This window comes from Sciurus vulgaris (genome assembly GCF_902686455.1).
Source record: "Sciurus vulgaris genome assembly, chromosome: 3".
Classification (NCBI taxonomy): Eukaryota; Metazoa; Chordata; class Mammalia; order Rodentia; family Sciuridae; genus Sciurus; species Sciurus vulgaris.
This window is the reverse complement of record NC_136463.1, coordinates 74,106,530-74,236,427: the sequence shown is the minus strand read 5'-3', so window position 1 is coordinate 74,236,427 and position 129,898 is coordinate 74,106,530. Positions and strand designations below refer to the sequence as shown.

The window sequence follows — 129,898 nt, the reverse complement described above, 5'->3', positions numbered from 1 at the left end:
GAATGACCCGGTTGTTATTTTACCACGTGCCCATGATGATAATAAGGATCATTTATGGCTTTTTTGGAACTCGTCAATTTTTTTTTTTCTCTTTGCAGTGCTAAGGGATGGAAACCAGGCCCTTGCTTGTCCTCATTTTGATTCTGGCCACCTTTTGAAGCAAGAAGGAAGGATGTGAGGGCAGTGACTGCTTCGAAATGTGACATTCCCTGGGAGAAGTGAAAATATTTCTATGGGTAAGCAGGGGAGAGGAATTTGCCAACATAAGGTCTGAGCTCAGTGCCTCCTGCAAAAAGGAAGTGCTTCCCCAAAGGAGGGACTTGGCATAGCAAAGACTAGGAGAGAGCCCAGATTCTGTTAGCAACTTAACCACTTATCCTGGAAACACAGCATATTATTTAAAAGATTCCATAGTTTGTACTCATGTATATAAAGGTAATAATTTTTTCATTTTTAAAGTTTCTTTAAAGTCTACAAAATATTGTTATTAAACAAAAATAGTAGTTGTACATTACAACTCTGTTAAATTTATTGCATTTTAATAATTTTAAGTATCACATAAGTGATAAAAAGAAAACCATGACCCGTAATCTGGGCTACTGGGAAGGCTGAGGCAGGAAGAGTGCAAGTTGGAGGCTAGCCTTAGCAACTTAGCAAGACCCTGCCTCAAAATAAAAAATAAAAAGGACCAGGGATGAAGTTCATTAGGAAAATAACAACAACAATAAATACAAGACAGGTTACTCTGTCACAAACCTGGGGCTGAATGTGACTGGAATTTGTGGGAAGGATGATGCAGAAGAAAGGCTTCCTGAAGGAAGAGGTGTTCAGCAGGAATGAAGAGGGTCCCTTTCAATAGAAGTGGTGGCAATCTGGCTAGGAGATAAGGTATGAAAAATGGTACAGTAAACCTTGGGGCTAGAGGGTATTTTTAAAGTTTTGCAGAGGGTTATTGATCCTCAGGGTAACAAGATCATTAAAGGACCATGAATGTAAAAATCAATTCAGTCCATCCTGGACGGGAAATGGCTAAATCTCTCTATATAAGATAATTCAAAACAGTTAAATCACTAAATATCTCTAGTCTTCTGTTGAGTCCAATTAAGAAAAAGAGCTATAGTAAAGAGAGGAAAGTAGAAGAAAGTCAAAGAATATAGTAGTTCCCCCTTATCGACCCCCAGCAAATGTCTGAAATCTTGGACCATATAGAGACCTATATACACTTTTTTCCCCACACACACATGTCTATCATAAAGTTTAATTTGTAAATTAAGCACAACAACTGATAAGAAAATTATAACAATATACTACTTTTATATTATAATAAAAGTTGTTTAAAACTTATGAATTGATTATTTCTGGAATTTTCCATTTAATAGTTTTAGATCACAGTTGGCCCCAGTGCTATGGTTCAGATGTTGTTTGTTTCTCAGGGGTTCATGTGTCAGAAGCTTGGTTCTCAGTGTGGCTGCCTTCAGAGGTGGTAGAATCATTACAAGGTCGAGCTTACTGGGAAATCTAGGTCACTAGGCACTGCCCTCAATTAATGTAGATCTCCTGGTACCTTGGTTAGTTATTAGCAAGGTCGTAAAAAAAAATGCAAGATTGGTCCCTCCCCAGTCTCTCTGGCTTCCTGTCTCAAAATGTGGTCTCTGTTTCTCACATGCTCTCCCTCCATTATGCCATCTGCTTGAAGTGACAAAGCTACAGGGATCTTTGCCAGTGAGTGACATACTGTTTAGACTTCCCACCCCCAAAACTGTGAACTCAATAAACCTCTTTTCTTAAGGGTGAGATGGCACATACCTGTAATCCCAGCAGTTCAGGAGGCTGAGGGAGGAGGATCAAAGGTTTAAAACCAACCTCAGCAACTTAGTGAGAACCTATCTCTAAATAAAAGATTTTAAAAAGGGCTGGTGATGTGGCTCAGTGGTAAAGCAAGCACCTCTGGGTTCAATCTCTGGTATTTTAAAAAAAGAAAAAAGAAAAAAACTTTTTTTTTCTTTATAAAGTATTTCATCCTTCCAGATATTTTGTTATAGCAATGGAAAACAAACTAATATGCTCAGGTATCTGAAATCATGGAAAGCAAAACTATGGATGAGAGGGTATTGTACTATTTCATGGCTAATTATTACTCATGGAAAAAATCCAGAAATAGAATAAATTCTGTCTAGGAGAATTTGTTAACTTGTTATTCCAATCAAAAAATTAACTTACTTTGGTCTGTGTCCAGGTTTTCTGTAATGATATTGTCTTTATAATAAAAAATTATTTTAAAAAATTAAAGTAAGTGGGAATCATAATTGTGGGGGGATTCAATGAAATGTTGTAAGAAACCTTTTTTGGTTTTGTTTTTGTTTTGTGTTTTTTGTTTAAACAGGGTCTCACTATATTGCCTAGACTGGTCTCCAACTCTTCGACTCAAGGGATCCTCCTATTCAGCCTCCTGAATAACTGAGACTACACACAGGTACAGCCTACGAGTTTAGAAATCTTAAACAGAAACAGATAATTGCAGCTTCTTGGGAGATTGGTAGGAGAATAATAAGTTTCAGGACAGCCTGGGCAACTTAGCAAGATTCTGTCTTAAAAACTAAAAAGGGCTGGGGCTGTAACTCAGTGGTAGAGGATCCTAGGTTCAATCCTCAATGCTGTCAAAAGAAAATAAGAAAAGAAAAAAGATATCTTAAACATAAATGAAAAAAAATAATAACTGTGAGCAAGAGAAACAGATGCAGGTCTCCAATTTCAAGTAGACATGGGAGCACCATTTGTTCCTGTCTGAATGAAGCCAGGAGGTTTATGCAGATGTTTTCCCTCAAGAAAACCAACTCGTTGACAGTATCTAGACAAACAACGATGGCCCTTCCCCAGCAGAAAGAGGGGGATAATGTTGCCCTACAAAAGTTAAACAAATAAACTCTAAGTTCAACAACTAATCATGTAGGGATGTAAATCCAAAAGATAGTCATGAACACCTCTCAGAACTCAGATTCAGATGACCACCACAAATCTCCAGAATGCAGAATGGGACTGTGAAGCTGTTAGGTAAGCAAAGCCTGAGGAAGCACATTCTTGGGATAGAACAGGGATGACCAAACTGGATCTCTGAAAAAGGAACAACTAGACTAGTCATTCTAGAAAGCAAGGCTCTGAATTCTGAAACCCGGCCTTGCTGTTCATGGTGGGCAGGAATGACCTACCAGGATTCCCTTTGGTCTGCATCAGATTCTGTCACACATGGCAACTGCCTGGGCTCTGATTCCATGCACTGACTGGTTTCAATTTAAGAATTAATGGTGTAAAAGAGAAAAAGAATGGCATGATCTTGTTTCTTCCCCAAATCCATCAATAAAAAGGCAGAAGAGAAAAAAAAAAAAAAAATGAGGCAGTTATACCAGAAGACAGAAGTCAGAGAATCGCCTCTCCTGTGAATAAGGTGGTGCTGTTTAAGCCAGGACTGACACCCGCCCAACAATCCTGGTTAGTTGAGGCGGATAAATATCACCCCACAAGGAATGTGGGCACTCTCCAGTGGATTCACCAGCCAGCACACCTTAAAATCAGTTATTTAGCTGCCACAAAAAGCTTTAGATTTCTGTGACAAAGAACTATCATTTTCACTGAACAGCTTCATATAATATTGTCTTACATTTTAATATGGTCCTTTCAAGGGGAAGTGGTTCCAGAATTCCCTGCAGATACCCAAATCTACAAATGCTCAAGTCCCTTATATAAAAAGGCATAGTATTTGCATATAGCATATGCAATCTTTGTGTATACTTTAAATCATCTCTATATTGTTTGTAACATCTAATGCAATGTAAATGCTAGGTAAATAATGTTACACTACATTGTTTGGTAAGTAAGGAAAAAAGTCTGTCCATGTTTAGTAGAGATGCAAATTGTTTTTCAATTTTCAACCTGAGGTTGGTTGAATGGACATAGAACCCACAGATGTGGAGGGTCAACTTTAATCATTTATTGAAGCATCAGGCACTATCCTAGGCACTTCAGCACCCTTTAATCCATTCAGTTCTCACAACTTCCCTATGACATAGACACAGTATCCTTGTTTTATGGATAAAGAAACAAGCAAAAGATACTGACCAAGAAGAGTTGAGTTTGTAGGAACAAAGCTAACATTTGAATCCAAATCTGCTTCCAAGGTTTATGAAGGCTTATGCTTTGTATATAGATGAAGAGCATTTCCAGTCGCCAGCACTGTTTGCATTAGCAGGTGATGTGTTTCATAGCATCCACCATCTCTTAGGCACAAATGATATGGTAAGACCAAAAAAAAAATGAGATGGTTGTAGTGAATTCTGAAAGAAAGGTGCATGTCACAGAAGGCTGCAGTAGAAGACAGTCATGCACCAGTGACAATGTTTCTATCAACATCAGACCATGTATATAACAGTGGTCCCCTAAGATTATACTGCCAGTTTCTGGTCTGGTGTGTAAGGAGCTAGGAAGTCATGAGACCCATCCTAACAAGAAAATTTTAACAAACTAAAAACTGACTACTCTTCTCACATCCAGCAGAGAACTTAGGGTCATAAGACAAACTGCTGTCCCATAAGTTGGAGACAGGTAGATACAGAGAATCACTTCTTGATTTATTACTTGAATAGAAGCCCAAGAGCAGAAACCCCTGTGGGAACCAGTACTAGAACAGGAAACCTTCAACTGTAATTGCTGAATTGCTGGAGGCTCTATGTGGGCAGTTTAAGAGTTAAAAATTCCAGTAGTCCCAATCTTGCGGGGAGGTCCCTATATTTTTCTAAGTTTTAGTTCTGGGAATCCTTTCAGGTTCTCTAATAGGAAAATCCCTTCATACTCCTGGCAAGGTGAGGGGGAAATTAGAGATTTTGAAATATGCCAGAGCATTCGCTTTCCTAAAAAGGCCTGCCTCAAGAGAAACAAGTTTATCAGAGCCCAAGAGTTTAACTGGACTCGAATTTAACTTTAATTTAGAGCTTAACTTAACTCTAGCTTTAGGAGAGCTTAAATATCCCGGGGGAAGGGAAATACCCCACTCCAGCACCCTCTTGCTCTCCGGTCCCACTCACTGAAGGGGAAAATTGAAATGTACGCAGTGATGGTCATAGGCCTGATGCACACTCACTAAAACTGAGACTTAAAGAGCTACAAAAGGTGTCCCCTGCCCCCGTATCTTGCTAGCACTTCTACAGGGCACCTGTGCAAACGGGAAGATAAAACTAAGAATACCAGAAGAAATTTGGTGTCTAATATCTGCAGCCTAACTCCTAGACAGACAAACATAAAATGTCACAAAAAGGCATTTTTACCTTGGTTCCTTTTATCCAGTATGTAGTTTCTGGCTTTCAACAATAAAGAATAAAGTACCCTAAAAGATAGAAAATATTTTGAAAAGACAAAGCAAGCATTAGAACAAGACTCAGATATGGCAGATAATATGCTTGACTTATCAAACTGTGAACTTAAGAAATATATGATTAATCTGCTAGTGACTAATGGAAAAAGTGAACAATATACACTAAGGGGTAGAGAACATAAGCATACAATGGAAACTTTAAGATCAAAAGGAAATGCCAAAAATAAAAAAAGCATTGTAACAAATGAAGAATACCTTTCATGGGCTCCTCAGTAGACTGGACACCACCACAGAAAGACTCAGGGAGCTACCAACGCAGTGTCCAAAAACATGAGGCAATAATAATGATAATAATAATAATAATAATATTGCAAGGAGCTAGTTGCACACTGTAATCCCAGCAATGGCAGGAGACTGAGGAAGGAGGACTGCAAGTTTGAGGCCAGTCTAGACAACTTGGTGAGAACTTGTCTCAAAATAAAGAGAGAGGATGATGTAGCTCATTGGTTGAGTGCCCCTGGGTTCAATTTGAGGTATAGCAAAAATAATAATGACAATAATGATAATATTGGAAGGAGACTTAGATGAATCCGTTCTTTTAGTAATTGACAAATTCACCTGGCAGACAATCAGCAAGGACACAGTTGAACGGAGCAGCACCATCTATCAACTGAATCTAATTGATATCTACAGACTGTCATTCAGTTCACTAAGATAGATGACATTCCTCACCATAAAACACACTTTAACAATTTTAAAAGAATGAAACTCATCCAAAGCTTGCTATCAGATGACATTAGAATTAAGCTAGAAATCAATAACCAAAAAAGATCCAAGAAGCCCTCAAACAACACACTTCTAAATAACTCACAAATCAAAGAAGTCTCAAGGGAATTTATTTATTTATTTAGTATTTTTCTTCTCTTTTAGTTTCTTCCTTTCCTTCCTTTTTATTTTTAGTTATTTTTGTTTTTCAATTTTCACAAGAGAAATTCAAAAATATTTCAAACTAGGGTTGGGCTGTGACTCAGTAGTAGAACACTTCCCTAGCGTACTCCAAGTCCTGGATTCAATCCCCAGCACCACAAAAAAAAGTACTAAATGAAAATGAAAATCCAAGTTATCGACATTTGAGGGACACAGCAAGACCAACGTTTAGAGGGAAAATTACAGCACTGAATGCATATATTTGAAAAGAAGGAAAATCTAAATAATCTCTTAAGAAACTAGAAAAAGAAGAGCAAATTACCTCCAACAGAAGGAGGGAAATTCTAAAACTAGAGAAATGGAATAAAATGAATAAAAATTAAAGCAAAAATTTAAAGTAAAGAACTAAAAAATAATGGATTCAATTAAGTCGAAATCTTGAATTTGGGGGAAAAAATAACAAATAGACAAATTACTACCTGTATTTGCTTGATAAAAAATGGAGAAAGTACAAATATACAAAATAAGAAATATTAATATTGAACTAATCATTGAAGCAGAAGATATTTTGAGACCCTAAGGGACTACTTTTTACATTTTCTTTTTTGAACCAGGGATTGAACCCAGGGGTGCTCAAACACTGAGCACCCCTTTTTTATATTTTATTTAGAGACAGGGTCTCGCTAAGTTGCTAAGGGCCTTGCTGAGGCTGGCTATGAACTTGCGATCCTCCTGCTTCAGCCTTCTGAACTGCTGGGATTATAGGCGTGCACCACCACACTGGCAAGGACTACTTTTTAGACCTCTATGAAAATATTGGAAACTTTTATGAACTAACTTACTAGGGGAATACATTTGGAGATAGTTTAATAAGACCAATTTCCCTAGAAGAAACAGGAAAATATTAAGGAACTTCCACAAAAATAACAAAACCATGGTTTCACAGGTTCATTCTACTTCAAGGACTAGAGTCACAACGCTTCACAAATTTTTCCAGCACAGTGAAAATGAAGGAAAACTTCTTAATTATTTTATAAGAGAAACATAACACTGACTCCTAAAGCTAGCAAAGATAGTTTTAAAAAAAAAAAGGAAATTGCAAATACCACTTATTAATTTTGGGGTGGAGGGGTACCCAGGACTGAACCCAGGGGTACGCCACCACTAAGCTACATCCACAGCCTTATTTTGTATTTTATTTAGAGACAGGGTCTCATCAAGTTGCTTAGGGCCCAGGCTTTGGTGAGGCTGGCTTTGAATTAGCAACCCTTTTTCCTCAGCCTCCAGAGGCACTGGGATTACAGGCTCTGCGCCTGGCTCACTTATTAAAATTGATGCAGAAGTTGTAAGTAAGATACTACTGAACAGAATCCAACACCACACTATGAAAGTAATACAACATAGCCCAGTGGGATTTATTCCAACTTGAATATAAGTTGATTAAATACTAATAAATGAATTAGCACACCACATTTATAAATCTAAGGAGAAAAATCATGTTTATTTCCAAAGACTCTGAAAAAGCCTTTGACAAAATTCCTTACTTATTTCTATTAAAAACATTCAAGAGCTGGATGCAGTGGCTGCACTCCTGTCAACCCAGCAACTCTGAAGGCTGAGACAGAAGGATCGAAGTACAAGACCAACCTCAACAATTTATTGAAGCCATAGCAACTTAGCAAGACCCTGTCTCAAAATTAAAAAAATAAAAAGGGCTGGGAATGTGGCTCAGTGGTAGACTACTTTCTTAGCACAAGGCCCTTGATTCAATCCCCAACAACACAAAGAACAAAAACAAAAACAAAACAACCAAGAAAAAAGCAACATTCAAGAAAAGAGGAATTGATATTATTCTTCAATAGATAAACACATGTGCACTTGTGCACACACACCCCTTGCTGCAAAAGCCAACATCTCATTTAATGGAAAAATACTAGGAACTTTCCACAAAGATCATGATCAAGGCAAATTCATCTGCCATCTCCACTATTAATCAACTTTATACTAGAGATATTAGCCAGCGCAGTTAGATAAGACGAATTAACTAGATGCATGAAAATGGAAAGGAAAAGTAATCTCTATTTTGTAAATGATATAAATGTACAGGGAAAATCCTAGAAAATCAGTGATAAAAGTAACAATCCAATAAAGTAGCTGACTACAAAATTATCATATAGGAAGAAATACCCTTTATATATACAAATAATAACCAGCTAGAATATATGATGATAGAGAAAATTCCACTTACATGGCAGCAAAAAAGATAAAGTGCTTAGGAATAAATTTAATAGAAAGTGTACAAAATCTTCATGAGAAAAACTTCAAACACATAAAAAGTAGACTTAAACAAATGGAAAGACATTTCTTATTCTTGAATAGAATGACAATGTAATAAAAGTGTCAGATCTCCCTAAGTTAATTTATAAATTTAGTGCAATCGCAATAAAAATGCCAAGGTTGTTTTTTTTAAATGAAACCAGACAAGTTAATGCTAAGCTTCATATGGAAAAATAAATATACAATTCAAGAATATTCAGGAAAAGGCTGGAGGTGTAGCTCAATGGTAGAGTACTTGCTTAGTATATATGAGGCCTTGGGCTCAATTCCTAGCACCACAGGAAAGAAAAAAACTATACCCAGGAAAACACAGAAAGAAAAATATAAAGGTGGCTAGCCCTATTAGACACTAAAACACATTATAAAACCTCTGTAAAACTGAGGTTTTGCACAAAGAGCAAATCTATCATAGTTTGTCAAGTCTGCCATAGAAAAAAACAAATAATTTTAGATACATGTGGAATTACAATATATGATAAAGGTAGCAAATCAAATCACTAGGGCAAAAATGCTGTCTTAAATAAATGATCCTGGGACAATTGGTTAGCCATTTGGGAAAAGATAAAATTGAGCTATGTCTCACACCTATTCAAGAATAAACTCCAAATGATCTGGGATCTAAATATAATAGAACTAAATATAAACTGAACTCCTATAAGTATTAGAACACTAGGTGAAGTTATCATTAGCCTCTGTGTGTGTGTGTGTGTGTGTGTGTGTGTGTGTAAAGTTTTCTAAGTATAACTCAAAATCCAGATTCACTAAAAACACTTTTTTAAAAAGATTGATAAATTTGATTAAGTTCAAATTAAAAACTAGGATTATTTGTATATTTATTTGGTATAAATATCACCATAAACAAAGTAAAAATGCAACCAACACATTTAATGAAAATTTTTGCAGCATATTTTACAAATAAAGTCCAATATACCAGTAGATAAATGACATAAAAGTTGAGGGGAAGCCAGGCATGGTGGTGCATGCCTGTAATCCCAGCGACTGGGAGGCTGAGGCAGGAGGATTGCAAGTTCAAAGTCAGCCTCAGCAGCTTAGTGAGGCCCTAAGCAACTCAGTGAGACCCTGTCTCTAAATAAAATACAAAAAAGGCAAAAAAGGGGTGTGGATGTGTCTCAGTGGTTGAGTGCCCTGGGGTTCCTTTCCCAGTAACAAAAAACAAACAACAATAACCAACAAAAAAAAAAAAAGTTGAGGGGGCATTTTAAAAATCCAATAGAAAAACTGACAAAAGAATGGGCAATTCAAGTAAATGTCAGATAAATGAAAAATAATATATATGAAAATGAAAAAAAATTCAATCTCATTCATAAGAGAAATGTCAATTTACACTAAATATCACTTCTAATCCATAATATTGGCAAATCTTAAAAATTTAAAATAGTCTACTCAGATGGTGACCTAGTGGATAAACAAGCATCTTATACATTGCTGGGAACATGAGAATTAGGAGAACCCTTACAGAGGGTTCTCTAACTTGGCAGTATTTAAGAAAGCTACACAGACATTTACCTTTTTAACTAGCAATCTTATTTCTACAAATTTATGCTAAAGATATACTTCCAACAATGAAAAAATATATTGCACAAGTTTCATTATTGAAGCATTGTTTACAATTGCAGAATATTTTAAACAATCTAAATGCTATACATGTAAGAGAATTTAAATGAAATATGGTTCAGATGCTGCTATGGTTTGATATGAGCTGTACCACTAAAGCTCATGTGTGAGACAATGCAAGAATTTTCAGAGGTGAAATGATTAGATTATGAGAGGTGCAACCTAATCGGTGTATTAATCCTCTAATGGATTAACTGGGTGGTAATTGTAAGCAGGTAGGGTGTGTCTGGAGGAAGTAAGTCACTGGGGCTGTGACATTGGGATTTATATTTTGCCCCTGTGAGCATGGCTTTCTGCTTCCTGGTTGTCTTGTCCTGAGCTGCTTCCTTGTGCCACGCCCTTCCTGCTGACATTCAGTCTCTCACCTTAGGCCCAGAGCTATGGAGTCATCCAGCCATAGACTGAATAGCTGAAACTGTGAGCCAAAACAAACTCTTCCTCCTTTAATTGTTCTTGCCAGGTGTTTTGATCACAATGAGGATGAAAAACAGACTAAAACATTTATACAATGAACCACTATGAAGTTGTAAAGAAAGAGGAAGTGGGCTGGGGGTATAACCCAGTGATATAGCACCTGTGCGAGGTCCTGGGTTCCATCCCCTTTGTGTGTGTGTGTGTGTGTGTGTGTGTGTGTGTGTGTGTGTGTGTGTGAGAGAGAGAGAGAGAGAGAGAGAGAGAGAGAATGAGAAAACCCTGTAGGAATTAGTACGGTGATCCAGAATTTATTTTGACGTTTTAGAAAAATGAAAAATGTTACATACTACATCATCATGTAAGAAAGAAGAAAAATAAGAAAAAAGGAAAAGGAAATACACATTTATCTGCTTATTTGAGCAAAAAAGAAACATAAGCAAAATAAACTATATACTACTATATAGTGAGATGTGATAACTATAGAGAATGTCAGGAAATGGATGGAAAAGACAAAGGAAGAGAAGTGAGAAAAAAACTTTTCTCAATATAATTTTTGTATAGTTCAGAATTTGGAATCATGTTAGTGTTTTACATATTCAAAAAAGAGAAATAAAATCAACAAGAATAGGGAAGATTTTGATAAACAAAAAGTCCAAATGAACCAAACTACTCATCAAATGAATAACATAACCACATTAAAGGGGCATTAGGGAAAGAACCCAAGGAATTTGAACATAAGTTTAGAACTTTATGCCCTCAGTTTACAAACCCAAAACAACCCTAAACAAATTGCAAACAATAATCTGAAATCTTTCTTTCACAGCAGCATAAATTAGTACTTCTGAAATACTTTATGCACATTTTAGGACTGAGAAAATAAGAAAACATATTGTGAAAAAATGGTTGCCAGATTTCTCATTTTGAGAAAGAAGCTGTAAATATGAAAGGAAGGGCAAAATAAATCCTACACAAAGAAGTAATAGTATGAACTCATGGGGATGAAAAGCTGGATAGATAATATTAAAGCGGATGTAGATGTAGAAAGGTGTGTATATGTTAGTCAGCTTTTCATCACTGTGACTAAAATATTTAACAAGAACATTATAGAGGAAGGAAAATTTATTTGGGACTCACAATTTCGAGGTTTAGTCCATGATCCGCCAACTCCATTACTCTGGGCCCACAGTGAGGTACAGCATCATGAGGGAAGGGCATGGCAGAGGAAATCTGTTCTACTCATGGTGACCAGGAAGCAGAGAGAGCAAAAAGAGGGGCCACAGGGAAGATGAACCCTTCCAGGGCATGCCCCCAGTGACCCACCTCCTCCAGCCATGCCCCATCTGCCTACAACCCAGTTAATCCATTTAAACTAGGATAGACTGCTTACGTTACAGCTCTCACAATCCAACCATTTCACCTCTGAATGTTCCTTCATTAACACAGGAGCTTTTGTGGGGAAACCTCATATCCAAACCATAACAGTGTACATGTGTGTAGACTGGTCACATAATGCTACCTCTATCAGAGGTCAAGTTCACAATATATATTCTAAGCTTTCTATTTCATTCCATCAGTGTATTTGGGAGAGGGGGGTGACCAGGGATTGAACTCAGGAGCACTCGATCACTGAGTCACAATCCCAACCCTATTTTGTATTTTATTTAGAGACAGGGTCTCACTAAGTTGCTTAGCACCTCACTTTTGAGTCTGGCTTTGAAGTCTCAATCTTTCTGCTTCAGCCTCCCCAACCCCTGGGATGACAGGGGTGAGCCACCATGCCCAGCTTCATCAGTGTATTTTTGTTTCCATGCCTAACTGCACTCTTTTTATAAATTATCTTTGATATTTTTGTTTCATTATTCTATGATATTTTACCATTTAATTTTCATAAAATCTAGATAAGAATATGATTTAAAATAGATTAATATAGTATAATATTAAACTGGAGATCTTTCTTCTCTTCTGGTATAGTTTAATGGTGTACACTTTTCTGTAAATGCTACATTGGTTGCATCCTCCAAATTTTGCAGTTGATTTTTGTTCTGGTTCTGTGGGGTCAGTTAGAAGCAGCCACAAGACAGAGGAGACATAATATAATAATATAATACAGGCAAATTGACATCTTTTTTCAGATTATCTCCACATATTTCTTGGTTCTTTTTGTCATTTCATCTTTTTAATGCTATTGTAAATAGTATTTTTGTTTCAATTTTCAAATACTTGTTACTAATATATAAAAACATATTTGTACATAAACAGAAAGCTTTTCACTTATATTCCATCCTGACCCAATGAGTGAAGTTTGATAGTAATCCTTCCTATAAGTAAGGGGGGGAAGAAGAAGAAGGAGGAGGAGAAGGAGAAGGAGAAGGGGAAGAAGAAGAGGAAGAAGAAGAAAGAAGAGGAGGAGGAGGAGGAGAGAAAAGGAAGAAGAAGAAGAAGAAGAAGAGGAGGAGGAGGAGGAGGAGGAGGAGGAGGAAAGAAAAGGAAGAAGAAGAAGAGGAGGAGGAGGAAGAGGAGGAAGATAAGGAGGAAGAAGAAGAAGAAGAGGAAGAAGGAAAAGGAGGGGAAGGAGAAGGAGGAGGAGAAAAGGGGAAGAAGAAAAAATATTGTATGATGCATCCATGCTAAATTCACTCATTAGTTCTAGGAGCTTTTTCTGTAGGTTCCATGAGATTTTAAACACAAATAATCACATCATCTGTGAATAAAGATAGTTTTATTCCTTTCATTCCAATCTATTTGTCTTTTTTCTTACCTTATTGCATTGGCTAGAACTTCTAATACATTGCCAAGTTCAGGTAGTGGGAATGGACACACTAAGTTTCTAATCTTAGAGGTAAAAAGCATTCAGTCTTTCAACATTAAATAAGATGATTTTTTTTTTTCTTGTAGATACACTCTAGTGGTCTGAGAAATTTTCATGCACTCCTGATTTCCTGAGAATTTTTATCATGAAAGGATGTGAAATGCTTCTATTGAGATAATCACATGGTTTTTCAGTATGTTGAATTATATCAATTGACTTTTTCAAATGGTAAACCAATCTTGAAATCCTGGGACAAAATCCACTTAGTCATGATATCATTTTAGTGGATTTTTTAGTTTGATATGCTATAATTTTGTTAAGAAATTTTGTAAGTTTATAAAGGATGTTAGTTTGCACTTTTGTTATCAAAGGTCTTTGTTATCAAAGTAACAAATTATTCTTCATAGAAAAATTGTGGGGAGGAGATTTTGTGTAGTTTTTCATAGCATTCACTTACTGTCTTTTTAATATCTGTAGAATTTGTAGTAATATCACCTCTCTCATTCCCAGTATTGGTAATTCATGTCTTGACTTTTCAGTCTAAATGTTTATCAATTTTATTGCTCTTTTCAAAGAACCAGATTTTAGTTTCATTGATTTTTCTGTATTGTTTTGTGTCATTGATTTTCTGCTTTGAGTTTTACTACTTCCTCTCTTTAACTTGCTTTGTTTCATTTGATCTTTTTCTACTGTCTTAAAATGAAAGAAGAGGCTACTGATTGGAGATCTTTCTTCTCTTCTGGTATAGTTTAATGGTACACACTTTTCTGTAAATGCTACAAATTTTGCAGTTGATTTTTGTTCTGGTTTTGTGAGGTCGGTTAGAAGCAGCCACAAGACAGAGGAGACACAGTTCAGGTAAACAAAAGTTTATTATACTCAGAAGTCCTAGAAACCAGTGGCATGTCACATCATGCAGGGCCACGTGGGGAAGATACATGGTAGTTTTACAGAAACAGGAGTTAAGGGAAAGTCCAGGCAAGAGTTTTTATCAGGGTTTTCTTGAGAAAGGCAAACATTTTAGAATTGCCTAGTGTGAATGATTTTGTTGGGTTCTAAGCTATAGTGGTGGTTTTTAGATGTCTGGCACCTGGCACTGGAATGACTAAGGCAGAGGAATATTGCTTCCTGAAGTATGTGGATCAGAGGTGTGGCTCTGGATTGGTCAGTGTGTGTGTCTGACCATGCCAATGTGTGGCATGCTACTGGCTAGGCCTTCACTATCTCAAAGTAAGATGTCAACACAGAAAACAGAAAAAAAATATATAAACAATAGTTTTCTTTTTCACTCAATTCAAAATACTAACGGAGTACATTTAGAAAGACATTCATATTGAGGGACCTGCTCATGTGATTATGGAGGCTGAGAAGTCCCCCACAATCTGCCATCTGCAAGCAGAACAGCCAGTGGTGTAGTTGCAGTCCAAGTTCGAAGGCTCAAGAACAAGGAAAACAAATTATGTAAAGCCCTAGTATGAGTATGAAGACCTGAGAACCGGAAGCCCCAATGCCAGGAAGCTGATAGTTGATGCTCCAGTCAAACGAAGAGAGCAACTTCATCCTTCCTCCGCCTTTTTGTTCCTTCTGGTTTAGTGGATTATGCCCATCAACATTGGTGGAGCGATCGTCTCTATTTACTCTACCAACTCAAATGCTTATCTCTTCTGAAAACACCCTCAAAGACACAGCAAGAAATGATGTTCTACCAGCCATCTGGTCACCCCTTAGCCTCATCAACACATAAAATTAACCGTCACATTTTCCAAATATTCAGGAGGTTCCCAGAGATTCTTCTTGATTTTTTATTTGATTCCACTCTAGTCACAGAACATAAATTGTATGGGTTGAATCCTTTTAAATTTATTGGGACTCGTATATGGTCTGAAATTAATTCCATCTTGACAAATGGTCTGTGTCCTTGAAAAACTGCTTAGTCTGCTATTATTGGGTGGAGTATTCTACAAATGTTCAAGTCCTCAAAATATTTACTGATTTTAGTCTATTCATTCTAGTAATCTACTGAAAAAGCTCCTAGAACTGACGAGTGAATTCAGCATGGTTGCAGAATATGGTATTGAGAAATAAAAAATCAACTGTTTCTATTCTAGCAACAAACATCTGGAAATTTAGAGAATAAAAAGGACCATGTGCCAGGCACAGTGGCACATGCCTGTACTTCCAGCAGCTCAGAAAGCTGAGGCAGGAGGATCTCAAGTTCAAAGTCAGTCTCAGCAAACTTCAAGGAGCTAAGCAACTCAGTGAGACCCTGTCTCTACGTAAAATACAAAATAGGTCTGGGGATGTGACTCAGTGGTCAAGTGTCCCTGAGTTCAATCCCTGATACTCCCCTTGCCAAAAAAAAGAAGCTTGTTACACAGTAGATGAATAACAAACAAATACGGACTTGGTAAACTATTTTGAAAAGATTACTGCAAGAGGGCACCATTTCAGTAGGGACTTGTGTTTAAAGGATTAGGCAAAATCAGGTGTGGTGGTGCAAGCCTGTAGGCAGAAAGATCTCAAGTTTGAAGCCAACCTCAATGACTTTGTAAGACCCTATCTCAAAATTTTAAAAAAGAGTTAGGGATGTAGCTCGGTGGTAGAATGCCCCTAGGTTTGAGTTCCAGAACCACAAAAATAAAAAAAGAAAAAGAGTGACAGGTAGATGGACAAACTGGGCAGCATGGTCAGACAGATCACATGATGATTCATTCTGAAGTCAGTCTAGTCTCAGGAGGCAGAGGGTGGGCTAAAATTCAAGGGCTTGGGTGAAGAAGAAAAATCTCCACCAAAATTTAGTTCACAATCATTTTGATCTAATTAATCACTGGAGGAGACAAGAACTTTTATCATTTATGAGGCCAAGAACAGGAATTTGGAAGGCCTTTGTCTGGCCCTGTTTCAGGTAAACAAGGGGGAGGCCTGTGAGTCTTATCATACAAAGGGTGGTTCTTTGCTGTAAGTTTTTTTCCAGAACAAAGGGCAGAAATTCCTTTAAACATTCCCATTTTGTGTGTATGTGGTACAGGGGATCAAACCCAGGGACTCCCACATGCTAGACAAGTGCCCTATACCGAGCTACACTCCCATCCCTACTTTCAAGGATCACAGAGCTCAGGTAAAAATCAACATCATTAGCAGTCAAGAAGTCAGCAGTCAAGAGAACCATGAGCACAAGGGCAAGAAATGGGAAAATACAGAATGTGTGTGGTAATGTTTTGAGTATTTCAATTACTAGGTGTGACAGATGAGACTGAAGATAATGTTTTTACTCAAGTTTGAACATCTGGGTGTCAGTCCATCAGGGCTGCCAGGCAAGTCCATAGGGCTCGGCATGCACACCTACACACAACACAGCCCCAGTACCAGCTGCCCTGGGCCTTCTCCTTGCATGGAGGAGGTGGGGGCTACTGTCATCTCCTGGGATTTGCACTGACACAGTCCTACCTGCCTGGCAGCACCAGCAGCTGACCCAGCTCTGAGAATGTTTGTTCCCAAAGGTAAGCTCCTGAAGTGGAATGTGGAGAAGGCAGACCTTGCTTCAGAGTCTCCTTAGGTCAGACCCTGTCTCCTCCCAGGAAGGGCCTGTGGCTGCTTTACAGAGCAGCAGTCGAGTTGTGCTGGTGCTGGTGACATAACAATGGAATGCTGCGGCCGAGCTGCAGGGACTCCACAGTCATTCTGGAGGCTTTACTTAGTGCAGGCGTCACACTCCCCAGGTGTGAACACTGTTTGCTATTAAAATAGCCTCCTCCTCAGAATATCAAGTTCTCACCTTGTGCATGCCTACCTTTCACAGAACAATCCTGCCTTGCCTATCTTGTCCTCAACATTTTCTTTCATACCAGGAAGGAAAGAGAAAAGCTCAAAGACAGTTTTAAGAATAAAAACTCACCATTAAGGATTCAGGGTTCTAAAGTGACCTTAGAAGAGGAACTCAACCTCCTAGCAATATCTAAAATGTGTTTTGGGGGAGAAATAAGAGATGGTTCTCAGACATGAAGCACCACGAGCCATGTACATGGAGGCTTCCAGAGGAGGTGATGGCTTTAACCTGGAGGCTTTTAGCCTGGAAGGCCTACATGTTGTGGGTGTCTACCACAGAACAGCCTGTGGGAGGCAGTCAGGGCCACAGAAGAAGAGAGCTGTAGAGGCAAAAGCCCAAGTTGAGAGACCCAAACCCATGAACTGGTCCAGTGCCAACTGTTCAAGTCCCATCTCGTCAGGACTAACCATCTCCAAGATTCCCAAGCTGTTCCCCTTCAACACTTCTTCCATCTTGGGGTGTGTATCCCCAAGAGATCCCTGGGGATGTGCTTCATATTATTCCTCCATGCCTGCTACTAAGTAGATCCTTGATGGAGGCTGGTCATGGTAGACAAAGCCCATGCCTGTGACAAGGCATAAAAACACTTCTTCAACAAAAGGGTGAAAAGTTCCATTTTGTTTATTTAACTGAGCATCAAGATAAATATATCTTAAACAGTACAGATTTTTATATACAGGAATGCCCCACTCCCAAATAAGTTTGAAAAAAAGAAATAATAATCTTGCCTTCTTTTTTAAAACCCTGGGTGACCCATGAAGGCAGAACCCCTGATGTGGATTTTCTTCAATATGGTCAGCAGATACTGAGTTTAGATCAGTTTGGCTGATGCTGCAGGAAAGTACATAGATGTAGAGAAAAGATGTTATACTGAAAAATCCCTTTCCAATGCTGGGACCAAGCACCCAGTCTTCAACCAAATAACCTAGGTGGGTGTCATTTCCGAAAGCGCTTAAAAAGTGGGTGCACATGCTTAGTGGAAGCTTTGCTCCTTGATGAGTGGTACTCCATGTACACAGTGTCATCAGCCCCGGACATAGAGCTCATGGTGCCAAAGCGCCGGGACGCCTGCAAGGGAGGAAGAGAACCCAAGCCAGTTAGTCTCCAAGGGAAAAAAGACTTCTTTTATAAGTTTAAAATCAAATTCAATATATTTTATTATTTTTAAACAAAGTTTATTGGCCACTGTGTCTCAGGCATGGTTCTGAGCACTTTACATGTATTACCTCATGAAGTCCTTGTAATCATTATAAACCTCATTTTACAGAAAAGGAAATGGAGGCACAGAGATTGAGGAACTTGTCCAAGATCACATAGCTCCTAAGGAAATAGGACTTGAATACAGGCAGTCTGGCTTGTATACTCTCGTCTACAAAGCAGTGTAGAATGCTACACTACTTTCCTTAATGACAATTTCAAGAGTTTCATTATTTTAAACATGGCAGAAATACCTTAAAATCTCCTGAGATATCACTTAAGACTCTGAATCAAGGGGAAAGCTAAAAGCCCTGGTCTTGACTCATGGCTCCACCTCTCCCTGGGCATGTTGGGCAAGTGCTGAATATCCATGCCTCAATGAACACAACTGTGAAATGGAGATAACCACACCTGCCCTGACGGATGAGGTATGAACAGAAGTCACAGAGGTCAGGGGCTTGGCTCAGAGCCCAGCACACCACTGAATCCATGTTACAGGGGAAATACACAGCCAAGCACTGACCTCAGGGTTAGGGCCTCACCTTAACCCCTTAGGGCCAGTGAGAAAAGGAGACTTTCCTGAATCTCAGCACAGGCTGCAACCCTCTGCAGGAGGAAGTCTTGAGCTGAAGGAAGGGCAGCACCAGCCCAGGTGAGAGCTGCTTCTTTCTTACCTTGTTCCAGTCATTGCTTACCTTTTGGCTTTAATACTAATTGAATCTTTAAAAAGCACTGATTCAATTGTACTTCTCTCTTTGGAAAGGCCTAGTAACAATTCTCCATAACAATACTCTCATTAATTATACCACATTACATTTGCCTGGGAACACAGTAGGCACTCAATAAATTTAAATGAAAGGTTTAGTACTTCCAAAGAACTCTAAATTTTTCAAAATACATGTTGAAGCTACCATACAAACTGATCCTCAGATCCATCTCCCAGACTAGAAGGCTCAACTCTATCACTGAGGAGGAACCCGAAAGCAAGCTGACTTGTCCAAGGCCAACAACAGGCACTATGCTGTCACACACACCTCCACCCCCACTTACTCCACCCCCTCTACCCCAACAGCCTGAGAAGAAGTGCCTGGAGTCACCCGTTCACCATCCTGGGCTCCAAAACCAAAATACTAACAAATGCTCCTGATAGAGTGTTAGACGAACAAGCAGGAGATGAGTCACAGCCACTGAGAGTCCAACCATGTTGGACAACACACATTCAGGAAGGGATGTGCACCAAAAGATGAACAGGAGTTGTTTCTACTATTTTCTTCTCCACGTTTTTCTGTTTTTCAAATTTTTCTCCAAACACCCCAGGTACACATATGCGTGCACACACACACACACACACACACACACACACACACACACACACACACAAAGACTGTGTGCATATGTAAGTGGCTGTACTTCAGGAGCGCTAACACCTGGAGCCTCACCCACTGCTCACCTGGCTGGACTTGGAGCCAAATTCTCCTGCCACAACCTCCTCCTCTGCGTCTAGGTCAGTGGCTGCCAGGACTTTCTGTAGGAGCTGCTGTTGCTCCTCTTTTGTAGAAAATGCCAACTCTTCTTCCTCCATGCCAGCAAGCTTTGTGATCACCTGCAAATTCAATAGCGGACATATCCCTTTCTGTTATCTTCCCCTTGGCCCCACTCGGCCTTCTCCAAAGTCCACTTCTTGTCGCTTCCCTCCCATAGACCCAGTCAGCCTTGTGGCCAACAATGGAGAAGCTTCTCTCTGGTGTTCCAGAGACCAGCTTCAGAACTGCAGTAACAGGAAGCTATACTAATGATTCCAAGACAGGGATGAAGGAATTACAGAGGAATCTCTGCTCCCAGTGCACACAGGGTTCCTGCTGATCTGTGTGGGACACAGGACAAGGTTGTCTGGCTTCTTCTCTTTTAGCTAGGGGCAATGACACTTTTCAGACCTCTTCAGCTTGGTTGGAGGACAAGATGTTTGGGTTTTGAGCCCAACTTTTTAGCAGATTTGCATCATGACCCAACCCCTCATCCATGCTGTTAGCAACACTCATAACTCTGGGTTCTTATAGCACCTCAGGGTAACAGGAATGCCAACTCAGAAAGAATTCTCTGAGTTCTTTGAAAGGCTAGCCTGACAGGACCATGTACACATGATGTCTATGTGGGCTAAGGTGCCTTTGTCCAGAGCAGCCAGTAAGAATTCCTGGATTGTCTGACCTTGATATGTCCCACTGTTTGCAGTCTGGATGTCTGGCCACCTGAAGGACTCAGATCCTCACTTCTAGAAATTTTCCTTTAACATTATGCAGAGAATTGGAGTGGGGGGGGGGCACTGGGGGTTACCTTTACATAATCAACCCAGGCTTTCTGCAGTTTTAGGTAGACTTCATAGTAAGTTATCCCTATAGATATGAAAACCCAGTTTCCATCTTGCTGTCATCTTGCTCTTTTAGAGAAAATCTGGCCAATAAATTCTCACTATTCTGAAATTATTAAGTGCTTTCTCTTACTGGAAGCCCTGGGTGCCAAGCACAGCAGAGTGGAGGATCCTTGTCAAAGGGCATAGCTTTTATCAGTTTCCCTTCATTACCTGTTTCAATATGGGAAGACTACTGAGGGGAGTACAGTCACTAGGGTTCCTGTTGACCTTCTGTGTGGGATACCTTGTCCTCTGTCTAAGGCTAACCATGGGAACTCTCACCAACATTTTAAGAGACACAGCTGAAGGCTGGGGGTGCAGTTCAGTGGTAGAGGACATGCTTGGGATGCACAAGGACCTGGGTTCCATCCTTGGCACCAAGGGGAGGAAAAAAAGACAATTGAAAATGTATCTAAAAAAGGCACTATGGTTTTTTGCAAAACAAGAACCAGAGGAACATGTATGTTTTAGGAATGTTCTTCCAGTAGACCCAGGGAATTTTCTTCCCCTGCTTCAGAATCTTCAAGCCCCCCACCCAAAATAAGACCCTTTGGGACACTAAATCCTAACATAAATTTACAAGTTATGTCAACTGGAAAGAAAGCAAATTACCCCAGCAATGAAAGTTAGCCAGAGCTTTAGTAATTCCCAAGTTATCTGATGACCCAGTTTATAGTACAGATTGCTCCAATATCTGGGAAGCACACTGAGGCTTGGGGTTTATCAGCCAAGAAAAGACAACCCAAGCCACCTGGAGTGGCACCAACCAGAGAAAGGAACCCTAAGAGGTTCATTCTCAGACAGGGCTGGCCACAGGGTCTTGGCACCTCCCTTTTGCCAAGATACCACATTTCCCGCCAACATCAAATGCTGTCCCCAGTAGTTTATGCAGAGACAAAGGAGTCTGAGGCAAGGCCTCTAATACCCTAAGGCTCTCTGCCTGCTTGCGGTCTGTCTCGGGCTGGTGCCCACACATCTCCGGAGGCCAGAATACCAGAAAGGCTTTGGTCATGGCCTAGTCAGAGGCCTAGTGGATACATACCTTAAAGCTATAACCTTGATCTACTAAGAATCTCTGTCGCTTGGTAGAATAAGCCATTTCCTGTGTGTCCTGGGACACCAGTGAGTAGAAAAAGGCATTGTACTCCTCTGCAACCATCCCTGTAGGGAGAAGGCAAAAGAAGGCAGGGAAAAAGGTAACACTAGCCATTAGAATGCCAGGAACTTTAGGTCCTAAGCTCAGAAGCAAGCACCACAGTGGGACACTTCTGCAGGCACAGTGTGATCACTCTGATTTTGCATGGGACTTCATCAAAATAGCTTTCTGTGCTTCTATGAGCACTATCAAGAAACTAAAAAAGACAATCTACAAAACTAGAAAATACCTGCAAAGCACATATCTGATAAGAGACTTGCATCTAAAATATATCAAGAACTATCACAACTCAATAAGACAGATAAGCCAATTACAAAATGGGCAAAGGATCTGAACAGACATTTCTCTAAAGACAAACAAATGGCCAAGGAACACATCAATACCATTAATCATCAGAGAAATGCAAATCAAAACCACAATGAGATATCACCTCACCTCCACTAGGATGGTAGAATCAAAAAGATAAGATAATCACAACTGTCGTCAAGGACATGAAACAACTGGAGCCCTCACATACTACTGGTGAGCATGTAAAGTGGTGCTTTGAAAAAGTCTGGCAGTTCCTCAAAATGTTAAACACAGAATTATTAAAACATGATCCAGCAATTTTACTACTGGGTATATATCCAAGAGAACTGAAAATATCCATACAAAAACTTGTATGTGAATTTCACAGTAGCACTATTCTAAGAGCCAAAAAATCAGAAATGACCCATTTGTCTGTCTATCAACAAATAAAATGTGGTATGTTCATAAAGTGGAATATTAACTGGCAACAAAGATAGAATAAAGTACTGATACATATCGGTAATCCTTTTGAAAACATTATGCTAAGTGAAAGAAGTGAGTCATAGAGTGCCCCACAGTGTGTGATCTCCTAATGAAACATCCAGAATAAGCACATAAAGACAAAAGTAGATTAGTGGCTGCCTAGGCCTGGGGGTTGGGAGCAAGGAAAATGCAGAATGGCTGGTAACAGATAAGGGCTTCTTTTTGGGAGTGAAGAGAATATTCTAAATGTACACTGTGGTGATAGTTGCACAACTTTGTGAATATACTAGAAAATAAAAAAAAAAAAACCCACAGATATGTATACTTAAATAATTACAGATGCTTAAGCCACTAATTTAAAAACAAGCAAACAAATGCAGTTCAGAGAGAAAACCTCTAAACAGGGAGAATGATCACAGAAACTAGGACAGAAAATACTCAGGCCTGAAAGACCTGATTTTTCAGGAAAATGCAAACATTTCTGCTTCACAGTTCAAATATCAGGAGGTTAAGCATCTATATACTGCCTTTGAATTCAATGGTTTCTCTTTTAAGAGCTCAGAGATGCAAAGGGTTAGACATATTATGCCAAATATTTCGACTGAGAACATACAATTCTAATCAAATTCAAGTGTTTTCAATTTAGCTTTGCTTCTTTTTTGTGTGGTGAAGAATAAGGAATAAGTAATGAGTGATTTTCACATTTGCTAGTAGACTATATTCCTGTCAGTTTATAAAAGTTTATCAAGCAGACTACTGTATTCTATGTCTTATAGGCTCATTCTTACAACAGTCCAGAAAGACAACACAATCATCCCCACTTTGGAAGGGAAAACCAGGGCTCAGAGGGGCTAATAGTTTGCCTAAGGTCACACAGCTAATCTGGAGTTCAGTCCATGCTATTTTGACATCTGTCTTGCTTTCATTTAAAATTTAATCAACTAGCTGCCTCATTCTTAAGTAACATATGATTCCAACTTATGCCCACTAATCTTGGCATTTTCAAACATCCCAGTAGTTCAGATGCTTCCTGGTTTGATAAGTAAATTCCCTGAGGACAGGGCCTACATCCTTGTCTCAGGATGTGCCTGATCCCAGGAAAGAGGCAGCCACATCTCACCAACATCAGTCGCTGCCATGCCCATGGCTGAGGTCTGGGCCCTTCTGCTGCAGTCAACACACACAGGAGGCCCCCTCATGAAGACTAATCAGATCAGAGCACACCCATGTGAACTGCAGGCCACTGCCACGGAAAATACCATATTCACTTCAGTGATATGGGAAGTAAGGACCATCTACTCTTGGTCCTTGCTTCAGGATCTCTTCTCTTCAGGGTCTTTCCAGTCCCAGGACAAATCTTGAGACACTGAACACACTGGTGGTTCATCCCTCCCCTCCCCTCAACCAAAGTGGTTTAGAGGAGAGTCTCCTCCATTCACAGCAAAGGAGGAAAAGCTGCCTGTACCTTTTTTGGCTCGAAGCACCCGCCCTAGCCTCTGGGCCTCCTGCCGCCTGGAGCCACCATGGGATGAGATCTGAATGAGGACATTTGCTTCTGGCAGATCAAAGGATGTGTCACCTACCTATAGAAGTGAAGCAGCTGTGAGTTTGGGAAGGTTTTTACATCACACACACACACACACACACACACACACACACACACACACACACACAAAGTCAACTAGTCCAGAATTTTAAATTTTACTTATTTATTTTTGTGGTGCTGGGAATGGAACCCAGGGCTTGTTAAACTGTGTTCTACCACTAAGCTACATCCCAAGCCCTGGCCTATAATTTAAATCTGCTCTGTGGGTCATTTTTAAAAAACACTCTCCTCTCCATACTAAGGTCCTTCTGATACAGATAACAGTGAAGTGGACCCCAGAAAGGCCTCTCTAGGACCTCGTGTGAGTTCTAAGAGTGCCAAAATAATCACTGCCATTAATAACCCACAGTCACCACTGTGACGCAGCAAGGCTCACAATGCTGCATGCAAGGAGGATAACAAAGACTCACTTCAAGTGACTTTTTTGTTTCTGTGGCTATAGAAATAGGTCAAAATCATCCACACTCCTATCTGATGACCACTGAGGCCATCAATAGCACCTGTGGGAAAATGTGGTCTAGGTCACTGCCCTGCACAGGATCCTGATTGTGCACTGGGTATTCAGCTTGGGGGATCTGACCACCAAAGTGCCACAGGCAAGGTCTAGTGCTCACTTTCCTAGCTATGATCACTCTATAGGTAAAATGTACTTCTGGGTTTTAGGTCTGTCTTCATCTGAATGACTTCCAAACCACCAGGCCATAGCTTCTGATGAACTATAGATCCTTTCCTAGGAAATACAGTTTAAAGTTCCTACATCCTAAGAAGAGGTGGGAAAAATCTCAGCCTAGTGAAGAGCCTTTATAGATGATACATGAAAATCCTAAATCTGCTTCTTTCAATTCCCCACATTGTCACACAAACCTTGGATATAAAGATGGTATTGATTTTGGGGTTGTGCTTGAAATTCTGAAGAATTTGCATTCGTTCTCCCTGGGATGTAGGCCCATAGATATATGGTCTAAAGAAGAACACAGATGTATTAGAAAAATCACAGACTCATACCTCAGCTATCCTGAAAACATATCAGAGAAAAAAATAAGCTTAAGTAAGGTTTTCTCTGAGAGGAAGCCCTTGGTCATGCCTGCTGGGGTATCAGAAGATCCAGGACAATAACTAGGTACAGATCCATCCCTGCCAACAGCCCCAGCCCTTCCCCCTCTGCTTCTAGGCTCAGGCCCACCACCCTCTTCAGGATTCCTCCTTGACTTGCTCCCACGTGGTTTTTTTTTTTCCCTTCAACATCTGTCACTCCAGGCAAGGATAATCCCCAATTTCACAAAGCCTAAAGGCAGAGAAAACATTTCTACATATTCTCCAATGACACAAGCAACCTCCAACAAAAGAGCAGAAAGTAGAAAAGGGCCCTTTAACCTTGTCCCCACTGCACTCCCAGAACAAGAACTTCAAAAGCTTCTCTTCAGTTTCTAGCTCCCTGCTACAGATTATCAGGAAATCTCACTGGTCATTGACTATGACACCTAGGGAGGTCATATCCCTGCCTTCTGTACCAGAATGTGCTGGTGATCAGTTTCCATAGCTTCCCAAAGAAGCTAACAGCAACAACAATGATAATAAACACAAAGAGGATAGGTACAAAGATCAGGGCCCCCCTACACCAAGCACTGAACTAGTACTACTTAAGAGAAATGAAATAAAATAATTCACCCATCACCACCAATATCCCTCAGAACTGCAAAGATTGTTTCACATTCCTCAATCTACGCAAAAGAAAAAGGGTCAAGCCAGATGAGGTAGTGCACGCCTATAATCTCAGCAGTTTGGGAGGCTAAGGCAGGAGGACTGCGAGTTCAAAGCAAGCCTCAGCAACTTAGTGAGGCCCTACACAACTCAGTGAGACCCTGTCTCAAAATAAAAATACAACAAAGGACTGGGGATGTGGCTCAGTGGTCGAGTGTCCCTGGGTTCAATCCCCAGTACCAAAAAAGAAAGAAAGAATAGGGTCAGGAATCTGAGGGAGTGGAGCCCAGATGTGGCTATCCCATGACCAGGACCAACAGTGTCCAGGACAGTGACTGGTAAGGATTTAAGATCCACTGCTTTTGCAATTCTGTGCAGTGCTACCCAATACCCAACAATATACTACAAGATGGTCTCAGATGTTTTCTACCTGAGAGAGCAAACCCCTCACCCACAGGAAGGCTGGGCAGAGCCTGGGACAGCTGCACACCCAGGCTGACTGCCTCTGGACAACCCAGATATAAAGTATCCAGGGAACCACACAATCTGTCATTTTCTGTATGTCTTGCTGTGAAAAAAACTTGGGAAGCCACACAGCCTGTCTTGCTGAATTGGTGGTACAAGTCTGTAGTTCTAGTGAAAAGAAACTAATATTTGGAGCATCCTTGTGAGATGCCAGGCATGAGAATCCACTGTGGTTGCTCTAAGTGATCAAGAAATAAAAGGAGGTTCACAGAGAAAAAGTACTTTTCTAAGGTCAGACAACTTCTATGAGGAGGAGCTGGTACCCAAATCAAAGTCTGTCTCCATAGATGATGTTCTATGTTATTCCACACTATGTTATACCCCAACAGTGTCTCCTGCAACTGTGCAGTGACACCCATTTCTTTCTTTAAAAATGGGAGAACACACTCTACCACCACTGGACACATCAGGTTGTCTACCATAAGTTAAGAATGGATTCACAGAATCGTTTCAAAATCAAGAATATAAGGCAAACAAAAACATTTTTACTTTTTTTTTTTTTTTTTTTTGGTACCAGGGATTGAAACCAGGGTCACTTAACCACTGAGCCACATTCCCAACCCTTTTTTAGAATATTTTATTTTGAGATACAGTCTTGCTAAGTTGCTTAGGGCCTCACTAAGTTGCTGAGGCTGGCTTTGAACTTGTAATCCTCCTGCTTCAGTCTCCTGAGCCACTGGGATTACAGTTGTGCACCACCATGCCTGGTCCCTTTCCAAAGGCCAGTTATTTTTAAAAAAGTTATTAGCAAAATTTGTAATTATCATTCCATTATACATGAGAGGCACAGCTGGCTACCTTTATCTCTGTCGGGCTGGTTCAGCACTGATAGCACCAGCACCAGGCAAATTAACATCTCTGTCCATAGGCTCAAGAGGCTGCAATCACAAGAAAGCCTCGGATGTTTCAAACATAGGTGTGGGGAGGCTCCAGAAAATCTGGATGAGCACTGTGGGGGGTGGGGATGGGAAGGAATATAGTTATTAAAAATGACATAGTAAACATAAGCACTGTCTTGCTGCTGCTCTTGAATCAACACTAATGTGACACTAAAGGACTAAAAGGACACAAATCCACAAAGAGAACAGGAGAACAAATAACAGCAGATGAGAGTAGTGGGTAATATCTGGAAGCTGTAAAGCAGATGCATGCTGGTACAGTGACTGAGCTAATAGATTAGAGAAAGCAGAAGCCTGAGCTGGCAGGAGAGAAAGTCAACAGAGAACAAGCCAATTTTCTGTGCAAAACACAGAAGGGTTCAAGAACTGGTGCCCAATTATGCTGGAAGGTGGGGTGATAAGCAGGATGGCAGACAGCAGGCCTGGGATGTGTAAGGAGCAGACTCCAGCCCCACAGCAGGCATGACTCCTGCCACCTGACAGGAAGCTGGAGCCTGGAGCCTTCCTTTCCAGGATCTGAACAAGGAATGTCTGCACTCAGGACATCAGCAGAGTTGAGAGCAAAGGCAAGACAGAAAGTGAGGCTTGAAGGTTAAGGCATCTCCTCAAGGCTGAGACTTCAAACAAGCCCATTTTTCCTCTGCTTCCACGAACTGGTTCCCAGAGGCTGGAAAATTTCTCTCTGTAGAAAAGACCACATACCAAGAAAAGACCTAGAGATACTGACTGGTATTTTATCAATCTGTCAATAAAACAGCCAGGTGCCTGCCTGATCATTCTGCAGGGAGTTCCATGTTCACTAAGAGATACAGAATGGCCTGTCACCTTTTTAGTGACTGACCCTCAAATAAGAAAATTCAGTCACAGATTACAAAACTCTGAAAGACGCTAAAGAAAGAAGTTAAAAGAATCAAAGTAAAGTAAAATAAAAAAAATAAAATAAAAAAGGAGAGACAGGATAGGAAACAGAAGGAAGCTTCAAAAGCTTTCATAGCCCCAAATAAAAAGACATTATACTCACGCAACAAGAACAGTTATTTAAAAAGAACTCTTGTAAACAAGTGTAATAATGCGCACCTATGATCCCAGTGACTCGGGAGACTGAGGCCAGTCCCTGAAACTTAGCAAGATTCTACCTCAAAATGAAAAATAAAAAGGACTTAGGGATATAGGCCCCTGGGTTCAATCCCCAGTATAAACCTCAACATCAAAAAAACCTCTCAGAAATTAACAGAAATTTCAACAGAAGTATTAAAAGACAAAGGGATAAAAATAAGAGAAAAAAGATAAGAGAACCAGGGAAGTGGTTCAGAAGATCTAACATCTGACCAATAGGGAATCTAAAAAAAGAAAACAAAGAGATGATGATTCACAAAGGAGAAAAAAAATTCTCAGAACAAGTTTCCATACTGAAAGCACCTAATGAATGCCCATTACAATGAAAGAAAAAGACTTTAACTAGGCATATAATTCTGAAATTTAAAAAGAGAAAGAAGATCCTATCTAACAGCTTCCAGAGAAGGAAGACACAAATAGCACAACAGACCACAAACAGAGGAATTGGATAGCACCAGATGCCTAAGCAGCCATACTGGAAACTCTGATGTAAATGGCAAAGCCCGGCCAAACTACTGAAGGAGTTGAGTGAAGACAAGTCTGGAAAAGAGTAATCAAGTATATAGAAAATCAGGCAAAATCAACAACAAGGCAAACAAAAGAAAACAGAATCAGAGCACATTTATATATCTCCATCTGAACAATACTGTACAGTCAAAATAATGTAGAACTGAATTTTAATTTAACCCCAAACTTGTGCCATTACTATATTGGGAGGATGATGAAAGAAGAAACAAAGAGGTGGGGTGGAAAGTGGTATATATAAGAAAGCAAATCTTCAACTCCCATAGTAGGAAGTTAATAACCAATTTCTGTAATTGATAATCCAGAAATTGCTGCATAAGTTACTATTTAAAAATATGAAGGTAAACAAAGAAAAAAAGGTTCAAAGTGGCTGCATTCAGAGAACAGAGTAGGCAGACAGGTACAGAGAATAGTTTTTTCTTAATAATCTAAATGTTAGCTTTTATAAAAAGAAAAACCTTTCTAAATCTAAAAAAGGTACAATTTTAGAAGCTTACCTAATTTTTCTATGCCTGTTTTCCAATCCATACAATGAGAATAATACCTCATATGGCTGAGGTGAGAACTGAATCATATATATATATATAGTGCTCCTAGCACACAGCTTTCTAGGAAGAAGCTGTTCTATATTTGTTCTTCCCCATCCACCCCCCACAAAAAGAATTCAAAGAACTGTGTCCAAAGAGGACCTTGTCTTCTGTGACACTTACAGCACCTGAAGGACTGCATCACTGTAGGAAGAAGCACAGGCCTCTTATTTCAGACTTGGCAGCCATTTTGCCACTTGGGGTTTAAGCACAGGGCGGGGTTGTGGGTTGATGAGAATGCTCAGGGAACAACTCCCAAGAAGATCTGTTCAGATGCTAATCTACATGTATGATGCTGGCCCAATCCATCCTACCTTCCTTCCTTACTCCTGAACCATATAGTATGGCCTCAATTTCCACCTATAGTGTTCACTTGGCCTGAAACTCCATACACCAACTCCTATCCACATTTGGAGTCCAGATCTGAGACAGTGCCCTCCCAGTAAAGCACAACTCTACAGCCCCTATTCTCTGAGGTCAGGGTGAACAGGTTCCACCTTCTTATATGTTCTAACCTCTGACTCTGACCACCTGCTTCTCTGTCTTGCCTGGATCCTGGAACCAAGGGCAGAGAATCAGACCTGTAGATCCCCAAGCAACAGGCACCATCTCTTCTCTCAGTGAGAAAGATTAACTGGTCTGGAGGCAACTCCAAGGTTTCAAGTCTTACTTGTTCAGTCGAATAGCATATTCCTTCAAGGCAAACACGTTGTCAGCAAAGACAATAATCTTGTCATTCCTCCTTTCATGAAACTTGATCAGAAACTGGCAAGCTCTGAACTTGTTGGGGTTCATGGTGTATAGCAAGATTCGTTTCTTAGTTTTGATTGCCACATATTCCCGGTAAAACTCAGGAGACATCGGGCACCAAACCTGGATGCAATAAAAAAAAGGGATCATTCTGCAAGTTCAAAGACATCACATAATTGGAAACTTTTGCAGCCCCTTTCATTTAACAGAATTAGCTTTAAAATTTTTCGAAACAAAGCCAATGGTTCATGAATTATATCTCAAAACAGTAGTCCTCCCTTGTCTGTGGTTTGGTTACCCATGGTCAATGGGGGCCTGAAAATATTAAATGGAAAATTTCAGAAATAAATAATTCACAAATTTTAACTTACACATTGGTTCTGAGTAACAGTGAAATCTCACATGGACCTGCTCTATTCTGCCTAGGATGTGAATCATCCGTTTTCCAGTATATCCACACTATATAACTACCTGTTTGTTAATCATCTAGCAGACCTTTCAGTTATCAGATTGACTGTCCCAATATCTCAGTGTTTGTGTTCAAGTAACCCTTACTTTACTTAATAAAGGCCCAAAGCACAAGAGTAATGATGCTAACAATTTAGATGTGCCAAAGAGAAGCATGAAGTGCTTCCTTTAAGTAAAAAAGGTAAGAGTTCTCAATTTATTAGGAAAGAAAAAACAATCACATACTGAGGCTGCTAAGTTCTATGTAAGTTCAAACCTTTTATCTGTGAAATTCTAAAGGAAAAGAAATTATTGCTGGTTTTTGCTGTCCTACCTTACACACTGTAAAATTTTCAGCTATGGTGCATAGGGTGCTTACCAAAGATGGAAAACACATGAGGTTACAGGACCTGCTACTATCTGAGGTTTCTGGCATCCACTGGGGTTCTTGGAAAAAAATCCCCTATAGGTAAGGGGGAACTTCTGTATAGCTGTAAATACATGCACAAAACTAAACCAAATCTAATACCTAATGTTAAACTGGAACACTCCCTTGTTCATCATTTTTTAAATGCAATCATACCCAAGGAATTATTTTCATGCACCGTGCAAGTGAGGGAATCTCAACCACTGATGCTAGGAACCCCTCCACTTAGACCACACCTCTGCACAAGTCAGCAATGCTCCTGAGAACTCCTCCCCCTACTCCCCAGCAGGGCCAGGAGCACTTTAGTTAGACTCTCAGGAATATGAGTACAAAACCCTCTGCTGCCAAGCTACCCTGTTGCACGCTGGTATCAGGGGCTTTCATTCATCTCTGTGCCCTGCACCCCAAATTTCACTGAAAACTCCACAGTTGGCAAGCTCAGAGGCTGGTAAAAAATAATAATTTCAAGTTCAGGTGTATGATAAAGTTCCCATGGCCAGTTTAGTGACCAATACCATATGCCAAACACCAACCAGAGCTCAAATTCCATAGGTGCTGCTGATTTCCCTCTGGACCACATCCTACTTGTGACTCTATGCATTTCTATTTTTTATAACCAACACAATTCTTTTTCATAGTGTAATCTTTAAAATCCTACACTTCACAAAGTATGAAAAACAGATGGTTCATACTATGTCATTAGTAAATAGGAAAATATAAATTCAAACCATAAAGGGATACCACTTCACACTTAACAGGTTAGCAGAAATCAAAAGAAAAAAATCACTATTGGGTATTAAAGGAGATGTGAAGCATCAATCATTGCTGATTATTGGAACACCCACTTTAGGAAACAGCTGAGAGCTCTCCCCATCCCCCATCCCTCATCTTCTTTCAGATACCAAGAGTTGATAGCTTCATTCTGCATGTCCTTCCTCACCTCAGATCTACAACAATGGAACCAGCCGATCATGGACTGAAACTTCTGAAACTATGAGCCAAAATAAATCTTTCTCCTTCAAGTGGTTTGTGTCTGGTATTTTGGTCTCAGCAATGAAAAGGTAACACAACTAGTATACTGAGATTTTCAGCCCAGAACATTCCTTCAAGGTATGTCTGCCAGGCAGGGGCCCATGCACTACAGGGTCACAGTCCACATTGTGAATAACACTGTTTTAGAAAAACTCTGTGGTTACAGAAGGCACCAGGAAATAGTAAAAAAAATAAATAAGGAAATAAATAAAAAATAAATGCAGCAACATTGTCAAATGTCAAAAAATCTAACCTCCACATTTATAGAGACTGAAAATAATCTAGTGGTTGCCTAGGACTGGGTGTAGGAGTAAAGCTGCACTGCAAAAAGGCACAGGGGACTTTGTGGGGTGGTGGAATTTTTCTTAAAGTGGACTGTGAGGATAGGTGCATGGTTCTTAAATTTACTAAAATCACAGAATTGTACATTTAAGTTTTAGTCAGCTATTTCACTGCTGACTGATCTGAACAGCACAATTGTAGAGGAAGAGTTTATTTGAGGGTTCCCAGATTCAGAAGTCACAATCCATAGACGGCTGGCTCCATTCCTCAAGAGCTTGAGGTAAGGCTGAACATCATGGCAGAAGAGTATGGCAGAAGGATGCAGCTCACATCATCAGGAAGCAGAGACTCTACCCTCCAGAAACAAACTATATACCCCAAAGCCACACTCCAATTCCAATCTCCTCCAGCCACACCCTACCACTTCAGTTAAACCCTATAGGGAATTACCTCACTGGTTAGATTAAGACTCTTAGAACCCAATCAATTCTCTGAACCTTCTTGTATTGTCTCACACTTGAGCTTTTGGGGGACACCTCATATCCAAACCATAAAATTTTACTGATGTGTAAATTAAAACCCAAAAAGCTGGTAAAAGAACAAGTGAGCAACTCAAATGTCTATCAACATTAAAAAAAGATTTTTTATTGCTGTGTAGTATTGTTATATATCAAATTGTGGTATATCTGTATAATGGAATACTACACAGTGAGTGACTCAAGGGAATGAACTACAACTATATGCACCATCAAAGGAATAAAGCCTCATGTGAGGAATAAAAATGCTGAGAAGAGACAAAATTCACAGAGATATATAATAACCTTATTCTACTTACATAAATTTTTTACTCTATCAGGCAAACATACTGAGGGAAATATACGTAGAAGGTAAAATAATAAAAGTCAGACAATGACAAATACAAGTTTGATGATGGTGGTCAGCACTGACAGGTAGAAAGGAAATGCAAGTGGGGAGGAACTGAAGGCTTTGAAGGTCCCAGAAACTGATCTTAGATGACGGTAAGTCTACAGACATACTAAAGGGTGAGGATTTTTTCAACACAGCAAGAATCTTCACAGGTTACTCACACTTTTTTATCCAAAAGACCACTCCTCACCTTGTCAGGACAGAAGCCACCCTACTCTAATCACTGAGTTACAGTGATTTTAAAGTGCCAGAAGGGTTTTTGTTGTTGTTGTTCCTTCTAAAAATACTCAGCTTTGAACAAGGATTTTTAACACATACCTGTGCAAGTATTCACTAGAGAAAAATATTGGGAAAATGTGTTTTTAGAAACAAAAACGATTAAGGCCACAATCTGTCTTCTTGGGATTTTGACACTGGGAGTGGTTTTGATGGACCCTCCAGGAACTCCTCAGTATAAGGGTAGGCAGAACACCTCAGGGACTCATTCACAAAAGGAGGAGGCTCATGGAATATAGACCCAGTGGCCTCCATTAGCATTCTGACTTTACCAGTTACTAACCATGTGACTCAGGACAAGGGATCCTGCTGCACTCATCTGTGAAGTGGGTTAACAATGCCCACCCCACAGGGTAAATGAGGGTACTGTAGGAGGTAGCAATAGTTTAGTTCAAATCCTGACCTGTGTATCTGCCCATAGGGAATCAACCTGATCACTTCCCCTTGTCCTTGGAAGGGATCCTTCCCTCAGATATCCACCCAATCAGGCCCAGCTACCTCAGCACATTGGACTTTGGCGATGTAACCATTGTTCTGCAGCTCCATCCAGTTGGCTTCATAAAGCTTGGGCCCAATCAAAAAATTTAAGTCAACAATTTTGTCATCTTCCCGGACAAGGGTTGCAGTCAAACCCAGCTTGCAGTGGGCCTGCACAATGGTGAGCACCCGTCGGAACATCTTGGCTGGAGGAACAATAAAAACATTCACAGGATCATTTTCCGAACTGCTCGATTATCACGAGCCTTATTATGACTTAGCACTGGCCTACGATACCACAGGGGCTAACTCCTGGGACTCAGGACCATAGTAGCCTGACTCTATATAAAAATGACAAGGCAAGAATACTTCATCAACACTTTAAGACCTGTTCAAAAGATGAAATCAAGAACAAGGGAGAAAAAAAAAGAACAAGGGAGAAATGATTTCAAGGAAACTCCCAGTTAGCAATCTCCTGATAATAGCTAAATGTGAAATGTAATCTTAGAACACCATTAAGTTCTAACTTGCACATAAAATTTACTCATCCTGAAACTTGTACTCAGGTGGGAGCTGAGGATCTGAAGGGAGAAAAGAACAAAAGGAGTCAACTATGCTCAGCTTCCCACCATCTTCCCAGAAACCAGGGAGAAAAGAGAGCCCAAGACAGAAATGAAACCCCAGGCATCATTCTGCCCCAAGCATTAAAGACCTAGGGGTGCTTGGGGCAGAAACCCCCCTTTCCAGACACTACCAATCAAATTCACTTTGGTCAGCTAACAAAATACTTTTTCTTCCTTTGTTCTAAATGTTATAATTCTTTCTCATCTATCAAACTCAAAAAGTGTATATGATATTCATTTTAGAAAACTCAATTTATACATCTTCATAGGCTAAACTTTTAAAAAATTCTAAACAGAGGTTAAATAGAGTTGTGCTTATCTTACAACATAATTAAAGGTAGGGCTAATGATACTTCAGAAATAAGTAAAAAACAACAAACAAAGGAATAAGAGATCAGAATGCAGCAAAACGCAAATGAAAAACACAAGAACAGAAGAATAACACAGATATCTAACTACAAGTAAATACTGTTTTTTGTTTCACACACTCAAGCTTAACATGGTGATCTTTTTTACATGTAAGTCAGTTCGGTCACCCTCTCTCCATCCCTCAGATGCCTTTTCACCTATTCAGAGTACAAGCCAAAGTCCCTGCTATAGCCTGACATCTCCATCCTGCCCTATCCTTGACTACCATGCTCTCCTTCCTCTAGTTGCATGGCTATCTTTTGTTGTCTGAACATATCAAGTAACTTCTTACAACAGAGCCTGTGCCCTGTTGCTTCCATCCAAAAGACAACTGGATCCCTAACCGGCCTTCTGTGAACATGTCTAAGTAATCTTCAGACATCCATAGATGCTGGAGGAGCTTTCGCTACACAAAAAGAACCAGACGCTGGGATCATTTTGACAATGTTCTGAATGTTCTACGTATGCTTCACATTTCATTTTATTTAGAGTATTCTCAACTTTGGATTTACTAATTTCTTAGGGTTCCCCATAATCTGTCTTATGAAGAAAGGTTTGACTAGTCAGCCATGGTGGCACAGGCCAGCTGCCCCACTAATGGGAGGCTGAGGTCAGAGGATCACTAGGACCCAGGAGTTCAAGACAAGTCTGAGCAATGTAGTGAAATCCCATCTCAAATAAAGAGAAAGATTTGCCTAGAAGACTATGCAGCAATAAAAGGAACAAATCATCCAAAATTTTATTATATGGACGAACCATTATGCAAAGTGAAAAAAGACACAAGAAAATATATCACGTATGATTCTGTTCATATGAAAATTTCCAAAAAAGGCAAATATATAGAGACGGAAAGCAGTTCAGTAGTTGCCTGAGGCTAGAGAAGAAAACAAGAATTGACTACAAATAAGTAGAGTTTCTATTAGATATTAACTAGGGACCAACACTAAGTCTTCAAATAAAACACAGAATTATTACAAGGGTTAGGCAGGACTCCTGGTCCAGTTTCACAGGACCATAAAAATAGGGAAAGGGTAAGGTGAGTTGCAACAGTAAGAAAGATGAAGAAAGGAAAAAAATATTACTTTCTCAATGCTGAGTCAGTGATTAAGGAAGCTATGAATGTGTACACCCCACTGCACCCAGTCCCATCTACACATGCTTAAGAATTAGTTTAAAACAAGCCAGCAAGTCTCTCTCATCATCTGGGTGGACTATACAGCAGTCTCTCCCCAACTCAACAACCAGAAATTTAATTTTTGTCTGTACAATGAGCAGATAGCTCAGCTTCAACCTGCTTACCTGGAATAGTATGCACTTCATCCAGGATCATGAGGCCCCACTCCTGTGTTTTAAGCCACTCCATGACTCGCTCAGCCTCCCAGGACCTCTTGGTAGTGTGGCCCAGCATGGAATAAGTGCTAATGGCAATGGAACAGCCTATGGGCTTGTCTTTGGCATCAGAGGTGAAGCGGCAGATCTGGCTGTCATCAATGGTGGACCACATCTTGAACTGGGCTTTCCACTGCTCTACAGACACAGCCGAGTTGCCCAGCACCAGACAGCGCTTTCTGACAGTGCACGCAGCAGTCACACCAACCAGGGACTTCCCAGCACCTGTGGGAAATCAAGGGATAATCCTACCAAAGGCCAGCTTGAAATGAAGGACAGGGACTCATTAGCACAGGAATCTAGGCAAATTTCTTATAGTGGTCCTCACAGAGGACATTTTTGAGGTATGTACTGCTCTAGCCTGCTTTCCTCCTTATAAAGAAGCATGTCCACTTTACACACATTAGAGAGAATCAGTGGGTGCTGAGTCCTTCTCTAGATCCTTACATAGATCCCCTTTAAATGGTAAAATCTCAAAACCAAACATTGAGAAGAAATACTCCTGTTACCACCATTTTAAAGATAGGAAAACCAGAAAAGCACTTTGCCTGTGGCCTTAGGACACTAGTGCTAGGAACAGTGCACCTAGCGCACACATCCTGCAAAGGAAGGACTCAGCGAATGACGGCGAATGATTTCACAGAATGAGAACCTAATCCCCCTGTACCACAGAATCCCCACCAGCACTGTCTTAACCTATACCCTGCTCTGGTTTTCTTCATTTCCTCTATCATTGCCAGAGATTTAATAGGTTGCTTAGCTGATCTGTTTATGATCAGTACCCCAGCTGAAGGAGCTCCATTGTGGCCCCAGGGCTTAGGCAAAGGGTCACACACAGTAAGCACTCAATAAATATTTGTCAAGTCATGAATCGGGGAGATAACTGACCTCAGTTGTCCCTTGGCAAGATGTGATTTAGGGAAATCTGCAAAGGGAGAGTGGGAGGCAGCTGGCAGATACAGCGAGAGGAGCCTGACCACCTTCCTCATTCAGGTTCCACTCACCACAAGGAAGAACAATGACCCCTGAACGCGCACGTCCGTTCCCAAACATCTTCCGCAGGCTCTTCTCCTGATAGGGTCTGAGGACAGCTGTGGGTTTCAGGTCAATGTTTATATCAGGGTTGACAGAATCATTCCGGAAGTCATATTCTGCTAACAGAGGGTACTCCAAGTGGATACAACGTTTCTGAAGCTCCTCAATCATTTCCTGGGAAGTCAGCATGAAGGAGCTTTTATTATCTTGTTAACTACAAAGTGTATTCAAAAACAATACATATTCAATGGGATCCAATGTTTAGAAAACGGCATTTTATTCAAAAAGAATAAATTTCACATCTTGCTTGCTAGTAATTAGGTTAAAGCACAAAAAGCAATCCAAACTACTAACAGTGTCAAAATGAACTCTCCCCCAATCAAATGGAGCCTCAGCAACTGCTTCTCATATCTCCTCGGGAATCTGCAGGGACCAGCCTCCCAGCATAAGGAAGAAGACACTCCAATTCCATCAGGAAGAATAATATGATGACACTCAGACACAAAAATGAAGCATGCCATCAGGGAACTGAAAGGAATCCCTTTCTTTCACACAAATTACAAAAGAAAGCGCAGGGCCATTCAGTGGAGAAGCAAGGAGTATGCATTCACTAACTTGCTTGACTTCGAAGGATACTGTCTGTGTCTCTTCTTCTTCTTCTTCATCTTTGTCCATTTGCTCATAAAAGTCAAACAGGTCCGTGGGGATGTCAGATTTACCCTGTGGATCTGTCACCCGGGAAGTGGAAGGCCCACTGCCGCCATCTGCCATCTTAGAAATCTGTTAAGAGAAAGGCGGGTTTCTGAACTTGCACAGAACTTGCTATAATCAAATAAGAAATGAAGTCACAAAGGGGGAGTAAAAGCCTGGGCTGCTAGATTGCCAGTGTGAGATTAAAGGACAGAGTTGAAATCCTAAACATCCAGAACCCAGGTGACCCAGGAGCCCATGCACGCACGGCAGATTTGCTTGTGAAAGTCTCTGTGATGAGTTCAGTGGCCTCCCCCTCAGCATTCCTCAGGCGGCATTCACGGATCACTGGGTCTTGGAGAAGATGCTGGATGACATCAGGGTGGGAACTTTCAACAAAGTACCTACAAACAGGAAAGGAAGGAGGTGCCTAGTGACCACTTCTTCATTTCCAGAAGATTCCACTAATCACTTAATTCAACGGTCTGGAAATAGTGGCCTCATAATGACTTTCCTCATTCTTTTGCTCCCCAAACAAATCACAGCTTGGCTCTGATAGAATATATCAGGGTTGTATACAAATCCCCACTTTGAAGTCAAGTCAGCCCAGGGTCTGAGGCCTAGCTTCCCTACTAGTGGGAACACAGTGGTCAGCAAATAAATTTCCTGCTTGGGCCACATCTCTTGTTCCTCTTATCTGCGCTTCAGGGGAGAGAGATATCTGTCCAGAGCAGACAGTCCCTGAACATTACCTTCTGCCCAGAGCCCTTCCTCCTGTCTATGTGCAAAGGATGGAAGTGCCTTGGGATTACCTGTTGTGTTTTAGGACCAGCTTGACTTTCCCATAGCTGACAGTACACAACTGCAAGTAAACACAACACCAAATAAGAAAAATTAGCAATGAGCACCTCGCTTAGAAACATTCACTACTGGTCACATCTTACCACCTACCAACCAAGTGAACAGTTGGGTTCACTTTAGCAAAACCCAATATGCAATCCTACAACAGTCAGATAAACCTAAACAGAGCTTCTTTCACTGGCCTCTTGCTTTGTGAGACAAAACCTTCCACCTATCTAGCAATTCTCAGCCACATCTCTTAATTTATAAAACACTGCTTAAATTCTCCTCTTTGTGTTTCCCATTTTGCTTTCCTCTCCATACTGACAGCCCCCATCCTAATCCAGAGGTTTATCCTATCACACCAATATTACTATGGCTCCCAGCATTGAGTTGGCATGTAGTGTATGCTCACTAATTACTTGCTGCATAAATAAAATATAAAACCGTGGGTTGGGGAAATAGCTCAGCTGGTGGAGTGCCTGCCTCCTAAGCACAAGGCCCTGAGTTCCATCCCCAGTACCGCACCAAAAAAAAAAAAAAAAAAAAAAAAAAATATATATATATATATATATAAATAAAACCACCTAGCTGTCCCATCAATGTAAGGAATACATTTCCTCAACTAGAATGTAAGGAATACAGCTTAAATTCTCCAACAATCTTCAGGAAGAAATCTAGCAGAGATGATGTGGTGAAAACCTGCCACTCAGACCTTGGGCTGTTGCTTACCTCTGCTGCCTCTCTAATCCACAACTGCACTGCCCCAGGGACCACTACAGGACATTTCTGGAGCAGTAACCTCTCCCTGGACACTGTGTAAGAAAAAAGAACTCTCTCCAGGTTCCTGCCAGCATCCCTGGGATTGGATGTCCACTGGCCCCTTTTGCTATTCCAGATTTGGGATCTGAATCAAATTCCCATTAGACCAGGCAGACAACAAAAGTCACTGGTCATCTCCTCTGAACAGCATTCATCCATGTTCAACTGTTGCTTACACAGAACCCTCTCCACTTCAACATTTGAAGTTCTTTTTTACTATCCCTAATAATACTCACTGACTATGGGTCTTACACAAGAATTTAGCCTTAAATGGAGTTTGCCACCTATATTAGTCAGCTCAGGCTGTCATACAGAATGGGTGACTTAAAGAACATTTTATTTTCTCAGAATTCTGGAGGCTAGAAATTCATAATTAAGGTACCTGCTGACTCAATTTTTGGTGACAGTTCTATTCCTGTCTTATTGACTGCTGCCTTCTCATTGTATAATACAACAGAGAGACAAACAGAGCTCTCTGGTGTCTCCTAATAAGGACACTAATCCTATTGGATCAGGGCCCCACTCTTAGGTCTTCATTTGGTTATAACAAATATAATCATATGGGATTTACGGTTTGAACATATGAATTTTGGGGGACAAAATCTATTCTACCACACAACCTATTTTGGGCTGCTTTCCCAAATAACCCTGCCCAGAACTCCCTGAATTAGTACCCCCACTGTGTTAGTACCACGGCCAGAAGCAACTCTAGGCCCCAGTCAGAAAACAATATTGGGTCCAGATGAATAGCAACAGGGTGTTCAGTTATTATGCTTCCCACAAAAGATATGAATGGCACATTTTCATGGCTATAATAGGATAATTAATGGGTAGCATCTATCCCCATTATGACCACATTGTCAGGCAGGCAGAATTGATAGCCTCAGTCCCCACTTGCCTTAATAAACTGAATAATTCCATCAGGGACTCCAGTCTTGCTGAGCTTCCTGAGGTACTCAGTGATGTCACTGGTTTGCAGCCCAACACTGACAGCTGCATACAAGGAGTAGGCAGTTAGCTTATACTCATGTATATGGGTTGGTCGGCACACTGGCTCTGCAATAGCCACCAGGAAGTCTTGGGCATATTTGTAAACTGGAGAGAAAGCTTCCAAGAAGATGTGACCATCAGGAGCCTGAGAAACAACAAATGGACGCAATAGGCAAGAAAACTAATGAGATGCAAAAACTTAAAGACTCTTCCCCATATGGTTATCGAGAAAGGATAAGCTATCCAACATCAGGGATACTTGTGCAACCAGTCCTTCAGATCATTGTAGGTACTGTTATTTTAACGAGATACAAAAGAGCAGGAGAAAACAGAAGAAAAGGTTTTGCAACTTATTGTCTGTTTCCTACTATTCTGCAGAGGAAAAATTTCCCCACCTTACTGACTATCCTCAAGCTACTTTTGGCTAGATTTCAACTGAGTGTAAAACATTATTTTAAGTTGGGCAAAAACTGGCTACAAATAAGTGATGAAATACACTGTTAACAAAATAAATGCTATTTATTAAATAGGTAAAGTACATTCCAACATGTAGTAGGTAGGTCTAGGGAAAAAGAGGGGAAATAAAAGGGTTAGGGATGAAGAAAGTCCAAGCAGGTCTGGCTGGGTTATGTGTGACCAGTTGTTCAAACAACAATGAAAGTTGTCTCTCCCAGCTGGTTCTGAGGGGCTGAATCTCACATTTTGGGTTCTATGAATGTCCAAGATTTAGCTGCCATTCTAGACCTTTGGGCCCTGCCTGACCCAAGGCATGCTTACCACCCACAGGGGCCTGGAGGTGTGGTCCTCCTTCAGTGGCATCTGCAACCTGTAGTCCTTGGCTCCGTATTCATCCACTTTGGTCCCGGCCTCATCCACCTGTTTCCCGGCCGCCGAGGGAACTGCCTCCTGAGAGTCGTTTCCAGGGGTTTCCTCTTCATCTTCCTCTTCATCCTCATGGTGCCGCTTCTTGGACTTCTTCTTGTCTGCGGACACCGACACAGAGGTAAGCACAGCAGGAACCTAAGGTCACAATGAACTGCCAACAGGTATTTCGCGGGAACCTGCCAGCAGCTTCATTCCACCTGCGCCTCGACCACCTAAGCAAGAGCCATATGCACCCCGTGGGCGTTGAGACCCTCAACCTCCTCCCACCCAGAGCCGTTGGCAGGGCTGCGCCCAGATCCGGCATCTCCCCAACCCAGTTGGACAAGGTATACCCGCCGACTCGGCCGCAGCCGATAAACCCCGGGCAGCTCGGACACAGAAAGGTGAGGGCGGGGCCGACCAGAACAAAAGACACACCGCGCCCGTGCCTCCTCTCACCGCGGTCCGCCCGGTCTCTTTTGCCCATGGCAGCTACAGTCGCAAACCTCGGATACCACCAGCGCCGCCCGCTCAACGCGGCGTCTTCTTTCAGAAGAACTTCCGGCCCACGCCGGAAGCTTAGCACCACAACAGGAAGTCCCGCCTTTGATCTCAGGGTCGCAGAAGCGGCGGGAGGTCTGGGGTCAGTGTAGCAGGTTATCGCCCATGTGATGCGAACGTAACACGCGTGCTTTTCTCCTCAGGCACACCTCTAGTCCTAAAGTGAGGTGTTTATTGAACGCCTGTGTCATCGGGCAACCTGCTTTAGTCGCTGAGGTAGAACACTGAAGAAATAGAGGCCTTGTCCTAGAGTTTAAATTCCAAAGGAGCCATGAACGAATAAATATGGAGCGAAGTACTCTTGAGTTAAAATAATATGGGCCCAGAGTGATAGGCAAGTGCCATTCTTGAATGGTCCAGGAATACCTCTCCGAAGTGGAGTTATTTGAGCCAAGAAATGATGTACCTAGGAAAGGTATAGATTGGGAGGATGCTTTTGAACATATCATATGTGAGTTGGCTGCATTAGTCTGTTCGTTTTCTCATAGCAAATACTACAGGCTACATGACTTGAACAGCAGAAATTTATTTTCTCACAGTTCTGGAGAATAAGGTGCAACAAGATTGGGCTCCTGGTGAGGGCCTGATTATTGGCTGGAAGAAAGCCACTTTCTTGCTGTGTCCTTTTGACGTCTCTTCTACTTATAAGGACACTAGTCCTGTTGGAGTAGGGCCCCACCTTCACTACCTCTTTGAAACCATATTATTCCTTACAGGGACTATTTTCAAATAGTCACATTGCGGGGTAGGCCTTCAATATGTGAATTTAGGGGAAGATGCTCTTCTCATAGCAATGGCCTGTTAAATGTCAAGAACAATACTAGATATGAGTCTGAAGTTCGGAGACCTAGCATTATAAATTTGGGAATTGTCAACAGATCTCTGGTATCAAAGCTATAGAACTGGTTGGGGTTACCTAAGGAGTGAATGCAGGTAGAGAAAAGACCCAAGTACTGGCGACCTTTCATAGTGAAGAGGTTGGAAGATGAAAGGGTCTTGGGCACCACCACCAGAAGGGCAATCAGAAAATGGTAAAATCAGGAGTCCTGGAAGTGCTGATTTCGTTTCAAAGTGAAAGAGGGAATCAACTATGTCAAATGCTACTGATCAACAGATTAGATTGAAGATTGAGACTCATCCTCAAGATCTGCAATGTAGAGATCAGTTCTCTGCCTAATGACTTAATACATTGAAGGTTTGCTATTGACTGATGATCTAAGTGAATTTCACTTAAGATGTGAAAAACCACACTTTTAAAACTGGCTTCTATACTAATAGTGGTGGCACACACGCCTGAAATCTGACCTACTTGGGAGGCTGAGACAGAAGGACTTGCAAATTTGAGGCCAGCCTTAGCAATCTTGCAAGATTCCTCCTGAAAAGATTGGAAAAAAAAAAAAAAAAAAAAGTCTGGGAATGTTGTTCAACAGTAGAATATCCCTGGTTTTAATCCCCAGTTCATTAAAAAAAAAACAAAAAACTAATAAGTGAAACTGACTTTAATATTTTCATGTTTTCCCTTTGTTTAAAGTAAAACTCAGGGCTGGGGTTGTGGCTCAGTGGTAGAGCGCTTGCCTAGCATGTGTGAGGCACTAGGTTTGATTCTCAGCATCACATAAATGAATAAAATAAAGATCTATCAATATCGAAAAATATGTATATAAATAACTAAATAATGTTAAAAAATAAATAACTAAAGTAAAACTCTTGGAAATTGGTGCAAAGTATAGCAAAGGTTACTTAAACCACACAACACTACCTTCTAGCTGTCTACTTTTGCTATGGGAGGAGGGGTAGAGTTGGGGGACCCAAGGCCTTGCAGTTGCTAGGCAAGCACTCTATCACTGAGCTACATCCCCAGGCTTTTGGGATTTTTTTGTTTATTTGTTTTGTGAGTAGTTTTTTTTCTTTTTGTGTGTGTGTGTTTTTATATCATGAAAATATTACTTCAACATATGATAATTTTATATCCTCCTGAGTTTTGTTCACTCCTCAAAGTATTTAATAACTATTTAATATTTAGTTGCATGGAAATATCATAATTTACTTAGCCAGACCCTAATTGGAGGCATTGGGATAGTTCCTGTTTATTCAGTTATAAATATCTCTATGGTGAATATCTTCAGATACTTTTTTTTTTTTTTTTTTTGGTACCAGAGATTAAACCCAGGAACACTAAACCACTGAGCCATATCCCTAGCCCATTTTATTTTATCTTTTGAGGCAGGATCTTGCTAAATTGTGTAGGGCCTCAATAAATTGCTGAGGCTGACTTTGAACTTGGGATTCTCCCGCCTCAGTCTCCTGAGCTGCTGGGATTATGGCATGTGCCACCCTGCCTGACCACAAATCTTAAACTGAGTCTTGGATTGTTTGCTTCTGGCAAATACTGAAAAATGGAAATACTGGGTTAAACATGGATTTTTTTTTTAAAGTTCCTGCTCCGAAACCTGATTAATTTGACTGGAGGGGGCAATGAGAAACAATTGCTAATCTAATATTTTCATAATTAAGAAACTATTTTGCACTAAGCAAACATATCCACGTTTATCAAAAAAGTTTTTAAAATTACAGATAATATTCACCCATAACTCTCCCACTGCTTGAGTGACATACATCCTCCCAAATAGTTTTTTTCTAAGTATTTTTAAACAAAAAAGTGGAATCATGTTATACATCTTATATAAGTTACTTTTCTTTCAGCCAATAATATGTGAGAGGACTGAGGTGGTAGTTCAGTGGTAGAGCACTTGCCTAGCATGTTGAGGCACTGGGTCCAATTCTCAGCACAGCATATAAATATAATAAAAGTCCATTGACAACTAAAAAAATATTTTAAAAAATAATATGTGAGAAACTCTTTGTATGGATACTATAATCCATTTGATAAATTCCTGTGATGGTTGATTGGGTCAAACACCATTCTAAATGTTGGTATAAAGGAACTTTTTAGATATGATTAACATTTACAATTACTAGAGTTTAAGTAAAGCAGATTATCCTCAATGTGAGTTGTCCCATCTTATCAGTTGAAGGCCTTAAGGGCAAAGACAGGCCATGTCTAGTTGCATATGCCTGTAATCCTAGTGACCTGGGAGACTGAGGCAGGAAGATTACAAATTCCAGGCCTTTCTAGGCAATTTATCAAGACCCTCTCTCAAAATCAAAACAAAAAGTGCTGAAGATGTGGCTCTGTGCTAGAATGCCCTGGGTTCAGTTCCTAGTACCTCCACCAAAAAAAAAAAAAAAAAAAAAAAAATGCTGACCCAGGTTTCTGAGAAAAAGGGAATTCCACCTTCAGACTACAACAGATATTCTGAGATTCTGGCCTTTGTATTCAAGGACACAACTCTTTTTTTTTTCCCCCACATTTTTATTTGTGCATTATACTTGTACATGTTGATGGGAAAAGTACAACTCATGTGAATTTCTGACTTGCTAGCTCCTACAGCTATGTGAACCAATTCCTTAAAATAAGTTGCTCTCTTGCTTTCTCATTCCCTGTCAATGGAAGATACATACCTCCAATTGAGATAGGTGAATTCTCAGAAGAGAGAAAGAAATTCTTAGTAATGGAGACCCAGGTTTAGAAGCATAACCAGTCATGCTTCTCCCCTTAGTTAGGTGAACAAAACCTTCAGCATACACTTGTAGAAGATCAGATCAACTGGAAGAAAAACATAACCAATTTAAACTCACCAGATTCAAAGACTTACACAATGTGCCCAAAACTAATTTATGGCTAGACTGTGTAGCCGAAAAGAAACAGTTCATCCCAGATATCAAATGATTGTCATGGGATTTGATTTTCGAAAAAGCTTCCTTGAGGGGCTGAGGTTGTTGCTCAGTGGCAGAACATTCGCCCAGCATGTATGAGGCACTAGGTTTGATTCTAAGCACCACATATAAATAAATAAAAGTAAAGGTTCAACAACTAAAAAAAAATGTTTAAAAAAGCTTCCTTGAGAATCTGCATATTTCTTCCCAGAAAAGTCCTATGTAATCAGAGAGCTCAACCCTGGGTGTGTTACTTGTTTTCTCTGAGAGGTAAGGGGCACCTGTACACATTTGGGGTGTACAGTCCTTTGCTGGCCTTCAGTAAATTTTTGCTTGTGCCTTTCTTTGGATGCATCTTGGAGTTCTTTACAGCATCATAAGTCAAGAACCCACCTGGCTAAGTTAAGATCCTGTTGCCCCCTTGGAGACACCTCCTTGGAGACACTGTTAGAACAAGGTGCCACAAAAAATCAAATACGTGCTCAAAAGTGGGTGGGGAGTAAGGCATTTACTTCTGACAGAAGGGCATGCTACAGAACAAGGCTAGTAAGCACACCTGGCTGACAGTCCATTGGTTTATGTACCTAATGAAGTGCTGCTCTTCACTCTGATTAGAAGACTTGGCACAATTAGGAGTACAATCTACATGATAAGCAAAAGGAAAGGGCTATAATTTAAAATGGCTACAATTGGATCCAATTAAAGTCGAATACTATATTCTGAAAATGGACCACCAGACTTTTTTTTTTTTTTTTTTTTTTTTTTTTTTTTTTTTTTTTTAACAGACATAGGAGTCTATTTCTCTAACTACTACAGATTTTGGTTCAGGTAATTAGGGTGCTGCCATTACCAATATCTAAAAATGTGGACATGGCTTGGAATTGGGTAATGAGTAGAAGCTGTAATTCTTTTTTCCCTAGTACTGGGGATTGAACTTGGGCCTTTCGCATGATAGGCAAGTCTCTACCACTGAGCTATATCCCAAGGCTGAATTTTGAGGTGAGTGATAGAAAAAACTTTGGTTTTCTTGAAGAGATTGTTAGTAGGAACATGGACATTAAAGTTGATCCTACACGGAACACAAAGGGAAATGAAAAACATGTTACTGGAAGCTGGAGAAAGGTGATTATTGCTATAGAGTGGCAGAAAACTCTTGAATTCTGTTCTATTGGGTGGAAAGTAGAGCTTGTGATTAATTAGGATATTTTGCTGAGGAAATTCCTATGAAAGGTTTAAAATGAAGCCTGATTTCTCCTTGTTGCTTAGAGAGTAAAACATGAAAGGAAAGAAATGCACTGAAGAAAGAATTACAAAACAAAAAGGAACCGGAATTTGAAGATTTGGATAAACCCGAGTCTATCCAAATTGTAAAAAACGAGAAACTAGGCATTGGAGAAAACACAAAGGACATGTGTGAGTGGATGACCATTTGCAAGAGAATAAGTGTGTGGTTTATAGACCAATCAACAATCTCAGTAGAAGCTATGTTTGGATTGAAGGGGACAGAGGATAAAATGAAGGAACACTGTTGGGCTTTGGAAATTCTGTAGACAGTAAAGGGAAGGTAGAGCTCTATGGCTATGAACATATTTTATCCTTTAAGGAAAGGGAAGAAAGACCCCAAAGGCAGTTCAGAGGTCAGTGGGATTGCTTCTTCCATCATAGGCTCACAGGGGAACTGGTTCAAGGTGTGCATCCACGGCGTCTCCTTGGGTCACCTCCTCAGTGCTTCAGGGCAAAACCATACAGCCCTGGTGGACCCGAGGACATTCATCAGCCTAATTTATTTAGATGATGAGATTTGAGCTGGTATTTAGACAAAACATTGGGCTTATTAGAGTTGATGCTGGAATGATTAAAAACTTTTGGTGATGTTGAGATGGGGTGAATGTATTTATATCTGGGAAGGAGATGAAGTGTTAGGAGTCAGAGGACAGACTGTGATGGGTTGAACTGTGTTGTCTCCCCACATCCCCTAAAAAGATATTTGTAAGTTCTGACTCTTGATACCTACAATGTGACCTTATTTGGAAAAACGGTCTTTACAGAAGTAATCAAAATGAGGTCACAAGATTATGTCCTAATTGAATGGTGTCATTGTAAAGAGAACACCTACCAAGGGATACATAGAGAGAGAATACCGTGTGATTATGGAAACAGAAATTGGAGTGACGGTGGCCACAAGCCAAGGAATGCCTGGGGCTACTGGAGGCAAGGATTTCCTTACAGGTTTCAGAGAAGGGTGGACCTACTAAGACCTTGATTTTGGAGTTTTAGACTCCAAAACTATGATAATAAATTTGTTATAAACCACCTAGTTTGTGGTACTTCGTTATGCTAGCCCTTATTGTTGAACATTTTAGGGTTTTTTTTTTTTTTTTTTTTGCAATGCTGGGAATTGAACCCAGGGCCTTGTGCTTGACAGGCAAGCACTCTACGAACCGAGCTATATCCCCAGCCCAATTTTAGGTTTTTATAGGCATATCTTACCACATTCATAATCATTTATACAGGATTCATTCCTAGATATTAAAACTGCTAGCTCAGACAGGATTCTGGGTTTTGGTTTGCATGCTATGTGAATGTATTAATTTAAATTACCTTTATGAGAGAACATTCCTCATCCTTAGTAGGTAAAATAGTAGGCTTTGGGCTTTTTTGTTTGTTTTACTGGGAATTTAATCAGGGATACTTTACCATTGAGTTACATCCTCAGCCCTTTTTTAAACTTTGAGACAGGGTCTCACTAAGTTGCTCTCTTCTAGAGAGTCATCAACTCAAGCAAGAAGGGACATGTGCAACACACTGTGTCCAAGAAGACATCAAAACAAAACAATCACAGTGGAAATAAATATCAGCTTTATTAACACTCAAAGTGCCATTCATTTATATTCATTCCATAGTCCAGGTTACTTAGAGTAAGCCTTTGCACCACAATCTTTAAAAAAAAAAAAAAAAAAAAGAATATGTAAGAAAAAGCCATTTTCATTGTGCTAATTATTGCAAGCCTTCATGCATGATAAATCTAAACAAAAATGTGTGCCAACAATATACAAATTTCCATATAAACAAAGTCATTGATCACTAACAAAATATAAACATGGTTTCTTTTATATTAGATTTTTTTAAAAAAAGCTATTTACCAGCAAGAAAAAAAATAAGAACATAGAAATTACAAAACTCAATAATTTTATACATTTTTACAAGCACAATTTTGAATGAACATGAACTCAAAATGTGCATGAAATGTGGCACATACCACACTATATCTGGCTTCTGGTAGGTTCTAATCCCACTGGTTCCTTTTAACAGTAATCTTAGTGACATTCAACCTCAACATTGGACTTTTATTCCTAACACTAGTAATTTTATGTGGTACTGCATATTAAAACAAGATTTTCTTCAAATACGATAACATTGTCAGATCAGAAACCTAATTTCCAATTCTTTTTCTGCCAGTTACTTAAAACACACAGTACAGTATAAAGACACAATAACATATGTTTGGACATTTCTAAACCAATTTTTAATCAATTACAGAGAATCACAATATACCACTGTATTGTTTTATAAAACCAGTCTGACCTTGACCAATAGGGGAAAAACTAAAAGTTGTAATCTTTTGGGGGTACAATAAAGGAAATATTTTAAAACAACAGTAGGACAGGCCCACAGCAACTAGAGATATAAAAATCTTGACATCTTTTCAAAACAATTTCATTTCTCACATTTTTTTCATAGCTCTGAGAATTCAAAGGCCATGTTAGTGGATAGTATGTTTTTGCTACTGCTTAAAGCCTGTCTTTCTTTTAATTTGTGTTTCACAGAATTGTCAAAAGAAAGGTTTTCCTTGCAAGAATATTTTAATTGAGCTCTAAGTACAACTTGTCTCCAATTCTGGAAATACAAATACATCTAAATGGTTAAAAACAAAATTAAAAAAATATTTTGATCAGCCAGCTGAAAATATATTCATATAGTAAATAAATCTCTCAGAAAGCTTTTATATATATTTAATTATCCTAACTAAATAGTACCCTTATAAAACAAGTTCATAAAAATGTAGAAATGAAATGAAAATAAGAATTTACTGGAATATATACATGTGCCTACAAACAGAAAAAGACATCTCCACACAAACACACACCCCGAAACAGAGTTACAAAGCATACTTACAACTTAGTAATGGATTTTAGAATACATTTATAAAATTAGAAAGTAAACTGGAACTCCTGAGTTCTTAAGACAAAGATAGAACCATAGATAAGTTGTAGAAGTAAGTCAGACATAGCAGTGCATTAACTGATGGCTACATCTTGAGAGAAGTGGAAACAGAGACACAGACAGTAGTTTAATGCACCCATTCATGATGCTCATACACTCAACAATTATTGGTCAGAGTAGTAAATCAGTGTACAAATGAAACATTTTCAAAATTGTGCAAAAAAATTCAACCTTAATAGGAAACAAAAAACCTTTGTACATAATTACAAACTGCCCAGCATTCAAATGAGATTAAAAACATCTACTGAGAGAAACCAATATGTTAAATATAGAGAATTTAATGGCTACTTTAAAAAATGTACATTAAGTCAAAGGGTCAATTTACAAATTGATACTCATAGTTTGCAACAATTAAAAGTTTATTTTTAAGTTTATCCAAGTTTACTTTTATTTACAATGAATAAAAAGAACCATGTGAAATGTAAGAGATGTCAGACATTAAAAGTATTTTTGGTATTAACTTTTTTATAATATTTCAGGATGCAGGGTAGCAAATTTAAAAACCAACAGTGATAGAAAAAATGTAAACCTTTTGCTAATTAAGATTGTATTAAAACAACAGTTTGTGTTTAAAGAAGTATTCTTATCCCTAGATCCCTAGACACTGTACTTTTAATTGAAAAGAATACTTTAAGGGTTTGGACCCCTTTTCTTTTGACCATAAACCTTTCCACTCAAATATTTCCACTAGTCCTCTCTTTACTTCTGGTGGAAAAAATATTCTTTGGAAAAATGAGAATATGTCAAATTCATTCTGGAGTCTAAGTATCTAACGGAGTTTAAGATATAATTGTGTTACTTATCTCTCCCCTCTAAAATTATAATTACATATGATTTTTAAAAAGAAGCTTTAAAAATATATAAATAAGTGAACACAAAAGTGCTTTTCAGGATAGTCATCAACTTTTCTCGACTGACATTAAGAGATTTAGAAATCCTTATTTGGGGACAAATTCTGCACATATACTGAAAAGCAGACATCTCCTTATGTTCCAAAATGTCTATGGCACAAAGCAGACATCAGTCATAACCTATTTTTCTTCACAGCTTTGCTGAAATGCCCCGCAAGTCAAATACAAGCTCATAAATGTTAAGACACTAGAAAAAAGATATGCCATCAGCCCGAGGCACTGGACGTCAATGTGTATCTACATGCATCTATACTCAAGTGACGTTAGTAAGATTGGCACGTGTACAAGCTTTATTTTGTAATGTCTACATAACTCCTTAATAGTCTGTACCTCTAAATGCAAACACTGAGCACCTGTCCTTTTCCTTGAATGATAGACCAGTATACAAATTATACTAGTACCTGCTTTATTATTTGTATTCTATTAGCTTACAGTGGGCAGATGTAACAGTGCGAATCATTTTGGCTATGTGTGCAGGGAATATAAAAGCTTTGGTTTAAAGTAATTCTAAAAATACAGATTGTGATGCAAACGAGAAGTCATCAGGCAGAGGGAATAATGGTATTCATGATTTAATGCCTTGGTTGTTAATAACAACAATATGACTGTCAATTAAAATGTACAAGGATGAAAGAAATGAAGAATTATATGAGACTGTATACAGACAACGGATACAATTTACTCTTTCTTTACTATGACTCCTTCCTCACCTTCCTGAAGCTCAACATTAACCACTGTCACTTCCACTGAGAAAAGAATCTCTAAGCTCCTGAGAGCTCTCTACAGCTGTGAAAGGTGAGGATGGAGGAAGATGGGTGGCTCTGATCCTTCCCATACCTATTGGGGCATGTTGCTCAGACCATGGCAGAAGTAAAACCAAAGTTAAAAGATGACTATGAAGTAGAACAGTGGATTCACAGCATGCCTTCCCTAGCTAACCAAAAAGAGGTATAAGAGAATTTCCTTTTGAATACTTGGTAAGCTAAGGAAGCTGGTTTAGATAATGTCTGGCAGAAATTTTATCCAAAAGAATTCATGAAGAACTATGTTAGATCAATTAGTTTCTATTTAAGAATTATATATAAGCTCATTTTTACATACACACACACAAATTGAATTTTAGTCTATTTTTAGCAACCAAGAGTTTGGCAATTTACAATAAATACCTTTACTGAAAATTATACTTATACTAGCTACTTACGAAAAGTGTACTGGCATTCCTACTTGAGATGGTAATTACTCTCATCCATCATCAGTAGGTCTTACATTTTTTGAGTTGTTCTTCCAAGAATAGACTGATCTAATTCAACACTCATACGTTTGCTTCCTTCCCACCCTTGCTCCAACTCCAACCACACACACACACACTCTCTCTCACTCTCTCTCTCTCTCTCTCTCTCTCTCTTCACAGAAAAGTAAGCTAGAATATTAGTCAAAATGTTAGTTAAAAACTAAGGATTAGAATTCACTACTCCTGTATTTCCTGCTCAATGCCCTAAGTCTCATTGCCTCAACATTTTAAAACTATTTAAATGATCTCTTTAGGGCAAAAACAACCACTCTAGCTCTAGCTCAGCTATGAAAAATCACAACCAAACCATAATATTAAGAACTTGGACAATGTCAATGTGATTAAAAATCAAGTCAACTCAGAAAACAATTTGCTATGTTTCTTTAGAATGAGAATACATCTTACTAAGTTTACCTTAGGAATTCATGTCTACAGGAGACTGTAATGTGTCTATCACAAATGCTAATGTTTCTTCTCTCCTGACATTAAAAAAAAAAAAAAAAAAGAGGTAGAAAAAGATAGGAGGAAGCAGGCATTAAGAAACATTTAAGGGCCAATACACAGTTTAAGGTCAAATGAACTCATGAAGTCTATTGATTTTGGAAAAAAAAATCTTCATTTTGGTGGGTAATTTGAATTAGTAATATAAAATAAAATTAAGGCATAGAGAAAAAGGCACTACTAAAAATTAACAATTAAATTGCTTTATATTAACAGTTAACCAATTTTAAAATTCAAATAAATATGAACAATACATTAAAAACAAATGCTAAGCTTAAAGATAAAACAATATGGTCTTGAGAATTGTCCTAGTCCTAACATAAATAACACTGTTGACAGAGTTCATTTTCTATGAAAGTGTGGGTATTTTCACAATTTAGACAAAAAGAAAATATATTTTTCTTTAAAAGAAATTTCTGGGGGGAAAAACACTGTGTCATGGAATAAATGTTCCCTATCCCTGGGATGGTTTGAGTAGAGGCTGTGTTTTATAGAAAGGGGGGGTGGTCCTGAGAAAGAGGTTGTCTGGGCTAGAGGGCAGGATTCCAATTTGAAGACACTTTTCTCTAATTCCTTTTGTTAATGACATTTTAGTTTATGAAAGTCAACTAAGATTAGCTTTCCCCTTACTTCAAATTGCTTTCCCCTTACTTCATCAAAAAATAACAATATTCTAAAACATCACTGCTGAACTTTCAGAGTTAGGATATGCCATAAAGTAACTATCTGTTGTCTATGCTCTTCTTAGACTGTGACTTAGGATATTAATTTAGTACAAAGTAAGTCACAATTATTGAATAAATAAATTTTAAAAATCACCCTATTTTAAAGAAAATGGATAGATTTGCATACTTGATTGACATCATGTGGTTTTATATCAAGCTATTAGCTCCTAGACCCCCAAACGATATTGTTGGCACAGAACTCTGCCAGGGGTCAAGGGGTCTGTAGCTGGCTTGGTCATCTTGCTAAACTACACAGATTTAATTTTATTTTCTTAGTGATTTCATATACCTTATAAACAACTCCATCTCAGAGAAACCACAGATCAGACCTGACCTATGTCAGAGCTGTCATAGCAAAAAGCTGTAAAGAAATATTTCATTCTTTTTACGTAATTCCTATTGGGAATAGGGTAGACTCTTAAATGAAAGCCAATTTGATTTATTCTGAAATCAAAATTCTAATTTCCTTTTGTAGTTCAGCATGTGCACACTCAATTTCTTACATATATTAAGGGTGACTGAGCCTTTTAAAACTTTCTAAGGCAATACAGTCTTAGTCATTTTTAAAGTTAAAAACATGCTTTGTAAACAAGGAAAAGTGCTAAAATTTTTCAAGACACTCATTCTGAAATTTTCAGTCTTTAAATACACTTTAAAGAATTATCAATCCATTGAAATTTCCATTAGTCATTAGTCATTATGATATTTTTCAGCTTTTTTAATTCAATATACTGCACAATGTAAAAGATCTTATATTTGGTCCAAGCCTAAGTCATGCCACTTTGAATCTCTCAAGGCCTAAGTATAAAGGTATTTCCTGAAAAGCATATATAAGACTGCTAGTAAATCTTCTCCAGCACCAAAAAGTCTGCCACTGTCAAAGCAGAATGCATTTTAAAGGCACAAAGTCAGCAGTCTGGCCATTTTCCAGCCTAAGCAAAGAAACACTATAGTAGAAGAATCAGTTGTGCATTTAAAAAACAAAGTACATTTATAGTCATGTTAAAAAGTTCAAATTTCATTTGTTGACCCATACCATCATTAGAAAGAAGAAAAACAGAGTGTAATTAATTTCCCCTGATAAAAGTGTTTCCTTCCAATTTTTTTTTTGTAATTTACTTTTGGTCTTCCATGCCCAACCCCCACTTCAAGCTTTTTTGTTCTAGTAGTTTTTATATATATTAACTTTTATTTGGTTTTTGGTACCTTCACAACTTGTTTGGAATAAATTCACATCATATTCTATATAATAACTCTGTAAACTATTAGTCTATTTTTAAGTCTTCACATAAAAGAACATTATTGTTCTATAGCTAATATTTTTTTTTTTTTTAAATATACAGCAATGGTCTTCTGCAGCAGTGTTAAGGTAGTAGTTTATTTTTGGTGCCTTCATTTTCTATAGCATTTAGAAAACAGAGACTGAAAAAAGCAAGTAATTTTGCTTTGCATTTCATATTCTCCCTAGATTTCTTTCTTGAAGGCATTTGCCTCATATTCTGCACTGCTGGTTACCCTGACAGACCAAAAATGAGCCAAAAGGAAATCACAGGAGACAAAGAAACAAAGAAAAGTCCACTGGTCCAGATAGCATAATCTTGCTCAAGTAGAAAAGATACCATCACTCATAAAAGATAAAGAGATTATAATAGATCCACAAACTTGGGGATTATATTTCTAGCTCAAAGATTAGGTAGTGGATTTATCAAAGCAGGAGGCACCTGATTATTGTTCTTTGCAAGCTGCTTCCTTTGATTTTTCAGAGTATTGGAGAAGCATCAACAACTAATTTTGTGCTTTGACTTCTCAGACTAGCTAGTGAAATTTCAAATATTCCTACAGGAAATGCCAGGTGAGACCTTAATATGGTAAACCAAGACCTATTCAATTTTGAAACAAAGTACTTTGCATCCCTAAATGAGCATACCTTGTGGCAGAAAATAATACCTTAGTCCCTTATGAATTCTATGGAAGGCATCATTTTTAGGGCCTCCTGGAAGACAATTATTTTCTAGATCTTTAAAAACAAAAGTACTTAGTACTTGCTTTGATATGCTGAAAAAAATTACAAGTAACCAAATTATTGACATCCTCGTCTTTATAATTAGCACAATTCCATTAGAGATAGTGGGATCTTTCCCAGCTATCTCTTCATTTTGTGTCCTTGCTCTTAATGGATACCCTATACTAGAAATGCCTAACAGTGTTTAACTTTCCTGTTTGCAGTAAACATTTTGTTTTGATGTTTTTCCTCTGCCCATGATTATGAACTGACTTTTAATACACACTGATGCTGAGTTCACTGATGCTAGTGACAATGCACATACCTCTTAGAGATTTATATCTTCTATCAAGATTCATATCTTCTAATCAAAACACACTTTCTGAAATGGAAAACTTACTGATTTGGATGCAACAGGCTGCTGGTAAAGAAGTGATTGCTACTTGCTATCTGCTGAGATCATTCATCTTGGGTTAAGGCAGTGGCATCTGTTCTAATAAAACCCTTATTTTGCAATACATCCTTTTTTCTTTGAAATTTGCTTTTTTTGTAATTATCACTTTGTAAATTGTTGTTTTCAGTTTATAATTGGGAATAGCTTTTCCTTCTCTAACTTCAGCACTTTTGACATCTGGGACAGGATAATTTTTTGGGGGAGAGACTTTCCTTGTGTATTAGTCTTGTTAGCAGCATCTCTGGCTTCTACCCACTAGACGCCAGAAGTATTTTCCCATTTGTGATGAACAAAAATGTCTCCAGGCATTGCTAAACCCAAGTGAAATGAAATTATTCCTGTGCCACCAATGACAACCTCACTATTTTACATGGTGTCTTGTTTTCTGAGGCGCTTCAGTATTCTGTGATCCCAAGAAAAGGATTTCTTCTCATTACATTAGCTTTAACATATGGATAACTCCAGGCTTTGCCTTTAGTTCCTAAAGACTGTTAGCTATGGGAAATCAGGAGCTAGAAATAGGAAGACAGAATATATGATCTTTATTTTTTCTCAATTTCCTTAATTTTGGAACTTCCCCCCTCAAATAAAGCACATGATTTAAAATAGGCTAAACGATACTCAGTTCATTTTTTTATTATTTCTGTTTACTAGCAAATGTGGTCTTACTGCTCACACACTTAATGAGAGCAATCTCTTTTTGTCTTTTAGTTAGATTTACTCATTGACTTCCCATATCTGCTTTAAAATAAAACAGTATCTTTTTTTTTTTTTTTTTTAAAGCAGAACACTATCCCTCAAGGTTTACAGATTCCAGTAACATGGATCTATTATAGTGTATTTGCTTACTATACTGGTAAGAATTAACAAATAAACATACCTCTTAGATATTCATATCTTCTATCAAGACTCCTACTGAGCAAAAAGCTTGGTAGACAGAGGTTATGATCTAAAGAATACAGATATAAAAAAGAATCTATATTCTTTAAGTTGAGTACCTACCCTAAACTCAAGTTTAGGGCTCTACCCCACAAATGTGGAACTACTTTAAATACTATCACTAAAAACTACAAATTGTACATCATCTCCTTGTCTTTCATGTCTCCCCAACACCATCAATATGTCAGTGATACAGGGAAAGACCCTACAATCTTTCGGTATTCCAAATGATTTGTTTGTACTAAAAAGAGTTACTATGTACTAAAGTGCTTTATCTCTCTGAACCACATCAGTACATTATTTAAAAAAAAAAAAAAAAAAAAAAAAGTCATTTCAAGTTCTTGTAAGGGAAAAAAAACTACATATAAAAAATTTAGGTTACTATTATTATTAAACAAATTTAACCAAGAATCAAGAGAAATACTTTCCCTCTTGTCTTTTTTTCTCCCCCATCTCTCTTTTTTGTAAAAAAGAAAAGTGCAGTCAGAGAGAAGGTGAACTATCAGATGGGAGCTGGGTGGAGGCACGGGAGAGGTTATCAGCTGCTAGTGATAGTGCACAAACATGTGCCTTAAGAGTTCATCAGCGGAAGGTCTCAGTTTGGCCTCTACAAAAATCCGTTTGAGGAAGTCTCGGGTATAGTCTGAGACATGAGGTGGCAGCTTTGGATTTGTTGGCTGAGTGGCAATTTTAAAGATGGCAGCCATTGCTTCAAATTCAGCCCAAGGAGGTTTTTCAGTCAGCATTTCTACCACAGTACATGCTACACTCCTAAAAAGAAATAAACAGAAATACATAATATGAGCAATAACATCAGGAAAGAAAGCAAGCTACCAGAAAATGAGAAACAGGAGTGAAATCCACATATATTTAAATATGACTTGATTTCAAGTTAAAAATTTCATTAAAAGGTTGCTGATTACATAAAACCATAAAATAAACATAAAAATCAAAATCGTACCACAATTTAATTACTATCAAGCAACCAATAGGATTAGGCAAAGAACATTATTCATTTTATTATTTTTGCTTTATATAGTTATCTGCCTAATCTTAACAAAGAATACAAGTATTAGAAATATTTTGCTAGACATTTTAGGTTGGGTGTAGTGGTGCATGCCTATAATTCCAGCAGCTCAGAAGACTAAGGCAGGAGGATCTTGAGTTCAAAGCCAGCCTCAGTAACCTAGCAACTTAGTGAGAACATGTATCTAAATTAAGTATTTTTAAAAGGGCTGGGATGTGGCTCAGTGGTTAAGTACTACTGTGTTCAATCCTTGGCACCCAAAAAAAGAAAAGAAATTGTTTGCCTTGGGGGTACCTAAAGTAAACATTGACTAAAGTTTTTCCTGTGTGAGAAATAGGAAATGGACATTTTGTATTTTAAAAAGTATTAAGCAATTAAAGATCAAGTGAATTTTAAGAACACTAAAAGCAATTAATTACTTTTAAACTTCTTCAGGGAAATGAAACCTATCTAATGTTGAGGTGTGCTTAAGACAAAAGCCTTCCTAAAGAAGGGTATACAGGTTCAAGGACTCTAAATATTTTGTTAACTATAAGCATCAATGAGACACAATTAAAATGATGTTAACCAGTGCTGGGCAAGGTGGCTCATGCCTGTAATCCCAGCAACTCAGGAGCCTGAGACAGGAGAATCACTGAGTTCAAAGCCAGCCTCAGCAAACGCAAGGCACTAAGCAACTCAGTGAGACCTTGTCTCTAAATAAAATACAAAATAGGGCTGGGGATGTGGCTCAGTGATCAAGTGCCCCTGATTTCAATCCCCAGTACCTCCTCCCCAAAATGATCTTAATCATTACAATTCATTAAACATCCTAGTTCAAAAGTTCAAAAGATAATTTAAATCTGGCTCAATATTTTCAATCCTGTGTGAAAATACACATAATGCCTAAGTTTTCAGGCAAATCTCACATCAAAACATACCAGATATCTGCTTTTCTGCCATAGCCTTCTCCACTGATGACTTCAGGGCTCATCCAGTATGGTGTACCTGTGACAGACTTCATTCCTGTTCCAGAGAGACAGATGGTCTGAAGCCGTTTGCTGGCCCCAAAATCACCTAGTTTGACGTTGCCTGTTGAATCTCGCAGGATATTTGCACCTAAAAATAAGAAAGAACCTCATTTCATTAAGTGTACTGGCATGCTGGAATATAGCACAAAAGAACAATAGCAGAGAAGTACTTAGTAGATTCCTCAATCTATCCAAATTGCTGTTTTTCATCTTCTGAGCCGGACCTGGCATATTGCCAGTTACACACAGTTGGTGCTAATTAAGGATTTACTGGGTGAACACTGAACTTTTTATCAGTTGTGTTATACTTTAGGAGTAAAAAGGTTCTCCCACTGAAAAAGAACTGTGGCAAGGTGGGGGGTAAACAAGAAGAGAAAGTGGGGAAAAAGGTTAAAAGGGAAGCTCAACGAAGCACCAAAAAAGCACTAACAGGTTCATGGCCTGTTTCTGTGTCATAAAGGAGTAAGAGCATGGTTGAAAATTATTTCCCCAAGAAGTCAGTTTCTCCTCAGGAACTTCCTGAGGGTCCTTTATAATAAAAAATTTCTAGCACTTTCATCCATTACTTAAATATTAGTTACCTGTATTTTAAAGTTTTTCTTTATATTGGATTTTATCTATATTAATTTTACTTTTCCATTTCTATGATAACCCTGACATTTCTAAGATGAGATTTTTATAGAATGTCCCTCAATTAGGATTTGTCTTATAGTCTTCTCATGATTAGACTGGGGTTATGAGTTTTAGGGAAGAAGACCAGAGGTAAACTACTAACTAAAATCCAAACAAGCTATTTACAGGCACATACTGTCAACATTACTGTTGATGTTACCTTGATACTGACTGCCTGGCTGGAGGCAGTATTTGTTGCCTTCTCCAGTGGAAGGTCACTTTCTCCATTCTATACTGTATTATTTACTTATTTTTATTTTTTGATACTGGGAATTGAACCTAAGGGTGCTTAACCACTGAGCCACATCGCCAGCCCTTTTTTTATTTTGAGACAAGATTTTACTAAGTTGCCTAGAGCCTTACTAAGCTGCTGAGGCTGGCTTTGACTAGTGATCTTCCTGCTTCAGTCTCCCAAGTCACTGGGTGTGCTACCACTACACCCAGCTACATACTGTATTCTCTTAAAGAAATTCATTTTGTGCAGTTCATAAGGGGAAGGGAATTAGGTTCCAGAAATTATAATCAAATAATTCCTAAATTATTTGGAATTATTCTGCAGATAGAACTGTTCCCTATTCCCCATTTATTATTAAATCATTTATCTCTCTCTGAACACACAGATATATATTTTACTTTGAGTTATAATCTAGTACTACTTTATTGTTGTTCAAGTTTTATCACCTTTGGTAATTGGGAGCTGTTTCCACGGGCTCCTCTGTCTCTTTGCCATACCCCTATCATTGTGTTGTTTGTTTTTGTTTTCTGGGTTAAGTACTTTTTTTTTTTTTAACTTTCTGGCAGTATTAGAACTAGGTTTATCTTGTATATTTTCTGCCCCAGTCCCAGAATCAGTCATTTCTCCAACGAACCCTGGTTCCTTTTAGGAGAGAATGATATCAAAATCAAGATTTATACTCTAGACTCATTTGTTTTTTATTCTCTATTTCCCACTCATCCTCTGTCCCCATTTATTTTGCAGTGCTGAACACTGAACCCATGACCTTACACGTCAGCAGACATTGTACTACTGAGATATATCCCCACACCTTTTATAAATTTTGAGACAGAATCTTGCTAAACTGCCTATGCTGGCCTCAAACTTGGAATTCTCCTGCCTCAGACTTTCATGTTGCTGGGATTACAGGCATGTACCAATACACCAAGCATCAAGTCTTTTTATTTTTTTATCATCATTTTTTTATTTGTGGGTGGACACAATATCTTTATTTTTATGTGGGGCTGAGGATCAAACCCAGGGCTTCACAAGTGCTTAGTTAGCACACTACCACTGAGCCACAACCCCAGCCCAAGGTTTTTATTTTTGAGGCAGAATCTCGCTAAGTTGCTCAAGGCTGCCTCAAACTTGTGATTCTCCTGCTTCAGCCTCCTAAGTAGCTGAGATTACAGGTGTGTGCCACCACACCCAGCTGATCAATTAAGTTTCTGTTTTGGTTTTTTGTATTTTTTTTTTTTTTTTTTTTGGTGCTGGGGATTGAACCCAGGGCCTTGTGCACACGAGGCAGGCACTCTACCAACTGAGCTATATCCTCAGTCCCTCAATTAAGTTTTATCACAAGTTTCATTATGAACTCATGGATTGCAACACACAACCAACTTCCTTTTCTTGTCCCTTATCATTTAAAAGTTGTTCTTAAAAACTGGGAAATAGGGCTGGGAATATAGCTCAGTTGGTAAAATGCTTGCTTTGCATGCACAAGACCCTGAGTTCAATCCCCAGCACCACTGGAAAAAAAAAAAAAGAACCTGGGAAAATTCAGTAAAAAGTATATAGTAGAAAACAACTATCACTATCTTGCCACTAGATAAGATTTAATCATGTGGACATTTTCCCTCTGGGTCAGACCTGAATTTTACGAACTTGAGATTCTATTATACATCCACTTTTACATTTTACTTTTCTCCCTCATCAATATTATTTGCCCAATAATGTTTTAAAATCAAATTGCTTCTACCCTCCTCATCTGGCTGGGGGGAGTGGAGTATCAGTCTTTCTGGAAAGATGAAACAGGATCCCTATAGTGGGTAAAACACTCAGTTTCTATGCTTTGCCTGTTACAAAGGCCAATGAGAAGTTGCCTTGAATACACATTATTCCTAATTGAATAATTTCTCTATGAGGTTCTTTTAAGTGATTAGGTTTTATACTGAACAACTGAGGCCTGCCCAAAATGGGTAGATCATTGGTCATGTTTCTTGTTCTCTCATATTCACTAATAAGCCCTACTCTAGTACATGTGATCTGGTTCAGGCATTGTAAAGAAAGATTCCATCACCAGAAACTGGAATGAATGTTCCAGTTAGGAATGAATGTTCTCCTTTGCCTGACTATGGCCACAGCCAGGATGTGCCATACTACAGGGAGGAAGCAAAAGCTGAGGAACTCATAGAGTCTTCAGGAAGACCAATGAATATTGTATTTATATACACATATATTTACACTTACTAATTTATTTTTTGATTGATTGATAAAAATGATTTCTAAATTTGGGGTCACAACCCAGTTGGTATAGAATCAGACTTCCAGGTATGCTTTGCCAAAGTTTTTTAAGCACTCTCAAATTTTACACATTACTAACACTTTTGTCATTTATATACTCTACTTACATGCTTGATCCCTAAAAAAAGTTGGGAGTTCTTCAAAACTCAGTCCTGGCCTCTGTCCTACCCCTAGATAATGGCATCCATTCATCTGACTTCCAATATAATCTCAACATCAAATGTGCCATTACTGCAATTAACTTTTGAATGTTTTCTAGGTACCAGGCACTATTCTAAGTAATTACATGCATTAAACTCATTCATCCATGTAAGAATCCTCATAGAAGAGGAGCTAAAGTATAGAGAGATTAGGTAACCTGTCCAAAGTTACATAGTCGGTGACAAATAAAGCCTGAATTTAAATCAGGCTATTTAGTAGTAGAGCCCCAACTCTTAACCACTACGTTCTTTTGTTTTGCTTTGGTTTTTTGGTATTGGAGACTGAACCAGGGGTACTTTACCATTGAGATATATCCCCAACCCTTTCTATTTTTTATTTTTTGAGACAGGGTCTTACTAAAATGTTTTAGAGCCTTGCTAAGTTGCTTGAAATCCTTCTGCCTCAGTCTCCAAAATCACTGGGATTACAGGTGTGTGCCATCATACCCAGCTTAACCACTGCATTCTAATGCCTATACACTATACATGAAAATGTGGTGCCATTTATGTTATTTTGACCTTTATTGATTCATGAATCCCCACAGTGGAGCTACTCATTCGTGGAAATCTAAATATCAGAACAGTCTATGAGAAGAGCAGGAGAACTGTTTCCCTGTGGTATTTTAGAGGCAGAGGTATTAAATGTTAAATATCTTTACCATATCACTTATTTCATTTGCATTCACAAACAATTGTGCACTTAGGTAAAAAGCACTTACCTTTGATATCTCTGTGGACAATCATATTACTGTGCAAATAATGGACACCCTCCAGAATTTGACGGGTGTATTTCCTAGTCACATTCTCAGTAAGAGCTCCATATGCTTTTAATTGGTCCTTAATTGAACCCTAGGATAAAAGAAAACAATAACAAAACTATGGAATGGTTTGAAATGAAAATTGCTATTAAATCTTTGTTTTTAAGAGAGGCCTAGAGTTCATGACCTGGAAGCTATAGTTGGAGAGTGCAGAAATTGTTAGTAAAGATATAATATGCCACACAATTTAACATAGAAGTCACCTACATTCCTTGACTCTAACTGGGGAAGAGTATATATCATAGCTGAGAGAAGCTATTAAAACTGTGTTTTAACTGATGCCCTTGTTTCTATGAGTACGTTGGTTCTACCAACCTCCTAGTCCTTGCAACCTTTTTAAAGATCCTCTAGTACATTCATCTTGCACCTTTTTTGCCCTGAATATTCTTTTGTTTTTCTTATTTACTCATCTATCTTCCACTTAAATTTTATTTATTTAGTTTTTGTTCTTACTGTTTTTAAAACACTGTTTTATTGACATTTGCTAACTTATTTCTCAGGAGAAAGAGAAAGGGTATGACTAGAAATCAGAACCAATTTTCTAGTTTTCACTACATACACTCAACACTCCAGTTCAAAACATAAGAAAGTATATGAAAGAGGAATTCCAAAATTTTTATGTGTTTTTATAGGTCCATAATGAGGTGTCTTTTTCTGAGTATGCTGAATCAGCCTGAGGTTGAGACCCAGGCACCTGAATTTTGAAAAAGTTTTTCTAGTGATTCCAATGTGCACATTATGGTTACTTATCAAAACTTTAATAGATAAAAATAAATGCTTCACAGGGGAAAATTTTTTAAAAAGTAAGTTATTTCTGTCTTTTCTTCAATTTGGAAAACTATGTACTCTGTCAAATAAAATCGATCTTTGGATGTTACAGATTTACTCATGTGCTGTTTCCACTACTCATGAGTGATTCCTGCAGAGATAGCAGTTTGCAATTCTGCAGACATAAACTTCCAAACACACATGTGGAAAGTTTACCACTCATACCTGTAATCCACTGTGGCCCATTTGTTCACAGTCTATTTACTATGTCTCCACTTGTAGTGATGCACAGTAATCTGGTATCTCAAAACTATAATTGAGCTCTCTAAACATCAGGTACAAAAATACTTCTAGGTTGATGGAGATATGGATCCTCTGGGCAGCTGGACTAGTAGTCTTTGGCGGCTAACAATTCCATCAATGTTGTCTGTTCACACCTGTGTACTACAAAAAATTAACTTCTGCAGCATGTACAACTAGAATGGGTTGAGAAGAATTATGCTAGCTAAAAACTCTGTAGGACTTGGATTATAGCTCAGAGGTACAGCACTTGCCTGGCACATGTGAGGTACTGGGTTCAATCCCCAGCACCACATAAAAAAAATAAACAAATAAAAATAAGGTGTTGTGTCCATCTACAACTAAAAATTTTTTTAAAACACAACTATGTGTGTGTCTGTAGGAGAGGGAGAGGGACAGGGGAGGGAGAGGGGCAGGGAGAGGAAGGAGGGTGGAGAGAGAGAAGTCAAATGCTAGTTTAGGTAACTAAAAACTTTTTTAGGTAAAAAAGTTATGGTCCCAAGAATGAGTGTAGTTCTATACAAATTAAGGAATGGAAAGCTAAGTTTGGGTAAACTGAAGAATGGAATGATTTTGATAATGTGATTCTAGGTCACAAAGGAGCCCATCACATTAAATTTAATGAGAGAAATTATATAGCATTTCACACCCTTGGGAATTCAAGAAAGTACAGGAACATATATATAAATTCAGTCATTGCCATAATCTCACTATAATATGTACATGTTTAATTCACTTAGATTATCAATAAGATTATTAATTTAGTAACATGTTTTTCAAATTCAAGGAATGACAACCTATGCTGTGATGGAGATAGCTTCCCATACAAAACCAAGTGAGAAACAAGATCAGTCAGTTCTCCCTTCCTGAATAATAATGGTTTTAGTCTTAAGATTATATGACGATTGTCAAAATGAACCCAACTGCTATGTATAACTATAATGTTCTAATTAAAAAAAAAAAAAAAAAAGAAAAAGAAAAGAAAGCAATTGTGAAGGAAAAAAGAGAAAAAAGGAAGGGCAAACTGTACTGGATTTGAAAAATAAAAATAATAAAAATAAGTTTTGAAATATAATATTCAATTTAAGAAATCTTTCTAAATGTACTATCACTTCATCATATACCAATTCAACTTAATATTTAAACAATAAGTACTTAAATAGGTTTCATTATTTGCATTATATTATCTCACAATTCAATAAATGGAAATTTACATTCTCAAAAAGATTATATAAAGACTATATAAAGATTATACATCACTACTTATGATGTAAATCATTTTTAACCATTTTAATTAATATTACCTTCAATGATATGGGTTTCTGTTCATACTTATTCATAATTTTCTATTTAATGTAAATAATTATTGCACTAACAGTAAAAGAAATGTAAGAAAAATCTACCATAATCCCAACATAACATTTTCATTTTTCTAAGTTTCTTCTTTATTCAAACAGACACATTTAAAATACTGTAATCATTATTTTAAAAACATTTTATATTCTTTTCCTCTTTCTTATTAAAGTATTTCCTCAAACTTCAAGTTAATGATTTTCATAATTTTAATTTTTTAGCATACATTCTCAAGAGAATGTCATCATAATTTATTTCCATTATGGTCACTAATACTTCCCTTTTTCTCAACTATCAGGTAATACTAAAATATATATACAGAGCTTTCCCTTTCTTTCCCAGATTACTACTGTAGAAAAATTTCTGTGAGATTACCAGGTCATATGGCTTCAACATTTTTATTACTTTTAAAATCTCCCTCAATTTGCTTTCCAAAGAGGGTGTGTGTGTTTTTGTCTTGGACTTCTGGACTCAAGCAATCCTTCTGCCTTCTGAATAACTGAAACTACAAGCACACACCACAGGAGCACAGCTACCAAGGCAGATTTATTATATTTATTTTTTTTAGTTCTAGGAATTGAACCCAGGGCCTCACATACTAGGCAAGCACTCTACCACTGAGTCACATTCCCAGAACCCAAAGAGAACTTTTTAAAGTACACTTATACTGGAAATAGAATCTTTGAAAATATAATAGAAATAGAAAAGATAACTGAGTAGCAATAGTGTCATTAGAAACAATTAGTTATTCATTATGGATAAGAAAAAAGTGTATCATTGTTCCTGTTACACTAAGGTTGGTTAAGAACATTAGGTATTGGTCCACAGAAAGTTTCACTGATCCAAAAGCTCACACTGCAACCTGTACCTGCTACATACAATTCTAATCAAGTACCTCCATAAAGACCTATAAATGAAACTCCTTTTTCTAACACATTCTACCCATTAAAATTTCAGACTATAGGGGACTGGGGAGATAGCTCAGCTGGTAGAGTGCTTGCCTTGCAAGCACAAGGCCCTGGGTTCGATCCCCAGTACCCCTCCCCCCCAAAAAAAAAAAAATTCAGACTGTATGTATGTTTAAATGAGTATCCCAACCATCATCCTGAAAAATCATTAATATTAAAATGTCCTCCACAGATACAAAAAAATAAGAAGAAGGAATGACAAGAGGTCACAGATATCATTTTTAAAAATTTTTTTTAGTTGTCAATGAACCTTTATTTTATTTATTTATATGTAGTGCTGAGAATTGAACCCAGTGCCCCATGTATGCTAGGTAAGCGCTCTACCACTAAGCCACAACTTCAGCCCCCACTGATATTATTTTACAACTCCTACTGAAATTATTGACTTTAGTGATGGCTATAAATCAGTGTTAAAAACATTAAGTGTGGGGCTTGGGGGGGACTCTAACTTAGCAGTAGAGTGCAGGCTTAAGCATGAACAAGGCCCTGGGTTTAATCTCCAGAATTTAAAAAAAAAAAAAAAAATTAGGGGGAAGTTTGGAAAGGAACTGAATATTCATATGTGCCACTGGTTTGCATGAAAAACCAAAACTTTACAATGTAGGAATCAGGATGTCAGTCATTCAAATCCAGAAATCACTCTTAGCATCTCTATGGTGAAATAACCACAAATCCTATGTCTCCTGATGGGATGCAACATAAAGTACACAGTTTCATCTATGATGTATGAGATAAGAAAAGCATGAAATGTAATTTAAGAGTTTATACCTAACCTGAAGTTCACAAGAAATAAAGAGATAAGGAAAAAATTAAACAAAATCCATGAAGGTGCAATTAGAGAAATCTATGAGATGTGACTGTTAAAAGAACACTCTCCTGTCTTACCAAATCTATATCATGTAAAAATGGACTATGGTAGATAAAAATAGAGTGCAGAGAGAAAATGTAATGTGTGGTCCTAGATTGGAATCTGGTTTGGATAAATTGGCTACAAGGATATTTTTAGGGCATTTAGAGAAATATGATGGACTGCTATGATGTCTGTAACCTACTTCAAAATATTTCGCCATTAATGTGTTTAAAAATACATAGAAGAGGATAGAAAATAAAGTATTACTCAGTTCTAATTTAAAACTCTTCAAAATGTCCTTAACTAGGGTTAACATTTTATAACAAAAAATTTTGTTTCCTTTCCTCAACTAATACTTCTTTTTTTGGGGGGTGGGGGCAGTTATTGGGGATTGAACTCAAGGGCATATAAACCCTGAGCCACATCCCCTGCCCTTTTTGTATTTATTTAGAGAGAGGGTCTCACCGAGTTACTTATCACCTCGCTTTTGCTGAGGCTGGCTTTGAATCCGTGATCCTCCTGCCTCAGCCTCTTGAGCCACTGGGTTTACAGGCATGTGCCACCACATCCAGTTCAACTAATATTTTATTAAATAGAATGTCTACTTTTAAAAAAATGTAGTAGCTTACCCCTGGCATATATTCCATGAATATGGAAAGTGTTTTTTCCTGGGGATCCCTCAAACAGCCATAATACTGAACAATTCGCTCATGCAGCAAGTTTTTCAACAACTGAATTTCACATTCAAGTGCATTTACTTCCTAAAAGACAAAATTCACTGTTAAGTCTTTACAACACTGTAGAAGCAAAAAATTCTAACTTCATGGACTATCAAAGTGATTGTATTCTGAAATTTTTATTTCCCAAGGAACAAACATTTTAAAGTCACTAACCAATAACTTCTTTAACAGTCCCTGACAGTATGCTAAAGTTAAAGCAATACTATATCAGACTAGGAAGACAAATTAAATACTAAAAAGAAATATCTATAGTACAAAGTAATCATCTAGTTGTTTTGCAAATAATTTGTATTAAAGAAAAGCCAAAGATTCTTCTGTATATTACCTTTTTTAGTAAAAATGCTTCTTATAATGTGACAAAGTAGTTTGTGCAGTGTTTTTTACCTTGCTGGTCTCAGGGCTATCAGGGTCAAACTGAACTTGCTTAACAGCCAATTCTCTTCCTGTATCAACATCATAACAGAGGTAGACCCTGCCAAAGGCTCCTTGGCCAAGAAGTTTCCCCAATCTCCAGTTGGTAGGTGCTCGAGGTGCTGAAAAAAGAACACTGTCTCAAAAATGGAATAATCAGATGCTCACAATTGATTAAGAACTAAACAAGTATTGTGGATAGTGCTACCCTTCATTGAACAAGCTTGGATATAAACAAATGAGTATCCAAATTCATGATCGTCACCTTCTTTCAAAAATTTTCTCTGTACTCAATCTTATAAGATTCATATCTACAACTCGTATTTTTCTAACAAAACTTTTCCCCCAATTACAAATATGACAGCATCTTTCACTGAACCTAAGATGCTACTGATTATAAGATTCACTATTTATTTTTAATTTTTTTAAGTTGTAGGTGGACACAATACCTTTATTTTATTTATGTAATGCTGAGGATTGAAACCAGGGCTTCATGCATGTTAGGCAAGCGCTCTACCACTGAGCCACAACCCCAACCCTCAAATAGGATATTTAAAAGTAGCTATGACTACAGTGTTAAAGGTTCTAATAAAAAAAAAAGTTAATAACAGGCAAAGAATTTCAACAGAGATGAAAACCACAGAAAAGAGTCAAATGAAAATGCCTGAAATTAAAAAAAAAAAAACCTTCAAAAGGATCATAAACAGACTTAGAAGGGTTAAGGAAAGAATCAATGAATCTGAAAACAGATCAACAAAAATTTTCCAAACCAAGAGAGAGAGAATGTGTGTGAACCCAAGTGCATAAAGGTATATAAGACATTATCAAATAGTCTACTGCACAGGTAATTGGAATCTTTAAAGAAAAATTAAAAATGGAGTAGAAGAAATTTTTAAAGAGAGGGGTTAGGGATATAGCTCAGTTGGTAGAGTGCTTGCCTTGTAAGCACAAGACCCTGGGTTCAATTCCCAGCACCATAAAAAAAATAATAAATAAAAATAAAGAGATAATGTTAGAGGGCTGGGAAGATAGCTTAGCTGATAGAGTGCTTGCCTCGCAAGCACAGGGCCCTGAGTTCAATCCCCAGTACTGCAAAAAAAAAAAAAAAAAAAAAAAAAAAAAAAAAAAAAAAGAGATAATGTTAGAATATTTTTGAGGCAAACTGCAGATATAAGAGAACACCAGTTGAGAATCTCATACCAATACATCTAGACACATCATAATCATATTCAAACTGTTGGAAACCAAAGGATGAATCTTAGCAGCTGGTAGGGTGGTGGGTAATGGGGGGGGGGGGCGCGGAGAGGGGGGCCGCGTAGGGGCGGGGGTACAGGGTTGATGTGTAGAGATACTGTATACAGGATTAAAAAAAAAAAAAAAAAAAAAAAAAAAAATTATAACAGATTTCTCCTTAGAAAGTAGGTAAACCAGAAGAAAATGGAGAGATAACTTTTAAGTGCTGAATTTTTTTAAAAAAAAGCCATAAAAACAAAAACAATGCCCAAAATATTATACCCAGAAAAAAAAAATCTTTCAAAATGAAAAATAAAGACCTTTGTAAACAAACAAAAGCTGAAAAGAACTTATTGCCAGCAGTCTTGTTTTATAAGAAAGTATAAATGCAATTCTTTTTCTTTTTGGTGCAGTACTGGGGATTGAATCCAGGGCTCCACACATGCTAGACAAGAGTGCTACCACTAAGCTAAATCCCCAACCCTTTTTCTACCTTGAGACCCAGTTCTGCTAAGTTGCTCAGGCTAGCCTGGAACTTGAAATCCTCCTACCTCAACCTCCAAATAGTTGGGATTATAGGGATGTGCCACACACCTGGCTAAATGCAATTCTTTAGGGAAAAGGAATCTGATACTTGACTGCATCTTGGATCTATATAAACAAAGATCTATAGAAATAGACAAACAGAAGATATATAAAAGATATTCTTTTATTTTTGATCACTTTAAAGACAGCTGTCTAAGACAAAGAAAAAAAGCAATATAGTGTGGGGTTATAGACATAAAAAAAAAAAGAATGACAACACTAGCATAAAAGGGAGAAATTCATAGCAAACAAATTTTACTGTAATAAGTATCTTTAAGAATGAATCTTTGTAAAGACTGTAAAGTCCAAATACTTTACAATCTAGACTTAGTTATCACTGTAGTCTTTTCCCACTATTTAAAGATATCGCCCACATCAGCAAACATGTATTACTCTCATTTTCCAAAATGTCATGACCTCTTACATGTCACTTCATTAACTAGTGAATTTCCACTCACATCTAAAATCTAGATTAAAAGCTATACTATAATTATTTCTCCAAATATCATTTATCCCATTAGAATATATCTTAGAGGTCAAGTTTGAAATCTCAGTCTTAGGAACTCAACAAGGATATATGGAATGGAATAAATGAAAAATGAATACTTGGTAACAATTTTTTTAATAACAAATGAAGGACAGAATTAACGAGGAATCAGCAACAATACCATTCTTTCACATGACATTCTGACCATTTTTAGAACTCCCATTATGACCTCTTTTGAGGAGTCTTGTCTTACCCTGAAGACGTACTTGGTATTTATTCCTGTTAATGTTATAAAATTCTACAAAGGTTCTGCTATTCATTTTACTATGATAATTTCTATTACTTACAACGGCTGGGAGGGCTGATGTCCATTACAGTCAAAGTAGGATTGTCTATGTCACTTCCCCTTCTTCTTATTCGACTGTCATCATACTCTGGGGTAAAGATGCTGCTTCCACTACTAGTGCTTAAGGAGTGATCGGTAGGACTGAAACTCACAGGAGATCTGAAGCTGGTCCCCTGGGTCCTTCTGGCTCTTGGAAAAGTTTTACGACCTACAAAATAAAAACAGACTTAACTTACTCTTTTTATTAATATGCTTTAGTTTTAAAGTATTTAAAATCTCTAACATAGGAAACTAGACATTTGTCCTGTAACCAGGCTAGAGAATTGAAATGGCAATGTGGGGTTAAAAAAAAATCTAGGATCTAAACATAAGTTCAAATAATTTCTTATGTACACAGATGTACATACACGAAAGAAACTATGGAATTGAAGTCCTTCATTTTTGGATAAAAAGGAGAAAAAAATAACTTATTCTCATTTCCAATAATGATTTTAAAATATAAAACAAAAACTGGAAAGTTTATAGTTTTTCCCCTTATATGAATTTCATCAAGGAGTAATTTTCTAATTAATATCATTTTAAAATTACTCATTTTCCCCCCATATTCTATTGGTACATTATAATTATACTTAATAGTAGAATTTATTGAATTACTCTTTTTAAGAGAAAGGTATTATTATATTTTAGACATGCTAAAATGTTATTATAGTTTTAGTTATGACTCAATTTCCTCAAAAAAAAAAAAACTTTTAACCAGAAAACTGATTCAAGAACAATTTTTATATTACATAAATGAGTTTTTTCCTAAAATTTTGTATTTATTTTTATATTTGAGATTTTTACAAAATGTTGTTATGATCTAACTGCCAGAAACTTACCATCATTATACTCTTGATGATGATATGAAACATGGTACCTTCTTGGATATGTTCCTCCTTTTCCATATTTCTCAAAGATAGGGTTATCATAGTCTATTGAGACATAAGAAAGCTACATTACAAAAAAGTCAAGTATTTCTGATGATGAAAAGTGTACTGACAAAATTTTTACTTGATTTTTCAAAAATCTCCCTCTCTCCCTCCCAGCCAAAACATTATTATGACATAAATATTTAAACATTTAGAGTTTATATAGCCTAACCTGAAAACTCCTGATGATTATCTGGGTAGCTCTGTGCCCTGGGCATTCGTGATTTTGGATAGCTTTCTCTATAAACAGAAAATGTCACATTAAATGAAAGAAAATATGTAAATAAAATGTGAAAAATATTTAATCAACATCTGTATCTCTGTGTGTATGTGTGTGTGTGTGTGTTTACAAACACTTATTTGATACATATAAGAAAAAAGCCTTGCTTTTAAAATTAACCTATATAGTGGTAAGAATGATGCATTTTGGAATCATAGTTATCTAGAAACACCTATCAGTTCAAGCTCTGTGTAACCTTGGCAAAATCATCTAAGATTGTTTTTGCATCTATGCAAAGAAAATAATTTCAAACTCATCACATATAAGCATTCAGGAGAGTACATTCCAAATAATCAGTACTCACTACATAGTTTTCTAAAATTACTATTTCCCTAACTTTCCTAAATGTCTACCTTCAGGAAGACAATGACACAGACAAGGATTTCACATAGATAGATAAGAGAATAATAAATGTAAATTCCCAAATAACATTAGTTATTTATGCAGAATTTACTTTCTTAGGGTTGGGGATGCAGTTCATAAAGTGCTCGCTTAACATGTACAAGACCCTGAGTTCAATCTCCAACACTATAATAAAAAATAAAAATAATCCAGTGGCTTGGGAGGCTGAGGCAGGAGGATCGCAGTTCAGAGTCAGCCTCAGCAAAAGCAAAGTACTAAGAAACTAAGGAGACCCTGGGGATGTGGCTCAATGGTCAAGTGCCCCTGAGTTCAATCCCAGAACCCCTAAAAGTAAATTAATTAATTTAAAAAAAAAAAAAACCTTCATAAAGCTGTTATGAGGATTAAATAAGTGAAGATTTTAATACTGACTGTGCTACAGTGTGAGTATCAAGAACAATGTCCAAGTGCAACCAGAAGAGTGCATATTTATAACAAAAAATTCAGTTGTTACTTGATCCTGTTCATATCCCTGAATTACACAAAAAGAAAAGAACTTAAATTTCTAAAATGTCAACCAACATACTAAGCCACAATTGCAAGGAATGTAAGTTATTTCTGGTGCCAGGATGAACATAATCCTAACTAGGGAAGAAACTCAATATTTTCAAAACCAAAATTAATGAAAAATTTGATAACAGCTTCATAAGTACAGTTTTAAAGATAAGCATATATAAATTTTAAGTTTGCATTTAGCTCCATACATACATCTTTGGCAAACAAACACAACAGGATAATCAGATATCATTTTAGCCAACAAAGACTGAATTCCATGAGGTTAAGAAATTTATCTGCACTATAAAGAATTTCATTTGCCATTAGTAAGAACAAATATCAATTAACTACTTTCCTCTGAATGTAGTACAAAGAGTTATTGATAATTCTACATGTGTATATTACTAATATGTATTAAAAAACAAAACTATAATTAATATTACCCATCCAAAGGACTATCAAGTGATGGACAACTTCCTGAGCCAGAATTTTCAGGGCTGCTTAAAGATAATGGATCCAGCATCTAGGAAAATAAAGAGTTTTATCATGATTCAACTGATATAATGAAAAGTTACTTAAAAAAATGTTTCACTGAAATATAATTCATATAACATAAAACTAACCCATCTAAAGGGCATAATTCTATGTCTACTGATATAATGAGAGCTGTGTAACCCTTACCACAATTTTTAAACACCTGCATTACTTACAAAAGAACCCCATACATAATAGCAGTCACTCTCCAGAGTCATTCATCTCTAAATGTCCTGCATAGATAGGTTTACTTTGAAATTTCCTAAGAAAAAAATATACTTTCTCTATAGTCCTTTAAAATAATTCAAGTTAAAATGTTTCACATAATTCTGCTTACTGAAAACTGAATGATGGCCCCATTCTAATTAAGACTAATTACACAGTGACTGCTATTGCAGTAGTGTGAACATCCAATGTTAAGGAAATAACTCTATAAAAACATTTTAATATTGCAGAACACAAGTATTTTTAAAAAGTTATAAAAAGTTCACAAACCTCAGTTTCATAAAGTTAAATATTTGTAATTTTGCTCTTTCAAGTGCAAAAAATCTGAATGCTAATTATCCTGGGATTAAAAACAAATGCATTCATTCATTCATTAATGGGTAACCAATGTAAGAAAGGTAGCCTTATTTCAGCAGTTTTATGTATATTTTTATGCAGTTCATATGTGTATGTATATTCATAAAGGTACATACAAATTTGTGTGCATTTTCTTTTTTTGTTGTTATTGTTATTCATTTATGAAAGATAAAGGGTTGGGCTGAGGTTGTAGCTCAGTGGTAGAGTGACTGCCTAGCAAGTGTGAGGCACTGGGTATGATCCTCAGTATCACATAAAAATATATAAATAAAATAAAGGTACTGTGTCCACCTACAACTAAATTTTTTTTTTTTTTTTTTTTTAAAGAAAGATACAGGGTTGGAGAAGAGGACAGACAAACACACACACACACATACACAGAGGTACTTGCCAAATCACACTGACCCTGACCAATATCCCTTTAAATAAAATGAATAATAACATCTGACTTTGGCTTACTTGGTCCATGCTCTCTGGAATGAATTCTCCTTCACTGTTGATACTAGTAAATGACCCATTCCGGGCAACGTGGTGTAATTCATCTGGAATGTATCCTGGGGGAGGAGAACTTCTATCTCTATTAGTGGGACCTGAAAGGAGAAAAATTATAGATTTTATAAATATCAGTAAGAAAAAAAATTTTTTTGTTATAACTAAATAAGCCATCATGGTGGCATATGCCTGTAACCTAAGCAACTTGCGAGGCTGAGGCAGGAGGATCACAAGTTCAAGGCCAACCTCAGCACTGACTCAGAAAGGCTCTAAGCAATTTAGTAAGACCCTGTCTTAAAAAATAAAAAGAATTGGGGATGTAGCTCAGTAGCAAAGTATCCCTGGGTTCAATTCCCATTACCAAAAAATACTAAGTAGGCTGTATTTCTGAACTGTATCAAAATAATTTCAGTGAATGAAATCCAGTGTTTATTAATACTTATCAGAACATTCATGTTTGTAAAACTTCATCTACTCTTACAATCATTCTAAACTTCCACCCTACTTTAATTATTAACCTCACTGTAATATCCATTTACACTCATCAGGTGCTCTTCTGTTGACAACTACATCATGGCTGATAATATATTACAGAATTTTAGATAAATAAATATCACTGCTTCTGCATTTCTGCAGATAAGTTGTGTGCTTTTCACATAATTTGTGGAAAGCATCATGATGTACTGAAAGTATGAAGGCTCTGGAGTCAGACCTTAGTTTAATCTTGGTTCAAGTTACTTACCAACTAAGTGTCCGGAAAGCTACAAGATCACCATGAACCTGTTTCCCCATCTGTAAACATGGGACTAATTCCCTTCTTTGCAAGTATGTTGTGGTGATAAAATAATTCTAACAAAAGTATGCTATGCACATTTGTCTCCATGATATTCTTTTCCTCTAATACTCAGAAACCTTAAGTAAAATTACTTAAGTCACTTAGTCCTTATTAGGGTATTTTAAATTTGGAATCCTGGACTTTATTTTTGGGTACTTAAATTAATTTGTGTGGCAAACCATATTCCTGGAATTTAAATTTTTCTGTAGTTTAGAAAAATGGAAAAATCTGGCTTTCATTTAAGATAGTTCTTTAATTAATCAAAATTGTTATGAGATAATCCATCTTTACAAGGTTCTTTGAAAATAATGTTATGTTTATTAATATAATTTTTCCCTCTCCTTGTAATTTTTTTGATATTAAACTATAAAACAGATACGGGGAAGTTATGTGACTATTTAGGTTCTACTTAAATTTAAAGCAAAAAAACTTTATCTTTGTATCAAAGAGTCATTTTAAGTGCATGCGAGCACTTGTTAGTGAGAGAGAAAGATGATTATCAAGAGATGTTCATGAGAGATCACTGTCCACATGTCTGTAAAATGTTTAGGAGCTCAATCTAAGTCAGGGTTGATTGGGGCTTTGTTAACAACTAATAACCAAAAGAACAAACTGGACCCTAAGATTTTTACCTCTTCCGCATACCACAATTTATAAAAGACTAATATACTCAATTACTAAAAGGAAAGAGGGAAGAAAAAGGATATAAAAATTCCTCCATTTCATTTCTTGATAGCCCATTTTTCTTAACCTCTGTTAGTAATGGACATGCTAATACAATCTTGGTAATTCTTAGAAAATTTCCAGTTTTTGTCCTTAATGCTGGCACTGAAAAATACTTATTGGTAGAATAAGACTGAGGTATTCAGTGCAATTTTAATTCAAAAGGAATTTAAAACATCGACTTAATATATTCATTTTGTTCTGTCAAATGCAACTAAAATGAACTGGCTGGTTTTTACTTTAAAAAGGTAAGTATTGGGCTGGGATTGAGGCTCAGTGGTAGGGTGCTTGCCTCACGCAAGTGAGACACTGGGTTTGATCCTCAGCACCACATAAAAATAAATAAATAAAATAAAGATATTGCATCCATCTACAACTAAAAAAATTTTTAAAAAGATAAGTATTATTTAAAAAGAAATGTACAATTAATAGTAGTCATGCTTTCCAGTTTGAAAAGTAAAATGTATTTTACAAGTGTTACCTTGATTTATTGTTATAATTCCATAATTTAAAGATAAAGACAAATTTATTGGTCTCAGATTATTAATCAGAGAGTTGAAATTTGAATTCAGGAATCCTAAATGTTCTTTCACCAAAATTCTTAATTATATCAACTATATCTGAATGAGAACTACAAGCCATTTTTATTTTACTTGTGCATCATCTTTCCTACTCACATTCCCAGCACTTCTGAAACCAAAAGTAGGACTTAAATGGAACAAGACACTTAAAAAAGAATGGTCATAAAATATCTGCTTCTGGACACCAAAAGAGAAGATGAATAATTTTTTTGGTGATTCACATGACAATTTAATCTTTTCTTTCATTATTATTACTCCGGTTACCAGTGTTTTCTGGGCTCCTAATCAAATCTTTTTCTCTCCTGTTTCCTATTTGTCCTTTTCACCTCTTCTACTTTTGCCCTTCAAATCCATCCCTCATACATAATCTCATGCTATCTTTAATGATAACATCATCGACCCTGTTAAAAACATTTATGGTTTTTGAACAATGAAATGCTTTTATCTGAAAAAAAGGTACATTACCAACACTTTATACAAACTGAAGACAACACATAGAACTGATAAGTTAAGAGCACACCTGCCACCCAGTGCAGTGGCAGACGCCTGTAATTCCAGTGGCTCAGGAGGAAGAGGCAGGAAGATTTCAAATTCAAAGCCAATCTCAGCAATTTAGCAAGGCACTAAGCAATTCAGTGAGACCCTGTCTCTAAATAAAATACAAAAAAGGACTGGGGATGTGGTTCAGTGGTGGAGTGCCTCTGGGCTCTAACACCAGTACCAAAAACAAAAACAAAAAACAAAAAACATCTGCCTTTCCACACCTCGCTGATAAGGCCACTTTATAATACAGCACACAGGATCTTTGTTTCTTTATACCATAACATTAATAATAGCAATACATTATTAATGGTAAATAAAACATGCATACTAAGTAACAGTAAAGGCAAAATGAGTAAATTCTTGGCAATCTTTTTTTTTTCCCCCTTCGGTGCTGGGGGTTGAAGCCAAGGCCTTGTGCTTGCAAGGCAAGCACTTTACCACCTGAGCTATATCCCCAGCCCTTAGCAATCTTTATTGTGACTGCATTCTTGGCAGTAACTAAGACTGTATAGAAAGACTTAGAAACTTAGAATCTAGTCTATTAATTTTAATATGCTATAATTACTTAGATGTTATCCCCCCTCTATTCTATTTGCATAATTAAAGTTCTACAAGGTTTTATTTGAATTTGTTGAACATTAAAGTACTGTGGATACATAAACAATTTAAATTGGAGATTGCTAATCCTATAATACATGAAACTAATTTCCAATGAAACAATGGATACTAAAAAGTAGTTTAACTTAGATAAATTACAGAGTATAGAAACTGAGTGCTATTTATCAGGGATATGTTTAAGTGTTGCCCTCCATTAAAAGATGGAGAAGAAATTAAGAAATCAACCATTTCCTGACTCAGACATTAGCTTTCTTACCTATTATGGAAAGCCGCTTTTTCCTCTCTGCTCCAAATACTGTGTTATCCAAATCTTCTAGTGATGGCAATGGTTCTAAATTAGTAGCCTACAAAAGAAAAAGGCCATGAGTGCCATTTTTTTCTCTTTAGGGCTTTAAGCACAATCATCTCTCCTACCAAATACAACCTAGTTATTATATATTATTAGAGGGCCTTATCAAATTTTCTACTCTTAGAAATTTTAATCTTGCCAGGCACAGTGACCCATGTCTATAATCCCAGCTACTCAGGAGGCTGAGGTTGCAGGATCATTTGAGTTCAGGAGTTCAAAGATAGCCTGGGCAACAGAGTGAAATTTTGTTTAAAAAAACAAACAAACAAACAAAAAAGATGATTTAATCCTAACACAATTCTTCAAAGTTATCAGTTTCTATTAGTTTCATAGTATAATATGTTATTCTTATTTGTACTTTTGAGCATGTGGTTTTGAGGGGTAGAGATATGATAGCATATATAAGCATACTTGTCTCCTCTATTAACTTTTATAGAATTAAGTCCCATAATTCTTCCTGGAGGGGGCGGAACCTTATTCATACCTGTGTACTTCCATTTATTACAAGTAATATCTTGAGGCTCTTCATATGAATACTACGATCCAGCAGTTCTACAGCTTTGTCCAGGTCATCTTGTGTGGTTAATGGAATTACCAACTAAACAAAAAAGAACATAAGGAATTACGTAGCCATCTCACCAGGTCAAGTTATTCCATGAATATCTCCATTACTAGGGAATTATAAATCTCAAAATACTTATTCTTTGATTTATTACTAGAATGAAAGTCTGAATGAGTAAATGTATCTAATTGTTCTGTTCCTTCCATCCTACCAACACTGAAATCTTACCCTGACTATATGGATATGTTTTAAAATTTTGCTTTATTAATTATCACATTTTTCTAATAAGCGTATTTAATTATTAATTTCCTAGGGTATTCTCATAATATTACTAAATTTGTTATTCATTCTAAAACAGTTTTAAAGGGTACATACACAAACTTATAAAATAAAGGTATTACTTTTCATATATATAGATAAAACTTTTGGTTCTTTTTCTAATAGCAACCACAAATTTTCATTCTCATACGAAATGTGTAACACATACGAAACACTGAACATCTGTGACAGCTGTCACAGAAGTGTGCTACTAGCAGCAAATCTGTAACCTACGATCCACCTGGGGTTTATCTCCATAACCCTGGTGATCTGACCACTACAGTCTGAAGAAAGTAAGCTAAATGGGTCAGCCACCTCAGAGCAAACTGAATATAGAATCTGCTTCCACTGGTTCTCTCATGGATAAAATGCTATACAGGACAGAGGCACCTGAGGTCTATGAGATGAAGTGGGATTCACACAATTTAAGAAAAACAAAATGTCCTTTCTTTTCCAAAAAGAATGTCAACTTAGTGACTTAGGAAAACTCTGTTAACAACATCAAAGTACATTCCATTTCACTGAAAAAGGGAGAGTAAAAACAAATTTAAAAAATCTCATACCTATTAACTTACTCTACTAAGCACAGCATATGAGCCATTTAAAATGTGAAGCCTGGCAAGAGTTTCAAGGACGATGTTGAATAGAAGTGGTGAAAGAGGGCACCCCTGCCTTGTTCCAGTTTTTAGGGGGAATGCTTCCAGTTTTTCACCATTTAGAATGATATTGGCCATGGGCTTAGCGTAGATGGCCTTTACAACGTTAAGGAATGTTCCCACTATCCCTATTTTTTCTAGTGTTTTGAGCATGAAGGGATGCTGTTATTTTATCAAATGCTTTTTCTGCATCTATTGAAATAATCATGTGATTCTTAACTTTTAAGTCTGTTGATATGGTGAATGACATTTATTGATTTCCGGATATTGAACCAACCTTGCATCCCTGGGATAAAACCCACTTGATCATGGTGCACCATCTTTTTAATATATTTTTGTATGCGATTTGCTAAAACTTTGTTGAGAATTTTTGCATCGATGTTCATTTAGGATATTGGACTGAAATTTTCTTTCCTCGATGTGTCTCTGTCTGGTTTAGGTATCAGGGTGATACTGGCTTTATAGAATAAGTTTGGGAGGGTTCCCTCTTCTTCTATTTCATGGAATACTTTGAGGAGTATTGGAATGAGCTTTTCTTTAAAGGCTTTGTAGAACTCGGCTGAGAACCCATCTGGTCCCAGACTTTTCTTTGTTGGTAGGCTTTTGATGACCTCTTCTATTTCATTGCTTGAAATTGATTTATTTAAGTTGTGTATGTCCTCCTGGTTCAGTTTAGGTAATTCATATGTCTCTAGAAACGTGTTGATGTCTTCGAGGTTTTCTGTTCTGTTGAAGTATAGATTTTCAACATAGCTTCTAATTATGTTTTGTATTTTACTCGTGTCTGTCGTGATATTTCCTTGTTCATTCCGAATTTTAGTAATTTGAGTTTTCTCTCGTCTTCTCTTTGTTAGTGTAGCTAAGGGATACGAATAGGAAAAGAAGAACTCAAACTATCCCTGTTCACTTATGACATGATTATATATTTAGAGGAACCCGGAAATTCCACCAGAAAACTTTTAGAACTCATAATTGAATTCAGTAAAGTAGCAGATTACAAGATCGATGCTCATAAATCCAATGCATTTTTATACATAAGTGATGAATCTTCAGAAAGAGAACTTAGGAAAACTATCCCATTCACAATAGCCTCGATAAAAATAAAATACGTGGGAATCAATCTCACAAAAGAGGTGAAAGACCTCTACAATGAGAACTACAGAAACTAAAGAAAGAAATTAAAGAAAATCTTGGAAGATGGAAAGATCTCCCATGTTCCTGGATAGGAAGTATTAATATTGTCAAAATGGCCATACTACCTAAAGTGCTATACAGATTCAATGCAATTCCAATTAAAATCCCAATGACGTACCTTACAGAAATAGAGCAAGCAATCATGAAATTCATCTGGAAGAATAAGAAACCCAGAATAGCTAAAGCAATCCTTAGCAGGAAGAATGAAACAGGGGGTATCGCAATACCAGATCTTCAACTCTACTACAAAGCAATAGTAACAAAAATGGCATGGTACTGGCACCAAAACAGACAGGTAGATCAATGGTACAGAATAGAGGACACAGACACAAACCCAAATAAATACAATTTCCTCATACTAGACAAAGGTGCCGTAAATATGCAATGGAGAAAAGATAGCCTCTTCAACAAATGGTGCTGGGAAAACTGGAAATCCATATGCAACAGAATGAAACTAAACCCCTATCTCTCACCCTGCACAAAACTCAACTCACAATGGATCAAGGACCTCGGAATCAGACCAGAGGACCCTTCATCTTATAGAAGAAAAAGTAGGTCCAAATCTTCAACATGTCAGCTTAGGATCAGACTTCCTTAACAGGACTCCCATAGCACAAGAAATAAAAGCAAGAATCAATAACTGGGATAGATTCAAACTAAATAGCTTTCTCTCAGCAAAGGAAACTATCAGTAATGTGAAGAGAGCCTACAGAGTGGGAGAATATCTTTGCCACTCATACTTCAGATAGAGCACTAATTTCCAGAATCTATAAAGAACTCAAAATACTCTACACCAAGAATACAAATAATCCAATCAACAAATGGGCTAAGGAAATGAACAGATACTTCACAGAAGGAGATCTACAAGCAATCAACAAATATATGAAAAAATGTTCAACATCTCTAGTAATAAGAGAAATGCAAATCAAAACTACCCTAAGATTCCATCTTACCCCAACTAGAATGGTGATCATCAAGAACACAAGCAACAATAGGTGTTGGAGAGGATGTGGGGAAAAAGGTACACTCATACATTGCTGGCGGGGATGCAAATTAGTGCAGCCACTCTGGAAAGCAGTGTGGAGATCCCGCAGAAAACTTGGAATGGACCCACCATTTGACCCAGCTATCCCACTCCTCGGCCTTTACCCAAAGGACTTAAAATCAGCATACTACAGAGACACAGCCACATCAATGTTCATAGCTGCTCAATTCACAATAGCCAGATTGTGGAACCAACCTAGATGTCCTTCAATTGATGAATGGATAAAGAAACTGTGGTATATATACACAATGGAATATTACTCTGCCATAAAGAATGATAAAATTATGGCATTTGCAGGCAAATGGATGAAATTGGAGAATATCATGCTGAGATGGGCCAATCTCAAAAAACCAAAGGACAAATGATCTCGCTGATTAGCGGATGATGACACATATTGGGGGGTGGGAGGGGTTAGTGTTAGGGTTAGGGTTAGGGAGGGTGGCAAGAATGGAGGAAGGAAGGACCGTATAGAGGGAAAACAGGGTGACGGGGGGAAGGGAGAAAATAACAATGAATCAAACAACATTACCCTATGTAAATTTATGATTACACAAATGGTATGCCTTTACTCCATGTACAAACAGAGAAAGAAGATGTACCCCACTTGTTTACAATAAAAAAATAAAAATAAAAAAATAAAATGTGGAGCCTACTTAGTTAGAGGTCCTCTACAGTATAAATCCCTTAAGGATAAGAATCCCTGACTCCAGGCAATGGCCTGCCAGGCATCACAGGAGTGAGAGCTCAACCTGCACACAAACCCTCTAGTTGGCATGCTGTACATTCATTCACTCTGTGCAGATCTCTGTGGAAAAAAGGTCATTGTTTTAATGAAGATGCTAGGCACAAATATAATCTAGGAGTAATATGAATTCTGTCATCCATTCTGTTTGCATTTACTTACTCTGTACTTAAATTTTATTTCTAATTTCTTTTTGTAGCTAATTGTGTATTACTACAAGTATTCACCAAGTACTGGGTTCTTTTATCTCTATAAGAAATTTTTTCTAATAAAAGAATTATCAACTATTTGGTATCATAGCTCAAGCCTGATCTACTGATCTGCTTAATTCATTTCACTTTCCCACCAATTATGAACTATATTTGTGAATTTTTTTAAAACAAGATCTATCTATCTATCTATCTATCTATCTCTTTCTATATCTATATCTATGTATCTATGGTAGTGCTGGGAATGGAACCCATAGCCTCAAGCATGCTAGGGAAACACTCTACCACAGAGCTCTGCCCTCAGCCCCATGTTTGTATTATTATCCTCCTATCTTCAATATTCTACTTTTTATAATCCTGATATGATCCCTCCCAAAGTTTTAAGGTCACCTACTATAAAATGTAAAATGAAGATAGAGTAAAGAATAAGTTCCAGTTTATCTAAATTATGCTAAATAAATCACAGAATGTTTGCTTGCTTAGTAAATCATTTCAGCCTCATTCATGAAATATTTCCCTCTGGCTTATTTTTGATAAATCAGAAGTATGTCTCTATAAATACTTCCTAAAAAGAAAACTAAAAATTAAGTCTAAGTTTATATTAAATAGAACTTAATAGAGAGAAAATTATCTACCTTTGTTACATAATGAAACCTGAAAACAGTCAATGTAAGGGGTGTTAGTTTTGTGGATCTGGAGACAAGCAAAAAACTCATTTATGGTATGTTTTTCTATTTCCTTATAAATATTTTTTCTAGTATAATATAAATTTCTTTTTTAAAAATGAACATTATTTCATAAATACCTAGTTTTCCAGAACTGAAATAACCAAGAAATTTAAGCTGATATTGGTTGAATTGGCTCCTCTTTACTTAATAAAGTTATGGTTATATGTGTTGTGGAGATGGGTATGGAGGTGTTTGGGCAAAGGAAGGATTTTCCTATTTTAGATAGTAAAGAAGGAAAACTAAGACTTGAAAGATTTTTCCTAATACCACCAACATACAACGTCCTGGGTTTGGTTTGGGACAATGTCCTGATGTGAATAAGGACTGGTTAACTCTCAGAATCACAGATTCTCACCGAACCTAAGGGCTGCAAGAAATCTTAAATGCAATCTTACCCCACTGCCACCTCTATAACATTCCTGCCAAAAAGTCACTCACATTTCATAATGCCAGAATCACTCACAAAAGCCCTTCAAAAAACATGAGAAAAATCAACAAAAATGAGAGAAATCTTCATTTTTTTAAGAAAATAAGAAAGGGTTCCTGAAATTGTAAAATCAGATAACTTGATGAAACCCCCCAAAAATTTAAAAACCTCAAGGAAAAAAACTAAACAAAATAAACAAACAAACAAAAACCCAGCAATTCTAGGAGCCAGCACAGATATAATATGGACAAACGTCAAACTAACCCCATTTTTTGTGGTAGATCAAGACAACATTGTAGTCTTAATGTATTCATGCATCTGAAAGTTTTCCATGATACAACTTAAGACAACACACACACACAGAGTAAGATTCTTGGTTCCCCTAGTATCATACTGTGAGATAAAGATTCAAGGTTTTTATATGGGAAAAAGATACTGGCAGGGGAATGGGGGAGGCGAGGAAAGGAAGGAAGTTCATAAAGGGCATATTATTCAGCAAGTTATTTGGGCAAGTGCGGTCCATCAACCCCTACTACCCTATATATAGTTCAGTTTCTGGAGCCATACCTCTAGAAAGCCCTCAGAGTAACAAGAACTAGCAGCTAGAAATCAGACCAGTATGTACAGAAATAAAGTGCCAAGACAGGGTAGGGCAGTAAGATATGTTTATAGTTAGATAAAAACCCAAAAAGTACTTGAAAAATAAAATTTCAAGCTATTTAAAAACCCAAAAAATATTTGAAAAATAAAATTTCAAGCTATTACTACAGTACAGTACTCATCATTTTGTTCAGAGATATTACTTGTTTAGGATATGGATTTCTACTTTATCAAAATATTTTCATCTGTGAAATATAAGTGGTTTCTTTAGACAAAAATGGTTTGCTACATAAGCATTTAATTAGGCTTTAAATTAATCACCTTGTTTAAAATCTATTTTCAAATGTTTTATTTGAACAATGCTTTATTTAATACTTGCAAAGCCGTTTCACATGTTTTCCCTTAAGGTACATTTATCAAGCTCTCCACTGTCATTCTACACTGGTACCTTCCCTATTTCTGAAACATACAAGTTTTTTCCATCTCAGGACCTCTATATGCACTGTTCTCAAGTTTCTTTCTCCCCCAGCAATGTTCATCCCCTGAAACTTGCTGCAGGGTTTCATACTAAAGTCTCCACCTCTAGTGGAGCTACTAAATGTCACCACCTCCTAATTAGAATAAATTATACTCCACATATGTATAATACGTCAAAATACACTCTACTATCATGTATAGCTAAAAAGAAAAATTTATTCAAGAAAAAAATAAACTTTACCACCTCAGTTATTTCCTGAATACCATAAATACCCACTGCTCTTGCCTTTATTCATTATCACAATGAATTTCTTTCAAAGAACTTCATGTACATAAACAATTCATTTATAAATTGTCTGCTTGTACTACAAATCTATAATGGCTATCTCATGAGGAGCTGTTTTTCAGTACCAGAACCCTGAAAATCCCATGTTCTGACTCCCAAATATAAGCATAACAATCGAGTCTGTCCTAATTAACACTAAAATAATTCTTTAAGCTAAATTGTCAGACTACCAAAGTTCTATTGTCTGTAGCCAAGTATAGTATGAGAGAAAAAGACCACTTAGCAATAAAGTAAGAAAGTAATAATTTAAAAATATAAGTAGTTACACAGAAGGCATAACCAAATAATATATATATTTCCTGCTAGCATGGACTCATTCAATTATTTGCACAACAGTAGAATCTCCTATTATTTCCATAATGGAAAAAATCCATTTGATCAGTTAGAATTTACAAATTTACCTGTGATATTCTGGTTAACATATCATAATCTTACCAATTACTAAATAAAAACACAACAGTCCTAAAAACAATCTATCAAATGAACACAACTACTTTCTAAAATAAAGACTACCAAAAGTTAAACTATATTTGTTTACCTCGTTATTAGTATAATGTAGATCCATAGACTGTCCAAAGGCAATTTTGGCTTTAGACCTCAGATCTTCCAGTTTAACTGGTCTGGAAAACTGAAGGATTCTATATAGACAAAAATTTTAAGTATTTTATTTATTTTAGGCAGTTAAGTAAAATATGTACAACAACTACTTAAAATACAAAATTAAGCAAAAATTATGTACATATTCACTTCAACAACTCATTTTCTATTAATTTACTTTTTCCACATTTTTTATTGGTGCATTATAGTTATACACAATGGTGGAATCTGTTGTTACATACTCATACATGCACACAATATAATGATATAATTTGGCTAATATCACTCCCCAGGACTTCTCCCCTCCCTCCATCCTTACACCTCCTGATCCCTTTCCTCTGTTCTATTAATCACCCCTTATGTCTTTCTTTTCTTTTTTCTCTCTAGCTTCCTTATGAGAGAAAATATAGCAAATGACCCCTTGAGTTTGGTAACTTAACGTAATAGTCTTAAGTTCCATCCATTTTTCTGCAAATGACATAATTTTATTTTTCTTTATGACTGTAACAGCTCATTTTTGATTGAGTAGACAAATTTTCAACACAAACTTAAAAACTCTGAAGTTGGCTCCATCCTAATTTTTAAAAGGAAATTCTCAAAACTTTCTACAGTTTATAATCTGCACTGAAAATATTAAAGAGCAATATAAAACATCCACTGAGGAAAGTGATCAAATCCATATGACAAATGCACAGCAGAATACAATGAAACTGTTTTAAAGGAATGAAATCGTTCTTTGGGGATTCAAGTTTTGCTTTCTGTATCCTTATAAAATCAACTTTTGCAGGAGGGTTACTAGTGATTGAACTTAGGGTGCTTAACCACTGAGTCACATCCCTAACCCTTTTTTGTATTCTCTTTAGAGACAGTATCTCACTGAGTTGCTTAGGGCCTCACTAAATTGCTGAGTCTGGCTTTGAACTTGCCATCCTCCCATCTCAGCTTCCAGAGCTGCTGGGCTTACAGGCATGTGTCACCACACCTGGCTTCAACTCAACATTTTTGAGCACATATATTACATAAGACTGACTCCCAAAATAAACTTTTTAAAGGGATTTAAATATTGAAAGGAAATAAAATTACAGCATTTCTTCCCATATCCCAAAGGACTAGTCTGCACTGCCCTTGAGAGCATGAACTAAAGCTTGGACACTACCATGTTGAATTATAAACTCCATAACAAATGTTCACATCTGCTTTGCTCACATTATGCCTTTAAGGTCTAGCATATAGTTAATTCAATAAATAGATCTAAATGAAAATTTGGGAAAATATTCCTAAAAGAATCTTAAGTAAGAAAGTAGACTGGACAATAATTCTATGGTATATCTGGTATATTTCATTTTCCCCAAAATCTATCAGTAAAACATCTTTACATCTTCAAATTTTATGATTTGTGACCCATTTTAAAGTCTTTAGAACCAACAGACATTTTAGTAAATTAATTAAAGAGAACTAAAGCAGAAATAAAATCACTTTTCTCTAACTAGTTTTAGGTCATGTTAGTAATTTTGTTGTTAACTATCATCACTACCACTTCTGCACTGACATACAGATACCGAGTAGAAGGTTAAATTTGTATCTCTGCTAAAATAACTTGCAGCCACCATTCCAACTCACCTTCCTCAACATTACCAATGAAATACATGTCATAGCATTGAGGTCTCTTGAGAATATCAAAATTACAAATATTAAGTCCACATACATAAATTCTGTATAGTATCTGGAGGGATGATACAATTGTAAGAAGAAATATATTTAATCTCTACTGAGCAAAAGTAAAAGGAAATGGCAATAAGGGTTGCACTATGTAATGACCTTATTTAATTCCTAATATTGCTAAGTAAAAACATTAATCATTTCTAATGTTTAGGAAGAATTTTGACAGATTCTAGTCTAAGCATTACAAAAGACTACTCTTTTCTCAATTTTAAGCCATGAAACTTCATTCAAATATGGAAGGAACTTTTAAAAGCTTAATCCAGAATACACGTTTTACTAAATAAATTGACACATTGTTTTCTTCCTTACCTTTTTTCTCCTCTATGTTCAAATTTTACTCGGACATCATTCTGAAATGAAATGACAAATCAATCATCCAGATAAAACCTTTAGAATTTCTAAAATCATATCTTTTCTTAGCCACTCATTTAAGGTAAAACAGAAAGGAAAGAAGGTTTCATTTTCAGTGCCAGCTCCAATCACTTGATAGTATCTGCTAAAAAATTGAGTTGAAAATTATGTTGCTGAAACTAGGCACAAGAGGAAAGAGCACTAAGATCTATTAGTGAAGCCATCAAGGATAGGAAACATTTGCTGATTCTATTATAGGGAAATACATAATACTGTATCACAGTCCCCCTTATTCATGTGGTAAATATTCTACCCTCATATTTACTTATTGACAATTTTCACCTCTTCTCTTAACCCATTATGTCCCATCAATCTGTATATGGGTTCACACAAAAACTTATAAAAGTCAAATTTAATTTTGGGGGTGTGGGGGAGGTACCAGGGATTGAACCCAGAGGTGCTAAACCACTGAGCCACATCCCCCAGTCCTTTTTTATTTTATTTTGCGGCAGGGTCTCGCTCAATTACTTAAGCCCTCATTAAGTTACTGAGGCTGCCCTTGAACTTCTGATCTTCCCCTCAGCCTCTGGAGTCTCTGTCCTGTATATAAGATGATGGGGCAAAAGAGTTAAGGAAAGCACTTAACAGCTTTTCTTTGGCATATCCAAATTGCCAGAAACACAGCTCTGGTACTTTGAGGCTATTATTAAGTAAAATAAGGGCCACTTGAACACATGATATTATGGCAGTCAATCTGAGACAGCTACCAAGTAACTAACAGATAGATAACATATACATTGAAGATAAAATGAACAAATGAAAATTAATGTTCTAGGCAGGACAGAGCATAATAGTGTAAGTTTTCATCATGCTACTCAGAACAGCATTACTACTTAAAATTTAAGAATTGTTTATTTCTGGAATTTTCCATCAAATACTTTTAGGCCTCAGTTGATTATGGGTAAAACTGTGGAAAGTGAAACCACAGATAAGGGGAAGTTACTGAATTTCCACTTTTCATACTGAGCATCACAAATTAATTTCATTTATAAGAATTAAAATCATCCTCATTTGTGAATAGCCAGAGTAGATTATTGGAAGAAAAAATTGTTAAGTGTTTTAAGAACAGATAAAATAACATCTTTAGAGAGCAGTTATCACATTAAATAAAACTATGTTTTGTTTTGCTTTCTTTCTTTTTTTTTTTTTTTTTTTTTTGCAGTGCTGGGGATTGAACCCAGGGCCTTGTGCTTGCGACACAAGCGAGACAAGCACTCTACCACCTGAGCTATATCCCCAGCCCAAAACTATGCTTTTTAAATGTATACTCTCATGGGAAAATGTATATAACAAAACATTTGGCTCAAAAGTGTAAAAGCTATACACATTAAACAAGTCCTCTATAATATCAGAACACTGAAGAAAAATAATTCATAGAACAAAATATACTTATTAAAATATTATTGGACAAATACCTGCTTTTTTGGTGATGAAGATTTTGCTTTTCTGGTTTCCTGTAAGGATAATGCTGGTCGACTGGCCTTATGAAGGACAGCCAAATCTTGCATGATTGAGTTCAAAGCTTGCTGATCATCTAGGTATTTTTAAAAATACATGGAATTGTAATTGCAATATATACTTATTACAGACATTGAACAAAGTTGATATGAAAGTTAATAAAAGTACACTAATTTAATGCAAAAATTCATCTAGAACATTTTTAATACCTACACTTTTGGTGAAATAAAATTTTAATTATTTTTTTAAATGAAGACAAAAAAGGTGGGGGGGATCCACACATGAAACATTTACAGGCAAGACAAAGTCATTCTGATTCTTCTAAAGATTAAACATCTTAGGATAAGAATGAAAACAGCCCTATTACAATAAATTCTTTTGCATAACACCTAAACAAACATCAAGACATCTTAAAATCTTAATAAAAAGAAATGGGAAAAAAGAAACCAACTTGTAGAATATAATTAAAGCATTTATATTTAAAGTACAGACTTCACTTTAGAGTTGTTTTTCTTTCATCAATGCTTAGAGTCAGAAACAAAATAAAGTTTCATCTGTGGATACTAGTCTATTGATATTTGGAATGGTTCCCTCAAATTTTTTCACCATCAGGTCTGACAAGACCAAACATAACAGAATATCTAATAATTGTGGACAGCAACAATTTAAAAGGTCAACACTACAAGAAAAATTCTTTCTCTAGAAAAAGTACCAAGTCTGGAAAACTAAGGGAAAAAAATCACGAACCACGAACTTTTAGCTTTTTCCAAACATACTGAAGATTTTTTTTTTTTTAAATTTTAAATGTTTTTATTGGTGCATTATAATTATATATAATAGTGGGATTTGATATTACATATTCGTTCACATTAATACAATTTGTTCCATTTGAAGATTTTTAAAAAATTTTTTTCTTAGTTGTAGATGGACGCAATACCTTTATTTTTATGTGGTGCTGAGGACCAAACCCAGTGCCTCACACATGCTAGGCAAGTGCTCTACCACTGAGCCACAACCCCAGTCCCTGAAGATTTCTTTTTGATTCCATTTGTGTATAATATGTCAAAATATACTCTACTGCCATGTGTATCTAAAAAGAGTAAATTAAAAAACAGAAAACAAAAGAAAAGATTCCTTTTTGAAACTATCTCTGTAAAGCCAATTATAAAACTATTTGGAAGACTTTGGGGACGAGTTAACTGATTTTCATTAAAAATCAATTCTACTAATAACTATTAACAATTGATAAATAAAAGAAACAAAAACTTTATAGTTTACATTTTGGTGAGTAATAATTTATGTTCCTGGCTGGGTCCAGGGGCCCTCGCCTATAATTCCAGCAACTAAGGAGGTGGAGGGAGGAGGATTCCAAGTTTGAGATCAGCCTCAGCAACTTAGTGAGGCCCTAAGAAATTTAGTGAGACCATGTCTGAAAATGGAAAATAAAAAGAGCTAAAGATGTAGTTCAGTGGTAAAGTGCCCCTAAGTTCAATCCCTGGAACCAAAAAAAGAAAAAAGTTTCGATAGTCTTTCAAACACACAAAACAGTTGAGTTCTCTAATTTATCAATTTTTAATAATATTCAAGGTATTCTATTCCATAGCAAAAGTATTTGCATGTTAAAATTTAAAAGTAATAATTACAATAGTTTTATTAATAAATTTCAGGATAAGAGAAAATTTTATAATCCTTTGCAAAGAATCCTTTGTAAAATAAAATTGTCATGTTAGCCAAACAGGTAACTGAGTCAATCAGATACAATATAATCATGAGTGTTACACAAATAGGTCCATGCCAGACTACTTCAATTACTGATAAAAAATAAATTTTCCTTCAGTCTAACTAAACTCAGAATGATCTCAATCAGAATGATCTCTGAAATAAAGTCATTTGATGTGACCTTCTTGAGAAATGTTAAAATGCTTAATTCTTCTACAGGAGAGAAGAGAACCTGAATATTTAAATGTATTTTCATTCGCTGTGACCTTCTTGAGAAATGTTAAAATGCTTAATTCTTGTACAGGAGAGAGGAGAACTCGAATATTTAAATGTATTTATGTTGTTCTAATTATTTTATAAGAAAAAACTTAAGCTCTTGAATTCAGAAGTTTTAATATATATAGTATCACAATGTCCAAATAGAAAAAGCTTTAGCTAAACTCTCTTATCATGTTTACATGTTCATTTCCTTGTTAAGAAAAGTAAGTTGAGCTAGGGGTGTAGCTCAGGGCCAGAGTACTTGCCTAGTATGCATGAGATCTTGGGTTTAATCCCCAGAATAGATTAAAAAAAAAAAAAAAAAAAAGACAGACAGACATCTAATGAAACAATGAATCCCACTATTATATGTAGTCACAATGCACACACAAAAAAGAAAATGTACCATTTTCTATCATTTGTGTAAAAAGGAAAGGTCCAACTGAACAAAAATTTAAATCTTGAGACAATAACATACAAAACAAAGGGCAATCTGAGTTTCTTCTTTTTCAGGCTTCGAGAATTAAATGGTAGATTAAGTACCTAGCAAGAAACTTACTTTGAGGAAAGTGACAAGATGTGAGCTAACAAATCCCAAATCCACAAAAGATTAAACATAGAATGAACATACTCAAAATTAAAATAAGCACTGTTCTAAACAATTCTCAAACTGTTTTACTATATTAAGAATCCCTATGGTGATCACAGGATAGTAGGTATATTAGATTGTAAAAGTCATAAAGGTCATGAGTGGACCCAAAAGACAGAGAGAACGACCAGAGGATCCCAGATTGTGACAAACGAGCACATAGAAAAAGCAGTGGATTTCTAACACATATTGAAAAAAAGGATATTCAGATGAATACAAAATCAAAATATATGAGATAATTTCAAATGAAATCTTTAATAAAAAACATTGAATTAGGTACTTTATATACTTATTCATTACATTTGAAAAATAACTATGAGAACACTCTAACAATTCAAGCATCTGTAATTCACATTTTTTAAGTAGTCATGATTTTCTGTGACTATCCTTGTGTGTATATATATATATATTTTTTTTTTTTTTTTTTTGGGGGGGTGCTGGGGATTAAACCCAGGGCCTTGTGCATGCGAGGCAGGCACTCTACCGAGCTATATCCCCAGCCCCTGTATATGTTTTTAAGCAATAACTGTTCTTTGTTGCTTACTAGAGTGCAATATTATTTGAAGGCTAATATGTAGCTCACAGTAGAAGTGAAAGCAACAAAAATGAGAAGCTGATAGAAAAATCAGAAAAAAAAAAAAAGTCTATCTAATTTGGAACTAAAGGTGGCTGACTAGAGTGTATTTGGACTTACAAGAGAGCACTGCAAAAGAGAAAGTGGAAAATGAATTTTAAAGCAGGAAGGTGAAGGCAACCTACACAGTTACCACAAAATACACACACTGAAAGTGCACTAGCCCCTCCACTGAAGAACATGGGCAAATTTAAGCTCTTCAGCCTATGATGTTGTTGGAGGTGTGTGTGTACAAATAATAAATTTGTTTTCCTAAGCAAGTGGTAGAAAAAATGTGACAAAGATTTTTGGCAAGTAAATGTCAGATTTAAGACATCAGAACCCACCTAAGATAAAAAGTTTGGCATCCAATTATTCAGTTCACTTTTCATAATTTAGGATAGGGTAAACTCCATTTCTTTCTAGTGTTTCCTTCTCTAATCCCTGCCTCAGAATAGAACCCTCAAGACCAAGGAGAAAATGGGAAGTGGGGACAAAATATGTAAACTGAATACCCACAATCCATTCTTTCTTTCCTTTTGTTTTCCCCCCGTGTTGGGGATTGCTTGACCCTTTTACTTTTGAGACAGAATCTCACTAAATTGCAGAGGATAGGATCAAGCTTTCAATCCTCCCACTTCAACCTCCTGAGATGCTGGGATTACGGGCATACACCACTGTACCTGGCCCCACAATCCATTCTTATGTATTTCTTTCTCCCTTTAAATTAGCATTCCTGAGCATCAACGGTTTGCTGCCCTACTTGACTATACAATTTTATGATTTATTTCTCTCTTGCCATTGGACTCTTAAGCAAATCATAATACATCTGAACAGTTTATTCTGAATGTCCTTACTTGTGTCTCCTGCATTAAATTATCATTCTAAAACTATTAATGACTAACACAAAAGTGCTTTACCTGAAAAATCTATAAGTAAAGATAAACATATAAATCTGATATAGCATAGAATTTATAAAAAAGTTTATTATAACACATAATAGAGAAAAAATTCCCCCATCCTAACCTTTAATTATAACTGAAAATGTTTTTAGTTTGAACTCACCCATCATGGCAACCAGCTCGATAATTTGTAAGTTAGGAAAATGGCTCTCCCATCAGTATTCTTTATTGCCTTAAGAAGTAAAAAAAAGAAACCCAAACACATTAATAGTAAGAAATAGAAGAGGTAGCCACAAAAAGAAGAAAAGTGGTACAAACAACACTAATGAGAAATATACAATATGAATATAATATATATATATATTTTTAGGGAAGTACTTTATATAAGGAAGCTATTATGTAGGTACCCTTGCATAACACTCCAAAAGTCCAGACTCCTAGAAGAAAAGCATTCAGAATAAACCATAGTGTTTGTTCATATAGCCTAAGGACAGTGAGCCATTATCAGTTATTAGTTAGGGATATTGGAACTCTGAAACCAAAGATCTCAAGTGCCAGCCAAAGGTTAACCTTGTAAGCAGGCTTTCTAAGGATAAGCTGTCTGGCCTGTCACATTAAATCTTTTCTATATAAGCAGCAACAGGAAATTAAAACATTTATTTAAAGAAAACAGTAAAAAGCAATAATTATAACTGTTGCAAGGAATGCAATATATAATGATATAATTTACATGATAATAACACAAAGAAAAGGGGAGTTATACAAAATATAAAAAAGTATTTGTATGTTAGTGCAATAAAGTTTGGTATCAACCAAAACTACATTGTTTATAAATTAAAATGTTAACTATAATACTCAGGTCAACCATTAAAAAACGAATTTTAAAATATGTATCAAAGAAGATAAGAGAATTAAAATAACACACTAGAAAAAGGCTATTTAGCTGGACACAATGTCAGATACCTGTAATCCCAGCTGCTCAGGAGGCTAGGGAGGGAGGATCGAGAGCACAAAGCCAGCCTCAGCAACTTAGAGGCCCTAAGGAACTTAGTGAGACCCATGTCTCTAAATAAAATACAAAAAAGGGCTTGGGGGATGTACCTCAGTGGTTAAATGCTCGAGTTCAATCCTCAGTACCAAAAAAAAAAAAAAAAAAAAAAAAAAAAAAAAAAAGCTATTCAACATAAAAGGCAGAGAAAATGAGGAACAAAAAGACAACATACAAGGAATACAAGTAAAAAGCAGTAAGTCAAATCCTATTTTATGGGCAACTACCTTAAATATAAATGGAATGAACAAACCAATTAAAAGGCAGAGGTTAACAGAATAGGTTTTAAAACATGATCCAACTACACACTGCCCACAACAGACACATTTAAATTAAAGACAAAATAATTTGTAAGTAAAAGGACAGAATAAGATATACTATGCAGCCAGGCACAGTGGCACATGCCTGAAATCCCAGTGGTTCATGCCTATAATCCCAATGGCTTGGGAGGCTAAGGCAGGAGGATCCCAACTGAAAGCCAGCCTTAGGAAAAGGGAAGCGCTAAGCAACTCAGTGAGACCCTGTCTCTAAATAAAAAAAACACAAAATAGGGCTCAGGATGTGGCTCAGTGGTTGAGTGCCTCTAAGTTCAATCCCCTATACCCCCAAAAAAGGAAAAAAAAAAAAAGATACACTACACAAATAGTAGCCAAGTGGCTTGGAATGGCTATACTAATATCAGACTAGATTATAATATAAAATTTATTAGCAAAATGGGCATTTTATAGTAAGTATGTTGCCTATTCGACAACATACTGCATTTTTAAACATATGCACCTAATAGTCTCAAAACACATGAAACGAAAGTGACAGAATTTAAGGAAGAAACATGCAATTCAAACATAAGAGTAGTGAACTTCAATGCCCCATTTTCAATAATGAATAAAAAAAAAATAGAAAGTGAATGAGGAAACAAGATTTGGACAAAATTATACAGCTACTAGACTTAATAAACATCTGTAGAACATCCAACTCTCAACAGCAGAATGCACAAGTAGAGTATCTTCCAGGACAGCCAGTATGATAGGTGATAAAACTAATCTCAAGAAATGAAATCAACCAAAATGTGTTCTCTGACAACAGTGTAGTAAAATTAGAAATCGGTAACAGAAGGAAATTGGGGGAATTCACAAATACATGAAAATCAAACCACATACTCAAAAAGAACTGATGGATCTAACTGAGAAAAGAAGAAACAAACAACCATGACAGAGTCAAGAACACAGTCTAAACAGACCTAAAAAAAAGCAAAGACACTGAATTAGAAATGAAAACATCTCACAAATAAAAAGCCATATGGCTTCAAATAAAATTTTTAAAAAACCACTAATCATTCCCAATTCATTCTGAAGCCAGTATTACTCTGATACCAACACCAGACAAAGACAACACAAGAAAACTGCAGCTCAATATCCCTTGTGAATACAAATGTAAAATGTCTTAGCACAACACTAGCAAACATAATCCAGAACATGAAAAAAGGAAATATATACCATGAATACATGGGATATGTATTCATAATATAAAAAAATAGATTCAATCAATGCAATAAATCACATTAATAGGACAAAAACCACATAATCATCTCAACAAAAAAAGCATGTGCCAAAAGTCAACACTGTTTAACACTCAGAAGACAACAAACAGAAGGGAATATCTTGAAGTTGATAAAGGGCATCTATAAAAACTTCACAACTAACATCATACTTAATGGTGAAAGACTAAATGCATTCCCCCTAAGATCAGAAACAATGTTTGATCTTACTACTTCTATGTAATACTGTACTGGAGGTTTTTAATCAGAATATGAGGCATGAAGATAAAAGAGACCCAGATTAGACAAGGAGGTGAATTACACCTATTTGCAAGTGATGTATCTTACACATAGAAAAATCTTAAATTCATCAAAAACACTATTAACTCTATAAAACAAGTTTACCATGGTTACAAGATACAATATCAACACTCAAAAATGAGTTTTATTTCTACATATTAATGATAAACATTTTGGAATGAAATTGAGAAATTCCATTTATGATAGCATCAAAAAGTATAAAATAGTTAAGAATACATTTAAATAAATGCAATACTTATGTACTGAAGACTATAAAACAATGAAAGAAATTAAAGTAGACCTAAATATTCAGAAAGACATCCCATATCCATGTTCATGGATGGGAAGACATTTTTAAGAAGCCAAACTCCCCAAAGTAACCTATAGATTCAATGCAATCTCTATCAAAATACCAGTGGCCGTTTTTCAGGAATGGAAAGGTTAATCCTCAAATTCATATAAAAGTGCAATCGGTCCTGAAGAGCTAAAACAATACTGACTTCAAAACTTATTAAGCTATGGTAATCATGTGTAGTGCTGGCACAAGAAAGGAGTTCACTGGGATAGAATTCAGAGTCCAGAAATAAAGCTAAACATCTATGATCAACTGATTTTTCACAAGGGTGTAAACACAATTCAATGAAGAAAGAACGGTCTTCAACAAATGGTGCTGTGTGACTAGATATCCACATAGCAAAGCCTGAAGTTGAACCCCTTACCTCACATAATACGCAATACACAAAAATTAGTTCATCATGGATCAGACATAAATGTAAGAGTTAAATAAAAGTCTCAGAAGGGAAGGAATGTATATATTTTCATTACTTTGGATTAGGCAACAAGTTTCTTAATATGACATTATAAGTAGAAGCAACAAAAGAAATATTAATGGGACTTCATCAAAATTTAAAATTTTTCCAGTGACTTGGGCAGCTGAAGCAGGAGGATCACAAGTTCAAGACCAGTTTCACCAACTTAGTGATACCTGTCTCGAAATAAAAAATAAAAAGGGCTGGGGATATAGCTCAGTGGTAGAGCACTCCTAGGTTCAACTCTCAATACTGCCAAAGAAAAATGTTAACAACTGTGTTCATCAAAAGACACTATCAAGATAGTGAAAAGACAACCCAAAGAATAGGAGAAAACATTTGCAAGCCTAATATATCTGATAAGAAACAATTATAAGAATAGACAACTAATTCAATCATAAAATAAACAAAGGATTTAAAAAGACATTTCTCCAAAGATTCACAAATGGTCAATAAACACTTGAGAAGATGCTCAATACCATCTGTCACTAGAAAACTGTAAATCAAAACTACAATGACATACCACTTTACACTCAGTAGGATGGATATACACAAAAGAACAAGAACAAGTGGTGGTAAAAATGTAGAACAATGGGAACCATAAGAATCATATTATCACTCCTACAAATATATCCAAGAGAACTGCAAACCTACACTAATATTCAATACAGCAATAAGAGCCAAAAAGTGGAAATCCAAAAGTCTATCAATTGATGAATGACTAAACAACATGAGATATCCATACAATGGAATATGATCAACCATTATTCAGTCCTTCAACCCTGAACATCTCAGACTCCAGAACTGTGAGGAATAAATTTTTCTTCAAAAATTACTCAGGCTGTGACATTCTATTATAGCAGTAGAAAATGATAAGACAGGAGGGGAAAGGAAGGGAAACATTATGGGAGAGAGGAAAGAAAGAACAGCAGACAAGTTCTATAAGCAACAGGAGATCATTTGTCCGTTTAAAGAAGCAAGAGCCTCAGCTCAATCACAATAGCTACTACAGGAATCCCATGTTCAATAGTATCAGATATGATGATTTTTCAAAAAGCTCCAAATCCAATTTTTAATGTGAGATCTCTCCATTTTAAAATATTATCAACTAGTTCAAATTTTTATAAAAATATTGTGTGTGTTCTTTCATGCTACCATCTTGCAATCACTGACCTACCTATTGTAGAGAATTCTCTACTGGAGGATCACACACAGTTTGAAAAAATAAATTTAATATCACAACAGTTCTAAGTTCTTCTTAGTTGTAATATTATTTTGCAATGTCAAGAAACATAAAAGAATGGCCAAAGAAAATGTTATAACATATGAATATTTGGAATATAACATCAGACATGAAAATGCAGCTTTCATCACCCAATCAGTATCATTTCAACCACTATATTACCTCAGTTTTTAGGACTTCTTGTCTTCCCTCTCCCCACCACCTCCAGGGCTGGGGATGGAACCTAGAGCCTTGTGCATCCTAAAAAGGCACTCTACAGCTGAGTTATATCATCAGCCTGAGTTTTTAGGACTTTTCATCAAGGCAAGTACAGAATTAAAAAAAATTTTTTTTCTGTTTTTGAGATAAGGTCTTACTATTTTGCCCAGGCTGGCCTTGAATTCACAATCCTCCAGTGTGAGCCTCCCAAGTAGCTAGGATTATACCACTGTGCCCAGTTAGGACTAAATTTTAAACAATGAGATACAAAGATTTAGCCTAAGCACCCTATCTTATGAGATCAATGAGCACCCTATCTTATAAATAAGTTTATTTACAGTCATGAAACTAAGCAAAGCTAGAATGTGAATACCTATTTCTTATTTCTCACTGAAATAAATTTTCCATAATGCCATTTGTCATTGCAGTTTACTTTTTGGGCATATTTTCTACCATACATAACACATAGACAAAAATCACAAAGAGGTTGATGAAGTTTCATTTATTATGTTCTGTATCTACAAACTGAAAACCTCAACGAAATTTTTCAAAGTTTTTGACTTAAAAAGTTTAAGACAGGGGGCTAAGGAGATAGCTCAGTTGGTAGAGTGCTCGCCTCGCAAGCACAAGGCCCTGGGTTCGATACCCAGCACCGCAAAAAAAAAAAGTTTAAGACAAAATTTGACTAACCTCAGAAATAAAATACTATAAAAACTTAAATTTTTCCAACTACATAAATCAGTAATATCCCTTCTTTTAGGAAAAGCAACATAAATTTCCCAAGCTACAACATATAAAAAAAAGAAACAAATCTAATGGAAATGAATCAAGGTTACATTTCTGTAAAGCAGCTACGGTACATTTACCAATATTCTGAGGCTAAAATAGGCAAAATCATGAAAAAGTTACAAAATTAAGTGGATGACAAATTAAAAATACTAAGGTGAAATAACAATTATATATCAATTTGAAAGATCTTATCTATAAGATTACCCACAGGTTATTTTGACTTTTGTTCAGACTGTGTTTCAAGCAACTGAGGGTAAAATAATTTCTCACATGTGGGTATTCCATACTTTCAATTTACTGCCAATACTTACTCAGTTATTCTGTCAGCATTACCCTCTCCTGAGAGCATACATTTTGGTTCTCTGCTTTCATCCCTGAAGGTTGAATCTAGGCCTATATTAACCCAACATATATACATGAACACATATGTGCATACACACATGTACACCTTTGGAATTAAACACATTCCTCCTCTTCTGGGGAATGATTTGAGAGAAGAGATTCACTTTGAATATTCACAATGATACAGTAGTACCTAAGTTTTTGAATATTCAAGTAATCTATTAAAAAAATGATAGATCTGATGCAGGCTCACAATATGTATCTCATATAAAGACCAAACTGGTTGCAAAAAAGACCATGAAAATAGCCAGGACAGTCAAAGAACCATCATGAATCATTGCACACACACCCCACCCACCCTCACCCCCGTGCTGGGAATCAAATCCAGGGCTTCTAGAATGCTAGCAAGTATTCTATCACTGAGCTACACTCTCTCTTGTCACGTACCACTTTTCAACAACTTCTGAATGTTGTTCAAGATTTAATCGCATCTCAGGCCTAGAGTAAGAGTATATTCCAAAGCCAAACAAGTATCTATTATAACTTTTTCCTGATTCACTCAACTGATTTTGTTATTAATGATAGCCAAAAATGCAAAGTATTTTAAACTTATTCTTAATTTTATTCTTAACTAAATTATAAAATATTTCAAGCATATAGAAAATGATAGGAAATTTTGACTTATCACCCAGATTTTTAAAAAATATTCTTTAGTTGTCAATGGACCTTTATTTTATTTATTTTTACATGGTGCTGAGAATCAAACACATTGCCTCACATATACCAGGCAAGCGCTCTGCCACTGAGCTACATTCCCAGCCCAACACCCAGATTTTTTAATGCATAACTCATATAGTATAAAGTGTACAAAATTTAAGCATTCATTTTACATATGCATTCATCCATATAAAACCTCCAAACAAATCAAGACAAAGACATTACCTCTACCCAAGAAGGATTCCTTGTACTCCTTCCTAGTTTCCTCACATGGGTAACCATTATCTTGACATTTAATACCATAGACTAGATTTTCACATTTTTCATATTAGTTGAATCATATAAGACATAGTCTTATAATTATTGTCATTCAATATTCACTGTATCTTCTAAATTATTTTAAATTATCTGCATTCGTATTTTGTTCATTTTTATTGATATATAATAGTCCATTATATTGATGTATTATAGTCCATGCAAAATAGTCCATTTTGCTGACATATAACAGTCCACTCAACTAATTCTATTACCAATGGACAAGAAGGTTGTTTCCAGTTTGGGGCTAATGCAAAGAAAGCTATTATCAATTTCCTTGAACATGTCTTTTGGCAAATATAAACCCATATTTCTGTCATCTTCATACTTAGGAACAAACTGCTAGGTCTCCATGACATATTTATCATTAGCTTATACAAAGAAGTCAACAAAAACTCTGAGTAGGGGAAGAATAAAAATTCCCTGGATTAGACAAAGAGAATTGAAGAGAAAGAAGTGGGGAATGGGAACAGGAAAGACAGTAGAATGAATCAGACATTACTTTCCTATGTTCATATATGAATATACAACCAGTGAAACGCCACATCATTACAACCACAAGAATGGGATCCTAATTAGAACAAGTCATACTCCATGCTATGTATAATATGTCAAAATATACTCTACTGTCATGCATATCTAAAAAGAATAAAAATAAAGAAACTGAGTAGACTCAAATGTTAAAATTAATAGACATCAAAGCAACTATTATAAATATATTTAAAATAATTAAAGGAAAATATATTGAAAATGATTCCACGAACAGGGAGCCTCAATAGAGAAACAATTAAAAAAAAAAAAAAAAGAAAGAAAGAAAATAGAAACTTTATAGAGTTCAAAAGCACAATATCCAAGTGTAAAACACATTAGACAGATTCAACAGTAAATCTGAGATGGCAGAAGAAAAAAATCAAACTTGACAAAAGATCTATAGAAACTATATACAACCTACTGAAAAAAACAAAAAACTGAGGCAAAACCAACAGTCTAAGAGAACTGAGAGACATTAACCATGCCAAAATATGTTAATAGGTGTTCTAGAAGGAAAGACACATACAAAAAATATTTGAAGTTATGGCTGCAAATATTCTAATATGTAATGAAAACCATCACAGTACAGATCCAAGAAATTTAAAAATAAACTCTAAATACATTAAACACCAAGAGATCTGCAACTAAACATAACATTGTCAAACTGCAGAAAGACAAAATTTTGAAAGTAGATCCTATATAAGGGAAAAAACACAATTACAACCCTTAAAACAACCATACAATTTTATTAAGCTAATTTACATACAGAGTTCTTTTCAAACATCCATAGAACAATATACACCAAAATAGCCCTGGGCCATAAATTAAACTTTAATACATTTAAAAGAATAAAATATGTCTCTGATCATAACAGAATCAATCTAGAAACAAATAAAAGAAAAACAACATGAAAATCTCCAAATGTGGAAAATAAACAATATACATGCACAGCTAAAACAGAAAGTCTCTAAAAATGAAAATACACAGGATGAAATGGAATTAAAACATGAAAATAGGTACCCTCTACCCCCATTCCCTCACAATGCACCATCTAATGTCTCTGGACTATTACAAATATAGTAAGGGGTAAGGCAAGAATGTACCCTGTAGTATTGAACTGGGACTGGAGACATCATTATGAAACAGTATGTACAGATAAAGAAGGATGTATGTGTGTACATATTTTATAGCTTTGTCCACTGAGAGAACTTGGGAGCAGTGATAACCTACTCACAATGGATACATTTTTGCGGAGCTCATGTCAGATGCTAGTTTCTAAGTATTTTTCCCCACTAAGAGAAACAAATTATGACTGAGATATTGCTGACTCCAGGTATGAAGCTGGTAACTACAAAAGGAGCCTGCATCATTTTACTAAAAGAAGAAAGAAAGCACATAAAGATTTATGGAAACATGTCAAAAGTACACAAAAATTTTGAAGGTGCTTCCATTAGCCAAATATAGAATTATCAAAATAAAATGATGCATTATAGTCCACTAAATAAAATTTTTTAAAATGAGTCCATATAGACATAAACAAATGACTCAATAATACAAAGATTTTTCTTCAGTAGAATGTTAACTAATAAATTATAATAGTGCAAAGAGAGAGAGGGAGGGTGCGTTCCTTGTCGCTCCGTAAAGCCGGATTCAAGCAGAGGATATCTGTTTCTCGGTGAGGCAGTTTTTGCTGCTTATCGATCCCCTGCTCTTTACTCCATTTGTCTGCTGTGATCACCTGCAATCTGCTAGCATATCGACGCCTTTTTTGAGAGCAGATTGCTCACTGTCAGGCGTCTATCATCCGCCATTTGCCTGCCTCTCGTCTGTCCATCGCCTGCCTTACCCCTATCCATCACCCAACACTTGAGGTTCACCTCCCGATCGTCCGACAACTGCCAGCAGATTGACCGCCAGTGGAGAACCAGCTGCCTGCTGCTGCCTGGAAGTTCACTGTTACAGTACCTGCAGGTTTGATTACACGTGGCTGCCGCCATTTTTAGACAATAGCCAGGCCCTATAGGACCCCTGGCCGGACTGACTGAGTCCCGTCTCCAGGATCCCTCAGCCCAACCGATCACTCCCTGCCTCTGGGGCCCTCACATCAACTGACTGCTCTCTGCCGCCAGGACCCCCAGACCAACTGACTGTGCCCTATCACCGGGAACCCAGACCAACTGATTGCACCCAGCCTCCTGGATCCCACAACCACACCAAACACACCCGACCTGCAGGACCACTGCCGGACCAACTGCATCCTGTCTCCAGGACCTCCAGCTGACCACTTCCACCCCTGAGCTGCAGCTCCCCATTTGCCAACACATTTGGAAGCCAGAGCAGCCATCTTGGATAATCCTGGAAGCCCTAGCTCCGATCTTCGGGCGGGGCAAATCCCATCCTGAGACGCCTGCTGGAGGCTTGAAGCTCATTGTCAGGTACCTCTCATACATCAGGCTACTGAACACTGGGAGGTTTCATTAGTATATGACTATTATACAGATTTTCTTTTTTCTCCTTTTTTTAAAAAAAAAAAAATTTAAGTTTTTATTTCTTTACATTTCTTGCTTTCTTTTCCTTCTGTTCACCTGTTCCCTTAGAGTCGCTTTCTCCCTTATTTACATGATGTTATTGTCCCCATAGGGCCTATTTGGTCTAGGATTGCATAGTGTCTGATTTGGGTACTGCTAATATTGATCTCCCCTTAAAGAAAGGGTTTTGGACACCTATAGGGCCACTACAAGCCTATAGGGGGAAATCTGCAATACCCCAGATCTGCAGCACTAGAGGGGAAGATACATGAACAACATGAAAAAACAAGGGAAGAAAATGATCCAAACAAATCTAGATTCTATAGTAATAGAATCCAATGACAGTATGTTAGAAGAAATGTCAGAAAAGGACTTCAGATTATACATGATTAAGATGATTCATGAAGCAAAGGATGAGATAAGAGAGCAAATGCAGGCAATGAATGATAATACCAATAAGCTGAAAGAGCACCTGCAGGAAGCAAAACATCATTTCAACAAAGAGATAGAGATTCTCAAAAAAAAAAAAAAATAAACGGAAATCCTTGAAATGAAGGAGACAATAAACCAAATAAAAAACTCAATGGAAAGCATCACCAACAGACTAGACCACTTGGAAGACAGAACCTCAGACAATGAAGACAAAATATTTAATCTTGAAAATAAAGTCACCCAAACAGAGAAGATGGTAAGAAATCATGAACAGAATCTCCAAGAATTATGGGACATCATGAAAAGACCAAATTTAAGAATTACTGGGATTGAGGAAGGCTCAGAGATACAAACCAAAGGAATATTATTCAATGAAATAATATCAGAAAATTTCCCAAACCTGAAGAATGAAATGGAAAATCAAATACAAGAGGCTTACGGAACACCAAATGCACAAAATCACAACAGATCCACACCAAGGCACATTATAATGAAAATGCCTAACATTCAAAATAAAGATAGGATTTTGAAGGCCGTGAGAGAAAAGCATCAGATTACATATAGGGGGAGACCAATACGGATAGCAGCTGACTTCTCAACCCAGACTCTCAAAGCTAGAAGGGCCTGGAACAACGTATTTCAAGCTCTGAAAGAACATGGTTGCCAACCAAGAATCCTATACCCAGCAAAACTAACCTTCAGATTTGAAGATGAAATAAAATCCTTCCATGATAAACAAAAGTTAAAAGAATTTACAAATAGAAAGCCTGTGCTACAGAATGTTCTCAACAAAATATTCCATGAGAAGGAAATGAAAAACAACAATGTAGGTCAGCAAAGGGAGAAACTACCTTAGAGAAAAACCACTCAAAGGAGAAACCAAGCCGACTTAAAAACCAAAAATAAGCTAAATGACTGGGAATACAAATCATATCTCAATAATAACCCTGAACATTAATGGCCTAAACTCATCAATCAAAAGACATAGTCTGGCAGAATGGATTAAAAAGAAAGACCCAACAATATGCTACCTGCAGGAGACTCATCTCATACAAAAAGACACCCAAAGACTAAAGGTGAAAGGATGGGAAAAAACCTACCACGCACATGGACTCAGTAAAAAAGCAGGGGTTTCCATCCTTATATCAGATAAAGTGGACTTCAAGCCAAAGTTAGTCAGAAGGAATAAAGAAGGACATTTCATACTGCTTAAGGGAACCATAAATCAGAAAGACATAACGATAGTAAATATTTATGCCCCAAACAATGGTGCATCCCTGTACATCAAACAAATACTTCTCAATTTCAGGAACCACACGGACCACAACACAATAATTCTGGGCGACTTTAACGCACCGCTGTCACCACTAGATAGATCTTCCAAAAAAAATCCAACCAAAGAAACCACAGAACTCAATAACATGATCAATAACCTAGACTTAATAGACATATATAGAATATTCCATCCATCAACGAGCAGATACACTTTCTTCTCAGCAGCACATGGAACCTTCTCGAAAATAGACCATATGTTATGCCACAAAGCAGCCCTTAGGAAATGCAAAAAAATAGAGATACTGCCTTGTGTTCTATCAGATCATAATGGACTGAGAGTACAAATCAATGACAAAGTAAAAAAAGGAAATTACTCCAACACTTGGAGACTAAATAATATGCTATTGAATGAAACATGGATAACAAAAAACATCAGGGAGGAGATTAAAAAATTCTTAGAGGTCAATGAGAATGATGATACAACATATCAAAATCTCTGGGACACTATGAAAGCGGTACTAAGAGGAAAATTCATTGCATGGAGCACATTCCAGAAAAGAATGAAAAGTCAACAATTAAATGACCTAACATTACAGCCCAAAGCCCTAGAAAAAGAACAGAATAACAGCAAAAGTAGTAGAAGACAGGAAATAATTAAAATCAGAGCTGAAATCAATGAAATTGAAACAAAAGAAACAATTCAAAAACTTGACATAACAAAAAGTTGGTTCTTTGAGAAAGTAAACAAAATAGATATACCCTTAGCCACACTAACAAAGAGAAGGAGAGAGAAGACTCAAATTACTAAAATACATGATGCAAAAGGAAATATCACAACAGACACCACTGAGATACAGAACATAATGAGAAGCTACTTTGAAAATCTGTATTCCAACAAAATAGAAACTACCGAACACATTGACAAATTTCTAAAGACATATGCTCCTCCCAAACTGAACCAGGAGGATATACACGATTTCAACAGATCAATATCAAGCAATGAAATAGAAGAAGCCATTAAAAATCTACCATCCAAGAAAAGCCCAGGACGAGACAGATTCTCAGCCGAGTCCTACAAGACCTTCAAAGAAGAACTCATTCCAATACTTCTCAAAGTATTCTAGGAAATAGAAAAGGAGGGTACCCTACCAAACTCATTCTATGAAGCTAATATCACCCTTATACCCAAACCAGGCAAAGACACATCAAGGAAAGAAAATTTTAGACCAACATTCTTGATGAATATAGATGCAAAGATCCTTAACAAAATATTGGCAAACCGTATCCAGAAACATATTAAGAAAATTGTGCACCACGATCGAGTGGGGTTCATTTCTGGAATGCAAGGATGGTATAACATCCGTAAATCAATAAACGTAATCCACCGTGTCAATAGACTTAAGGATAAGAATCACATGGTTATTTCAATTGACGCAGAAAAAGCATTTGACAAAATACAACACCCTTTCATGCTCAAAACACTAAAAAAAATAGGGATAGTAGGAACATACCTGAACATTGTAAAGGCTATTTATGCTAAGCCCATGGCCAACATCATTCTTAATGGAGAAAAACTGAAACCATTCCCTTTAAAAACGGGAACAAGACAGGGATGTCCTCTTTCACCACTTCTATTCAACATTGTCCTCGAAACTCTAGCCAGAGCGATTAGGCAGACCAAAGAAATTAAAGGGATACAAATAGGAAAAAAGGAACTTAAGCTGTCACTATTTGCTGATGACATGATTCTATATTTAGAGGATCCAAAAACCTCCTCCAGAAAACTTCTAGACCTCATCAATGAATTCAGCAAAACAGCAGGCTATACAATCAACACGCATAAATCCACAGCATTTTTATACGCAAGCGGGGAAATGAAGAAAACAACTCCATTTGCAATAGTCTCAAAAAAATAAAATACTTGGGAATCAATCTAACCAAAGAGATAAAAGATCTCTACAATAAAAACTACAAAACATTGAAGAAAGAAATTGAGGAAGACCTTAGAAGACGGAAAGATCTCCCATGTTCTTGGATAGGCAGAATTAATATTGTCAAAATGGCCATACTACTAAAAGTGCTATACAGATTCAATGCAATTCCAATTAAAATCCCAATGACATAACTTGCAGAAATAGAGCAAGCAATCATGAAATTCATCTGGAAGAATAAGAAACCCAGAATAGCTAAAGCAATCCTTAGCAGGAAGAATGAAACAGGGGGTATCGCAATACCAGATCTTCAACTCTACTACAAAGCAATAATAACAAAAACGGCATGGTACTAGCACCAAAATAGACAGGTAGATCAATGGTACAGAATAGAGGACACAGACACAAACCCAAATAAATACAATTTTCTAATATTAGACAAAGGTGCCACAAATATGCAATGGAGAAAAGATAGCCTCTTCAACAAATGGTGCTGGCAAAACTGGAAATCCATATGCAACAGAATGAAACTAAACCCCTATCTCTCACCCTGCACAAAACTCAACTCACAATGGATCAAGGACCTCGGAATCAGACCAGAGGACCCTTCATCTTATAGAAGAAAAAGTAGGTCCAAATCTTCAACATGTCAGCTTAGGATCAGACTTCCTTAACAGGACTCCCATAGCACAAGAAATAAAAGCAAGAATCAATAACTGGGATAGATTCAAACTAAATAGCTTTCTCTCAGCAAAGGAAACTATCAGTAATGTGAAGAGAGAGCCTACAGAGTGGGAGAATATCTTTGCCACTCATACTTCAGATAGAGCACTAATTTCCAGAATCTATAAAGAACTCAAAAAATTCTACATGAAGAATACAAATAACCCAATCAACAAATGGGCTAAGGATATGAACAGATGCTTCACAGAAGAAGATCTACAAGCAATCAACAAACATATGAAAAAATATTCACCATCTTTAGTAATAAGAAAAATGCAAATCACAACTACCTTAAGATTCCATCTCACCCCAATTAGAATGGCGATTATCAAGAACACAAGCAACAATAGGTGTTGGAGAGGATGTGGGGAAAAAGGTACACTCATACATTGCTGGCGGGGATGCAAATTAGTGCAGCCACTCTGGAAAGCAGTGTGGAGATCCCGCAGAAAACTTGGAATGGACCCACCATTTGACCCAGCTATCCCACTCCTCGGCCTTTACCCAAAGGACTTAAAATCAGCATACTACAGAGACACAGCCACATCAATGTTCATAGCTGCTCAATTCACAATAGCCAGATTGTGGAACCAACCTACATGTCCTTCAATTGATGAATGGATAAAGAAACTGTGGTATATATATAAATACAATGGAATATTACTCAGCTATAAAGAATAATAAAATTATGGCATTTGCAGGTAAATGGATGAAATTGGAGAATATTACGCTAAGTGAGATAAGCCAATCTCAAAAATCCAAAAGACGAATGATCTCACTGATAAGCGGATGATGACACATAATGGTGGGGGGGAGTGGGGCAAGAATGGAGGAAGGAGGGACTGTATAGAGGGAAAAGAGGGGTGGGAGGGGTGGGGGGAGGAAAAAAATAACAGAATGAATCAAACCTCATTACCCTACTTGAATGTATGATTACGCAAATGGTATGCTGTTACTCCATGTACAAACAGAAACAAACAACATGTATCCCATTTGTTTACAATAAAAATAAATTAAAAATATATATATATACTTTTGATATTGTAAAAACGAAAGCATACTTGGGGGGAGGTGTTGAAAAGTTTAAAATAGAAAGTGGAGGGTATTTAACTCACCAGCAGAATGAGTAAATGGGAATGCAATAGTGTGTGTGTATCGCTGTTGTGTGTGTGTATCTGATGTGCATGTTTGCATTATTTACAAAGAAGGTAATTATTGTGCATATTGATCTGTAATCTGTTACTTCCACTCTACATTTTTCAGATCTCTCTGTGTAATTTACATGTGGTGTTGACTGATTTGTTTAAACAGCTATGTTGTGTTAAATATGAGTTATATATATGTGTTACATATATACATATATGAGGCTATATATACAATGCTTTAATTTTTAAAGTTTTCAAAATGCTACTTGAAAAAAATAAGTCAAAGCGTTTCCATAAGTTTTGAGGTATGAACTAATAAAGAAAACTGAGATGAGAGGGAATTACGTACAGTTCAGCAGAACCAGGTATAATATTCATGCACATGAATCCATAAGTAAGAGGAAAAAGAAACTTAAAAATCCAAGATCACACATTGCAGTGTTATGGGGCACAACTTAAGAACAGGCCCACGAGCACTGAGAAGTCCAAATTTGAGAGTCTTTATTAAGCCGGCCGGCTGTCTCACACAATGCCCCCAAAAATGGCTTTTGGGAGAATAGCCCAGACCACCGGGTTGCAGGGGTTCTTATACCAAAAATCACATCAATTATAAGTGTCTGTTATGTCTATGATTCGAAATTACAAACTAACATCATGAGATCATCAACAGAGGGGGAAGATGGTCAAAATGACCCTCACCTAGGTACAAACTAAAGAATGGTTACTAACATCCACACAATCACTATTCACATGGTACATCGTTTAAGAGCAATAGGAATCAAAAGAGAACAATTTTTCTTTACATAGGAATTATCATTCTGTATTGTTAAACATGTCACACTAAGTAACTAGTGATGGGTACAGAGGCGGGGTGTTCCCATGGGAGAAGCTTATTTCCTATATAACATGGAGTCTCAGAGAAAAATTGAGTCTGTTTAGTCATTTCCCTCATAGTCTGGCCTAGAACATTCTAATAGAGCCAGATCTGTCAGCCAGTCACATTTGTAGAGTAGAAAAGCAGCTGCTGGATATCTTATTCTTTTTCTTCTTTTTGTTTTCACAATATTAACTCTCTCCTCTTGTGCATCCCTAGCCCACAGGAATGTTGGAAGAATGAACAAGATAATGTATGTGACAATACTTTTGTAAGCCATAAAAATAACATCTCTAAGCCTCTTTGTGTTTAGGATGTAATGGGTACTGAATTATAATACCCAAAGTTGTATTTTATCTCTATATGGAAGGTACATTTGTTGGGCAAGGTTAATTTATATATATATAACTTACGTACATATATATATATATATATATATATTTTTTTTTTTTTTTTCATAGCACAGATTGAACCCAGGGACACTTAACCACTAGGCTACCTTCCCAGCCCCTTTTTTTATTTTTTATTTTGAGACAGGGTCTCACTAAGTTCCTCAGGGCCTCACTAATTTTGTTGAGACTGACCTTGAGCTTGTGAATCTCCTGCCTCAGTCTCCTCAGTGGCTGGGATAACAGGTGTGTGATACTATGCCCAGCTGATAATTTGATTGATACACGTATATACATTGTGAAATATCCGCCACAATCAAACTAATTAACATATCCATTACCTCATGAATGTAATTACATTCATTAAAAAGTTCCTAAACTTTCATACCATACAGAATAGGACAGTGTTTTAGTTTACACTGGCTGAACTCTGGCCATAGAAGTATAAATAATAATTGGTGTCATCACATATGGTGGCATAATGCCTTTGAACGTGTCATGTATTTAGAGATATTTAGAAAACCAATGACTACTAGTGAATGTTTTCCTTCAAATATTAGATCCGGCTCATCAACAATTCCAGCATATCTAGGAATAAAAAATGTTATTTGGATATCTTTTATTTACACGAAGCAATGAACTACTTATCTGAACAACATAATTCACCTTCAGGAGCTAAAACCATTTAAGTGTCATACCTTAACTTCTCTTTGCTATATAGTCATAACCACCAAGTTATTTAGATGTTTCTAAGTCCTACGAGAAGTCAAAAGAAAAGAACATCTGAAAAAGGATTTTGAAGTCTCTTAAATAGTAGTCTAGAAAAACTGACGTGAGAAACAACTCATTTCAAGCTCCTTCTTTTTAAAAACATTAGATATGTTGTACTTTAAAAACTTGTCATAACTAATTTGTGCCCATGTTAGAAACTCTTCTAAAGTTACTTTTCAAATAGTCTAACAGGAGAGTTTTTCTATAGAAGTAATTCAAATTACTTCCATAGAAAGTATCAACAGGGCTGGGGATGAGGCTCAGTGGTAGAGAGCTTGCCTAGCATGCACAAGGCCTTGGAGTTTAACCCCCCAACACTGCAAGAAAAGGACACGGATGGAAGGGAAAGGGAAGGAAGGAAAAAGAAAAAAGGAAGGAAAGGGGAGGGGACAGAAAGGAATAAGTCATTAAAACAAAAGGGCATGTGGTACAACTATAAATATATGACATTAAAGCTCTTACAAAAAAGTTTACTAAGCTTTAGACTTTTAGTTATATCAACTGGATGATATTTTTGACTGCACAGAATAAGTAGCGCTTAATAAATGTTGTGGCAGCCTGGCCGAAACCAGAGGGGTGGGCTGCAAGGGGGCTCCAGGAGGACTGGCTTGAACCTATGCGGCTTGGGGTGTGGGCAGGGCATAGCAGAGGGGGAGGGGGCGGGTGGGGCAGTGAGATCACAAAACTGGTGGGGGCCAGTTTGCCTGGCTCCCCACCCACCTCCAGGATTCTGTTCCTAGTGATTGGCTTGGTCGCAGGTGCAGGTTTGGGCTCCCACCCAATGTCTAGTTTCCAAAGCCTGTTTTCATGGCTGGGCAGGATGTAGTCGCCAAAGTAGTTTTGGTATGATGGAGGGGCCAAGGGCCACCCCTCAGTCTTACTGGGACCTGGGTCTGGAAAAAATATTCAGGTTTGTGCCAGCATTGCCTGAAGACGGAAGACCAGGCCCTAATCCTGATACCTTTTGTCTGGAGCTGGTAATACGTGCAGCTATTGGATTTTTTACTGTTCTCTTGTTTTTGTGGAGAAATGCTCAGTCTATTAAATGCAGGCTTTATGTGAAAAGAGAAAAAAAGCTTGCTCTAAAACTTTCTGAACTAATTGAAGACAAATGTAAACTACTTGATAAAGTTAGCCTACTTCAAAAAGAGCATGAAGGCAAGGATGCCAATCCTGAGAAGGCATCAAAAGAAGTGCAACATTTGGAGATAATACATGAAATGCGGAATAGGTCCAAATCTAAACTTGAGGCTAAAACACTCTTTCTAGAAACAGAGTTAAAAGAAGAGAAATCTAAACATTCTGAACAGGATGAATTGATGGCAGATATATCAAAAAGGATAAAGTCCCTACAAGAGGAATCAAAATCCCTCATATCACAAGTAGCTGAAGCTAAAACAACCTTAAGACTATTTCAAATGAATGAAGAAGACCTTAGAATGAAAATTCCCAACTGCAGAAAAGTCAGAAACACCTTTTACAAGAAGCTGAAGTATGGAAGGAAAAAGTGAGTGACCTTAAAAAACAGAAAATAACATCTGAAGACTCTAAAGTACAGGCAGAACAAGTTCTAAGTGATAAAGAAAATTACATTAAGTCTCTGAACGCTTGCTGAAGATGAAAGATCAGGCTCCTGTACTTGGAGAAGACCTAACAGATGATGGTAACTTGGAGATGGAGATGAAGAGTGAATCAGAAATTGGTGCTCACTTAGGTAATCAGCCAAAAGAAGCCTTGAAGGAACTGGTTTATGCAGCTGAGTTAAATGCCTCTTTAGAAACCTTAGAAGGGGAAAGACATCAAATTTACACTTTATTATCTGAAGTAGATAAAACAAAAGAAGATCTGATAGAATGTATTAAAAATCTTCAGACTGAACAAAAATCTTTGCAGTCAGAAAACACACAGTTTGAATATGAGAATCAGAAGCTTCAGCAGAAATTTAAAGTAAAGATGGAACAACATCAAGAAAATGCAGTGAAACTCCACAGGAAATTAAGAGTAGAGGAAAAGTGCCAGTTAGAGGAACAGGAGAGGTTTTCCAAAGTTGATAAAAAGATCAACCGTGCAGCTAAAGAGCTGGAGACCTATAGAAATCGAGCCAAAGATCTTGAGGAAGTGTTGGATACAATCGTTCATTATTATGAGAGGCAGAGTATTTCCTATGAGAAAAAAGCACGTGATAATGCATTGGCAGCTTGGAGAGCTGAAAAAAACCTCAAGTATTTCAAGACAGTAAATGCTCACAAGAGACAAAAATTAACTAAAATGGAGTTTCAATTTAAACTTTTAGAAGATCCATATGCACTTAATGTTTCGAATACAGCATTTGCCAGAGGGCAGTCCCCATATGGTCCCTCCCCATTGAGTGGACCTTCATCTGAAATGAGAGCTTTTCCTTTGAAAAAGAAGGGTCCACCCAGATTGTCACCTTTACATCCAGGGGAAGGAGGAAGAGGCTCAGGAGGCCTAGAGGATCCTCTGGACCATCAGATTAGCAATGAAAGAAGAGAATCAAGCTCTGATTCAGTAACTGATCCTCACAGAGCACCTGCTGGCACTGGGCCCCTGTCACTGCCACGGGAAACCGAACGTACGATGATGATCCCTCCACCAGGCCAACCACATTCTGATCCACCTTCTCTTCTACAAAGGCAACATGGATATTATTCTAATTATGGAAGACCATTGGAACCAGGAGAACTGCCTCCAATCCAATGCAAAAATGTCTATTCACTGAGGCGTTTTCCTCATTATCCTCCACCAAGAGCTGAATTTCCCCCCCCACCCCCACATTCTGAAAGGAGAAGTGAGTTCCCTTCAGGGTTGATTTACCTTCAAATGAGCCTGCTATTGAACATCCAGAACCACATGAATCCTGACAATATTTTTGATCTCTCTTCAAAATATGACATCTTATTTTTAGTTTAAGTAACTTTTAGTTATATTTTTGCTCCAACCAAAGCTTAATTAAATTAGAATTCTGAGGATAATATTATATAAATAAAGATGATTTCAATATGAAAAAAAAAAAACACTTTATTGAGGTATGACTGCCGTGCAAAGAGCTGACTATACTTCATGTATACAACCTGATGGGGTAGGAGATAAATATACATCCATGAAACCATCAGCACAATATACATCTAGGATAATTATTAAATTAGCCTTTTAAAAAATTTTTTGGTAGTTATACAAGGACACAATACCTTTATTTTGTTTATTTATGTGGTGCTGAGGATCAAACCCAGTGCCCCACTCATGTGAGGCAAGTGCTCTACCACTGAGCCACAACCCCGGCCCATAAATCAGGCTTCTTACACACTCAAAAGCACTCAGCTTTGGCTAATAAATTATATGGCCACCCTAATACATCCTCTCCCCCACCAGAATGAAGCTCTACAATTATAGAAACTGACTGATTTAATTTTTTATCCTCAGCGTTAATACAGAAAAGGAAGTCAAACATTTTGGTAATAATGCAAGTGTACAACCAAAACTAGTTTGCAAATTACTGAAAGGCTTATTTTACTGATACCCTTTGACATGTCATAAGATTTTCAATAAATTTTCAGTGAAAAATCTATTTGATCTGAACTCGCTACTTGGAAAGCAGGATGATTACAAATGGGAGGCCAACTCAGTGGTAGAGTGTGACCCTGGGTTCAACCTCCAGTACCACCAAAAAAAAAAAGGTACAATAGACAACAGTAAGAAGAAAAAAGAAATACTAATATGAATATCCAAAAACCAATTATACATGTTCTAACATGGCAATAAAATACAGCATTTTTAGTAAAGCATCCATATAGCCTATTTCTGGTTATATGGCAAAAGACAGAAGCTAATATTTTTTTACAACACTGAAGGGAAAATAGCTATCAAATCTAGACTGACACCAACAACTAACATATTTGAGAACAGAGAAAGATTTCAGACAAGCAAAAAACAGTTTACCACCAAACTTAGAGAAACTTCTAAAAGATACACTTCAAGAAAGTGATTCCAGAAAAACAAAGCTCAGCAAGAAATTGATAAATATGGTAAACTTAAATATTGTGTAGAACAAGAAAAATGTTTAATTTGGGCAACTGATACAAATGGGTGGAATTATAATACTTAATAACTATAGCACATAAGATAAAAGGGGATGACTGAATTATTCACCCACAGTGGGAACTTTTTCCAGAAGCTCCCTTCTCCTAGAAACCTGACCCTTCTACCACCTACTACCTCAACTACTCACTTGATTACAGAGTGTGTCAAATCAGCAGTGTGGGTCCACACCATTCCCATAACTGATGGCTGGTTCAGAGGGTAGGCAACCAACCCAAGCTGAATTAAACATAAGAATCTCTACAAATTACATAAAAATAAACAAAAAGAAAGGAGTAGAGGTCAACATGAAAGAGTCCATTTGCCTTTGGATGCATACCTTTTGTCTCTGTACTGTCTGAAATACTTCCCTTTTTCTACTTGCCCAATCCATCTTACAAGGACTCAGCTCAAGCCTTCCCTGTCCTCTACACCAACTCATCTTTCTCTTTATAAATTGCAGAGGAATTATGATCTGTAAACTGTCGGTGTGCTAGGAATTTCACATACAATATCACTTAACCCTAACTATTATTGGAATGACAGCATTTGCTATCTTTCCACTCATTACAGTCATTTTTCTTAAAGGTTATTACTTCACATAATAGGTTCCTAACTAGTCCATATGTTTACATGTATTCTCTGTAACCAGACTGCAATATCCTCAAACAAAGGAACTACATACTCTTTTCTTCTCTCATTTCTCTTCTTGCTATCTCCTTCCAAAATGTACCCTTCCCATTTCTCAATCTCTTCTCCCTACTACTGCAATTACTACTGATAATTAAAGCTACTATTTTTAATGGCTTGCATTGTGCTGACACTCTGCTAAACGGTTTACACACACTCCATTTATAACAATCCTATAAGATATATGTTACTTCCCCATATCACAGAAGGGGAAACAGGCTTAGAGAGCTTAAGCAAACTTGCTCTCTCACGTTAAAGCCTAGATCTAGAAAATACCACAGTGGATCCCCACAACTTTTAACATCCTCCCATTTTGTTTTATTTTCTCCCTTAACTGCTGTGGCAGTGTATACTATCGTTAAGTTCAAAATACATTTTCCAGAATCTTCTTCCAAATAAGCAAAGTACTCTCTAAAGATCATTGTTAGAGATGCCAGAGTTGCCAGCAGATTCTATCATATTCCTGCTCTCCCCTACTCTGCATATAGCTCTCCTTCCTGATTGCCCAACCTGTCAAACAGCAACCCCAAGTCCACCACCACCAAAAGCCTGACTGAGGACCAAAGGAGGTGGCTGTGCAGAAGTAATGGCTCTTCACAGACTTTCCGTAAGTTCCACTGTGTGGTCCCACTCCAGCAGCTGGGAATACGAGGTTTTTCAGACTCACCTGCCAACTCCAACTTGCCCACTGCACCACTGCTTCAGGAAAACACCTAAGAGACTTTTCTCTGATTTCTGAGTTTCTCCCATAACTATATAGGATCTTATTCCTTTCATAAATTCCTGTTTCCAAAACATTATAATGGCTTTGCTTCCTTGACTGAACTCTTAGATGATGTTAAGTACTCAAGCCTCCTCCCATCTACTGAACAAGAAATCTGTGCACCTTGCCTTCTGAGATTCTCTTGTATATCCAAACCTAGAGCCACTCAGTCCTTTCCTTGCTTCCAATAGAACCCTGTTTTATCAGTTCTGCACTGCCCATCTTTGTTTCCAAAGATTCTTTGTTTCTTTGGAATGCAAGATTCCACACTTCCCTACTTAGTCCTCCTGTTAACAAGAGAGCAAGCAAGATTTAATGGAGAATACAAGATACAATGGGTATCAGATTAGCAAATGTCAATACCAATTTACTTGCTAAGAACAAGATTAGCAGAGAACACTGAGGGGTAATTCTGTGCTTTGGTTAGTGATGTGAAGATGGAAAAAGAAAGGGCAAGGACACAGAAAAATTCTGAGAAGAAAAATATGGTTGGTGTATGGTTTATCTTCAAAGTCTTGTTCAGTGGAAGCAGGGAAGAGTTGCTTTTTAAAACTGTGATTAAGGTTAGGCTTATCCAAGTATCTCCCTAAATTATTTTTAAGTTTCTACTGGACATAACAGACTGTATGAACAACTTTTTCAACACTTTTTTTTTCCTTTCCCAAAATGATCCCCTATTTTTAGCTAAAGTGTTTGAAACATATTTTCAAAAATGTATTTCAATTTTCTTGGTTCTCCACTCTTAACATCAGAATAATTCAGTTCTCTTTTATTTTCTATGGCTCAATGCTTACTAGCTTGGTTTTTATTACTAAACTTTCCCACAAGTGATTCTATGTCTGTGGCATATGTAATCTTGCCCTGTGATTTAAGAAAGAGAAGATCGGTTATGTGTTCTAAGATGGTGCAATATACATTTATTAGCATCACAAAATTTTATCCCGTGGTCATGGGTTACTGGATGCTGCCTTAGGGTTGGAAGGTTTACTCAGGGATGTGCCTGAGGAATTTCTGGCCTAGAGTTCTCCTGAAGGGAGTACCCTCCCTCCAAGGACACACAGCATGAGCAGAAATAAGCTTTTGTGTTTGGGCATGGAGATTTGGGAGTTAATGTTCACAGCCTACTCAAAATCAGTCTAAAACTTAATGAAAATTTTTAAGGTTTATTCTATTCAAGAAAATGTATCATCAGTTCTATAGTGATATACATTAAGGTCTTCCAAATTATTTTCTTCTAGAGTGAACACAATTTTCATACCATTTATTTAAAATAGATCAGTTGAACCCAGCATGATATTGGGCACATGCTTGTAACCCCAGCGTCTGGAAGGCTGAGACAGGAGGATGTAAGTTCAAGGCCAGTCTCAGGAACTTAGCAAGGCCCTAAGCAACTGAATGAGACCCTGTGTCAAATTACAAATTTAAAAAAGGGCTGAGGATGTGGCTCAGTGGTAAAGTGCCTCTGGGTTCAATTCCTAATACCAAAAAATAAAATAAAATAAATCAATTTATTTTCATTCTATTCTCATTCTATTTATATGTAATATAAAGACATCATTCAGGTTTACTCAAGTATTGATCAGAACTCTGGCTTAGTAATTGTAAAAGATGAGAGGTAAGAACATCTAAATCTGACAGGATTGTTTTAGCTATGTTGACCCATCACAGAAGATTCCAGTGCACACATTCCCATAGAGAATGTTGTACATAATGAGAACATATGAGCAATGTGGAGGCCATGAAAGGGTTAGGAACCCTTGCTCTAACTATACAAAATCCCAACTTCATTATGTGAGTCTGAGCAAGATCCTTTACATCTCAGAGCCATTTTCTGTACGAGTAAAATAGGATAATAGAATCAACCGTGGTTACTATAAAGTTAAAGAATCTAGAGCGAGGGCTGGGGGGTATAGGTCAGTGGTAGAGTCCTTGCCTAGCAAGGACCTGCATTCAATCCCCAACAAAACACACACACACACACACACACACACACACACACACACACACACACAGTGGAATGAGGTTTCTGGCACATTGGAGACACTCAAGTATTACTTCCCCTTCCTCCTAAAATGCAGTCTGAAATTTATAAAAAATTATGTGATGGCCTTCTCAAGGCCAGAAGACATGCCTTCTGAAACAGGAAGAAAAAGCCAAAGAAAAGACTAGGCTGATATACAAAACAAGGACATGATAAAAAAGGAAATGGGTGAGATCAATGATTGCCAAGATTAACACAGATTCAAATGCATAATTAAAATACTCATGAGATTTAAAATATTATTTCATTTGTCTCAGAGGGTTATAGAGAACAAAACTGTGGAGTAGCATGGAGGTCAAACCCAAGAAAATCTACTAAAATGCAAAGTAAAATAACAAAGAGATAAAAATGTTGAGAGAAGATGACAGATATGGAGAATGGAGATCTAATCTAAAAACCACACATGTTCTAAAGGAACTAGAACACAAAGAAAAACCACAGACATTTAAAAAAAAAAAAAAAAACACCCTTGAAAGAACTGAAACAAAGCTGCGGTATTATGATTATGTAGCTCTGAATCTTTGGTTTAAATATCTATTTAATAATAGATATGTATACTCAGAGATACTAGAAGGCAAAGCAAAAGTATTTTCTCATCCAACTTCCTTAACAAATTTGGAAAATTCACCAACAATTACTAAACATTCACAACTAGTTAAGTTTACATTTTTGCTCCCATCAATTTATCAAGAATTAATTATGGGGGCTGAGGTTGTGGCTTAGTGGTAGAGTGCTTGCCTCGCACATGTGAGGCACTGAGTTCGATCCTCAGCACCACATAAACAACTAAAAAAAAATAAAGAAATAAAGTTAAAAAATAGAATTAATTATGTTTATGTACTTATAATATTTAGTTAAATATGTAAACTAATGAAACAGTAAATGTAAAAAGTTTTCTAAAAATTTTAATAAAAATAATTGTTTCTATGAAAATGATGTCAAATATCTAAAAAGATTCAGAGTCTATTTTAAAAACTTGTAAAACTGAGTTATAGATGAATCAACTGTAAAAGACTAGGTGGAAAGATCATATAACTCTAGATGTATCATATACTTAGACTGCTTTACATTTCTATGTTTTTTAAACAAAAAAAAATTTAACATAAAAATGTGTCATTTTATTCCCCTGAAATTAATAATTTCTAAATTAAACTAAATACTATCAACCTTGACCTTATTAAATAGAGAGTGTCTATGTACATCAAAATAAGACATGATCTGTGTGGATTGTGGAAGATTTTTACAAAAACTGTTTTGATTTTTTGAACACTTACATGCTAGGTATTGTGCCAAACATCCCATTTCAACCTCATTACAAACCTATAAACCCTTAGGCACTATTATAATTATTTTACGAATAAGGTAAATGAAGTTTCAAGAAATTAAATAGCAGCACTAAAACTAACAAAGGTCTGACTCCCAGCTCATATTCTTTGCTATTTACTACCTTTATTTTCTTTTCTGTATTTTTAAATGTTTCAGTAAATATTATAAACACAGTTAGTTAACATATAGTGCTTGTTAACTTAGTTCAACTATTGCCTATTCTTCAAGGTCTTCTGGAAGCACCCTCCCCACCCTGGTACATAGTACATACTCTATAAATGATAATACGTATTACGCTTTGGTAAATCAAATCCAATTTTCTCATTGTCCAGAAAAAGCACAGAGGCAACATGATAAATGCACTAACTCTGGCCAGGCATGGTGGCACAAACCTGTTATCCCAGTAACTCTGGAGGCTGAGGCAGAAGGACTGCATGTTCAAAGCCAGCCTGGGCTTACTTAGTAAGGCTCTATCTCAAAATAAAAATAAAAAGGGCTGGAGATATCTCTTGGCAGTAGAGCACCCCAGGCTTAATCCCTGAAAAATAAATAAACAAATGCAGATTCTGGAGGCAGACAGCCTAAATCGTTTTAGCTCCATCACAAAGATGTAGAAACATGGGCAAGTTATTTATTGTCCCTGAGCTTCAGTTTCCTCATCTGCAATATAGATATAATAGTAACTAATTCACTGGATTGGTGTAGGGATTAAGTGAATTACATTGTTTAAAGGAGTACTTTATTTCCATATATATGGTTCATCCTGATTTACAAAAAAAAGTGAAAAAATTTCATGTGAACTGTTTCATGAATTAAATTGTATTTTTAATAAGAATGGGTTGCTTAAGGAAATTATATCATGAAACCCTCTTTAAAACAATCATCTACTTCCACGTACAGAGGCACACACTTGTAATTCCAGGTACTAGGAGGGTGAGACAGGGAGGCTGAGGCAAGAGGATCACAAAAACAAAGAAAAATAATCAACTAAATATTAATCAGTTGGAAAATCAATTTTATATTATGTATTTATTTATATCCAACTTAATAAAAATGTAATTAATATATCTCATCATTAAAAATCAATTCATTCTTTACTCAAAAATGTTCACTAACATAATCATCATAAATGAGAAAACAGAGTAAAGTTTAAAAACATAATTTTCTTCCTTTTTTTGTGTGTGTATGTTGGGGATTGAACTCAGGGTCTCAAAAATGCAAAGTACATGCCCTACCAGGGAGCTACATAACCCCCAACCCAAAATTTATAATTCTTCAACTACACATACTGATAAAATTAAAACTAGAATCCAGGGACAAGGGATATAACTCAATGGTACAGCACTTACCTCATTTGTGTAGTAAGGCCCTGGGTTCAATACCCAGAATTACAAAAGACAGGAAAAAAAAAAAAAAAAGAATAGAATCCAGAACTTCCAACTCTCAATCCAGTTAGAAGAGCCCACCAATACACCAGAAAATATAATCTCCTCAAAATGATTTTTAGTAGACCCAACCTTACTTTCTATTTCTGGCCATTCTTGTGCAACAAATGTTGACTAAGAAAAAATTTAAACATACTTCTTAAGAGTATACAAAAAGACAGGTGTTGAGTTTTCCCGTTTTTCTGAAATGAGGTTTCTTTTAAAACTTGTAACCGGATATACCTTAGATTTGTCATTAAACATACTAAAAATCCATAAAATCAGATTTTAATTAATGTAGTTGCACAAGATATTTTAGTTTCTGTGATCTTTGTTTCCATCTATAGACTAACAAAAGATTATTAACACTGAAATTCAAAAGTTAGCCTCACAAGGATCAGCAACAGACAGCGTAACTATTAAGTGAAAGATTATTAAAGAACAGGCTAGCGCCACCATGTGCTAATTTATTATGTCACAGTTTACTTACTAATTGCAGTGGGAAACAGACCTTACCTTAATCCCCACAAACAAGTAAACAAACAGCAGCACAAATAATGGGAATGGACAGTATATGTCTTCTGATGGGAGACAATATGAAGTATACAGCATCGCTTAGGGATTCTCGTTACAAATTTTTAATTTGAAAATAATCAACCCTTTAAGCCTGCTTTACAGGAATAGCTAGTATGGAGGAATAGAGGAACAAGCTAAATGATACCATGAAAGGAAAAATTCTGACAAATTCAGAATGTGAATCATTTTTTCCACATGTTTTATCGGGCCATTATAACCATATATGATAGGATTTGTTACATATTCATATATGCACACAATATAACAATAAAATTCGGACTGTATCATTCCCCAGTATTTCCTTTTCCTCCCCTCTTCATTCCCCCTGGTCCCTTTCCTCTATTTCCCCCTTCATTTTTATGAGTGCCCTCACAGATTTTTTTTTTTTTTTCTCTCTAGTTTCTACCTATGAGAGAAAACACAGGATCCTTGACTTTCTGAATTTGGCTTATTTCACTTAACACAATGCTCAAGTCTCATCCATTTTCTTACAAATGACATAATTTCACAAAATGTGAATCATTTTATAAGAACCATTTTCTTGATGTTTTAGAAAATATCAATGTCATTTTAAAAGAAGGGAGGAGGTGCCAGACATGGTGGTGTTCACTTATGATCCCACTGACTTGTGAGGCTGAGGCAGAAGGATCACAAGTTCAAAGCAAGTCTCAGAGACTTAGCAAGACACTGCCTCAAAATAAAAAATAAAAAGGGCTAGATTGCCTCAATCCACTGTACCACCAAAAAAAAAAAAAAAATAGGTAGGAGGGTGAGGCTGTTCTACATTAGAAGAGATCTTAACAACCAAATGCAACAAGTAAACTTTGATAGGATCCTGGATTCCTGGTTTGGTAAGGGAGGATGTAGAAAGCCAGAAAAGAACTTTTAGTGTAAATTAAAAGATTTAAATATGAATGGTTATTGGATTACACAAAAGAATTATCACACCTAAAAAAAATCTAACAAGAATAGTATTTTAGCTATGTAAGAAAACGTACTTATCTTTAAGAAAGACATACTGACGTATTTGGGGATAAAGTGCCATTAAACCATCAGCTTAGTTTTTAATGGTCCAGTCAAAAATAATATACATGTATTTACAGATAAAAAAGGCAAAATGTCAACAAATGTTGAATCCAAAGGATCATATTATAAGAGTTGACTATTACCAATTTTCTGTGCATTTGACATTGTTTCATAATAAAAAGTTGGGGGGGGGTGCCTAGATAGCTTCAACTCTTCAAGAAAAAAAAATCCATCTGAAGTAAAACTGTACGAACTAGAGGATCAAACATGACTTCATTTTAATATACTACTAAATACAGGTTTGCCCCTTTGATAGCAATAAAGTAGGAAAAAAGCTCCACCTTTGCTTTATAAAGATTCAGTGCTTAAAAGATTCAGTCTATAATATAAAAACAATTATTTAAAATAAGCCCTTAACAGCTAGTTCTCTCAAAATAAAACACAAAGTGAAAACAATTAGATAACCATTCTGTGATGATATCATAATTCAATCCAATACAACAAGATTGAACAAATGTTCATATTTTAACCTAACAATAAGGCAATCTACATATTGCCATTCACCTGTTAACTTTTTTTTTTCCCCTTCTTTTTTGTGGAGCTGGGGATTGAACCCAGGGCCTTGTCACCTGTTAACTTTTTTTTTTTTTTTTTTTTTCAGTGCTAGGGATCGAACACAGGGCCTTATGCTTGCAAGGCAAGCACTCTACCAACTGAGCTATATCCCCAGCCCACCTGTTAACTTCTTAATGTTACCTTTTCCTTACAGGCATTAGAAGAACATTCAACTACAAATTTTCTTCAACCTGATAATATACTAATGGAACTATAGAATATTGTAACAGAGCATAAATAGGTTTCTTAAACATTTGCAACTGCATGAAACTTCAATTACTCAAGAGAATTTATCTTTCTGTAAAGAACTCTGGCTCTACTTTTTAATTAACCACAGTTAAAACAGTACAGAAAAATGCTAAAATGAGAATTTTCAGTTAATTTATAAACAAGCATTGGTTAGTAACACTGCACTAATGAAAAAAAATCACACCATCAAAAAACTTCCTGCAATATTCTACACATTAAATTTGACATTAAACTCAGAATTATTGCATAAGACAATGCAAAATTACTACGTGTTGACATTGCCACATAATCCAGCAACAAATTTTGCAATAAGGAAATCTCAAGCAAATAACCCAACTGCAAGTTCCCTGTATGCATCAAGAACTGCAAAAGTAAAACTAATTTCTCAAGAAAAGTGAAGTTTCATCAAATATATCAAATATATTTATTTTTTCTAAGAGAAGGTTTTTTTTGTTTGTTTGTTTGTTTTCCTATCCAGTTCTACCACCTAAAAGTGAAGGTGCCTGGGTCCACCTTTTACAAGTAATTTTTTTTTTTCCAATCAAAAAAACGATTTGGCTGGGATGAAGCAAAACACATCGGGCAACCTACGTCAGAGAAAAGTAAACTATCTATCTACGTGTTTAGAATTTACGCCCAGGATGAAAATATCCAGCCAGTCTCATCCTCACATACTTATTTTTCCAAGTCAGAGAAATATAGTCCTACAGAAAGTCATCTACATATCTGAGCCACGTCTTCCTCCATTACTAGCTGCGTGACCTTGGGCAAAAGCCTTAAATCTATCTCTCTGAGCCTCAATGTTTAATCTGTAAGATGGGAAGGCAACAAACCCACCTTACCGGGCTAGGAAAACGGAATGAAATATCACGCAACTACCCGGCATAGGGCAAGAGCACAATAAGCTAAATGCTCCATAAAGAAAGAAGGGAGGAAACAACCCTAATGGACAGATTATCACATTCTGACAATGCAAAGACGAGCAGTTTTTCGCTTACAGCATGTAACATTTCTGCTTCGCCCCTGGGATCAGCGGCAACCTTGCGACAAGAATCCCGGCAGAGTACGTGTCTGACAGCTAAACAGCCCAGCAGCCGACTTGTAGCTGATCCGGGCTTCGGGACGGGATGCTGGGGGCCCGATGTGCACCCTACCGGAGCAGGCCCATCACACAACGAAATCCCCATCCCCAGAGCAGCGCACAGGCCACCGTCAGCACCCTCTCCACCCCATGCCGGGCCCGCGGCCCCCCGACACACACACACTCACCGGCGCTCCGTAGGGACCTAGGGAGCCGCAGGCCAGAGGAAGGGCGGCCGCCGCCGAGCAAGCCCCTCCGCCCCCGCGCGGCCTGTCACCGCGGCCCCCGGTCAGGGGAGCCCGCGGGGCCCCCGGGGGCCGGAGGGGCGCGCAAGGAGTAGAGCGCGGGCCGGGGGCAGGCCCGTTCCTCCTTCACATGGAGCCCCGGCCGGTCGGGGCCTCTCACGCCCCTGGGTGCTTCTCGCCGCAGCAGCTCCGAGGCCCGCGGGGAGGTCGGCAGGAAAGGAGGAAGCCGTGGGCCGACGCTGCCGGAGGCCGAAAAAGAGGGAGAAGCGACGACTCCGCAGTCTGGGCCCCAGAACGTCAGAATCGTCGTCCCCGTAGTGGCTGCAACTGGCCGTGCGACCCCGAACACCGCACCCAGCGGCCGCACCACCCTCGTCAAGCTCCGCAGCTACGGGCAGCCCGGCCGCCACTACACACAGACCCGTGACGTCGGGCGTAACGCGGCGCACGTCACGGCCGCTCGTTCGTGCGCGCGCAGCCCTCGGCCCGCCGAAAGCCGAATTCGCCGCGGGCGCGCGCCCGACCAAAGGGAGCGGGTCGGCGCCTGCGCAGTGGCCAGCTGTGACCGCGCACACGTCTGGGCCCCGCCCACCGTGCGGTGCTGGGTACCCGGTCCTGGCTCCGGCCAAGGGGTTCCGGCCCGCTCTAGCTGAGTACCTGCCCGCTGTAGCTGCTCAGCAGCACGCTGGTCCTCTCGCACGTGCGCCTGTGTCGGATCCGCGAGGTCAAAGCGAAGCCGGGGAAGGGTCTTCTATGTGGTGCAAAAGACTGAATCCATGGCAAGTCGTTTGCAAGGTGAAGAAGAGCCATCTGACTCTTAAGTTTGTGAATCAAGTTTCAGAATTCTTCCCTAAAAGACTTCCCACCCAACCTTAAACCAACCCCAGAAGACCGCCTAAGTTTTGTGTATTTTCAGTTTAGTTCTTACCACCATTCTAGCTTGTCCCGGCAAGTATTACTTATCCAAGTTTACCAGATATGAAGACTTCAGCCCAGAGAGATAGGCTGACACCACGCCACATACACACGCACACACAACTAGTGGCAGAGACTAAAACACAAATCTTTTTCACCGTATCTTTCCCTGGTGCCCGGTTGTCCATGGGATAAAATGCAAATTAATCGTGGTATCCCTGGAGTCCCTCCGTGGTGTTACTAACCTGCATTTGAGATTTTCTAGCCTACTCATCCAGAAAGCATCCTTTCCACCCCGTCTGTTCTCCTTTCCTTAAACCTCTTAAAATTTCCTGTACCATTTTTTCCTGTACTGTGTATTTGGTTTCTTGATACCAAGATCACGCCCCTTTCCTGCTTGTTCCAGACCACATTTCTACTCCAGCATGAAATGAGAGAATTGGGAACTGCACACACCAGGCCCAGAGGGAAGGAGCTGCTCCAATTCAGAGGCCCTGGTTAAGGATGGGGCAGGAATTGAGGAAGAGAAGAGCATGTTGTAATATCGAAATATCTGGGTCCCCTTCCAGGAATTTTTTATTAGACACTCATTAGCAGAGGTGTCAACAGCACAAGAACAAAGATGTCCACCTCAGAAATACAGAGCTAAAAGGAAAAGCAGTTTGCTCCCATTTGTTTAAAAAGTGAAAATCTTTTAAACTTAGGTACACATAAAATCTCAAGAAGTTTTATAAGATTCCTTTTGATTCTAACATTCTAAGACCTGTGTGGCACAGAAGGGAGGGAGGGTCTTAGAATTCTTAAGGATAGTTTTGGGTTTTGTTTTTTTCCTTTTGGTGCTGGGGATAGAACACAGGACCTCATACATGCTAAGTAAGCTACACTGGGCTACACCTACAGCCAGGATAGCATTTAAATCTTAAAATTCTCTCTGTTTGCCAGAGTTCCTGGCATGACCACATAGCAGGCATTCAATAAATACATACTTATTTACCAAGTAATCTTTTAGCTAGATTTTTCCTCATACCTCTGCTCACTCCTCCACTCCCTCCCCTCACCTACAACAAATAGGGACTTCACTCACTACTGGAGTCCTTAGAAACACCTCATGTGGATGTTTTATAGTATCTACTCTTTCTCCACTTATTTATTTATTTATTACTGGGGGGATTGAACCCAGGGGTACTTAAGCACTGAGCCATATCCCCAGCGTTTTTTTTTTTTAAATATTTTATTTAGAGACAGGATCTTGCTGAGTTATTTAGGGCCTCGCTAAATTGATGAGGCTAGTTTTGAACTCTCAATCCTCCTGCCTCAGCCTCTGGAGCTGCTGGGATTTCAGGCATGTGCCACTGCACCCAGCTCTCCACTCTCTTTTTATACTTGTACCTCCTTCTGATGCTTACATATTAAATCTCTGACATACTTGGTTATTTTAGTATATATGATTACAAATTAATGATTTTGGGATTTTTTTCCCAATGAAAACTTCATTCAATGACGTTTTTTTTCTTTCCTTCTTGCTATGCCTTGGCTTGCCATGATAAATAACATAGTCCCTATCTCCTACAGACTCAGAATCTGGTAAGGAGAGCACACAGAAGGACTCGCACTGTAGCAGGGATGTGTATCAAGTGCCCCAGCAGTGAAGAGGAAGATGTCACAGGTGTGTCTGGGGGGAAAGGGGATGCCAGAGAGGAGGCATAGCTTTTGAGGCTTTTGTTGCTGCGTAACACAATACCCGCATTTAAGACTTCAAACAACAGCTATTGATTAGCTCACAGTTCTGTGGATCTGAAATTTCCACGGGGGCATGGCTGAGTCTCTTCTCAGGGTTGTCATAAACCAGATCAGCTGGGCTAGTTCTCATCGGGAGGTACTGTAGAAGATTATCCAAAGTCACTTTTTTTTTCCCCTCACTCATACTGAGGATTGAACCCAGGGCCATGCACCTCAACCTCTGAAGAGCTGGGATTGAGATTTTCTATCCTACTCATCCAGAAAGCATCCTTTCCACCCCATCTGCTCTCCTTTCCCTAAATACCTCTTAAAATTTCCTGTACCATTCTTCCCTATACTGTCTACCCCATCAAATGTGTACCACCACACCCAG

At 37.1% G+C, this 129,898-nt stretch overlaps 3 protein-coding genes across 6 annotated transcripts; 1 reads left to right on the top strand and 2 right to left on the bottom strand.

Moving 5' to 3' along the window:
* Positions 1–17,913: 17,913 nt before the first annotated feature.
* Positions 17,914–42,681, bottom strand: ERCC3 (ERCC excision repair 3, TFIIH core complex helicase subunit). Of its 3 annotated transcripts, none has more exons than XM_079130301.1 (15): positions 42,539–42,681; positions 41,993–42,198; positions 41,124–41,360; positions 39,376–39,425; positions 38,832–38,967; positions 38,489–38,653; positions 37,843–38,047; positions 36,749–37,063; positions 34,440–34,624; positions 30,471–30,673; positions 25,312–25,408; positions 24,307–24,424; positions 21,957–22,075; positions 19,958–20,110; positions 17,914–18,378 (listed from the first exon to the last, which is right to left on the bottom strand). In XM_079130301.1, exons 1-15 carry the CDS (start codon positions 42,564–42,566, stop codon positions 18,247–18,249), a joined length of 2,349 nt encoding a protein of 782 aa, XP_078986427.1. In that variant the 5' UTR covers positions 42,567–42,681; the 3' UTR covers positions 17,914–18,246. The 3 variants fall into 3 exon arrangements, with proteins under 3 accessions (XP_078986427.1, XP_078986426.1, XP_078986428.1); XM_079130300.1 differs by having other exon boundaries at positions 42,518–42,666; XM_079130302.1 differs by having other exon boundaries at positions 42,529–42,621.
* Positions 42,682–49,253: 6,572 nt separating this feature from the next.
* On the bottom strand, positions 49,254–127,316 carry MAP3K2 (mitogen-activated protein kinase kinase kinase 2). Of its 2 annotated transcripts, XM_079134386.1 has the most exons (17): positions 126,814–127,316; positions 95,009–95,077; positions 90,662–90,780; positions 89,145–89,185; positions 87,055–87,154; positions 79,697–79,810; positions 79,120–79,207; positions 75,531–75,661; positions 74,399–74,478; positions 72,951–73,018; positions 72,689–72,781; positions 71,812–72,018; positions 69,133–69,281; positions 68,638–68,769; positions 63,671–63,800; positions 59,472–59,649; positions 49,254–58,295 (listed from the first exon to the last, which is right to left on the bottom strand). In XM_079134386.1, the coding sequence occupies exons 2-17, from the start codon at positions 95,013–95,015 to the stop codon at positions 58,070–58,072; spliced, it is 1,863 nt and encodes a 620-aa protein (XP_078990512.1). In that variant the 5' UTR covers positions 95,016–95,077; positions 126,814–127,316; the 3' UTR covers positions 49,254–58,069. The 2 variants fall into 2 exon arrangements, with proteins under 2 accessions (XP_078990512.1, XP_078990511.1); XM_079134385.1 differs by lacking the exon at positions 126,814–127,316 and having other exon boundaries at positions 95,009–95,567.
* On the top strand, positions 111,752–120,267 carry LOC306657910 (melanoma inhibitory activity protein 2-like). The gene is given in 3 exon segments (XM_079134384.1): positions 111,752–114,173; positions 114,176–114,334; positions 114,337–120,267. Coding segments are annotated over 3 exon segments (2,082 nt in total). The 5' UTR covers positions 111,752–113,584; the 3' UTR covers positions 115,671–120,267.
* Positions 127,317–129,898: the final 2,582 nt, after the last annotated feature.

Bases quoted from the DNA above. Each gene is read 5' to 3' on its own strand.
- ERCC3 (XM_079130300.1), bottom strand. From the start codon at position 42,566: ATGGGCAAAAGAGACCGGGCGGACCGCGGTGAGAGGAGGCACGGGCGC. The intron at 41,361-41,992 runs GTAAGCATGCCT...GTTGTTTCTCAG, and splicing joins CCTCCAGGCCCCTGTGGGTG to GCTCCTGATGGTCACATCTT. The intron at 39,426-41,123 runs GCAAGTGGGGAC...GTTTACTTGCAG, and splicing joins GAATTATTCAGTTTATTAAG to TTGTGTACTGTCAGCTATGG.
- MAP3K2 (XM_079134386.1), bottom strand. The intron at 69,282-71,811 runs GTAAGTAATAGA...TTCTTTTTTCAG, and splicing joins CATCAGCCCTCCCAGCCGTT to CACCTCGAGCACCTACCAAC. The intron at 68,770-69,132 runs GTAAAAAACACT...TTTGTCTTTTAG, and splicing joins ATAGCCCTGAGACCAGCAAG to GAAGTAAATGCACTTGAATG.